General features: G+C 38.2%; 2 protein-coding genes and 1 long non-coding RNA gene across 3 annotated transcripts; 2 read left to right on the top strand and 1 right to left on the bottom strand.

The window, feature by feature from the left end:
- Positions 1-4,400: 4,400 nt before the first annotated feature.
- On the top strand, positions 4,401-82,921 carry LOC116048911 (matrix metalloproteinase-17-like). Its single transcript, XM_031298220.2, has 10 exons — positions 4,401-4,974; positions 35,816-35,948; positions 36,079-36,214; positions 53,033-53,319; positions 66,336-66,512; positions 67,508-67,610; positions 71,333-71,415; positions 73,568-73,720; positions 74,281-74,538; positions 81,267-82,921. The coding sequence occupies exons 1-10, from the start codon at positions 4,867-4,869 to the stop codon at positions 81,590-81,592; spliced, it is 1,764 nt and encodes a 587-aa protein (XP_031154080.1). The 5' UTR covers positions 4,401-4,866; the 3' UTR covers positions 81,593-82,921.
- On the bottom strand, positions 29,514-47,321 carry LOC118494606. The gene is made up of 3 exons (XR_004896716.1): positions 47,311-47,321; positions 43,318-43,324; positions 29,514-29,572 (listed from the first exon to the last, which is right to left on the bottom strand). It is a non-coding gene; the product is annotated as an uncharacterized LOC118494606 (long non-coding RNA).
- A 10,907-nt stretch (positions 82,922-93,828) lies between the features above and the next one.
- On the top strand, positions 93,829-96,493 carry LOC116048922 (T-box-containing protein TBX6L-like). Its single transcript, XM_031298232.2, has 8 exons — positions 93,829-93,970; positions 94,145-94,247; positions 94,919-95,083; positions 95,185-95,331; positions 95,444-95,520; positions 95,718-95,779; positions 95,912-96,119; positions 96,242-96,493. Exons 1-8 carry the CDS (start codon positions 93,843-93,845, stop codon positions 96,435-96,437), a joined length of 1,086 nt encoding a protein of 361 aa, XP_031154092.2. The 5' UTR covers positions 93,829-93,842; the 3' UTR covers positions 96,438-96,493.
- The last annotated feature ends 21,141 nt before the right edge of the window (positions 96,494-117,634 follow it).

Raw genomic sequence — 117,634 nt, 5'->3', positions numbered from 1 at the left:
TATCTGCAGCTCAGCAAATTGTTTTGTGCTTTACTCTGTTTTCTCAAATATGAAGAAAATAGAAGTGTAATGAGGGGTACAGAATAAAACATCTGCATTTCAGAGACATATGCAGTTTTATCTACTTCAGTGTATTTAATTGGGTGTAGTTTAACTATTTGAATGCTCATTGTCCACATTTAAATTAAAAGCCTGTATTATTATTATTATTATTATTACAATATCAGTAGTAGTAGCAGTAGTATGTCTCCATGTCCCTAAAAGGCACAAATATAAAAAATTACTGGGTTGAGGATGTATATATGATATTGATTAAATGATAGAAAATAGATAGAAGATTTAATGATCTTTTGTATTGATCTAATTTGAGATTTATCTCTGGTAATGCAGTGAAAGAGCAACCAAAAACAGTTAGTTGACTGGAGGCTGCACTGAGAGTATTCAGACTAAGAAATTACTTACTCCCTCTTTCTTCATCCCTTGCAATTCTCACCTTGCCTTCTCTCATTTACTCTTATGACCCTGTCTCAGCTTGTACCAGAAAAATATAAACCTTGTTAGACAATTTGTGAAGACACACCTGATCACATAAGAAAGCTCTGTTAATTATGTATAGAAACAAATAATAATAACGAAACCTGCAAGCAGGTATTAACTGGGTCCAATCCCAAGTCACACCCAGCAGGCCATGCATGTCGCAGGTTGAGAGCAGCACAGAGGTTTGTAATCATGAGGGTCCTTAGACACATACATGCAACAATTTATGCAGATTTGACTGATGATGCAAGATCAACAAAAGCGGCACCTAGTGGCCAATAGGCATCAAATTTTGCACAGAGCCTCAGCGGAGCAGAAATTGGCATGGCCTATATCACAACATTCAGCTATATTTAGGACTATGTGCACCGTTCATGTAAGGATTTTGATTGTGCCATGTGCAATGTGGGAGTCATTGGCCAAAAATAGTTAAAGGTCACTCAAAGAACATCTGGAAACCTTAGCAATATGGTTAACCAACAGTGTACCAAACTCTCCAGTTAATTAATTAAAATTAAAATTACCTCAACACACAGTTGCATGTTATAATAACAATTGAGAACACTGTTTCCCAGATACATGAGTTAAACTCAACTTTCTTTACTAAGAAAAGGTTTAATGAGTGACTGACTGGACAGAGTTGAAATATTTTCTTTTTTACTTTAGCTGCTCTACAAAATAAGTAACTTCTGAGTTGTTTTTTCTTTAGAGGCATTCAACAAAAATAACTTCTGAATGGGTTGTTCAACAATGAATGGCTTGCTGAGGTGTACCTCTTTTTCCTAACCTTCTTTCTAAGGTGTTTCAGCCGGGCTAAGACTAGCGTCTTTTTGTCTGGGAAGTGAGGATGTGCTTTGAAAGGAAGAGACACCTCAGGGTTTCTTCCTTTTAAGACTTGCAGGAATTGAATGTCTTCCTGTGATATGCTCTTTTTTCCTGGTCTGGTGTCCGCAGAATCTGACTTGCATTCTCTAATAACAGCAGCTGGTGTAAGCTCCCTTGCTGATATACAGTGACACAGACCAGTCACATCTAGGTCAGTCCTAATGGCATAAGGCTCATCAATCAATGAGTCTTTTCCCATCATAGCGGAAAGCTTCAGTTTTACTGGCTCCATAGTCTCGCTTTGCCAGACCTTCTTCCAGGGCGCTGTGAGAGAGGGTCTGGCTAGTCCACACAGTATTCCGGGATGGTTTATTAGCTTTTCTTTAAACCAATCACAATCGTCATGGGTGGCACTAAGCGCCCGACAGAGGCACAGTGTAGCTGCAACATAGCCTCAGGAAGGAACTTGTTTTAGTGGAACATGTGTACGTTCAAAAGTTGTTTTAGTCGTGCAACAGAAAACTCAGATCGGACAGATAGTCTAGCTAGCTGTCTCAATTTACCCTGCAGAGATCTGAGGAGCAGTTAACCATAGTCCTCATAAATCGACCGGAGTTTAAAATTCCAACACAAAGAAAGCATAAGGTAACGGACATCCGGGCGAAAAGAGCGTGATCCGGCGGAGCAGTCCTGGAAGTGGAACGTCGTGGATATAGACTACTGACTCCAATAGTGCCTGCATCTTTTCACACACCTCCTGATCAACAAATGTGTGATTGCTCTGAGTATCTAATAGGGTATACACCAGTGATTCGGTATCAGGGGTGTTAGGTGATGAGAGCCATACTGGCACAATCAGTGATGTGCTCCCACCTTCACCTCCTTCACACAGCATGATAGTGAGGATGCGTTTTCTTCAACTTGCAGGACACTTTGTGAAGACCTTTCTGCTGAGGTCTTCGTGCAATGGAGTTGGATGGTGCTTGGTGCCTTTGCATATGGCGCACATGGCTTTGTTCTTATAATCAGGAAGTTTGACTAGCATCTTCTGATTCTTTTCGCAGTCGTTCAGTACCTGAAGACATGAGGCTTAGCGTTGCTACAGGTTTGTAGAAAATCACTGAATTCTCTTAGCTTCATATACTTATTATTAGGGGGTGGCAGTAGCTCAGTCCGTAGGGAGTTGGGTTGGGAACCGGAGGGTCGCTGGTTTAAGTCCCCGTACGGACTGAAATACGGAGGTGGACTGATAGCTGGAGAGGTGCCAGTTCACCTCCTGGGCACTGCCAAGGTGCCCTTGAGCAAGGCACCGAACCGCCCCGAACCGCTCAGGGCGCCTGTTCAGCAGTCGTAGCCCACTCACTCTGACATCTCTCCATTAGTGCATGTAAAAGGACCTGAGCATGTGTGTGTGTGTGTATTTCAGGCCTGTGTGTAGTGTGTAATAACAACAGAGTGTAAATTGTAATTTCCCCATTGGGGATCAATAAAGAGTATAAACTATAAAATAATTATTGTATATATGCCTTCAAGAGCAGACTTTGCCTCTCCACCAATGTACTTTTGTAAGTAAAACAACATATCTGAATGATTTGAGCATTGTCTCTCTGAGAGCCTTGAAGCTCCATTCAGATATGTTGTTAGGTGATAGGTGAGGTATAGGTTTTGAAACTGGAAGTTGAGAGAGTGACATCGCCTCCTGTACTGTTTGCACTAGAGATTTCATTTTTCGTGACATGCTTTTCCTACTCTTTCAGGTCCAGCATCTTAGGTGTTAAACGTCTCTCATGGGTAGATTTTCTTTAATCTATGTTTGATACAGCTGAACTAAGTTCTTCAAGCATTGTTTGAGATTTCTCAGCGATACTCTCTATCTTCTCTTTCTCTGTTGCATCATCATGAATATAACTAAGACAATTAAACATTGAGTTTAACTCACAAAGTACCCCAAATTAGAATAAACAAGATGTACTATAATTGCATGAAAATTAAAACTAGGCCTACTTAGCAATCATAAAGATCGTACATATTTACTTCAGGTGTTATCTGGCATTGTCTATACATTTATCAGCTACAGTCACTATTGCATTTTACGTTTTAGACGTTTACAATGACAAGAGGGAGTTCAGAATACAATTTGTTTGTATGAAATTCAATCATGCCAACAAGTCAAACCAGACAACTGTCCCAGTACTCTGGATGCAAAGTCCCAAGTTTACTGTGTGTGTGGTTAATGCTGCACTTAATTACAAAGGGGGCTTAGAGCGAAATGTTAATGTGAGCATACATAACATGCAAACATACATATTCTTGCTCTGATGCTGGTGCTAGATGAAAAGTCAGAGGATCACCAATGTTATTACAGTTCATCCTGGGGATGCGTGCACAATTCCATAATCCACAATCCATTCAATAGTAGCAGAGATATTTCAGTGTGGAACAAAATTGACCTATACCAACTGACAGCCAGCATGGCTAAAAAACATTCTTAATACCCATATTATTCATATTTTACTCACATAGTGCATATTTGGGGTTTTGGGGTGTCAATAGAGGCCATATCTCATCTTTGCCTCAGGGCACCTAAAGGCATCTTTTGACCGCAATGGCACCAGAACCACCGGAAATTGAGAAGTGATTATAATGATCAGAAAGGTGAGACCGGTTAGATATGCACAGAACAAACAACTAGCCTGCAGCAGAAGCAAACAGTTTCCTCGTTTTAGAAATAGATTCTAAATGAGTTTTTACTCCTGTCCTCTTGTTTGTGCTGTGCTCCATGTTGGGAATAGATCCAAAAAAAATTCAAGCTATTAGTTCAAAACTGGATTCACTCCAAGGGATGTCAAACCCACTCAACATCTTTATCATACAATGATGATAGAGCAACACAGATAAAATAGTATACAGATAATATATATATATTTATTTTGGTCTCAACTCAGATTCTCGAATTGCGCACGAGGCGCATCATGAATTCGGTAGTGTCCAAGTGGGTTCAAAAGGCGCTCAACTCCCCCCCCCGCCCCTCCTTTCCTTGAACCCTCCGAGCCAAATACTCATGCACTCACTGTGTGTGCGTCAAAGCGCGGTCTCTGCCGCCGCTCGGGACAAAACCGCACGCAGCTGCTTTCATTTTCCAGTTCTCGAGACTGCACGCGCAGGAGGGGAGCTCGCGCTTCTCGCTGCAGGGATATCACCTCTGACGGACTTGATATAGGACAAGAATACACATTTTCATCTGATAACCACCACGTATGTGGCAGTTACAAGTGCCGTTTGGTGGAAAAACAAACTTGTAAATCCTAACCGTCCATATCGCCGCCGTTTTTAATGTGTTTCATGTGTTTGCGCTCAACAGTGAGGTAGATGTATGCGGGCACATTTTACAGGAGTCTCGGCGTGTGATTTATCCCGTGGATGCTGCTGTCGGGGTCGGTGTCTGAGCCCTTCAGGATCAGCCTGTCATAGGGCATCATAGTTTCTCTGGTTCCTCACAAGTGGATGAGGAATACTTCACCGGAGATGCTGCTGTTGGTGCCGATATTGTGGCTTTTACCTCTGACCGGAGCGGCTCCGTCTCAGACTACCGAGCAGCTGGACTCTGGGGTGGTAAGTGTTCTATCTTTTCTACATGGGGGTGGGAAGTTTTGCTACTTAGCCTATGACAATTTTTAGGAAGTTTTTTCAAGGAAGCACTTGATACCACCACTGCACATACAGTATAGTGGTGTTTTTTTTATTTTATTTTATTTTTTTTACCAGACCCTCTCCTAGAAAGGACAGTTTACCCTACTTTTGGATGTCGGATGCAATATTTTGTCCTCTACTTGATCTGAATTTCAACACCGCAGCAGTCCACTGGACGGTGGCAAGCATGGCGTTGCAGTTTGTATGTGATGGAAAATAAATAATTAGGAGCCTGTTCTCCAAAGCAAATCCCTGTAATGGCTTGCAATAAATAAATGTAAATGTATTGAAAATCGACCTCCTCCACAGCATGCTGACATAGTACATATCCTGCACTGATGAATAGCAAACAGGGCTCACTTCCAGGACAGTGACAGACCAAGCCATAAGACGTTAGCCTATTGTTTATTTCCCTTCATGCTCCAATATGTCATCTGAGGCCAAGTTTGAACAGTTAGCCTACTGAGTTTAAAATAGAGTTGTTTAAAATTAAATGCAATGGAGCAGCAGATTATGCTGAACCAATTAAATAAAGCAGGCAATTTTTGACTGTTTGAATGACAAAATGTTGACATACAGGCTAAAGACTGTGATCTGTTAATCGTGAGTAGTTTATTTTAGAAGTTATTGTCAAAAAAAGGGAGCAAATCAATAAGTCTCTTTTAATGAATATTCACCTAATTTGTTTCGTGAATGTATGCTTTATTATGTTTAACACGCCCAATGAACTGTTTCTGAGCAAATTAAAGCTAATATATATATTTTCATCGATATGTTAGACCCACAATATACTTTAGCTTTGTATTTGGAGTTTAATAAACAGAGCACCTGCAGATAAAACAAGTATTTGCTAATTAGTAACTCTGGAGACAACATCCTAATTAATCATTTGCTTTAATGGCTCTAACATCAACATGCATTTCTCATTTGCATGGATGGATTCATGCTATACTGCTGCCCAATCAACATCTGTTTCTTCAGTGCCTCTCTCTGTCTGTTCTTTTTCAGTAGACAAGCTAAAGGATGAACCCTATTATCAAAGACAGTGCTGAGGTATTTCTATTGCTGGACCATCTCCACTAACTCACTGTGTATGTGTGCTGCCACAAGACAACCATTAATTTCCTTGCTCTTAGATACTCTTAGCTGCAGACAATAATCGTCCAAAGGTGATCTGAGTCATCTACAAATTTCATCAGGAAATGGTTAGACAGGTGTAGAGCATAAGAAGGTGACAGGACATGTCCCTTGGCAAGCAGATGGGTTATGCAGCAATGACTTTTCTAAAAAAAGAATTATTGTATTATAGGTCATTGTTACATTTTTCTGTTGTTAAAAGTAGCTGCTTTAATCTGGTTTTTCTCACTGAAGATGCAACATGTTGGGTGATTGGATGTGAATTAGCTGGTGTTTGGATAGGAAATCCTTAAAGCTGCCTGTTATCCCTATGCTACGTTTACACGTGGCCGGCTATTTTCATAAACGGACATTTCAACCTCTCCGTTTTCAAAAATAACATCGTGCAAGGCTGTCAATTTTCAGAAAAGTGTTCGTTTACACATACCCATGTATACGCCGTCAATGCCGTCAAGAGCATGCCAAACCTGTAGGTGGCAGTGTAACGAGAAGCTCAAGCCCACGTTAGCCATTCAGAATCCCGAAAATAGCAACAACAGCAACAAATCACTTCCTCTCTTCTCTTCCCCACTTCCTCGGCTGTCTAAAACTCTGTTTGTCTCAGTTTACATGCAAACGTGCAAACAAAGTTTTCCAAAGTCTCCACGTTTTTAGAAAGACTCGTTTTCAGAGGCGAATTCTCCGTTTGCGTGTAAACAAAGGGCACAAACGAAGGGAAATGTCTCAGTTTTTCACAATAACCATGTCCGTGTAAACGGGCTATGAGTGTGTGAGCAAACACGTGGCTTCTTACCCATCCAGCAGAAACAGAGCAATGTGGGCATCACTGGAGGTCTTTGTCTCACTAAACATTAAGTGTAAGTCCACTACTGTTTTGTTCCTGGTTTGCACTGAGAAAACTATCTGTGTTTATTATATGAGGTACTCAACTCTGCTCATCAGCCATGTGTTTACTTCTGTCCTCCATAATTTCATGCTGTACAACTGGTTTGTATGTGCTCCTGTGCTGGGAGCAGCTGCTCAGTTTTTTTTTTTTTTGTTTTTTTTTTATGAACCTACAAACCAAATCGATGAAAAGTGGCTTAAAGCTGCAGGGTGCTGAATCCGTATTCTCAATGAAATTTGAAGCACAAACAAACACATAATTGGGAAACAGTCAATTTGGTGTTAATATCCAAAGTGTTGCTTAATGCATGTTTAGAGGATTTCTTTTCTAGATTCAAGATTGCCAATAACTATTTATTAATCTGAGGTTATTCTTAAGAGCTTTCACTTTTCAAACAAATTTAGGCCGCTTGACCTGCAAATCGGGGTTGGTCACCTCATGTACTGTAAAGTTCAAGCGACAACTTACCAGTCTTTGCAGTCAAAATAGTGGAATTTAAGGTAGGGCTGATACTAACACTTATTGTTATCAGTGATTAATATGCTGATTATTTTCTTAAAGGATTGATGAGTTGTTCTGTCCATAAAATATCAGAAAATAACAAAAAAGCCCATTTCCCTGAACCTACGGTGATGTTTTAAAAAGGAGCGAATGGGATCGTACACCTGAGTGGGATAACTGTTTTTGTTAACAAAGGCAGACAGATTTTTTTCTCCGGTTGTTTATTTGGTGTAAAAGGGGTTTAGGATGACCAAGGGAGTTGGACAGAAAGATGGACAGACTCCCCTACTGCCTGATTGACTTTTAAATAAGACTTATCCTGTTGAGAGCAGGTGGATAATTGGTTGTTGAGGGTTTGATTGGGTTTTCCCACCTCAGCCCAGTTGTGTTCATAAATGCTTTACATTTGGTACTTGGTCAGCAACCGTTTACCCACGGATCTGTGTCCTAATCTCTAGCTCTGCTGCTCCCCAGCCCCATTACACTTCAGAGCCACTGTGCTGCATCACTTGGCTTTTAGTCGAGCTTGAGTGCTGCATGCATCTGTCTCTCCTTGTAAGTACTGTACACTGCGACCGTAATTAGCTGGACCACAAACTTAAGCACAGCTCTGAGGCATCCAGATTCTAGTTTTGCTGTTATCTAGCCCAATATATTACTGCAGAGCAACAATTTGCAATTTCAGCAGTCCTACATAACAGCTACAATGTCATTTGCACTATGTTTTCCGCTCATCATACCATGATGGCTGTTTTCTGCGCTAGTACGGAACGACTGAGCTGCTTAGGGGACTATTTGGAAGCTGTGCTTTACTTGCTTTAGCAGCTGTCATAAGTTAGAGTAAGGTGACCTGATCGGCTGCTGATAAAAAAGTATCTAAAATACTATTTAATCCTGTAGAAACTGACCTTACAGAATGTCTGTGTAGCATTTAATGTCTTTCGGTGAGGAAAAATTTTGTTATTGTAACAATAGTGTGCGGCATATGCCTGATAAGACAACCACATCTTGCCAGTCTGCTTCTAATTCTGATTCTCATTTTGCTTTATAATTTCGTCAATGAGAACACCATCTGGTATTGTGTCCACTGAATAGAACAGGAAAAAAAATGCCTGGTAGATGCCACCCTCCTCCGCATACTTTCACTATGAGTCCTACTTACTCTCCCTTCCTACTCGGCCTCATAATACTGAGTTCTCCTGCAACTAGCCTGCCCGGCACCAATACCACCACCCCTCATTAGCTCACTCTTTGCCTCTCATGAGTGCACATTTCACCAGTATCATATTCTCTCCCCTCAGTCTTTCAGTCTCCGTTCTTTCATTTTCTTCTTCCAATCCAGATAGCAGGCTTTCTTCGACCAGCACATCATGGGCTCTTCTGATTACATCCAGAGGCCCAGGGGTGGAGGGTTCTCAAAGAGAAAACTGGATGCAGGGATGGTCTAGGGAAAGTACGATGGAGGAATTGAAATAGAAAACCAACCAGACGGAGTCAAGAAAGGAAACGTATGAAATGAAAAGAAAGAGAAAATATCATTGGGACTACTTTTTCTTGAATGTGTCAGCGTAATGATATACGGAGAGAATTCACTTTTGGATGTTATAGGTCTGTGAGATATGTAAGGGATAATGTGAAGCGAAGCGGTCATGATTGCGAATGAGAACCCCAACAGGGTGATGCAGGTCTTGAATCAGCCTGAAGGGGTTCATTCGCTATAATGACCATCTCTCTCTACATTATCCTGCTTCTTACACGGCTACTCATACAGAGGTTACTCACTGATGACGCCTGCTTACAGGTCAAGACAGTTAACTTGCTGATTAGTCATGGCTATCCGGTGGAATGAGTGAGCTAACCCCGGAGCTAACTAATGCTCTGTTTGCACTGTTGCCATTAGCACTGTTAGCGATCCCCGTTTCCTCCACCATCTCTCTCCCTTTGTGATCTGCTGTTCAGCTGTATGAGCACAAATATTGATAACAATTTTTGTTGATTTAAAAATCGTACGCCAGAGTCTATGGCAACGGTCTGTTATACTTAGCAATGGTCTGTTACAAAGAAATGCGTAATTTTGCAAATGACCAATCTGAATCGAGTATTTAACCAAGTTGTGTAATAATATGAAGTAAAAAACAGCTGTGACATAACTGCAGATAAGTAGAAGAGCACAAAAAGTTAGTAAACTTGTATTTCTCTTCCTTGCAGTGTCATGTTGGATCATTTGGATACTTTTAGCTCCTCCTTTCTCCCTCTTCCATCAAGCTGTGTGACCTTTCTGTCCGTAGAACTGTATCATGGGGCTTGTATCCAGGCCAAGCGCATGGACACTTTTTTTTCATGGAATGGGAGATGACTGCACAGTAGAGTAGAATATATCATTGTGTGATGATTGACAGAGAACACAGGAGACAGTTCAGCGTGTAATATATAGCACATTCACAGCTTCTCAGGAAGAGGGAGATACTGTGGAAACCAACCAGTCCTTCAATCCGCTTGCATCCAATCTGTCATCGCATCAAGTGTGACAGCTCTCCAGGGAGTTGCAAGTTTCTGATGAGTTTGCTTAGATCTACCTAATAGTTAGTCACACTTCAGATATATGTACAAATTAATTCATTGCACAAAGCTGTCTAGTTTTTGACCAGTAGGACTAATGTACTTTATATTCTGGGTAAATTAAGATTTCTTACTATAAAACACGGCTGACCGTGCAACCACATCAAACCGCTTAGCTCCCTTCACTCCAGCAGAAAATGTTTTCCTTCTGGAAGAATTCAACAGTTACGAGGACATTTTACTTGGAAAATTCAGTTTAACAATACAAAAAACTGAGTTAACTGAGATGCTGAGGCTGCTTAATGTGGCAGGTCTCAGTACTTTAACAAACGTGGGTCTTAGTTCTGAGTTAGCCTGGGGGTCTAGTGGCAAAACTTTTAGCTTTAAAATATATTTTTCTGTCTTAACTTGCTTTAGACTAATCTAAGTCAAGACTGACATAACACTACAGACCAGTCTAAAATATCTTTGTGAAACCCCTGATGCTCTGGGGAAATCTGTTCATGTATTGCATGTGCATTTCAGAGTAATATACAAAGAAACAAGTGAATTATAGTATCTCACAATGATTGAACTGATTTTTCTGCCGTGACTCAAAAACTCTAGGTTGCATCTTATTTGTTCATTTGTATGTATGATATCTAGTATGCTCATTTCCAGACACAGACACAGTAGATCTAGCCCTATAAATGTTTGATTTTACAGAAGTGATGGATTAATATTGTGGGCAAGTGAGTGCTGTTTGCCACAACAGAGCTGCACGCGATAGTCTTTTTCCAATGCCTTGAACTGACTTCATTACTTGAGCAGACCCACTCCAGGGCTCCCCATATAGAAAACCTCAAATCAACTCCATGTGGACAGTTCTATTTTAACCTCAGGAGCCCCGCCTCTTCTTGTCTTCGACCAGATCAAGGTTTTGGTTACCATTGCTATTCAAAGGGCCGACCAGATCTTGTAATTACAGTGGTTTCTGGTTTTTGCGCTGACTCGCATGCTGAAGCCTAAAATAATCCATAGCCCTGCCAACTGAACTGCCAATAGACTACTTTAATAGTACCATCAAGAAAACCCACAAGCAACAACAAAGCTACTCTGAAATTGCTTGCAGAAATTGGCAGAATTATAATAAATGTGGTTGTTTGTGCATGTGTGTCACTTTCTTCTTGTGTGTCTCTTTAAAATGTATGTATGCATGATTGCATGTGTGCGTCGCTGCCACACTGGTGATCTCATAGTTTGTATCATTTCTTAACAAGTCATAGTGGTGCGGATGATGACAAAAAGGAAAGGGGAATGGATGAGGACGATTTCTTGTCATCTGTGGAGTCAACTTCAAGACCGTTATGTGTTCATGATCTAATTTCTCTAAAGGTCCAAGTGAAATGAAGATAATTAGATGGGAGGGGGAGGGAAGACCAAGAGAGATTGAGTGGGTGGCAGAGATAAAATATGTCTTCATTCAACTATCACTGGCAATTAGGCCCACGTTCTTTTAATCCAGTGTTGATACTCAACTTCCTATCAAGTGAATATAATGAACGACTAACAGTCTGCTAAATTTCAAGTGCTACTCATGACTGTGTGTATTGCAGTTGATATGATTGTGTCAATTGCAGTCTGGACTGGGGTAATTCTTGCTGAATAGGACCATGCTCTTTTAGTGTTTTAGTTTACATAAGGAGTCAAACACATATAAAGATGATCACACACATGTACATGTATGTGTGTGGTGTGTTTATCTTTGCATGTTTGATACTGGAGACATGCCAGTTGCCGGCATTCCTCAGCTGACACTAGAGAGACATTGTCTTTTTTAGTGACACATGGCAGCTATTTCATGGCTTTGGTGTGGGCTTTATGAACTGCATACAAGAACAGTCCATAAATACATGTTCATGTATTACCTCCTACAGCTTTAAACTTGAAAGCAGATAAAAAGATGGATACCATTCTGAATAGCTTCACATGACTGTCAACTATTTTTATTTTTATTTTTAAAGTCAGCATACACATTAGTAGAATAATATAATACTATTTTACAATGCAAACTGTCGTTTTCGTAAAGTGGATTTGATGTTTTTCCATAAAGGCCACAGAGATGGAAAAACATCTATATGTGATATTGATTAACTGGGTTTTTGACAGCAAAACTATTATGTAATGGTGAATGACCTTTGGTTGTGGTGTAGTTTGAGACTTTTCAAAGATAATGAGATGATGCAATTAAAAAGAGCATTCAAGATTTTAAACCTGCTCATCTCCAACTCCCCAAAGCCTCCTCAAACCGTGCCCAAACTGTGACTGGAGCGAATATAATCCTAAAACAATAATGATGGGACACGTTCGTTAACATAAAAATGATTTCAAATGTTGGAACTTTGTGCCAAATGGATAGCTTTGGCACACACAGAGACAACAAAAGAACAAATTAAAGATTGACTCTGGGATAGTTCAAATCTGTCAGGTGTGTGTATGCTTGTGTGTGTGTATTTTCTCCATAATCCTCACTATCAGGGGAAACTGGGATAGCTTTATTCAATCCTTGTGTCGGTTTGCTTTGGCTGAGTGCCATGCCACAGAGAAAAGAACTTCAAAGAAGGTTTGGGGGCTTTTTCTCCTCACTGGAGACACTGAAACCTATGTCTGTTAATTTAAGCTCCAGTCCTATTTTGCTCCATCATTTTGTTTATCTTTCTCCCCTTATATCATCCCTCACTCCTTCGTTCAGTCACAGAAATCTCCACCCATCCACCCACCCACCTACTTCTATTTTGAGATGATTTATAACCTGACATATAACAGGTTGGATAGTAGGGGTGGGAATCATCAGAGGCCTCACGATACAATATCATCACAATACTTATGTCATGATACGATATTATTGCGATTTTAAACAAATCACAATATTCTGAGATATATTTCAATATATAACCTTTTTTCCAACTTCAGATTTTTCCCAATTTCAAATTATGTCCCCAAAGGAAAATTTTGTCAACATCTGTTTTATCTAAAAAGATACATTTCTCTGTTTGTTCATCTCACTTCAATATTATTACTGCAAAATGGGATTGTCAAGCAGACAAACTGACCAACACATAAAAAATAATAGATCGATACATGGCTTCTGTGTATCGATGCATTATTGCCACACTATGCTGTAGCGATTTTTTCCCCCACCCCTATTGGATAGCTGATACAGGATTGTGTCTGTAATAGATACATCTTTGATGAATGTATAGGTATTTGCAGGGTTGAATATGTGTGTCTGCCTTTTGTGCACTCTCAAGGCTTTGCTGGATTTGCCAAAGGAGTAAAAAATGCAGAGCTGATATGTGCACTGGGATGCCCTGGTGCATCTTGCCACGGCCTCTCAAAAGTTGGAGGTGAGTTGCTGCTGGCACAGATGAGGCAAATTCTGCTAATGGCAAACAAGGGAGTGATTAACAGTCTCAGCAGAAGTTCCTGCAGTCCCTGAAAAAAAAAATGTCATCCCTAAAAAACAAATATCATATCGTCAGAAGCAGAAGGGCCAGTCATTGTTTGCATCACTGCAAACAATATGTGGGTGTGCCTTTTTATTAGTAGACAATCTAACAAGTATGCTGATTTAGTTCTAGATTAATGTGTGTTTTATGCATGTACGTCTTGAGGAGACAGAGGTTTCTGTTGTGTTGTGTTCTCTTGACAGGAGTGCTTCTAAACACACACACACTGTCAAACACAAGAAGAAACTGATGAATGAGGTTTGGTGTGGCAATGTGAGCAGCATGCACAGTTTGCTCATAAAACGGTTTGATTAACGAGGCCCTAGCGTATTGCAGTGCATGTAAATATGTTCTCTATTCTGTCTTCCTCTTCCTCCTTCTCTTCTTTCTTTCTCAATCGGCACTCTGTCCGTTTCTGGTTTTCTGCATTTCTTTTTTCCTCTTAGCATTAACTGTTTTTCCTCTCTCTCTCTCTCACTCACTCACTCACTCACTCACTCACTCACTCACTCACACTCTCTCTCTCTCTCTCTCTCTCTCTCTCTGTCTCGCTCTCTCTTCTTTTGTCTCCCACTCTGTTTCTTTTTCTCTCTACCCCCTCTGTATCTTTGTATTCTTGTCTCTTTTCTGTCTCTCTACCTCTTCCTCCTAACATTTCTGTCTCTCCACCTTCCTGCTGGCTGCCTCCAATGAACAGACAGTAGTTCAGCTCTCTGTACAACCAGCTGTTCCTAATCCAGGGATTAGATGATTCACTTACAGTTGCATCCTAATCCCTGTTGTCACGCTCTCACACACACAAACATGCAAATTAGGACAGATTTTCCTCCCAAATATCTCGGAAATGACATTCACACCTTTAACTGGATGGAAACTGGGTGTCGGAATAAGCACATCCATCAGAATGTACTGTATCCTTTCAACAAGTCAGACGTGTCCCATTACTGTATATGCTCATTGGATCTGCAGGAGAGAAAAAAAATACTTCCTGAAGTAAAGTGATTGAGTGTTTCAGCAGGGATGCGTGTATGCCATCCGCTTGCAACATAGTGGGCTAAATGATGACTTTTATTGTCAGCCATCCCTTTTCTCTGCTGCCTGTCTGCCCTGTTCACTGCCTGCAATCTGAGGAAAGTAGTCAAATTGTAACTCTTCTAATTGAAAATAAAGACTACTTATGAAAAACATTAGTGGAACGAAAACCAAACTCTACAAATGTCCACGTCTTCTTGTGTCCTTGTCAGCCAAAGCAGCAGTGAATTTCCTGTTTGGATTGAGATCTATTATATTATGTGAAGACTTTTTGCAGAAGAGCCTTTGCTAAGAGAATATTGTAACTCTGACTGACATCAGTGCTCTCCTTTTATGCCTTTAACCTCACCAAAGCTAACTGGTCACTAAAAAGCATAAAACGTGTTCCACTTTGTTGGGGATTATTTTTTCTTTGCTGTCCACTCATAAAGCAATATAAGGATTTATATACTGTATTCTTTCTGACGCCCACTTGTTGCAGAGGCTTTGTCAAATATTTTTACTGTAAGCCCTGCCATGTGCTAAATTGATTGTGGGTCCACAGGAAGTATTGTATAATATATGCACAGAAAGTGCTAAATATGTCAACATGCCCGGATAATTTGAGGTATGAAAGGAAATGTGGATGTAGATCAATTTAGTAAGAAAAGACTCATTGTTTTGTTTTTATTTTCACTGAATAATATCCAGATTATTAAATAAAGTGAGTGGTGTAAAACCGGATTCAGCCAGATTTCTATACTCCCATGCATCCAAAAGTTGCGTTTCCTGTTGCAACGCGAAATTGATTACTGATGATCAATTTTCACTGCTCATTACAGTTAAAGTGCTATTGCGAAGAGGACAGCTCAAAATATGCTTCTGGTTATAGAAAGTGAAGAGAAAAATGTGGAGAAAACAATATAAATAAAATAAAATACAGTTTTGTCTGATTGCCAGTTGATTTTTTACAACAAACAAAAGTCATTAATTGACAACTCTTCAACCGTCAAAACAAACTACCTTTCCATATTAGTCAAATGATGATGATAGATTCTCTTGATTTCACATAGCAGAATGAAGTCATACTTTTCCATTAGCGAGTTAATTACTCAAAATCATGACATATTTTCAATAAATAATTGAAGCAATAGGCAGTGTACAAATTCAATAACGGAAGCACAAATGCAAGTCTGCTGCTGTCTGCCAAAACTATCTAGTTGATAACAACTGTGAGCAGTCTACAGGCTGTCATAGACTGTGTAGATTCAACTGTTATTGTAACAGACAGGAACATTTCAAACGGCATCTGTTATGTTAAATATTCACCATATTCAATGGTCAAGGCACCCATCAACATATCGAGGCACCTGTCATTCCATTCATTACAATCTACAAAAATGGTAAACATTATAAACATTTGTCTTGAAAACACAAAAAGCAGTGGTGTAGTCTACGTGATACGCAAGTATATGCAATATACCCAAGAAAGCTCCAGGATTTCCATATACCCACTTAAAAATGTGCAGTGGCACGTAACAACATACTTTCCATTATATTTTTGATATATTTTTAATTGTCGTCTATGTTTTTTTTCTTTGCATAGGCTAAATAAAGGTATTTCCACTGTAAATTGGTGCATAAAAGTGCGTCAGAAGGCAGGAAAGGAAGTCTTTGATTCTCAAAGACTTCATGATGGAACATTTTAACAGCGCAACAAGGCAGGCCTGCTTGGTTCGTTCTGGGAATGATTTACATAGAATATGTTTACGGCTTTTACTCTCTAACTGGGACGTTTTGGGGCCGATTGGCGGAGATTTGCTATGGACAAAAATTCCACCTAAATAAGTTCCTTCCCGAGACCATTTTGCAGAACCACACTCGCTGCGTCCGGAGCTTAGCGCCGCCCAAGATGATTGTGATTGGTTTAAAGAGATGCAAACAACCCCTGACCGTTTAATCTCCTATCCAGGAACATTGTGTGGATTAGCCAGACCTTCCTCCGCAGCACAGTGAAGATAGGTCTGGCAATGCACTACTACTCCTACATGTATTGTGGGGTAACAATGACTACGTTTACATGCACATAATAGTCTGGGTTTTGCCCTTATTCCGAAAAAGACGATATTCTGACTAAGCTGTTTACATGGCTAATGAAAGTGAATATTCCACTAATATTCCCATTTAGCCGTGCAAAATACGCAAAATAAGTTTACCAGCGGTGGTGGACATGTTGGACCGTGCGAACACAGTGTCCCTCTTTCATTCCTTCATCCAGCTTCTTGAAAAGGTCGGCGTAGCGATGTGAGCGCATATCCAAAAACGTGTTGATTTTCAAGTCTTTGATAATGTTTAAACGTATATACGTATATACGTACATATCTGTATCAAATTTGGAATATTGTCATATTCGGAATAATAGTGGAATATTGGTGTGCATGTAAACGTTCTCAATGAGGCTCGAGGGCTGAAACATGTTGCTGCTCCTGCTGTGGAAATCAAAGACCGTTGAGAGCTAAGTTCAGACTTTTCTCTGTATGTTGAATTTATTTTGAGTTGCGACGTAACTTTTTAGTTTTAGAGTTGAGCATGCTTGTTTGCCCTTTTTCAAGTTGAGGTTATGCTCATGGTCACTAAACAACACTCACAAACTTGGTCAATGATCTCCTACACACGACCGACTCAGATTCAATTTCAGTGGTGTTGCCTGTTGACCCGGGTGCAGCAGCAGCAGCAGCTTTTAAACATTAGGTCCTTTGTTACACAGACTTCTGTGGTTTACTGCTTTTCTACTGTGTGTTATAAAGGTTATGTTCTCAATAGAAACAAGCCACAACTTTGGCATTTTGTTATGCTAATGAAATTCAATTCTTTGTATTCATTAACACAAATGACTAATCCATATTTATCGTAATTCAAACAGTGGATGTCCCTAAACCATTTTCCAAGTCTAATACAGTAATTCCAGGCCAATTTAGAAAACTGAGTGTAAGCTGTTAACTCTGAATACACACATGCATGGAAACATAGGAGAGAGGAGAGAGATAGGTCATATTCAGTTTAAAGCAGTGAACGGGAGGTGAAGGAAATGCATCAGAGTAGATGAATGATTTCTAGGCATTAGTTCTCGCTCGGCAATCCAGCCTCAATTTCCTGTTCGATTAAACGTGTCATTTAGGCTGCATGTCACCTCCAATTTCCCTTTCTTTCTATCCCCATATATTCTCCCTTTAAAGCTCATCTGTTTGCACAAATGAGACTAAATCCTTCACTTCTTCAGTGAATTGTGTTTACGCTCAGGATGTGCCATTGGAATGGTTTCAGGAGCTTCTCAGTCAGACACCCTTAAGCAAGGTTTCATTCCTCTGCTCCTACATCATCCCAGTGTAATACTTTGGGTAAACCATCTCTCTCTGAATAAGCGGGTGATATAAAACAGGAAGCTGCTACAACTGCTTTGAATAATGATAGCATCATTGCACCCAAGGATTTTCTGAAAAAGACACAGCAAAAGAAGCAGAAGATTTATTGATGGGAGACATTTACATCCGTGTGATATGTGTTTATTGTCTTATATATCATTTACATCAAGGATTGTTTAAACAGAACTTTAACGAACAATATATCTGCTCTCTGTGTTGTCAAAGCTGTGTATTTATCAAGCAAAAATACTACTACTGTATATCCCTAGGTACAAAAGAAAATTGATACTTCGGGTGATAGACAAAAGCAGAAACTTACATCCATATTTGCTTGAATATTATACAATTATGAGATACCCCTTTTTTTTGGAAAAAAAAAATGTTATTCTAAAATGCAGTCTGCTGAGACATTTTCCCAGAAAAACTATTAGTCAAACGATAAGCCACATTCTCATACATACTCACAAATCTTTCCCTGGTCCACTTTTCAGACTCTTTTTGAGCTCATCATCATGATATTTCATAACTACAGTAGTCCCTGGCTGCTTGACTGATGGTTTGCTTCCCAGTCAATTTCTGCAGTAAGTATATTGGGATATGCTTTTGACAGGTTTGCACTGAAATGTATTTCCTCCGTGGCAGCAAAACATGTTGTGGTAACACTTTTGGGGCTGACTAACTCTAAAAAACACACAATATACAGAAATGAAATAAACTAGCCAACCTGGAAGCATGAAGGTCTGCAAACCCATAATGCAACACTCCCTTAATGTAACAGGCTCACACTGCAATGCAGGGACCAATGCTCACTGCATTCAGAGAGAGAAAGGGGAACATATAATGCAGTTGTGGACACATACATTTCTAGTCTCGGATGTAATACAACCCCCAATGTTTTCAGTTTCTAGGGAAAATATCTTATATTCAGGCCAATATTGCAGTCAACTGTCAACTGTTTAGGTACTTAGGTGGAATAAACTTGGGTTTGGGTACAGTCAGATGGCTGAGAACGTAACTCTATATTTTGGAATGGTCTTTCATGCTTATAGGTTGTAGAAACTCCTCTTTAAAAATAGGCTGGATGTTATTTTGTATTAAGGGTTTGCAAAAAAGGGTAATGTTATGTGCATGGAGATTGAAAGAAAAACATAACAATAACTGGTGGTTCCAAACTTGATTGGTAATGTATGTATAATAATGGTCAAAATCACAATAAGTCTTACTACCATGTGCATGAAATGTAACATTTTCTGCCCTGAATGGCTCACCCTCTTACCTCCATGAGCAAAAGCAAAAATCTTCTGAAAAAAATGTTCTGTTGTCAGCAAAGAGCACCCAAGAGGCAAGGGAAAGCTCCTTAATTGGAATTAATTCTAGGGGTGCAAGATATATCGACTCAATATCGTTATCGTAATATCACGTTGCGCAATATTATATCTAGGGGTGCAAGATATGTCGACTCAATATCATTATCGCAATATATTGAAAGTGTCGCAATAAGTATGCAATATTTAGTTTATTTTGTGGAGCGCTGCGTCCCGTCCGTTGGCTGTGTGGCTTAGTTGTGTTCGATTTAGAGCTTAAAACACTATAATGATCATCATTTCATTGGCCAGTTACCGTGCCACTTGCACATGTTGATAGTGCACAATTGATAGTGACAACAAAACGGAACGAATCAGAGAAGCGAAAGAAAAGTTGTGTCCTGTTCTCTTTATTTATATATTTTATACTGTACAACCAGTAAAACATTTATTTATTCATGTTGTACCAGTCCAATATGACAGTCAGTTGAAATAAACCTTGTGTTGTAATAAAACTTGTTTAATTTGTTATGAATCGATTTTGATGCGTTTTCCCGTAACTTTTGTAATTTTACATATGTTTAAAAATATCGAAATTAATATCAATATCGCAATATTCATAATCGATATCGCAATATCACATTTGTCAATATCGTGCAAACCTAATTAATTCATGGATTCAATTGATGGAATCTCGAAACCCATAATGCCACAGCTCTCGCTTTTCCAATTAATTCAACCTTTCAAAACTTGTTTCTACTCTAGTGCAGCTTCATAGCATGTCAAAGGTCCGTGAGGTCGGCCACAGGTCTGACCTCGTCCTTGAGGTAAGAAGGGGCGATGTAAACACTATAATGGACTGCGCTACTTCATGACCCTTTAAGAGTCAGGGAGGTTGCAAGGTTAAATGTCTCCCAGCGACTCATTTCCTGTCAGTGAGGCTGAAGATGAAGGGGCTCAGCAGCTGTTCATCAGGGCTAAACAGGGAGGTATTGTTAGACAGAGGAGGCCACGCGATTCTGCTTTTGAGAGATGTTGCCATGGTGATACATAGTCACAGAACTCATTTTTGTGTGTGTGTGTGTGTGTCTGTGTGTGTGTGTCTGTTTTAGCTGACGGACATTTAAGGACCAGAAAAAGATGTGATATAACAGGTCCAACATAGATAAATAATGAAATGTCTGAGTCTGATACTGGAGTTTCTAGTCTGAAAGTGTAATATTGTACAAAATGGGTGATGTACAGTGTTAGAATAATGACTTTCAAACACAAGATGCAGTTGTTTCTACTTGCAGGTCAAAGTTAAAGAACAGTGACCTTTGACCTGCAAGTCTGCCAGAGCCAACACTGAAACAGGAAAGTCATTGTTCAACTCAACAGTTGAGACATGGGTGAATATTTGCAGGAGCTGGTGCAAGTGTGAAAATGCCTTGTACATTTTACACTTGCATCCACACTGGCATTGCCAGGTTCTTTTCATAAAGATCACTGTGCACACTAAAACACCAGCCTGATAGAAAAATCTTCTTCAGCGTCTACTTTTCTGTTGGTAAACGTGCACTGCTAACGTCTGTTTGCAGGCTAGACAGCTTATTAGCCGCTCAGCTACAGCGAAAAGCATGTAAACGTATCTAAAATGATCACTTGTGTTCCATACTGTTCAATACCACTGCTAACAACACACTGTTGCGCTATTGCTTGTAATTTAGCATTATTTGTTTACTTTTTCTCTTGTTCCCCTGCCAGCATTCTGTACCAAAGCTAATCAATCGAACATAGATATTGACACGCCGTTCCAGCCGGCTGAGACGAAGAGGACCATTTCCGATATTTCCCCAAAGACTTTTATTCTTCCTTTTTAATTACAAAATAAAAAACAGTTAACCATACCTTTAAAAAAACATAGACAATATTTTTGACCGCAAAAAGGGATGACTAAATGTGATTTCAGTTGGACTTTTAACTTAATGTGATTAAGTGTTAGGATTCTTTACAGCTGGCTTTGGTGGGGGATGTAAAACGGGAATACATACAAATTAAAATATAAAAATGTTTATAAAATGTCTGTATAAACAACACACCTGGAAGCAAACATTCCTCAAACTCACACACTGCCTCTCCGTCTCAACCCTCTTGTTTCAAACGTTACACTGATGCATCTGCAATTCAGCAACGCTTCAAATCTGCGGCCACATTAATCAATGTCTCACATGCATGAAGCTTGGCTTTCTACCTCAAATCTATTTCATCCTTGGCTTGGACTAGCAGCTTTGTTGCAGAAAGGCGGTGAGCAGTTCACTCACTCTGCTATGTCCACAGCTACAAATTGCTATTGGGATACAATTCATTTTAAATATTATTTAATTAGGGAAAGACTGGGTAATGTTGTTTGTCAGACAGCGCTGCCTCCCATCGCTAACAAGCTCTTTAAGGACTATTTGTAAGGCCTATACTCTCTTTCTATAGGTCTTCTTTCACTCTGAATATTTGTATGTATTTGTAGCTTCTTTTCTATTTCAGACAATACTGTATTACTATATTAAAGGATTACAGGAACCAGGGATCAGGATTACAGAGATAAATTATCCTTCACTTCCAGATACTGCAGCACAGACTGGGAGTATTATGTGTGTATTTGTGAGAAAGTGGAAATCAAAATGTGTGTGAAGCATGTGTTATGTCCTCTTTGAATTATTGTTTTATTGTGAATATAAATACAAGATTTGAATGTGTGTTTGTGCAATGTGTATGAATGAGCTCTTGGGGTGTGTGGTAGTGGTAGTAGTGTGAGTACTGGGAGAGTAAAAATATGTGATCAACTACCTTTATGCTTTATACCCACATTTACAACATCGGTTTGTAGAGTTTTGTCTTGAAGTATTGCATACTGTAGTAAAGAATGTCTCTCCACACATTGTTTCAAAAATAATTTAGTGTCACAAATCACTGCTGGAAGAGAGTAGGTGTGTGCAATATGTAATATCACAATGTGTAATTTATACACAAAGTGTTACACCCAGCCTTCAAATTGATTTTTGAAAAAATTGTAACGTTTGTTTTTTATTTTGGAGTTATTTAATTTTGTGGCAAGCCTGGAAAAACAAAAATTGTCTTCATAGCAACTGCAACAAATTTGCAAGGTGCCTCACAGGTCTGACAGCAGCAAAAAAACCTGACTGAATTTCACTGGAAGAACCCTCCCATGTTATCTCAAAGTGATTGGTTTCTTTTATGGTTTGACATTATTTATTCAGAACAAGAGGCAACATCCAGCCAACGTAGTACATACTAAGTAAATGAAATGCCTGGATATGTACAGTATGTGTTTATATTTACATGTAGGTGCAGTTATATGTATATGCATATACTGTAGGCATTGCAGTAAAACCATTGTCTTGTAACCCAGGAAGGGGGAAAAGAAGGGATTTATTCCTGTCTTTAGGTGTATTCTGTTTGTCTATGTCTTGTGTAGTTAGTTAATTTGACAAAAAGTGTTTGAAAGGTGTATTAGGTGATATTTCAACTATCATGGGCTTTTTGGGCTTCAAACCATGTCTTAATTAACAGTACCATGTGGAGTTCTTGACCACTAGTAGTGCTAAGGAGCAATGTTTTTAAGACTGCAGACCCTGTTTTTTTTCTTTTTAGGGCCCGAGCGCCGACAGCGGCGAAGGCCCTATTGAAACTGAAGTAATTATTAGGGCCCGAGCGCCGACAGCGGCGAAGGCCCTATTGAAACTGAAGGAATTATTATTATTCTTTTCCCGGCAAATGAATTGGCTTTTTGAGGGGCTTAACATATTCAAAAACTCACCAAATTTGGCGGTCGCATCAAGTCTGGTGAAAATTTACGTATTTTAAGGGTTTCGGGAATAGGCGCGCAAAAATGGCTCGCTAGCGCCCCCTACAAAGTTAAAAAAATTGAGCCCCTGCAGTGCGTTTAACGTAGACTCACGAAACTTGGTACACATATGTATCATCGTCATTGAAGCCATACCCTAAGCCCAACAGGAAGTCCGCCATTTTGATTTCAAAGTTCGAAATTAGTGCGATTTTGGCCATATTCCACATGTCGTACTTTAACGAACTCCTCCTAGAGATTTCATCCGATCAACTTCAAATTCGGTCTGTGCCATCTTAAGACATTAAAGATGAAAAGTTGTTAAAAGAAAAACTTTTCGTCATAGGGCATGGCCGTGGCGGGGCGGCCATTTTGTGCGTTTCGCCGCCGAAACAGGAAGTGGGTGTAACTCGAGTGTACATTGTCCGATTGGCTCGAAACTTTTCAGGATTCATAAGAGTCCAACCCTGAGGACAAATAAAGGCCGATATTTACTTAAAGTCATAGCGCCCCCTAGTGGCAACAGGAAGTAGGCCTAAAAGTCAAGGTGCTATACTTTAACGAACTCCTCCTAGAGATTTCATCCGATGTACTTCAAACTTGGTCTCTATCATCCCAACACCTTAAAGATGAAAAGTTATTAAAAGAAAAACTTTTCGTCTGACGGTGTGGCCGTGGCGTGGCGGCCATTTTGAGTGTTGAGCGATGAACAAATAAATTGTTGTAACTTGAGTGTACGTTGTCGTATCTGCCCGAAAATTCTCAAGATTGACAAGGGTCCAGGCCTGAGGACATCTACAGGCCATATTTGACTTTTGGTCATAGCGCCCCCCACTGGCAACAGGAAATGCGCCTTATATGACAAACATCATCCGATTTACATGAAACTTAGAATGTGTGGTCTACATGTGATAATGAGCCGGCCCCTATAATATAACCATGCCCACTTACTCAGGCCACGCCCCTTTCATAACATTTGTACCGTTTAAGGTAGAGTCTTGTGTGAGGTGTCATTGAACTCAGCAGAGAGTTGCTTCTTCATTGGTGATGGTTTGGCCCGCCCCCTATGCTTAAGCCACGCCCCCTTTCATGAATGCTGATCCATCTAAGGTAGAGTCTTGTGTGTGGTGTCATTGAACTCAGCAGAGAGTTCCTTCTTCATTGGTGATCGTTTGGCCCGCCCCCTATGCTTAAGCCACGCCCCCTTTCATAACATTTGAACCGTTTAAGGTAGGGTCTTGTGTGAGGTGTCATTGAACTCAGCAGAGAGTTGCTTCTTCATTGGTGATGGTTAGGCCCGCCCCCTATGGCTAAGCCACGCCCCCTTTCATAACATTTGAACGATTTAAGGTTGACCATTGTGTGAGGTATCAATGAACTCAGCAGAGAGTTCCTTCTTCATTGGTGATGTTTTGGCCCGCCCCCTATGCTTAAGCCACGCCCCCTTTCATAACATTTGAACCGATTAAGGTAGACCCTTGTGTGAGGTATCATTGAACTCAGCAGAGACTTCCTTTTTAATTGGATATGGGTTGACCCGGCCCCTATAATTTAGCCACGCCCCTTTTTCTAACTGGTGACCCATTTAATGAAGAGTCTTGTGTGAGGTGTCATTGAACTCAGCAGAGAGTTGCTTCTTCATTGGTGATGGTTTGGCCCGCCCCTATGCTTAAGCCACGCCCCCTTTCATAACATTTGAACCGTTTAAGGTAGGGCCTTGTGTGAGGTGTCATTGAACTCAGCAGAGAGTTGCTTCTTCATTGGTGATGGTTTGGCCCGCCCCCTATGTTCAAGCCACGCACCCTTTCATAAATGCTGACCCATCTAAGGTAGAGTCTTGTGTGAGGTATCATTGAACGCAGCAGGGAGTTCCCTTTTCATTGGTGACGATTTGCGGTGTCTGAGTGCCGCGCAAATGCATGGTCGCAAGGAGCGGCGACTGCCGGTGACCCCGACGCGCGCAGAGGAGCGAGGGCCCGTCCATCGCTGCTTGCAGCTTTAATTTAAGATTATTTCTTGGGCATTTTTAGGCCTTTATTGACAAGACAGCTGAAGAATGAAAGGGGAGAGAGAGGGGCAATGCAGCAAAGGGCAGCAGGTCGGAGCCGAACTCGCCTCCGCTGTGTCGAGGAGTAAACCTCTATATATGGGCGCCCGCTCTACCAACTGAGCTATCCAGGCGCCCCAGTCCCTGTTTTTTTGTGTTCTCATTAGTGCTGTCAGTTAAACGCGTTATTAACGGCGTTAACGCAAACCCATTTTAACGGCGTCAATTTTTTTATCGCAAGATTAACGTTCTTTTTGGCCAAGCAAACTTTGTAGTTTTTTTCACATGCTGTTGCAACAACTAGTAATGTTAGAAAAACTACAACACCACACAGGAGCTAGACCGGAAACAAAACAACAGGCACGCCGCACACACTTGTTAGGGCTTACGAGCCGGCCAAAGAGTAGTAGGCTAACGTTACGTTTTGAGTGGATGGTGAGCGCGAGACGCCAAAATGGATGCCAATAAGATTCTGAATGGAAAGTTTACTTTTAAAAAGTTGCCAAATGGTTCCATTGACAAGACCAAAGTGATCTGTGTGTTTTGTCGTTGTGAACTGAGCTATCATCGCAGCACGTCCAGTCTGAAATACCACTTATTGGCCAAGCACACAGCTGATGCGAATTCTCCGCCCCCTCGTCAAAGCCAGGCGACAAAAGCACTAAGCAAGCCGATCCACTTTTCCATATTAAGAGCATTAAAATGAGAAAAAATAATGGGACAAAAAGAAATCAAAGGACATTTAGAATAGAAAAAAATGTGCGATTAATTGCGAGTTAACTATGACATTAATGCGATTAATCACGATTAAATATTTTAATTGTTTGACAGCACTAGTTCTCATGTATGCACATGAGGATGCATATGCAGACACACGCAGGTTACTCAATACACATTCTTGCCAAAGGCTTCACACTATTCCACTTATCTACAGGTGACAGTAACACACCAAGAAATGCAGGAATATGCCAACAAAAAGGCAGTGAAGAAAAACAATGCTGGCAAGTAAACATGAATGTAAATCTTCTGCAGGGGGTCCAGGACGAGTTATTATGGAACCCACGCAACTTCTAGGCAAGCATAGCATTGCATAGCATTCACACGCTACTATTGGCCAGAAGTCCATTCAGCACATTCTCAAGGATCTTAAGATGTCAAGGATACACGCAATGCATTTTGGTGAGAGAAACTGAATGTAAATAGAAACTGTTAATAGGAAAACTCTAAAGGACAAAGTGTTTGAAAGGATTGTCAGTGTTAGTGGAAATGTTTTTAAGATTCCCTGACCAAGTGTTAAAGGGGCACCCAGGTAAGGTTGAGTTTGTGATATTGTGATACTGTATATCTTTCCTGAAATATCAATGTAAAAAATGCTGGATAATCCAGTGAAGTAAATACCTGAGATGAACGTACTTAATCACATTAATTGAAAAATCATGTAAATCCAAAATCGGAATCAATTAAGAAAGACCTGGGGCCCTTTTGAGAAAAGTTGTCTTGCAAGTAATGGGCCTCATTCACCAACCGTTCTTACGAATAAATGTGTTCTTAAACCCCACTTGCGCACTTTTTACGAAGATTCTGACATTCACTAATGTTTTCTTATCTTGGATTTGTTCTTAGCTAAGAACAAAATCTATGAACACTCAAGAGCACTCTTCAATGCACATTTCAGTGGTGACAATTTGCTCCAAATAATTGGTTACTGCATTTTATTTAATTCTACAGTCGTTTACAATGATAGTATTGTACTGTAATGTATTTCTGATCATTTGTTGAAAAAAAAAAATAATAGTATGCAAAGAAACACTAACACTGCAATTTACATCAGCAATTAAACTGATTAAATCCTGCATTATTAGTTGATTGATCGCGCTATTTATAGGGCCAAAATGCAGTGGTGGAATGTAACAAAGTACAAATTCTTTGTTACTGTACTTAAGTAGCCTACATTCTTCACGTATCTTCGTTACATTTTGCAGCAATTATCTATACTTTCTACTCCACTACATTTCTACAACGTTCCGTTACATTTTCTGATCAGTTTTTCCTCCTGCCAAAACGTCTTCCTGACCGTCACACGTTTGTCTCACCAGTGAAGTTTGGTTACCATAGATATGGGGCACCGCCGATCCTTCATCGGCTTCCAAGCCGACTCCGGTGCTCCAGAGCCCGGGCGCAGCGCTGCTGACCCTCGGTAATACAGCCTCCGGTAAAAGTGAAAATGAAAATGTTTGTTTGTTATTATTCCCGTTTGTAAATCATAGTTTCCATCTATTTCTCTCCACTGCGTTGTTTACTCTTCCGCCAGGCAGCGTAAGACGCGTTCATATCTTATTTATTTGGCTGGACCTCTTCACATCTCCTCCCCATTTTTGCTGCTTCACACACTTTATTTGCTTACTTGCATGGTTAAAGAAAAATACATCCAGAAATAAAACCAACCGCATTATATATACATTATATATACATATATATATATATATATATATATATATATATATATATATATATATATATATATATATATATATATTCTACTTTTACTAAAGTAAATATGTCTTTAGTTTTTTGTACTTTTACTTAAGTACTGAGATTCAGTACTTCCTCCACCACTGCAATGTACAAGTCATCTGTGACTTCGACAATCATCTCTTGAACGCAGTCTCCCACTTCCCAGGAGGTGCACAGGAAGTGTCATGTCCTTATATGGGAATTTGCGGGGCGTTTTCCTATGCTAATTAGGAACAACTGGCACGCACTTTCAATTACGAAGACGTGGGATTCATCAATCCTAAGAACACCGGTGCGAACTATTCTGTTGTTTAAGAACACGTCATGAATCCGACATAGACTTTTCTTAAGGACTTTCTTAAGAACATATTTAAGAGAAAACTTAGGAAGATATTGGTGAATGAGGCTCATTGATCCCAAATAGTGCAATGTCATGTTTCCCATGTTATTGTTGCATGGAAATTGCAGATAGAGATGTGCTGTACTGGGCTCTCACTCATACATGTCTCACAAGTTTTGCATTTGTTCTAGTGAACCATGTCTAAGTTAACAGGAGACAAAATTATGTTGAAAATTTAATGAAATAGGCCCCTGCTTACTAATTTCCAACATTGCTTTATACAACCACAGATGTCAAAGAAGGGATAGCTACCTCAGGATGAAGAGTTAAATCTCTGACAGCTGACCATTTTTGTCACTCAACCAAGGGACTAGAGGTGTCCAGCACAATGGGAAAGAGGGTTATCAACAGATTTGTTAGAAAGGATGCCATGAGATAGAGAGCTGAATCTGCCGGGGTTATGCTGAGGAAAATTGACTGTTGTTGCAGTTGGTGGTACATCAACAGGCGAGTTTGATTTAGGAGGCTGTCTAATTGTACCACAGTGAAGTGCATCAGCGCTTCCCTGTCTCCCATGAAGTATACAGCGAATGATAAATGTCAGTTTATTGACAGTGATGAAAAGTGTTGCTAAGATTGATTAAATGCTGCACAGCTGCCAGTATTCAAATGTGCGTCTAAATGAGGAAAGAAAACACGGGTATTCGGGTCGTTTTGCAGAGCACTGGAGGGACTAATGACATTTTTCACAAACATGACTGCAAAAGAGTAGATGAGTGAATAATCTGGAGAAAAAAAACTGAGGATGCTTCTCTGTGACATTAATTATGAATAACTATCTAAACTACAATCAATGTTAAAGTTGGGACAAAATATAAAATATTACTTGCAAATGAAAGTTTTGTTAACATAACTGTAAACACATTTTTAAAAGGTATTTACAGTGATGAGTAGATACTTTATGTATGGAAAATATTGGGTGAACCCATCTCTACATTTGGAACATTATAACTATAACACGTCAGCAGACACACAACGAGTGCATGGATATTTTGATTATTCCACCTATAGTATTCTTGTGTTGGATTCAGTCTTAAGACATATATATATATATATATTTATAGACGATCAGGGGCGCCGCCAGGAATTTTGGGCCCCATGACAAAAAATCTAATTGGACCCCCTCTGCACAGCTGTTGTCACCACATCTCTAGGACCTAACTGTCTATATAACTTTTACTGCCAAAAACAAGTAAAAAGAAAGAGATAATTAATTTTATTATTATATTTGAAATATATATACTGAATGATGATGGTTTAATAATAAATTAGTTTTTACCTATTTTTTGGGGCCCCTGTCAGTCATGGGCCCTTGGAATTGTCCTAACTTTTCCCCCGTATACGGCGCCCCTGTAGACGATTTCCAAGCCAGGAGTATTCTCCGTCTCGCTGAAAGTGTGGCAAAAGCAACTATGTCAGTCTTGCTTGAATTAATAGGGAGAGGCTCAGTCGGCACTCCAAAAATGGCCAGCAATGGACAGGGCTGCACTCTAGTGTTCATGACTGTTGAAGGCACATTGAATATTGAAGACCAAAAAAGATGCAAGCCTTGGACAGGACCAAAACATGTGAGAGAGATGAGGTTGTGAACTACCACAGCGGTCACAATTAGATTTGGAATCTGGGTATATTTCGGCCAGTCTCGCTTTGCTCAGGTGCACTCTGTGACAGTATTGGGCAAGTTACTTCCAAAATGTAATACATTATTGATTACTAGTTACTGTCATTTGAGAGTAATTAGTTATATTACAATATTACTGTCTCTGAATTGTAATGCTTTACACTACTTTTGCGTTACTTTTGAGTTACTTTCACCAAAATAAAAGTGGAAGTATGACTTGACAGGTAGCTTGTGAATTTCACCACGGGATCAACAAAGTCTCATCTTTATCCACTTTATACATCATAATTTATTCATATTATTTTGTATTATTAATCTGAATCTGCAAAGTAACTAAAGCTCTAAAATAAATAGTTAAGTAAATCGTACAATAGCCTACTCGACTCTGAATTGTGGCGGAGTAGAAGTAGCCTAATAAGTAGGAGAAAATGAAAATACTCAATTAAAAGCACCTTACAATTGAATCGAAGTAGCCTACGGTATAGTTACTTTCCACCGCTGATAAAATGTAATGATATTATGTGTAGCAAGACTAAACATTAATTCCTGACATGTTTATATCTGTCAGCAGCTCGGACACTACTGTCGGCACTGACAGGACACAGATGTCCCTAGCCTACCGTCTCTGGTTCTGGCTCGGGAACAGTGACGAGACAGCTCGCTTCAACGCAGCGTAAACAACTCCTGAAAATATTGTCCATGTCGCAAATGTATCCGTCTCTGCAGTCATTTCAACCACCGAATCCAGCAACAGGAAATAACACTCGTGGACTTTTTTTTCTGTGCCGAAATGTTTCGCGTGTTGGTGAATTCTTAAAAAAACAAACGCCACTAAATATCGGGATAAAATGTGTTATAACTCGCGTTACTGAGATTGTAACAGGTATAATATTACCGAGATTTTATTAGTAATGCGTTATATTACTGTGTTAAAGCAAAAAGGAATACATTACTGTAATTGCGTTACTTTTCTAATGCGTTACTCCCATCACTGCGAACTATGCAGTTTTTTTTAGCTTAATTTACCTTAACTGAACAGCTTCGGGGTCATTGGAATGGTTATATGACTTTTTTCGGGTTGAATGGTGGTCGTCTCGCTTCCCCCTAGCGCCTATGAGCGGAAAAACCACCCTTGCAACTTTTGGCAGGCGAGCCGCTGGCCTCAGCGTAGGAAGTATTGTGTGATATCAGGTCTCACGATGTAACAAATTGCTTTAGGCACTGCACACATACAGGAACCGGCTAGCAATAAGAACAAGGTAGCGATGGAGTTTTTCACACTATCGCCATGGCTGAGCCGGCAAAAAAGAAACAGAAAGCTAGGAAAGCATTGTCTGAGGAACAGAGAAAGAGGAAACAGCAGACTGACCGAGCAAGTTTTTACACAGTATTGCAAAATATCTATTCCGAAGCTGTAGGGGGAGCTCTATAGAGAAACCTGCGAGCAAAAAGAGAGAAAAGTGCAAAGAAATTGCCAAAACTGCATAGCATCCCTTTAAACTGAGTCAGGCGCAAGTAGAAGAAGAATTTACCCTGTCCAGTGCACCCCTCCACCAATCCTCCGTCAGCCCCACCCCGAGCTCCACCTCCCACCTAGATCATGTCTTAGAAACATTGTCTTTAATCTGACAATCAAGCCCCAGTTCCACTTAATTCTACTGGAACATTTTTCATTATTTTAATTTGTTATTGCTTGACCACGCCAATCAAAACTGAATGTTAATACACCAAGACTGCGCAGGTCATTTGAGCAGCATGTAGGCTAAGTGGTAAGGACCCTCTGGGCCTGAGTTGGGACACTGGGTCAAGCCCCCACATCAGAAAGAATTTGCCCTGCTGAAGTCATTGAATACCAGCTTCAGGGCAGCTGGACTGCAGCTGAGCCAGTGCTCTGACTTCACTGCAGAAAGAAAACAGAGAGAGAGAGAGAGAGAGAGGGGAGAAAATGTAGTTTGTTTACTCTGTTTCTTTATTTCTATGCATGAAGGACAGACTGTACAAACAATGGGTGGTGATTGGATAATAAATGGACACTATATTTGACCAGATTGTAAGAGGATTTAAAGTTGGGATAATGTGCTTATTAAACCCAAAACTTCATGTAGCGTTTATTGATCATTTTGCAATCCATCTCTTTTTAATTCTACAAGTTTTTAATGTATGTGTTTTCTACATGTCTTACTTTCTTTAGAAATGGATGTCAAATAACTTATTTTATGTGCAGCCGTAGTGTTTTAAAGCCTTTCATTTAATGACTTTAGATCACTGCATTTTGATCTTTTTGATTATTTTCTGAGCTTGCTGATTATACGCAAATCCCAGCACTGAACTGAGCTCTCCTTTACTTGCAGAAAGTGTTTATAAGGCGGTCAAATTGTTGCTTATCAAGTCATAAGTTGTTCCATTATTAAATCGGTTAGATTTGAATTACAAACTGAAAGGCGCGGTTCAAGTTTGTTTTGCACTTTAATGTGCATTAATCTTTGCCATCAATAAGGTTTCTTTGCTCAACTGATTTCTTTGTTATTATGGTGCATTTGTCCATCAACCTAAAAGCTAGATTTTAAAAAGGGTGACTCAAGACAAGGAATACATCACATTTACAGAGATGGTTTTCTCTATGGTAGATGACCTTAAAGTCTTGATTATTTTAATGACAGGAAACCTGTATTTGTCTGCTCTCCTGTATCTTTCTTCAACTTACTCTTAGCTTCCTGAATAAATTATCATAAAGAGAGAGCTTGAAGCAGTGGTTGAACTATACCACCATGCCATGTTCTTTTAGTTCTGCTTTACAACTCTGGCACAAGAAAGTAAAAGAGGCCACACTCGTTATTTTATGTAGAACATAACACAGCATTCAAAACATTGCTGCAATTGTTGAGTCAAACCAATGTAGCATCAAAGGCTTTAAAAAAGGGTCCTCATTTGGGAGGCAGTACGTGATACACAATTTTTGTGCATTGTGAATTTTGTGTGTGTGTGTGTGTGTGTGTGTGTGTGTGTGTGTGTGTGTGTGTGTGTGTATCTTAATGAGCGATAAAAGAAGTTTCAGCCGTCTGTGTTTGACCTCTCATTGTTAATCAGAGACACACTCTGCACTCATTTATTTATCTTTTTATTTTAAGGGTGAAGACCCTAGGAGAAAAGCACAAGTATTGTTTGGTTTATTAAATTTGAGATGCATATATATCATTGACGTTCTTCTTACAATTTTATCTTTGAGCTGTCAGTGTCTATTGTCTGTGAGAGTGAATTGTTGCTAAAGTTTATAAGCTTAAGTTTATTGTGTTTTATTTTATTTTTTCAGTTTGAACTTAGATGACTTGTGTGCAGTCTTTTAAAAGTTATGATGTCAGGGTTTGAATTAGTTGCTGGTTCCACAAAAAAGTTTGTCTAGCGGGTTTATGAGAGTGAAAACAGGGAGTTGCTGTTGTGTTGACAGTCAGATGTAATCCATCACTTGCACACCTTCCAAGAACATAAACCTCCTTGTTTGTATGAGTGTGCTCATTCACATAATGAGCAGAGCTCTAAGTACTCATAAATTTGTTAAATTTGCACTTTCTGGAAACTTGGGTCTTATTTTCATAGACACAACCATATTTTGTTATCTGTTATATAACATCATTCTCACCCAAGTAATCATTAAGATCCATGATTGCGGCGATACGGCTTCAACAAAGTATGATGGGGCAAGAAACATAAGCAGTCAGACACATTGTAAACAAGCCAAACGTTTATCTAGACCACTTCATTTTGAGGTAAAACCTAAAGTGAATGTTATAATCCCTCATGGCACAGAAAAACTGTGCTAACACAATTACAGCAAGTACGGTAGGTCTAAGTTGAAGCAGGAACTGAAGTCACATGGCATGTCCCAAATCTATCTGACAATAATGTATTACATACTGATCATCATACTGTACTGATAGCGGACCACCCCCCCCAACACCACCACAACCACTACCACCACCACACACTCTGTACTCTACTCAAAATGGTACAGTCTGAGTTCCCTCTACTATAATGCCCATTGGATGCTTTCATTTCCTGTTTAGCAGTTTGGACCCATGACCAGCAGGTAATAATATGAATGGGAGCTCATGCAACAAACATTTTGTCAATTGAAGTTGCACATAGCCAATAATTGCATTGGAATGGGATGTATTAATACATGAATTGAGTACATTTTTAATTCACAATGTGAATGACCACAGTATCCATGCTGAAATGGCCAGATATGTTAGCAGGTTAGCATGCTATACCCACATGTGCTTATTATGCTAACATAACTCATCCACAGAGGCCTGCCTACACAACTTAGCAACACAACTAGGACTCCATTGTGCAGGCAAGATGGAATACATAATAGAATTGCAGAAACTAGAATTGGCCAGTGTGCAACCCACCCTGATAGGGCACAGGTTAGCAGGGTGATGTACTTTACCAATTTATACTAACAGGAAATTATACAATGTGCAATGTTAGACTGCAACTTTAGAAAATAAAACGGCAAAATGTTTTCTTAAGATATAATACTTATTTTTTGTTTTCTGGAGCTCTCTCACAACCACTCAGTTATTGTTTAGCTACAGAGCAGCTCCTCCATGTTCTTTGTATTGCTATATCGTGGCGTTGTGAAGGAAGTGTCCATCAACCGCACACTCAAAATCAACCATATTTTGTCAACATGCTGTCTGGTTGGAGTATACTTAATTTGATTACTTTTCCAACACTATATATTCAAACCTGCTTAGAATTAATGTACAGTATGGATTTGGGAAACAGAGACAGTCTGTTAACTGTGATGGATGTTGCAACAACTCATTTGGATAACAACCATTACCATTATTCTTCAAAATGAGTTTGGCCAACCTGGGATTGATTTGAAACCTATACAATTCTCTGACTGCTCATGTTTCTTGCCCTATCTTACTTCTTTAGTAATGTTGGTGAATACAATGTTACAAATGAAACGGAAATCTTCACTGGCTAACCTTTGGAAAACCTTGTCATCATTTATGTTCTTTGTTGATAGAATCAATTTAACTTCCCTGCTTTCTTTTAAATTATTTGACCTCTCCCACTCACCCCAGGCAACACAGTTTGAAACTCTTTAAGAAAATCGTTTTTTCCCATCCCGCCCGATGGTACTAGGGGTCAATTAAATGCCCCTGCAAACTTTTCCCAAGCCTCTGCAGGGATGGTAAAGCCAAGGATGAGGAGGCAAATATCAGCCAACAGAGAGCTTCACTGGAGCTAAATCATTCAGTTAATGTTTTTTTTTGCGTTGTCAATACAGAAGGGATGTCTTGCTATCGCTCTGTGTCACCACCTTATTGGCTGCCAATTCATGAGGAAGGAGGAGGCGGCTTTAGTTGGGTGGAGACAGATGAGGGGAAGAGAAACATAAGAAAAATCTTAATGGATACAAGGCAAGAGAGAGAAGAGCATTCATCCATCAGTCAGATCTTACAAATACATATATATAGCATATATCTATTATTTTGTGAAACTACTGAGCCATACCATTCCTTGATCTGATGCCATACACATGCAAAACATATTTGGTGTATGCCATTTGTATAAAATTCGAATTAAATTAATTTTAATAATGTCTGTATCTTGCCCTTGATTGTCTGTGTTGTTGATGAAACTGTTCAGCTCCATCAGCAACACTGTGTCTTGCAAATAGAGACTTACAATGCCCCTTCCCATTTGTAGCTCTTAGCATAAAGAGAAAAAGAGCCAGAGCGGGAGGTATAAAAAGAATGACTACAGATGCGGGCTTCCTCATGGCCTCAAGTCTAAAATGCATAACATGTAATCGCAACGTATTGCATGTCATCCATCTTGCTCCGTTTCCTGTCTTTACTGTCAGCAGACAGGTACACATGTAGAGACTGTAAAATAACACCTCAGGAACTGAATGGACAGGTGTCAGACCTTTTCAGCAGCTTTGGGATACTTGGAGTCCTTGAAATGCCTGGGATGACTCTTGAACTCTGTGTCTGTGGTTTCCCTTCCAGGACTGGTTGAGTAAGTTTGGCTACCTCCCGCCCCCTGACCCAGTTACTGGTCAGCTTCAGACCAAGGAGGCCCTGACCAAGGCCATCAAAGCCATGCAGAAGTATGGAGGGCTGAAGGAGACTGGAGTCTTAGGTATGTGGCTGTGTTTGTCTGGGACGGTTGGTACTTTGGCTGGATGGAGGAAAACATATAAAGATGAGTGAATGATATAATGCAATCCAATCAAGAAAACTATCCAACTTTAGCCTCCTCTCCTCTTTAGACCAAGCCACACTGGGCCTAATGACAACACCCAGATGTTCTCTGCCAGATGTGTCTGAGGCGGAGATGACAGTGGGCCGCAGGAAACGAAGCCCGACTCCTCAGAACAAATGGAATAAGAGGCATCTGTCCTGGAGGTAGGAAATATGAAATATAAGGTCTAGTAGACACTATGTTGATATCACTATATTATGGTATTTTACAGATAAAAAATGGGCTGAATAATATGTACAAGAGGTTACACTGTTTACCACTGATATCTATAATGGAAGGATATGGTGAAAATACACGTCCATTGAAAATAGATCATGGTTATATTATTTGGATAGGCCTAGATAGATAGATAGATAGATAGATAGATAGATTTTTTATAGATCCCAAAAAAATGGGAAATAACGGTGTTGCAGCAGCAAAATTTCAGACACACAGCACACGTACAGAGTAAACATTAAATAACAGGAAAAAATATACATGAAATAATAATAGAATAATACACTAGCAATATTTAAGAATATATACAATTTGGAAATAAAATGTACAAAGTACATACTCCAAAGTTGATTATGTAAAGGAAAATCATCTACTTGAGTTTGTTTGAGGATAATTTATTTGTTTCATATCCGATCTGTTTATCTGAACTTAATGCAGTTCTGTACAGATTCAGTCCAGAAATCCCACCGTCCCTCCTCAAACTCTGCATCCTTTGAGGAATTATATTAGAGGACTCTTCTTCAAGCCGGAAATCTTTTGTTCTCCAGATCAATTCTGCCTCAAAGGAAAAGCATTTTGTGAAAGTGGCAAGCTGATTAGAGAGACCTTTAATAAACAACAAACACATCTGTCCTCTCAGAGGATGCACAAAGACTCGGATGCCTCATTAAACTAATAAATAGAATGTTGTTTTAAGTGATTAAAAATTGCTAATCGCCAAAATTCCCTTATTATTGTAACAAGGTATAGAAAGTTCCTGAAAAGATGTGTATATACGATTTGTATATACACATTAATTAATTAAATAAAAGTCCATGCAGTTCTATTGCTATTAAAGGAATATTCCACTGAAAATGTTTGTTTTTAAATCAAATAACACGATAAACAGTAATATGAACATTAACACAACATTAAGATTGATTTGAATTAATTATATATACAGTATATCTTCTGGCAGAGAGTGCTGTGTCAAAAACCAAAGGTCCCTTTTCATGAGTGTGTGCGTGTGCGTGTGCGTGTGTGTGTGTGTGTGTGTGTGTGTGTGTGTCAGTCACTCACTGTCCCTCATCTTAATCTTAATTATAATGTATTCCAATGGTGATCCAGTCACTACAGAAACAAACTCAAAATGAGGTAAAACCCATTAGAAACTTATCAAAGCACTCTTACACCTTAATCAAATTCTCTGGTGTTAAGGCTACAGTATGTTCATAACCTTCTAGCCTCTACACAATACAGCTAATTTCACTACTACCCACTACTACCACATTTATCAAAAGCTCTGGCAGAAGCAATCCATTTAGTAATCTATTGGAAAAGAGAGTATTGTTTGAAACACTCTAAACATGACCCATCTACAACATATCAGTGGTTAATGCTGCACAAGTGCTTTGAGAGGTTTCTGTGGATTAGAAAAACTTGGTTTAAAAGGGCTTTTTGCCATGACTCTGGTTCACTGTTTGAATCCATTTCAACTGCTGTTAATCTGAGCTGACAAAAGCCTTCACAAAGAGCATGATGCCAACTTTTTAGAGCCACCTATCAAGCCTGGTGAAAGTGGTGAAAGAAGAAAGTCATATGTATGACTGTTTTAGAGAGAGCTGTTTTGTAGTTTTTTCCATGATAGAATAAAATGGATTTGTGACCACCTGAGAAACCACAGCACATAGTGTTAGACAGCAGAGGGGGAGCCAGTAAAACATGGTTGGTCCGGCTGATTCACACAAGCTATCAGGACTGATTCAACAATGAGCTGCCATGAGCTGGTTTGCAGAATATGAATATGTGCATCATTTTAGAAATCAGAAGAGCCAACACACATACATACAGTATATGCATACACACACACGCCTATGCATCGCCTCCATCTAGGTGGGCTTTAACTTTCTTTGTCTTCTTTGTACTGCTGCCAATCATACACCATGCTCCCGTCAGCTCACTCCACTCTGAAATAAGACAGGTTTGTCTTCAGTCCAGCGAAGCACCTTTGTCTTCACAACACTCAGATTTGTCAAACAGTGTTCTGGAACAGTTGTGGACTATGTGCTGGCTTCAGATCCAAAGAGATTTCCATATGTTGCAGATTTTCAGTAAAGCGCCACAACAAAAGCATTGATAGTCTGCACAGATTGGCTGCCTCTGTAATACTCTTGCCGTGCTTTCTGCTGCTGTCTTTTTCAACTGATGTTGGAGCACTTGCATAGTGATTTCCCTCACAGCTTGGGTTGGTAAATTATTTTTATCATCTAATATTTCATGGTATTTCTGCTTTATTAGATTATATGGGTGAACAGGGCTGACAGAATAAAGATAAAGTGCAAAACAGCTAATGAGCCAGATGCAATCTGACAGCCATATTAAATGTTAGTATTCTGATCCACCACATCAGTCGGAATAAAGAAAGGTACAACTATTTATATCGCTGCAACGCAGCATATAGCATTAAAGGTCCCATGGCATGAAAATTTCACTTTATCATGTTTTTTAACATTAATATGAGTTCCCCTAGCCTGCCTATGGTCCCCCAGTGGCTAGAAATGGCGATAGGTGTAAACCGAGCCCTGGGTATCCTGCTCTGCCTTTGAGAAAATGAAAGCTCAGATGGGCCGATCTGGAATCTGCTCCTTATGAGGTCATAAAGAGCGAGGTTACCTCCCCTTTCTCTGCTTTGCCCACCCCAGAGAATTTGGCCCACCCATGAGAAAGAGAGAGACATCATGGCTTTCAAACAAGCAAAGTGGCAGTTGGTCAAGGCCACTTATTGTACAGCTGGGAAGGCCATCTATATAAATAAAATGGTTTATTGATATTTTATTAATCAAATGTATGGGGTTAATTTTTCTTTTAAGTCAGAAAAAGTTGATTTTTTAAAATTTAAAACGTCATGTTACTTAAAAGGATAACATGATGTTAGGATAAAATAAGGAAAGGAGGACACATAAAAAGCACTACACGTCCCAGATCCCAAATTAGTTCAGGATTTATGTTACTGGAGTTTTATAACAGTTTGTTCATAAGTGAGAATATGATCAGTGAATGGTATACAAAGTAGACATAAAATAGTGTCACAACAAGGTAATTGTCACCATGTTAACATAATCAGGGTGCAATCATTGCAAGAGTAACTTAGTTAAGTTGAGTTCTGTTGTCAATCTTACTCTTGTCACGCGGCTCTGCACTGTATGGTTCTTTTGAGTCTGTGCACAGGCCACAATGTTTTGAATGAAATGTGGTTTGTTTCACAAACAGAGTCAGTATGGCTGGCTGTGGGCAACAGCAAAGCAGATTTTTTTTGTTAACCTTAACAAAAAATGTTAAAGTAATTGTGTTTGCGTCACTGTGCTCTGACTATAGAAAATATAATATAAAATAAATATAGAGCTCTGCAAGAAGTAGTAAAGTGCAAATATGTGCAATATATAAATATATGTAATATATATATAAATATATGTCCTATGGAGCAGTCCTTTACTGCTCCATAGTTGTATTCAAGAATTTACTGTAAATACTTGTATTTGGGTAGTTACAGAAAGAGACTTTTAGTTCCTCCAGCATTTAAAATGTGACTCATTATGAGTCCTTGATCTAACAAAGGCCTGCACCATTATGTATAGACTGTTGATTAGACTATCCTAATAACTTACATAAGAAGCAAAGACTCACCCACTCCTTCTAGATTTAGCTCAGCTCGACACGATAGACAATGTACATCTGACTGGCGCTTCACACTCTCCTCTACTTGTTCACACACATCAATCCCATTTATGTTCTGAAAATGTGCAGAGTAAGTGGTGAGTGTAGGTTATTTTAAAGAGGGGAGGGGAAAAAAGACAAGGGGCTATGCTTAGTAGTCATTCATTTTAGGGACTTGGATTCAAGCAATGTGTTTTTCTGCAATAGAAACATAAGTAAATTATTTTTGTAATAATGTCTGGGAGTCATGTGCCAGGGTTGAGCCCTTAATCCCCAGTTTAACTTCTGCTTAGCTCTTTTTCTCTTTATCTTACACACACACCCATACAGCACACTGCACAGCCAAGTATGTTATGGCCCAGTTGTGTAGCAGCTCACTGTTAGCTGATTATCTCATATTGTTAGCCCATTATCACAGCAGACAGCCTGGCAGTCATTAGCAGCAGCCCGGCGGATAACTCGAAGGGATAGGTGTAGCGAGCTGAGTGGAGGAGAGAAAAGATGGGGATGAGGATAACAAAGAGGAAAGAAAGTAAACAAGAAGGAAACATGAAGAGAAAGATTGCATCTTTTCTTTCTGCATTTACTTAGTTTGATGCAGTGGGTGGGACTAAATGCTGGATTGAAAAAATAGACTTGTCATATTTCTAATGAAGTCAATGAATGGAGTACAAGAATGAGCACTTTAAGAACATCAAAACACACTTAATTACCATGAAACTCCATCATATATGTACGTCCACAGTGTATATTATTATTATTATTATTATTATTATATTAACATACCCTAAAGCTCAAAGCCATTGTTTTGTGAGACCTGCATGGTGTAGCCAAGCACTCCGAACCCAGTGAGGGTTATTTAAAAACAGTAGAGCCATATTCAAAGTTGAAGTCGGTAATGAGAATATTAGGTGTAGCCATGGTCATAACTCAGCAGCAGGGGTCCATCAAAGTACTAATTATAGCCATAGTTCATAGTTGTTAGTAAGAAATGCCACAGCTGTATCCAAAGCACAGGTAGTTATTGTCCTAGAAGTAGCTCTGGGACTATAAGTAGTAATAATATAAAGCTGCTAGCAGTAATTGCCAGGCATACCACAGCATGACAGATGTTTTTTTCATTCTCTTGTTCCTTTGGCACCTACAGTATATGAACTACTTTGATATGTCTTGTTGAGCCTTCATCAGTAAATTCACTTTGACCCATTCCTTCACCATTTCCAAACTAAGAATAGCAAGCTGAATTAATTTGATTTCCAAATAATGTGGCATTCTGGCATGCATGTGGAGATATTGAAAAATTTTACAGAAATTCAACTATCCACTGTTGTTTTTAACTTTGAGAGGGTACAATAACATCCCCAAATGTATGCATCCTTCTATATTTTGACTCATCTTAGACTCATTTCATCATAGGGCTGGCCGATATAGCCAAGGTCTTCTATTCTGATGTGGGTCATTTTATATCTCGATAAAGACATATATCATGTAATAGCATGTTTTCTTGTAATTTAATATTTAAATAGTTTATATGAAATAACCACATGGTAAAGCCTCTTTTTGCATACTCGTGTGAATTAAATACTTGATAAATGAAAAGTACTCTTTTTGTAAGTTAGACAAACGTGCACAATCTGTCATAAATCTATAATAAAAAGTGGAATTACATTGTTCATGATGCATGAATCGTACAAGAAACAGGAATTGTTGGTATTTATTGCCTGACATGTTATATAGTATTTAAGATTATTTCATTCTCTAAAATATGTCCTTCTTTACATGCAGGTTGAACAAACTCCGGTAATCACATCACTGCTGGACTGGATTTGAATTAGCTATCATGAGTGATAGATCCTCTTAGTCAGGGTAGCTTGCACCTTAGAGTTTCCCTCATACCGGTATATATGAGAGGTGCCTCTATTATTGGCCAATCACAAATACATCATTGTGTCTCAATCACAAAGCAGTTCTGCCACCCACAAGAGTTTATTGACAATCGCACTAGGATATTGAAGTCCTCAGCATGTCTCTCTGCTGCCATTTGAGGCCACCAACCTGTGAAATTGGTTGGTAGAACCTTAGAATAACTATAACTGTTATTGAGTGTTATCTTATTATGGGCCCATTATATTTTTCTTCAGAATTCACATGGCCATCTAAGAGTTGGTGACTGTGATAGTCAGGATAACCAGGAAAGGGGAGAGAATGATTTGTGGAGAGATGGTAGACTCATGCAGAGCCTATTAATTTTATGTCTTTCATCTTCAGCCTGAATTACATAATGTGTGTGTGTGTGTGTGTGTGTGTGTGTGTGTGTGTGTGTGTGTGTGTGTGTGTGTGTGTGTGTGTGTGTGTGCGCGCACGCGTGTGCGTGCGCGTGCGTGTGCTGGTGAGAAGTGAAGAAAAGTGTGAGGAGTTCTTGGTATATGCAGCATGAGTCTGTGTTTTTGTCAGCAAAATATTTTCATGTTTGTGAGTGTGTTTGAGTGTTTGTGCCGCTACATGTGTGCATCTACAAATGCATATGAGCATATGAATCACCGTCTGCATATGAGCTTTCAATTTTCGGGGTAATCAGCTTATGTCTACGGAGGGTAGCGGAGCACAGGAGGTGAATAATATTTGTGTGTATGTATATTTTCGCATCACTTTTGATGTCAGCTCATGTCTCTGTGGAGCAGCAGAGCCACAGGAGGTAAGAGCCTGCTGAGAGGCTGAAGGCGGGGGACAGCAAAAGAGGCATTGAGTTTTCTTCATCCTTTTCTCTCCCTTCATACACCTCTCATTTCTTTCCCCTCTGCCTCTCATCATCTGAATCATCACTCTGCATGTGGAAAGGCCTATAAGAAGTACACGGAAATTAGAAGTCAAACAGGTGAAGTGTAATAGGAGATTGTGTGTGCGTGCGTGCAACCGTTTGTGTCTTTCCATGTCAGCTTAAACTCATTCACGTGTAGCATGCACGCACGCACACACACATTCACACATTCACCGACACGTAAGCCTTACTCATTTGTCAAATGACGGTGGAAATTGTGCCATGAAATTAAATAGGTTGAGAAAGTGAAGTCCACCTCATCAGCTGTCTGTCTGTCCAACTAATTTCAAAGTCTGTTAAATCACTTTTTCATAATCCGTGGCAGAGGAAGCAAGATGGGTTGCAGACCTGTTTCTTGCTCGCAAACTCCAGACTCTGTTTTGTCATTCAAGTGAAGTGGTGACCTGAAACCTTGAGTGAAATTGCATTGAAAGCTGAAATCAGGAAGCTTTTGTTGCCATCTTTGTTGCCTGAAATACTGTTTGAACTACAGTTAATGTAGCCCTATTCAAACAGGACTGAAAACCTTGGAATTGCAAAACCTGGAAAACATCCAGCAAAGTGTACTGCTGAGTTCATGAAAATAGAAATACAAACATGCTTATTAATATATCTCAATTGTAGAGTGCGAAAAAGCGTCTCCAGCCGTGGAAATTGTGCAGGTTTGTGTGCTTCATGGACATATCAATGCAAGGTCGTAACTTCCCAGCCCAGTATCCATACACATTACATCCATATAGGACGACCTCACAGTTTACGTCCAATGACAACATTCAGGGCCACATGTACATACATTTGCGAAAGTAGCGTTATCGGCGCCATGGCCAACCCGCAGAAAGCGCACGCTGTGATACATCATCTTACGTCGTATTTACCAAACCCGCAGTTCGTCACGTAATCAGCGCCTTTTTCCGCCCACTATACCGCAAATTGCGCGCATTTAAAAGCGCAATTGAATGGCCGATGGCAAAGAAATCCTGCTTGATGCGTGTTATTTCGGCATTTGTGGTGGGGAGATGTATGTATTGACTAGTGCGCTGTAGCAAAGTGTTAAGTACTGGTGCTCTGATACGGCTGAGTGCAGACTGCGATATTCCCAATGTTGATGCTATTACTTTTTGAAATGATCCTGATGCCAATATTTGTAATGTAGCGAGGAGTTTAACAACTGCTGGAATGGAATGTGAACGCTGAGTCTGATATTCTATGTCATCTTTGATTTATTTGAGTAACCGTTGTATTGCATGGCTGCTTAATCTGTAACACTCAATGATTTTGTGTTCACTCAACTGAAAAGGTGTGATCCTTGTGGCAAAAATCTTTTCAGCTCGTCTCATTGGCCTATGTCTTCGTCTTGCTCGGATTACTGCTGCCATTTCACCAGGAGGCATATGCGAGGAAACCCGCTTGCGGCTGGTTTACACCTGCTTTTAAGAGGCGGAGAATTTTCACCGCAAAATAGAGGCGCGCTTTCACGGGCGGGTTTGTACATACTGCGGAATACATAATTAGGTGCACTTTACGCCTCCCCTCCCATCACTTTATGGGAAACTCTCACTTTCCCCTTCACCCACCCATGAATGCATATGCATGACACGGAGAAGCACAATTTGCCATTTTCAGGTCCCGCGACAGGCAGTCTGCGCTTTTACCTCAGTCTGTTTGTACATACCTCGCCATGCTTTTACGCGCACGTTGCGAAACAAATAAGCCCGAAGTGGGCGCAAAAGCGTTAGTATAGGGTGACCAGATTTCCCGGAACTAAAACCGGGACACTTTGCGCGTGACTGTAGTGCTTGTGCACGCACACGCTTTTTAACGTGAACATGTGCCAGACCAGGTCAGACATAGACACAGACAGTAACTTCATTATTTTGATTGTAGGCTCCTCATCTAATAATAACAGTGTTTCTTCCTGTAAAATTAACAAAATTGCAGCAACAGCCTTTTTCAGTTTAGTGTGAGATTTATGTTGAGATTTAAAAAAAAAAAAAAAGATTTTTTGAAGTGTTATTTATTTCAATAACACCAAAAGAATTCAAATGATTTATTGAAAATTTTAAGCATTAAACACTTCATTTCCTGCATTCTGGTGAATTTGTATGCACCTATTTCTACCTTTTTCTGAATCAATGTATGCTGCAAATATCTTTATGTAAAGAGAAACAGATTACAATCCAAATATAAAAACATAATGGAATATATTGCAGTAAGGCTCTCATGCATCTGTATTTCTTTCATCTATTTATTCTCCTGTAGATCGACTTTTCTAATTATATCTGAGTCAGCACACATGTAGCCTATAATTTACTCTTCCCTCCTGTTTTGCGTCTTTTGTTGAGGAAGTAACCTCCTTAAATGTGCATATGACAATTATTCATCTCAATGATACATTCATTCATTTTAATTTCTTAATAAACCCCTGGACTGTAATATTTCAGATGTTTGAGCAAGATTTCTGCTCATGTCCAAAACTTTGTGCACATTCAAAATACATCTGTGTTCTCTGTGATTTAGAGGAGTCGTGATATTTTGAAAAAAATTAAATTATAATAGGCTATTACAAGAATAAAGTCACTATATTTCAGAAAATAATCTACCTGCACCATAGTCTGCTGTGCATTAAGTGATTGCTCTGCTGATATGGTAGATCTCAGACCTTCTGACAGACTCAGAGCCCCTTTTGGGTTTCTGGTCTCTGAATAAGACAAATAGTTTAGCTAGGGAAGTGGCTGTACGCTGCTATACATCGGAGGTGGAAAACCGAAACTACTGCTGCAGAAATACACGGAGCACAAGCGCAACACATCTGCTGCAGCATGTCCACAACTGAGCGCGTCCATGAATCTGAAGCTGCCCTGCATTTTACAGCGAGAGTGGACACTAAGCGACACAGGCATGCTTCAGAGCTCCGTGTGTTTGAGTCTGAACCATAGACTGAAAACGTCACGTCACAGGAACTACAAACTAAATTATTAGAATTGCACTCTTAAACTTTGTGTTAATGGCATCAATGTATTAGACTGATTTCGCTAGGATTCCTCCGAAAATTAAACCTTTCACAGGGCTTTCCTCAAGTAGAGACGGTTGCAATACAGCAAGGTCGGACCCCACACGTAGCTTCCCATTCTATTCACCTCGGAAAAATAAACTGGACAAAGTTACATTCGGGGCTACACTCAAAACATTTGGGGCTGAAGCCCCAGTAAAATCGGCAGACGCCGCTCCTAGGGTAAACCCGGGACATTTTAGTGTCCCGACAGGCTTTTGTCGGGACTCGGGACATGCAATTCAAAATCGGGACTGTCCTGGTCAAACCAGGACGTCTGGTAACCCTACGTTAGTACATCTGGCCGTTAGTGTCAGCACAGGAAGTAGTGTTCCCTATACTGTATGTAGTGAGGTAGAAAGTAAGGGTTTGGAGGTTGGGATGGTGGATGGACATATATGTAGATATGCAATTAATGTTCTTTTTTTTTCTTAACCGTAACCAAGTGTTTCAGTTACCAAACCCTACTTATACCTTAACCACAGTTTATTTTTCCATAACCACAATCTTTCTCTAACCTTAACCCCGTCATAGCTGCCATGCACAGGAATTGTTTAAACAGTAGCATTGAATGTAATCTAGGCTTTTGCAGAATCGTCCAATACCAATAAATGTTCTTGTCTGCCGACAGGTTTGATTTTTCACTGGGGACCCATGGGACATGCCTCCCCCAACCCTTCACTTTCCAAAATCCCAGTTTGTCCTCCCTGCTTGTATAGTTTTACAGTTATACTTCCAATGGCAGTGTCCTCTCACTGTCCAGCCATTTTAATCAATTTGAAAGAAGCACTCACAGTTATAAATTAGCATAAACCAGCAGTAAGTGCTTTTGGCTGTTTGTTGCCCTGCATGGGGTTCACCTCTCAGCCTACATATAGACTTCCCTAGCACTCAGGGCTTAAAAGCAAATACCATGCTGTTTTCTGCAGTGTTGTTGGAAAAAGTTATTTAATTTAGGTTTTGATTACAGTTAACAATGTGTATTACAACTCTAAAGACACTACAATTGGACCTCAATCAAAGCTAAGGCAGTAAAGGACATTGGTTTTGAAACAAGAATAGATATTTGGTTAACGATGAAAATACATTATCTTTCATTGTCAGGTCTCTGCCAGTGAGTGTAAATGTAGTTTTTGGTAGGGTGAAGCCATACAGAAATACAGAAATGAACACAGCATTTCACCTTCATCTATTACGCTCATATCTATCATAGAAAGCATGATGACCTATTTATCATTTAGTAGATATTTGCTTCTGTAAGGGACCGTTCGGTATTAATGGAATGGACCACCGGAGGAAAATAGGGGAGGGTCATGTCTTTTTATTCTTTGTTGAGGGGAGGATCATCCAACGTTTTTTAGTCTCTGCATGAAAACAGCAAAATTTCAAAGTGGCTTGTTTGGTGCATACTTTTCCATGTAGCTCTCAGTCTTGGCCCCCCATCGCTAGCAGATGGGTCTGACCCAACAAAAATTGCAACATGACAGCAACACGAGTTTGGAGTTGCTTTCTTTGAGAATGCAATCCTATAGCTAACTGTGCCACCTGTTGCCAAAGTATCGTCACTGACATGGAGCTGGAATATAATGAAGCCGACTAGCTCAAAGGTTTCACGTTGCCTCGAGCTCGAGCACCCACAGAAAATACTGAGCATCCACGTGTGCCAGACTGGCAGTAGGCTACATTCATTTAAAATTAAACATTGCAGTTTAGAGTTTAGATTCTCTGCCCGAGCCCAAGCCCGACCCGACCTGGCCGGGCGTTATTTTCCGCCACTATCCTCGGGCCGGGCCCTTGATCAAGCATTTGTGGTTTTTTTAATCATTACTTTATTAGCCTAATTGGGTGGGGAGAAAGCTATGCCATAATCAGAAATATTATCTATATAGGCTATATTTAGGGCAAAGTAAGAAATGTGTCCAAAAAGTTACACAAGTTGGACTACAGTTACAAAATGCAACACGTGTCATGCGCGGAGTCTCCTCCTCTCACACGCATCACACCGGGACTGCTGGGCTTAAGTGCAACATGGAGCTTGAGGATGTAAAGAAAAAAAGAAAAACAAGAGAATTACCTTTGAGCAATTTTGGAGGAATTCGGAAGTATGGAACCATTTTAAAGAAGTCGTGGGCAGTGACAACATATGTGTCGGCTTTGTCGAGTGCATTAAGTGCGGCACGCTGCTCGCCTATGACAGCAAATAAAACGGGGATTGGACGATGAACAGACACATGAAGCAGGCTCACCATGGCAGAAAAGACAATGTCCTCTTTTGTTACTGCTCCAAGCATAGGCTACCCCTGAGGGCGAGGCAAGCCCTCACAGAGAAATGCGTTGTTTTTTTTTTTATGTCTTCATTCAGATCCATTTGCGATTCATTCCATTCTGAATAAACAAACAGCGCAGTTCACATGCTTCGTCCTTGTTGCATTATTCATTAAGATCATTTTAAACAGATTTCTGCAGTTCAAACAACTCTGAATTGTAGTTGAGAACGTCAGTTATAACGGCACAACGTGCATGGGCTTGGGTAGGGTCGGGCTTGATTTTTTGGGCCCGATCTAAGCTCTATTGCAGTTGGTGCTAATTGGAGCTTGTGAGCGCTGATCGCGGTTACGTGTCAGTTAAACTTCTCATTTCCAATCCTATCTATAGAGCTCCAGCCAGCTCACAGCGGGGTCTGTGAAGGTGGACATGCCGGGCGGCAAGCCAGCGACCCTGGAAGGCACCCGCCAGCTGTCACGTCAGACTGTGGATCTTCTAAACTCCGACACAGTCGGACCAAATTTGCATTTAGCCATCAATTTTCGTAAAACGGCCCATATTTGAGCTCTACATAGTTGATTTATCGCATAAAAAAGTCTCAGAAGTGAATTTAGTAATGAAATAGCAGGCGGACAATGTATAAAGTTTCCAGTTGTTGGCCACAACAGCAATCCATGGTTGATGTGATTGTTGTAGCACTTTGCACACCAACACACTTAACTTTGAATTTCTGATTGGGCGGGCCAGCTGTCAATATGGGTTATTACCCAGTGTGCTTTGTTAAATGGTCTCAATGTTTTATTATTTTATTTCATGTGAATAATAACTTAGTATTTGAAGTAATGCAGGAAGTGTGCATTTAGTTTCCATACTTATTGTGTTTCCACAACAATGTTAGTGAGTAAATCTACTGAAATGGCCTCCATAACAGTGGAGTGTGATGTGTAAGATGAGAAAGCAGAGGTTAAGTCATGTATGTCATGGTTGTAAAAAAACAGTGGCTATCTGTACATCTTTGCTAAGTGTAAACCAGTACAAAACGCATCAATAAATTGTTGGGGAGGGTCATGCCTTTTTTCCCAATCATTTTGGAGGTTCATAGAAACATGTATTGCTGGCGAAGGAAGGGTCAAGCCTATTTTGACTAAAGATACCAAAACTCCTCCGGTAGCCCCTCAAATAAAAAAACAGTCCCTAAGTGGATATAACTATGGAGGAAAGAGCTCTCACTAAGTTTCATTTTTTTAAACACTGAATTTAAATGCAATCTCTCTCGTTCTCTCTCTCATACTCACATCCTGTACTGCCTTACAAGTCTGTAACATAAGCCATTTTTAAAGAGCTTTTGTAATGAGGTACATTTTTTGCGAGTAAGGAAAAGGAGACATCACATACTCTGTCAGAGATGGAAATGTGTCTGTGTGATCACTGATCCCTCTGAGTGTAGTAGCCTGGAGAAATGCTGAAACTTAGGAACTCGTCATTCTGATTCTGACTAAAGTTAGGATTGTGGGAGATGAAGCCATGGGGAGTTGTCAGAAATATTTCTGCCATAGGAGAGCAACTGTATGTCTGCTTTTCACTCCCTCTTTTTCTCACTCTCTCTTATAATACATTATCGGCCTCTCTTTCCTTCTCTCTCCTCATTATCTTCTTCTTACCTACATCAGGCAGTTCCTTCTCAAATTTTGTTCTTCTCATCTGAAATAATATAGTTGGTACCACCTGGTGAAATTAATAAAAGGATTAACCATATGATCTTAAATTGTTTAAAGGTAACCAAGGTTGATCCGATCCACACACGTTTGGAAGCACGCACAGAAATACACACATTGACAAACACACAGCCATTCAGCCTCAACTTGTTCACTTGAATTACAGCTTATACGTAAGTGAGTTGTTTTTGGAGTGTAATCATTTACTTTCAAACCTCTGTGATGAGCTGTCAGGGTGGGCACGTTTGCAGAGCCAGTCCCAGTGATCAGAGTACTGGACAAACAATCCTTCTGTCTTCCTATTTCACTAAGCTGAGCGCACTTCAGACTTTGTGGTCTTCATACACAGTCGTTAATCGATTAAATGAGCCTGAATCATACTGGGAAATGCCCAGTAGACAATAATGTTAATAATAAGCAGCCCAGTATGTTATTGGTTATATTGCATACATTTTTTTAACCATGCCAGATAAAAGAGCTCAGCATTAATCAGGAAAGATACAGAACCAAGAAAGATAAATGAACCTTTGAAAGCATCATTTTGAACCGCTGGTGTACCTACACCATGACCAGAGAAGCTAGGCTGGCGAAAGAGCAAGAGAAAACTGTGGGGGAGAGGCTTCAGTCAGAGGTATGAGTCACCAGACCTCAGAAAAAGTCCCTAATCATAAAAGATTTGTGTATGAATTGAAACAAGTGTCAAACAAGTGATTTGTTTGACAGGAACGTGGCTTTCAAAATGCCAGCTTTAATAAAAGAAGGAAAAGGAATGACAAAGGGCTTTTTATTAACACGATTGTTTGTAGTGACAGAACTTCTGAATCTATTTGTGACCCAAATGTTTATCATGATTGACACAGAGTCTTGAGTTTGACATGTCCTATAGCGCTTGTCTAAACTGATCAAACATAATGAGTTTTTTGTTGTATTATTGTTGTGGAGTGGAATTTGCATAGGCACCATGAAGGGGAGATGTTGGCAAGCTATTACACTGTGATTTTGAGTTTAAAGTTAAAATCCCTAAGATGTCAGCCTATAGTAAAATCAAATCCTTAAACAGCTACTTTGTCAGAAGTACAACAGAAGAACACGGGCTGTATATGTGCAGCGAAACAAACTCACATTGTTTAAATAAAGAAGTCAGTCATTATTCGGCCTTTTTCCATCATGCCATAAGCAACCGCTGATCTGATTTCATGCTGCACAGTGAGTAGTTTCCATACAACAGCAGGAATTGGTTACCTTACTTCATGCAATTTTAGGACATGCATTGTTTCCTGTGAATCCCTCGACTTAATGAAAATCGTAATGGTTATAACTTTAAGGCTCAGTCTCTCAAACCTTTTCCATTATGCCCCCATCGAAAAAACATTCACTGATTCTTAATAGCCTTGCTAGCATCAGAGCACTCTTTTTTGGTATTTTTTCCTTAATGAATAAGATTCATTCATCTTTAACTGTGCTCCGCAATTCATTTTTTAAAGAATGGATTAAAACACCAGCCAAATAGAAAACTAGTGCGGTATCCCATGAATAACAGACAATTAATTTATAAGCCGGTTTATCCACAGATTCTGAAAAGTCACTGCTCATCTGAACTCTCCTTCAACTCTCCCTACATAGTTTACAGTCCTCTTTTCTCACCGAAAATTACTCCCATTCACCAGTATGTTCTCCTTTCAGACTCTGAGAGGAAGAACTTCTGTTTGTACATGTAGAATTATGTCGGTATATGTGGGACATCTCGCCCTTTAGTATTAAACTAGTCCTCGGGGCTGTCTATGACAATCGATATGTGAATCAATATCCATGTTTTTGCTCCTTTTTTGACTAAGGTACATGTTTGCCTCATTTGATGCAAGACACGACACTTGAAAAAGAGGTCAAAATTGTCAATAAAATCCAGCTGTCTAAGACCTGGAGCACATCTGCGCGTGATGTGCTACCAGAATAACCTTGAAAACCTGTGTTAGTGTAAACATTGAAAAGGATGTTGATGGAAGAAAGTAATTGGATGATTTTCTGTACTATAAAGTACCTTCAGTGTTTTTTTTTTTGTATCGCAGCAATCACAGATGAACAAGTTTAAATGTTGGGACACTGTCTTGTTAGCTTTTGCTTTTTGAATTAATAAAGGAATATCCATCAACACACCACTTTGTTCATTTTTAACCAATTTCTAGCTAGTTGGCTCAGGAGCCTTGATTAAATGTCCTAGAGTAGCCTGCAACGGCTGAATCTCTTTGTGTATTTACACAAAGTGCTTTTGTGGGGAGAAAGAAGGCGAGTGCACTGTGTAGAAACAGAAAAGTAGGAAGTGGCAAAGACTGGAGAGTGGAGAGAAAAGTAAGGGAATGAGAGAGACAACGAGAGAATGGAGGAGTTGAGTTTCAGAAGACAACAGGGAAGACATACCTAGCTTGACGTCTAAGTGGTTTTCTGTTACTTAATACTTTTTCCGGTTTCTACTGTCGCTGACAGAAAGAAATAGCTTGAGAGATGTTAAGTGTGATGAGAGGAAGGAAGATAATTTAAAGAAAGAAGGAAGGAAAAGGAAAAACTGACAAGTTGTTCCTGAAGGCTGATGCCATAATCTCTTCAGATGCACATTGTATTCTCAATTTATTACCAGTATGTGTGAGCACCTAACCATGAAATACAAAAAAACGATGGAATCAAATAAGATATGCAAACAGACATTTTTGTTTGGGTGCAGGTCTGTCTCAGTGGTAAACATTGTGTAGTTGACCTTTTATGCTTTAGTGCTTTTATATAATTTCAAGCTATCTCTCCACTCTGCTCTTCTCTTGCCAGTACCTATCCTGCTTTCTTTTTATGCTTCATTCGGTCTCCGGTGCTCAGCGCCGTCTTTCCCACACTTACCTTTTTCATCCTTTCCCCGTCTTCATGTTCATCTGTGATGTGTCACTCTTACACTTGACATACTCCTCATCTTGTCTCCTCCCATAGATTTGACCTCTCTTACCCTATCTTCCTTTAATTTTCCTTTTCTTCTTGTTTCTTGATCATTATTTTCTCCTCTCACTCACCCAACTCTCCTCTCTTGTCTCCACTTTAACTTGTCTCCTGTCCACATTCTTCATTAGCTTTCAATTCCCCTCTGTCCTTCTTCCCCTCTTCACCCCCTCTTTTTCCTCTTCTACTTGTATGTAACATATTCCCTCCTTTCTCTGTCCTCTCTCAGAGTGAGGACCTTCCCTAAGGAATCGGCCTTACTGGGCAGGGACACTGTTCGAGCCCTGATGTACTACGCCCTTAAGGTCTGGAGTGACATCGCACCACTAAACTTCCACGAGGTGGCCGGCAGTGATGCAGACATTCAAATCGACTTCACTAAGGCCGACCACAATGATGGATATCCCTTTGATGGGCCAGGGGGCACCGTGGCGCACGCATTTTTCCCCGGAGAGAGGTTCACAGCTGGGGATACACACTTTGATGATGATGAGGCCTGGACCTTCAGGTCTCCAGGTGAGGAACTGTTGCAGTCTGCTACATTAAACCACAGTGTCTATGTTTTAGTACAAATGTGTAACATATTTTTGGTGTAGGGATGCTACTTTAGAGGCTTTTTTCTGACCGATAGCCGAGCCTCGTTAACAGATCGTTAATTGTTAAAAGACAATGGAGTCCCTGTTCACCCATCCTGGCTCGGACATACTTTTAGCGTTCTGTGGACAGCTGCGGACTTGTACCGATCATGCAGCCACGATGTTCCATCGACAAAAGCAGCCACTTTTCCTGGAACTGCTTGCACAATGGACACAAGTCCACAGCGGTCTGTGGCGTTTATGTCTGAGCCTGTCTCCACCAAATTCACCTGCGAGGTTGTCAGCTGTGTGTCTGCCTGGCATACTCTGTGTATAGGACAACCAATTTAACCCTCAAGTCCTCATTGATATAGTTGCATGTGTCACGTAGCTCTTCGCTGTGTCTTTTATCATGCAAAAAAAGTTTTCTAATAACTTTTTATTTTTGTTTTTATAATATTGTTTTTAACTGATATTAATTGGTCAAAAATCTTACTGTCTTTTAACAGTTTAACGGTTAACCCTAATTTGGTAGAGCAGTAGTGGTAGGGTGCACATCCCCACTGGTGAGGTGCAGGGCAAAAAGGTGCTGGATACAACTGAAAAGAATGAAATGCCCGTACTATGCTAACACTCCCATACGTTTATTGTGCTGCAACATTTCTGAGGAAGACCCAGCAGGGTCAAAACATTGCGTATGTATGCCACTGGCAACTGCAGAAGACCCCCTGGGGTACCCCTGGTTGGGAATCACTGTTGTAGATGATACTGTAGTACAGTTCTCAATTGCTTTCTACTTCTTCGCCAATCAACTCATTGCAATGTCTGTGTGCATGCCGACATCCTAAAATGTCTACAAAATAATGAAGATTGTTGGCAGAGCGATCTTTGCACTACCCTGCGTGACCGGGACACTTCATATGAATCCCACTACTTTTCTTGGCAAAACCCGCCCTGTATAGCAGCTGAGTGGTTAGGCAGATTGTTGAGGTTAGGCATGGACCTCGAGTGGTTAGGGTCAGGATAGTCTATATCCACGAAGTTGCACTTCCGGGATTGCTCTGGTGCTGCTGGAAATTCCGCCAGATCACGCTCTTTTCGCCCGGATATCCGTTACCTTATGCTTTCTTTGTTTTGGAATATTAAACTTTGGTCAATTTATGAGGACTATGGTTCTGCACCTCAGATCTCTGCAGGGTAAATCCAGACAGCTAGCTAGACTATCTGTCCAATCTGAGTTTTCTGTTGCACGACTAAAACAACTTTTGAACGTGCACATGTTCCACCAAAACAAGTTCCTTCCTGAGGCTATTTTGCAGCAGAACCGTAGCTTTGTCGGGCGCTTAGTGCCGGCCATGACGATTGTGATTGGTTTAAATAAATGCCAATAAACCAAAGCATGTTTTTCTCCATTCCCGGAATGCTGTGTGGACTAGCCAGACCTTCCTTAGCAGCGCTGTGGAGGAAGGTCTGGCAAAGCAAGACTAGGGTCAGGATAGCCCCATTGGTCAAGGGATAGGACTTGAGCATGCGAGCATGGACGCCTGCCAATCCTAGCGCTTCAATGCTACACAGGGCGTGTCTTGCCAAGGAAAGCAGTGAAGAGCAGTATGAATCCATGATGACACGACATTGGTTTTCAAAGGTTTCTCTTTAGTAATGCTGCCTAATTAGTTCATGGACAGAAAATTAATAATCAGCATATAATAACTGATAAATTGCTTAAGCTCTTGAACCAAAAATGCCCAACATTGCATTGCATTCCAGTTTCTCAAATGTGAGGATTTGCTGCTTTTCTCTGAGACATTTTGTTGTTAAAGTAAATATGTTTGGTTTTGGACTGTTGCTCTGACATAACAAGAAATGTATAGACTTCATGGGCTCTCAAAGCTTGTTATAGCATATTATATGTATTTAGCATTTCAGTGACAATTGAAATGATTGATTGAAAAAAGGATTGAAAGATTCTAGACTATTATCCTATTGTAGTGAGGTCAAGGCAGAAGTTTCAGTAAAACTAAATCTAAATTATTTGCATGGCTCGATATCATGTTTTAGTTTTTTGATGTTTTGATTTTGGTGAACCGATGCTTAAGTCAATATCAAGATGGCTTATTAACCTGAGCCAGTACAGGTTGTATTGTGTCATTAAGTCTGTTATTACTGTCATCGACACAGGCTGTTGACACTGGCCAATTCCAGTGAAACATATTCATTCAGTGTGTTTTTGCTTTGAGCTTTGTGGGCTAATTGATTGCTTTATGCAGTGTTATCCAGAATCATCTGACCAAATTACTTTCATCAAACAGTTTTGAAAGAGCTTGATTACCCGCTGAGGGAGATCTGCGAGTTTGAAATGAGGACAGAATGACAGCGGCTCTAAATGGAATTCAATCAGCTCTGCCAATCAAAAACAGACCAGCTAATATTAGAAATATCCGTTGTTCTTTGACAGCCCAGGAAAACACTACCCAGTGCTTTGGTGTTTTGGCTGTATAAAATAACCTCCATCCATTCAGTCTTTCACACGTTCACTCGCTCACAATACAATATCTGTCCTCTCTGCAGACATCATCATTCACCCACCTCCTCTTTGCACTCTCTGTGTCCTTGTTATCTTATGAATAATTGTGAATTTTCTCTGAAACTTCACTCTGGTGCAAATTAAATTATTGGTGGCACAGCAGGACCATTTTTTAAAAATGTGACCACATTGTCACGCTCTCTAAACCATGGCAGTCTTGTCACTCATCATCATCATCCTCATTTCTCCCCACTGTCCTTTGCAACTTTTTTTAAAGGAGGGGGAGGGAGGTGGCAAGCAGGAAAGGGCAGGGGAGCATTATAAGTCCTCTCATCCGGATGAAATGAGCGGATGGAGTGATCTAGTCGCACTGAATGCATCGTCAGGCAGAGGCTGTCTCTGCGCGGTCACACGAATGACAGCATAAATCATTAACTCTCCTTTTCTCTGACTCGCTTTCTTTAGTCTTCCTTTCATCTGGATGACTGAACTTAAAATGCCCTTCCTCTCTCCTCTGCTCAGTACCTCCATTCATCCCTTCTTTCTGAAAGATGGATGGGCAGCGAGGGGGAGAGGGAAATGTGATAAGAAGAGAGGTAGAGATGACGTGAGAAATATTTGGCGAAAACCTCTCTCACAAGTTTCCAAACTAAGAAAAAACAAGTGAAGCATGAAAGTTCATATAAGTATGACACAACAATCCCAATTCAAGTCGTTGGATTACTAGGTCAAAACAAGTCTAAACCTGTTTGACGTAATAACTGTTTTATTTTAATTACACTGCAACAAAGGTTTCAATATCCCAACATGGCAAAGTCACAAAGATTATAGATTATGATCAATTAACACGTGAGTAAGCAAGAACACGTTTTGATAATGTTATCTCAAATAGATTGTATCCTTATAAAAAAAAAATGTGCTAAAAATGTTTTATTATCACCTGTCAGTGGAATCCAGCTGCAGTTAAAAGGATGCATTGCAAGGTTCAGTATGTACAAAGATGACACACACACAAAATATAAAGAAGTTCAAATCTTACCTGCGCATTGGGTGTAATTTTCCCATGGTTTCAAATAGTTACAAATCTTGTTGAAAGGTGCTAAGGCTAAATAAATATACATCCATCCACAGTGTCTGTTTGACATATCATCAAGCTGAAAACATTGTGGTTTTGTGGTTGGTGTGAGGGAATTTGACCACTTAATTTTGGGTAAGACAACCTGGACTTTCACGGCGTAGGTGTTTTCTTTTTTTTGTATAAAGTATGTCAACTCCATGGCAGAGGAATTTTAAAAAATGAATAAATTGATGGAATTTTCTAATTATTTCTGCTGTTTGTGAGTAATTGATGTTGGTACTTTGCCTTTGTTTCTATACAATTGCAAACAGTACCTAAGCAGTAATTGTAATTGTTACCGCCATGCTGTGTGTACCACCGTCTGCTGAAAAGTCCCCGAAGCCAAGACATGAAGGGGTGCCAAAAGTTTGTGATACACAGGGTTTGCCATTACTCCTTCTCTGTTTCCAAATGAAGCCTTTTTCCCCTTCAGTAGAAACAGAATTGCACGACTTGGCAGCTTATTCATATTTCTACCTCTTTCTCACCTCACCCTCAGACATCCCAAATAGAATAATTCCTGGATGAAAGAAAAAAACTGACATGAATACCTGGCTAGAAGCAAAACAGAGAGACATCTGTAAGCAGGCAGTATCTTACGAAGCAGCTGCACAATATGAGTGACTTTGCCACACAGACGCATTGACTTAGGAATGAGTAGGCCTGTACACTGATTTTCAGGGTTATGTGTGCATTATCTTGTGCAATACACTGTAAGAAACAAAGCTCAGTTACAATTGTACCAGTACACCAGTACTTAATTTGAGATTGCTGCATTCTGAGAAAGCCTGGCTCCGCCCTCCTACTTACTTCCGGTCAAATATTAACCGGTCCAATCAGCGAACAGAGGGAGTGGCTGAGAACGATGACGTTGAGGACGTGCACTAGAAAGATGCGAGCGAAGCCATTCGGTCCGTTGTGGCAGCAACGCTGCCGAATATCCAGAAGTTAAAGCCCGAGCAAGAACAATCTTTGCTGAGTTGTGTTGGTGGCCATGATGTTGTGGCCCTCCTCCCCACAGTGTTCGGAAACAGTTTGATTTTCCAGCTTGCTCCGTTAGTGGTGAAGTAGTTGGCTAAGGCTAACACTAGCGGTGCTAATGCTAATAGCCTTGACGGTCCCCCCTCTTGTTGCACATGCGCATGACATACGTCACGACCAAACGTTAGCGATTGGTTATGGCAGATCCAGAGTGGCTCTGGGCAGATCCAATAGTTTTAAACGTCAACAGAGTACCTTCTTCAAGGAAGTTAACACTTGTTAATGGAGAGTGGCCAGACTCTCTGTACAAATGAAATGTACGAGAGTCTGGTAGGACCAGGCTACATTCCCATGGGTGAATTCCAGGAAATCCTGCAATTGTATTTGGATGTCATAACATATTTGTTGTAAGTTGTCTGTGTGGTGATTGGTTGCTATAGTGCTGCTGTGATGCTCAGTTGCATTTTGTTCACGATTCTTATCATATCAGTAGCTCTGATCTTTTCAACCTATTTACTTTGTTGTTAAGTGTGCATACAGTTATTCGCTTGTCACAGACAATAAACAGGAGAAAAAGTCAACTCTGCAAAAAAAAGGGCTGATATTTTGTGAGACCAAAAGTTCAGTCGCTTGTCTGATATCACAGATCTGAAGGATGAATTTGATTAAGCATTATCTTTCTTCCGAACAAAATTTTAAGTGTTGAAATAAATCGCATCTCTCAGCTAGATGTTAGCCAAAAAGAATTGTGGATTTAACCAGGGGAATTGGGGTCAGACAACCTTGATGTTGATGGAATAACTTTTGTTTCCCTTCATTAGTAAGAATGTGGTAGCAGAACACAACTTTGAATTTAAAAGCTCAATCTCAAATATCACAGATCTGGATTGTGAAACTGGTTTAACATTTTGTTTCATAGAGTAACTTCATGCCAGGTTAACATGGTTTCATTCTGTTTAAATGTTGTCCAAAAGAATGGTCTATAGAAAGACCCAGAGCCCCATGGTGTGTTTTGACCTCATGTTTTAGATCAAACCGTGAGAGAGTGTATGTGTATGTGTGTGTGTGTGTGTGTGTGTGTGTGTGTGTGTGTGTGTGTGTGTGTGTGTGTGTGTGTGTGTGTGTGTGTGTCTGTGTGTGTGTCCATGTGTGTGTCAGTGTGTCCCAGCTGGTGAGTCTGTGATGGGGCCAGGAACTGTGTGGGTCTTCCTCTTTTGTTTTTTGCGCTGTCAGGGCTGTGAGCCATATGTTACCGGACAGCAGCTCAATCTGCTCCAATTAGACCTCCCACCAGGCCGCAGCAGTGGCAGGACAAGCAGAGGATGCTGTAGTGTAGCCTCAGTGTGTGCTTGAATGTGTGTATGGGGCGATGCGGGAGCAGGGACAGCTGCATACATGTAAGTTTGGTTAATGGGAGCAGGGCAGTGAAGGAGGGAGCAGTCAGAGATATGACCTGGGCTACGACTGTCATTTATTTCTCACTGTGCTGTAACAGTCTGCCTCCACAGTGCTTTCCAAAATAGTTATTCACAGGTTATAACACTAAGCTGCAGTGAAGATTACTGAATAAGCCAGTAAAATTGCTTTAAAAAAAAACTAAAATCTGTATGAACAACAAAGTTATTGACCTTAATTGACCAAATTACCTTAAAGTGCTAATTTAAAAAAAGAAAATTGTATTTTATCTTTTTTTTTTGTGATCAACTTTTTATTAGCACCTTCAGGCATACAAAACAAATTCCACAATGTGTGACAGGTAATATCAGATGGTGCACAGAACAGAGAAACACAAATTGAACAAGAACAAAAACCCTCTCCCACCCCCCACCCTCTGCGGTCTCGAGGAAAACAAAACAAACAAACAAACAGAAACCACACCTTGCCTAATCACTCTCCTCTAATTCTTGTGGGGTTGAGGTCATTAAGTCTGATATTTGCACTGCTGTGCTTTCCCATAGGCTGATAGTTGATGATTTGGCTTTGCTAATCCTTGCTGTAGAGAGCTCAAGCATAATTATGTCTAGAAAATACGGTCTTAAGTGCTAATTTTAAAGATAAGGTTGATTTTGCCAGCCATAAATTATTCAGGGAGATTAAAGAATGATGATACCATTGTGCTTGTACAGTAGAGTGGCCTTGGATGTAAGAGAAAATATGGGTAGATTCTCTGAATCTGGTTGGCAGGTCGATCCCCGGATCCTTCTGTCCGCGTGTCAAAGTTTTCTTGAGCAAGACACTGAATCCCAAGTTACTCCCCGGGTGCTATGTGGCTGCCCACTACTTCTAAGGATGCAGGTTAAATGCAGAGATTGAGTTTCACTACATTGTACTTATGTATGTAATAAATACAAATTCTTTCTCAGGGTGGAATTCACATCCAGTGCATCAAACTTTTTCATCTGTAAAAGAAGCACAGACTGCTATTTTTGAACCGTTAAATCTTCTGAAGACAAAAAAACTTCTCAACTTTCTTTAATCAGCTCCCCAGAGATAGCCACAGACTGGTAGAATCGTCCTCTGTGGTGTTGGAGTGTTCATCTCACCTCTTGATTATAATGCTTTGTTAAGCCGTTGAGTTTGCCTTCTTTCCCAATCTGAGGCTGCCAGACTGGCGAACTGAGGCATAGAGGAAAAAGTTAATTGAACAACTCTTAATTTCTATAAGTCACACTCTGCCAGCCTTACCTTGCTGCTATCTCACAACATTCTCCCCCAGCATCATCAACTTGTCTCTAAGGCATAGCTGATGTCAGTATCACTGCTTCTACATGTCGTTCTGCCTGCAAGTACAGCAGACATTAAGTCCTGCTCTCAGCTCTGCTCCCACAAAGCTATCAGATTCATAAATTGTTGTTCTTAGCAATTTTTTTCAAAAGCATGCTAATCCCTTGAGAAGATGTAAACTTGTTAGGTCAGCCCAGAGGGTAAAAAGTGAATGTTAGTGCTTCAGCAGATTGTAGAGCTATGTTATCGTCTTTAAAAAAAATGAACCTTATCACACAAATCCGTAGCTGAGTAATTGCCTTTGCTAATTCCCTTCCCCCATGTCCTGGTGCATTGTTCTCAGCGGGACCCTAAATCTGGGTACGCCAAGGCCATCTCCTAATGTGTATGATGATGCTGAATAGTGGAATATTAAGCACCACATTTAGCGGACCAGTTCACCCCCACTGTGTGATTGATAGTTCCGACGTCCATTAGGAGTCGCGAGAGGGTGGAATCTCTCTATGACAGATTTGTGCTTTGACAGACAACAGATTGCTTCTATTACTTAGCGCTCTGCCAGCAATCTGCTTTTGCAAACTGATTACCCTGACTAAAACAAAAGCGTCATTAGGCAGGTGAATTTTTCATGACATTCCTTTTTTTTCTGTGTGCACTACTGTGGATTGCATGCATCCTTGTGTGTACTGTTTATGTCTCTTTCTGGATGTGCTCCTCTGTGAGAGAGAATAAACAAAAATAAACAAATTGGATAGTTTAATGCTACTATATTATCATTCATATAAACTTCTTATCAGATAATATGACATACAAACATATATTAGGGTGACCCCAGTCACTTTTCCCCCAAGTGTGCATTAGACAGTATTCACTTTGAATTTTAAATCTTACATCATAAATGTCTACCTACCAAAACTTGGTTACAAAATAAGTGTGCGAGTGACCAACGATGTGCAGGATTTCTGGTTTCTTCTCAAGTATGTAATTGTAACATTTGAAAGTTATAGTGTGAAATCTGTAAGGAACAATAAAGGTGACCATAGACAGGTTAGAAAAAGAAAAACTGTCTTTCTCTGCCCCTGTGGTAGAGGTGAATAGGGAGAGTTATGTAGGAAAGTGCAGTTACAGCCTCTAAAAGAACAAGGAACATGGCAGAGTCACTGATATATGGGGAGAATGGTATAATTAAGACTATTTAGGCTACATCATGTTGTTACATGTTACTAATATTAAGCATCACTGAAAGTGTAATTTAAAGTTTTGTCTTTGTCTTTAAACCCATCATTTATGTAACGTCACATCTTGCCTTTGCCACATTTGCAGACTGATGCTGGCTGTAAGAGAGCAGACAATAACAAATTATTCATGTACAATACAAAATAGAAAACAGGAAAAAACTGCAAATAATACCACAAAACAGTACCAACACAGAAAATAGCAACAGGATCAGAATCCAGAGACAATAAACAAATTGCAACTTACTTATTTTTGGATTGCTTTTCCTCCAAAATGAAGTAAATATGACATGAACTGATCAGTCTAGTTCTCTCATCTTCTGTAAAGGGTACATACATATATATATATATATATATATATACACACATACATATGGCACAGTTGTTCAAATTTAACAAGAGTGACAGTGGACAGACTTGCAGTATCAGTGAGTTTGCACAATATAAGACTGAGCTGTGTTCATGTACCTCCAGTGGATAAACATGTAAACACAGAGCTCTGTTAGGGCACACTGAGAATGCAGGAGATATCAGGAAGGGATTTTACTCTTGTGGCCTGGAACATTTGTGTTTAAACCACAATACAGCTGATTGTTTTGTGCCATTACTTTTAATTAAAGTAACTGAGTTTTTAACTGTTGAGAACTACTCGGAATATTGAATTGCATTCATGTTCTGAAATGAAAAAAAACGTGACACAGGTATGATGAATGACACTCATTGCACTCACAATTGCAAAACCAATGTGCATTTTTACCACTAAGATAAATAAACAAGCCAAGGTGCTGTACTCATAGGCCACAGCATTACACCTGTCAAATGTGAAGGCTATCCTTTGAGCTAGCTGCTTCTTGTTAAGGTTTAGCCATGTACCAGAGGCCTGAGTAGTTACATCATACCGCATCACAATAAATGGAGCACTGTGTTCATTGCACAACAATGTCTGTTCACAGGCTGTATAAAACAATGATTTTATCATTCAAGTGTTGTGAGATATGTACAACATGTAGAAACATTTGCCTTTATACCATATGCTTTTGAGAGCTGTTGAACCCAGTAACAAAGAGGGGGGGAAAAAATCCCCCTACATGTTGAACATGTAGCTCAGTAGGTCATCGTCGACTCGATTTTGACAGAGCTGAAGAAGTATGACACAACCACAACATAAACTGATTATGTGCTACACAAGTTTGTTCCAGGCCCATTATTCAGTTTGCTTTCTGCCAATTTCTTATTAACTTTCTTGTATACTGATAAGTACGCTAAGCCAGGACTGAGTGGCAAGATGGTATTGCCGGTGAAAGCCTTGATAGGTTTCAAATTCTGCCCATAGTAGAGTTCATTTTACAAACATAGTTATGATAACAATAAACAACAGTACAACTAGCAATAACTTAAACCTTTATACTCTATATATTGTGTTAAGGAGATATACAGTAAAAAGCAGCACCACCAACTCTGGCCCTCCATTGTTTGTAAGGAAAACTCCCCAAGAAAACATTCTTTGTTCAAAAAAATGAAAGAAACCTTGAGCACACCAAGTAAAAAATGATTCCCAACCAAAATGTAGTGTAAAATGCAACTTTAGGTATTTGTAAAGTCACTGATTGTTTGTTTTTTTACCCACAAAGACAGCAGCTGCTTTTGTATATTACGGTGCTGTTGTCCATTCTGTTTACCAGTTCGAGGGAAAGCAGATGTATTGGTGAGGAGCACTGCTCAGGGGAAGAAGCTGTTCTCGTGCCTCGCTGTTTTGGCTCCAATTGTTCCAAGTAGCAGATATTTTGGAGAGTGAGGAAGTTGTTAGCAATGATCTCTGGTTACTCAATTATTTGTCTGGTCTGGTCTCATCCCGTGGGAGCAATGTTTTGCATAATGGTGGACTGGATGTTGGCTGTTGGCCACACCACTGTCATTGACCAGCTGTATGTCCTCAGCTGTTGCATGAATCATCATCCCATTGGATGAGCCTTCTTGTTGATTGCGTTTTAGTGGTCCTAAAAGAATATTGTACTTTCTAGGAACTTAAAGCCTTTACATTGTCTTTTAACAGACTTGTGTTGTGTAATGTTGCGCTAGGTGTAACTGTTAAGCAGGTAAACGAACCAACTGACAAAGCTAATGTTAGCTTGCTAATATATGACCCAGATAGGTTGGCATAATTGAATATTTCCCACTCAATCTAAAACTTAATGAATATGAAACAAATGTGTTCATGTATTCATACATAAATAAAGCACAATAAAACTTACATTTACAAAGGATTGGCACTTAAGTTTAATATATTGTTCACCCACTAAAACTGCAATTCTAGCTATGCTACAGCTTGTGATGCTACAGCGACTTCCTGTTTACAGGGATGAGCAACAGCTCACCTGGAGACTGAAGGCAGGATACATTCAGAAACCCATATCTCACTCAAAACAGCATGGATGTTTTTTTTTCCAAGTTTGTATGCGTGTGGAAGCACCAGAGACACAAAATAACACCCCAAATCCCAGAAAAAGTGATTTTTCTTTTTCATAATATGGGCACTTTAAAATATTTACCTTTATATCGGTTCCCAGGCTGTCAATGTTACTCCAGAGCCACTGTGACTGATTCTTCCACACACATGCTGGCCCTGTAGGCAAACTTCAGGGCATCCACTCAGGGGTGTGTGCTGTTTTTGAAGTAGCCAGACATACTTCTTTTAAAGGGCCGCTAAGTTGAAAGCCATTGCCTTCTGTGATTCTACTGTAGTTTTTGAGGACTGGATGAATGGAAGACAGGAAAAGTCTAGAGGTCTAGTAAATGAAGTAATTCTCATCTTTATCATTATGCAATGAAAGCATTTAGGTCGATAGAAACCTGCTTATCCAGCAGAACAAAGATTAAACCCCTAAATATAAAATAATTCAATAGCCTGTAGAGCCACACAAAACTCCTCTCTGTCTCTCTATCTCACTTAGCCTTCCTAAATGAATCTGGTTCATCCACCCAATTTTCTCCACTCCTACTTTGTCCACAGGCATTACATTCTTTCTTTTAGCCTCTTATGGACTGTGAATATGATGACATGGTTCATAGTCTGTTCTGAGCCCCTGTTCTCTCTCTTTCCTGCCTTTTGTCCACCTTTCCTCTCTGCACCATGTGCTTGTGTAGATTAGAGTTGGCATTTGCCTCCTGAATATCCCAGTTGGGTATACTAAGCACAAGTGCATGTCCCAAGCTGAGGCCAACCTTAGGTTAACTGAATGCAGACTTCAGCCTAGCCACCAAGGAACTCTAAGCTAGCTTGGCTCTCCATATTTTTGCTCTCCATATTTTTGCAAATCTAAATCTCCAAGCCCCAGGTTTTGTCTTGTTTGGCAATGTCAGACAAAGAGTTTGGGAGGCTTTTTCTTTTCGTTTTCTTGCTGAACATAGAGGGAAGAGTGTTTAAATAGCCTGCAGCCTCAGGTGTCTCTACGCACTCAGGTTTTGATTGTGAGCTGAGGGACTCAGACAGTTTTACCATAGTTATCTCACTACACCACATGCCTAACAGCACTCAAAGCCTCCTGAGCTGTCTGTCATGCCTCTTAATTTGCACCACAAGCAGATGAGCTGAAAAGGGATAAAATACCTGAACAGGGGTTTGACTGGGTCAATTTAAATTGGTCACATTGGCATATGTGGCCACTGGGTCTTTCCAAAGCCATTTACTAAAGATATTTCATGCCCTGTTCATACACAAACTCATGGTATATTGAACAATGCATTCAACACGTTTGACCGTTTGAACCATGCTATTGGTCATGGATTTAAAGCAGTTTACCAGAACCCATTCGCACATAACCTAAATCTACAACTTGTTCCATACACATAGCTGTAAGCCATAATATTCTAATGGTTATCACATTTAGAAAAACTATCACCATATTATGTCTCTAAATTAGTGGGAGGACCACAGTTGTTACTCTATTCCACTGTACCTATAGTATCTATAGTCACAATAGTAACTCATGTTAATGAACAGTGTCCACATTAAACTCATGTTGGGATCAGGTGTTTCTAGATAATTCTCAGGTTGTTGGTTTATTATGAAAGGGTTATAGATAATATATACTGTTCAATGGAGAATTGTTAGAAAAGTCAGATTGAGCATTTACCACCCATTTTCACCCACTAATTATTCTGTATTTTAAAAGAAAGTTTAGATTTAAACTACTGTGACATAAATTTAAAGTTGCCACAGTTCCTTGCAGCTTCACTAGCACTGTTTATAGCCTACCCTTTGACCTCTGCATTGTGTTTGTACAGTATGTTGCTTTCCCTTGATTGTTATTTCTGCTTTTTTTGATAATGTTTTACCATCATAATGTAAACTCGTTTTTCTCTCCTGTCTCCTTCAGACTCTCATGGGATGGATCTGTTTGCAGTTGCAGTCCATGAGTTTGGTCACGCCATCGGTCTGGTCCACACCTCAGCCATAGAGTCCATCATGAGACCGTACTACCAGGGACCTGTAGGAGACCCTCTGAAATATGACCTACCTTATGAAGACAAGGTCCGCGTCTGGCAGCTCTATGGTACGAGGGAACATGTCATCAACTTTCTGTGTGTGAAAGAGTTAAAGGGGTCAATTACAATAGTTGCATTTCCATCAGAAATTCCATTAATAAATCTGCCTTGAGTGTTACAAAAAGTGCACTCACGTGAAAATTGGTATTCCAGTAATTGATTGGTACAGGGGAAGATGCTGTCGGGAAATTAAACAAAGTGGCCACGTAATTATAAAGCGATGTCACTGCCTTTCCAAGTATTTCCAAAGTAGTTGGAAGTACAGTTCTCCAATGTTCTGCATTACAGTAAGCTTATGTCATTATCTACTGGACATATACTTTTCCATCATTGTTCACACCATTATATTATTATGAGCATGAAATTCATGCTACATTACATAATGGCTAAATTAGCTGTTCATTGAGTCGTAAAGATGTTTCTGCCTCTTCTTGATGTCATCAGTGCTGTAAAGTGTGTGTGTGTGTGTGTGTGTGTGTGTGTGTGTGTGTGTGTGTGTGTGTGTGTGTAAACATTGTGGAGACATACACTACTGCTTTCACAGAATCTTCCTGTATTTCACTGACCATGACTCGAGAGCCTCGGCTGTAATTATGTATTTTCCGGTGCAGGTGCAAACAGCCGTTTGTTGGTGAAAGCTCAGCAGACTGAAGATACAGAGGCCTCCTCATGCAGGAAGCCGCAATTGATGAGCTCTGTAGAGGAAGGCTATTGATTTAATGCAAACATGGATGGAGTTAATGGACCTCGTTATGGCATGAGACCTTATTGCACCATTCACTATAGGAAAGATATGTGAGGAAAGAGAATGATGAGCATGGAGATGTGTGAGGTGATGTCAGTGAACAAAGAAATGAAAGCAAACAAAAAGGAGAATTAAACATAGTATGTGCCACTATGGAAAATATTAACTTTGCAAAAGAGCAGGAGTAGAGCAAATAACCAAGAAAAAAATATTATTACATGTTTCATTCATTTGAGTTGACATTTAACGTCTTCCTAGGTGTTAGAGACTCAGTGTCCCACACAAACCGACCAGGCAACCCCTCCCAGACGGCTGAACCTCCTGTCCTGCTGGACCTTCCTGAAAACAGATCCACTCTCCTGTGAGTAGAAGATGTAAAGATACTTTCATATGCAACAAAAAACATAGTATAGTCAGAGATGTTCACAAGTCATTTTTTGGAAGTCCAAAACGAGTCAAGTCTTTGAGCTCGAGTCAAAGTCTAGTCTCAAGTCTTTGAGGGGCAAGTTCAAGTCAAGTCTCAAGTCTTTTGCCACGAGTCCAAGTCAAGTCTCAATTCTCTGACCATCTGATCTGTCCCTAACACTGTATTGTTTTTTTTAAGATTATTTGTGGGCATTTCCGCCTTTAATGGATAGGAAAGCTGAGATATGAAAGGGGAGAGAGAGAGGGAGGAAGACATGCAGGAAACTGTCACAGGTCGGACTCGAACCCTGGACCTTTTGCGTCGAGGAATAAACCTCTACATATGTGCGCCCGCTCTACCAACTGAGCTAACTGGCCACATTGTGTCCCACATGTCCTGTAGCTACCATCCATACAGTATAGTATCAAAATCAGTTGTAGGATAACTTTATGGGGACATCCCTCTAGCCCTCGGACCTGGTGAAATATTAATCTAAGTCTGTCACATCATCAACTATAAAGATACAATTTGCCTGTTCCCAGCATTAGCACAACACTTTGCGATGGTTAGCTTGTTACCTGTGACGATATATGCTAAATGTAACGTCTCTTTCACATTAGCAAGTGACTGACCTATCTGGGGGCGTTTTGAGATGCCTGATGAAGATTGACGTTGTTGATCCGGCATCATTTATCTTGGTGCCACACACCTTGCATGTAGCTGTTCGCTTACTGCCACTGTTTACGAAGTTATTGAAAGCAAAACTAATGACAAAAGGCACAACTCCGGTAGGACTTGATGTCACCATCCTCAATGCATTTTTGATATGTGAGTGCGCGCACGTAAGGCATAGCGCTTGCGTTACGTTGCACATTATGGCAAAGGGCAGGGGACATACAGCTCGTCATACGTTTCCCCAACGTTTATGCACCAATAAAAGAAAATAGAAATACATGAATAAATTTAGATTTAAAAATAAATAATTGCATGAAAACAGGTTATTGACGAGTCTCGAAGCTCGAATCCGACTCAAGTCTGAAGTATTTTGGGTCGAGTCGCATGTCAAGTCTGAAGTCAGCTGTTTGTGCGACTTGAGTCCGAGTCTCAGACTCGAGTCCCCATCTCTGAGTATAGTGCTATGCATCATTAAAAATTCCACTTCAATAACCCCTCAGTATCTATCTCTAGGATCCTACTTTTGCACCTCGATCAAAGCTGCAGTTTTGTTTCGTGAAAGCGGTGTTTTCCAACTCATTCGGTGAATCCCATTCGACATGACTGCCTGGGCTGTAATGGCCAGAGTAGTGCAGCAGAGAGGAGTGTCAATAAAAATGGGATGGCACGCTTACGACAGGGATGCCCGCTTTCCCCCATGCTATTTGCAATCTCTCTTGAACCATTAGCCCAAGCCATAAGGCAAAATAAAATCTATAATATCCAGGTTAAATCCAGGAGCAGCTCAATATCATTATTTGCAGATGATATTTTGTTGTACATTGCTGATCTTGAGGACTCTATCCCAAAAATACTTAAGATTTTCTACGAATTTGGCTCAATCTCAGGCTATAAAATTAACTGGAATAAATCTAACCTTCTTTTATTGAACTGATGCATCAACCATCAGTGTTACAATACCAACCCAAAACAAAATTACATATTTGGATATCACCATACACGCATCCCTACAGCGAGTTGTCCAGGACAACTATGAAACTATATTAAGTAGTGTTCAAAGGGATCTGGCCAATTGGTCTGCGCTGCCGGCATCACTTTGCTCCAGGATTGCTGTTGTTAAAATGAACATAGTTCCTCGTGTGAATTTCTTAAGTACAATGATCCCCTTACCCCCACCGATAAATTTCTGGAAGAAACTTGATACTTTAATTCAGCAATATATTTGGAATAATAAACAACCTAAGCTAAAATACTCTACCCTGCAACGTACCTCAAACACGGGACACAGCTATCAGTCCTAATGACCTCAGAATCACAAGAATTAGAGGAGAGTGACTAGGCAAGGTGTGATTTCTTTTTGTTTTTGCTTATTTGTTTGTTTTTGTTTTCCTCGAGACCGTGGGGGGAGGGAGAGGGTTTTTGATCTTGTTCAATTGTGTTTGTCTCTATGTTCAAAAATATAAAAATAATAAAAAAATGTATCAAAAAAAAAAAAAAAAAAAGGGATGGCACAGTACAATTGCCAAAAGTGACGCTTGCTCCACAGTCGACTCAGACATCTTATCCAGGCAAGGGCTACTTCTTGTCTTGGCAAATGTGGACATGCTCATAAACCTCTGCAAAAATCGCATAAACATTTTAATGTTCACAATGTTTTCCTCAGGCTGATATAAATTCCTTAACTAGGCATGCATACACACCCATACAAAAATTGGCTATATTAAAGTCAGGGCAATGATAGATGTTCAGCTACTTCCATAAGAATGCTACACTCTTAATAGACCTCACACAGGTGGTATTTATTGCAGGGTCATTTTATTGGATCTTATTATGGAGAGATTTCTATTTTTCTGATGGTTCCCTCTACGTCAGCATAATTTATTGTGATTGTCTTTTACTTTTCTTACTTCCCCCACTTCCATTGCGAAACAATGTGATGAATCCATGCAGGAATACTTAATATTTATTGCATAAGAGTGTTTTGGTGCTTGAAATGAAGTTATGAGGTGCCAACAAAGCAAATTAGCAAAGAGGTTGGGAGTGAGCTTGGGAGCCTGGCTGTCTAATTAAGTAATTCCCTAAATTGGGCTGCTATCAGCCTGTAGTTTTTCAGATTATCAAGGATAATTAGGCTTAATTTTGTTCATTTATGTATTTGTAATGGACATACACACACACACATACACACACACACACACACACACCCACACACCCACCCAAACCACCAACCACTAACTTTAAAGTAGCCCCAAGAGGTCCAATGAAAGACAAAACACTTCATCCTTGTCTTCATCCTGAAGGTTGGTGCAATTCAAATTTCCTTTCAGAGAACACACACGTGTGCATGCACACCAACAACAGTAAACATCCAGGCAGTAGTAAGAGGGAGGTCTAAGCTAAATGGGCAGTAGTATGATATTTAACCATCTTTTTCTCATGACTTTCAGACTTCCCCTGCCTTCATTAATCATTTCCCACTGACTCCATCAGGTCATGCTGTGTGAAAAAGCTGAATTAGGCCTGACAAGGGCACCAACGCTGACCACTGGGCAGTGGTGTAGTGTTAATAGAGCTATGAATAGAGACCTTTGTTTGTAATATAAGGCCTGGCTGGCGCCCACTCTTAGCCCTGTGGTGCTAATGGCTTCACCATTGGCAGGCCGGCCACGTCAGTGCTTTAAATCACTTAAAAACCCTGAGGATAAACGCACCGAGGGACCTCAGCGTGATAGTATCTCCTCTCTTGTTTCGCCTGGTTTTACTGATTCATGCACAGGCACCCAGTCGCAGCAGATGAAAAGAAATATGTAAAAAAAAAAAAAATGTAGATGTATAGAAAGATCTTGAAAAGGATCAACACATATGTAATTTAAAGATAACAAGTATTAATGTTTTTTTGACAAATAAACTTAGTTTTAAACTAAGTTTTTACATAAGAGTTTCTTTTTCCCCCCCTCTTTTCACAATCTTCTCTCCTCCTACTTTCCTAACATCTCTCTCAGGCTGGCGCGAGATGCCCCAGACAGATGCACCAGTCACTTTGATGCAGTGGCACAGATACGAGGGGAGGCCTTCTTTTTCAAAGGTACAGAGTCACAAAGGGAGAAAGACAGACGCAAAGCTACAGAGCTGAGTGGGAAAAATAAAACCAAAATAGCTAAATGAGCGGAAATAAAAGCAAATAAAAAAAAGGAGAGAGAAAAGGAAAGAGGATGAGAGAGTGGGGTTAGATGCAGACACCCGACTGAGCCAGTTGAGCCCTGCCAAGAGACCGCTGTCCAAAAGTTACATCAGGCTTTCATGCTTCCCCTTGCAGGAATGACCCCTAGCCTCCCACTGACAACAGAAACAAGAAACAGACTCACTTACCTTCAGCAGCAGAAGTGTTAGCAAAGTACGCTGAACTTTAACTAACATTTTTAAACCTTTTTTAACCTTTTTAAAATATATGATTGTTCTAACCATTTTGCCTTTTGGATGTTGTTTTTTCTGATATTTCAATTGTTCAAGTTGTAGATTTTGCTTGCAGTTCTAGTCAGCCTGTAACATATGGGACGGCCTGCCACACATGTTTAACCCGGACTAATCCTTGAGAGACATGACTTAGCCATTTGGTTAATGGTTTGGTTAGTGTCTGATGCGCCACATTATGTTTTTTGAAAAAATGGTGAACCTTCATTTTCATTTCCAAAGAAAAAAGAAAGAAAATTCCCGCACATACTTGTCACCTCTGCATTGATTTATTTGGATGGTAACCGACTAAATAAACCAAGGCAGAGGTGACAAGTTTGTGCTGGAATTTCCTTTCTTTTTTCTTTGGAAATGGCTTTTCGGTGGAATAATTCCCTGCACCCGAAGGAGACAAAGCAAGTGGTGTGCATGCTGTTTTTTACTCTATGAACCTTCATTTTCAGCCCGCCTTGAAGCTGTTCTGAAATGTCACAGGTAAACTCTGCTGAAGGTGAAGATCACAATAGACAAACTGCAGAATAAAGGAAAGAACTAATGTCTTTTGATTAAGATTGATAATAAATGAATTAGCAGTTAACCTAGGGCTGCACGATTAATTGCACATTTTACCTCGATAAGGATAAATGAACGATAATTAATTTTTTTTGTGATTCGACGACGGAGACTGCATTTTTTTATTTTGTTGTATAAAGTTTTAAAAAACATCTTTTGCATGTAAAAATGTAAATAGGCTATACAATCTCTTTTTTAACTGCTAATTTACTTGTTAGTCCTAACTTTGAATCCGTAAGTTGGGTTTTAAGCTCCTCTTTTTTCTACTTGTGGAGAGCTACGTGACACATGAAACAATATTGATGAGGACCGGCGAGTTAAATCTGCCGTCCGAGAGTATACCAGCCAGACACACAGCTGACGGCCTGCAGGTGGCAGCGGTGGAGACAGGCTCGGACATACACACCACGGGCTGCTGTGGACTTGTGTCAGTCCTGCAAGCGGTTTCGGGAAAGTCGCTGCATGTGTCCGATAATGCACAAAACATCAACGCTGGTACAAGCCTACAGCTGTCTGCGGACACGGAGTGCAGAAAGTGTGTCAGATCCTCCCGGACGGGTGAACTGTTTCCTGCTTGTCGGTCAACAGTTAATGATCGGTTAACATTTAATTTCATTGTGCTTTCTTTTGGAAGGCTGGCTGCCAAACATTGCCACTTACTTAAAGTTAAACGCTAGCTATCAGTAAACAGAAGGTAGTGGCTGGTGTCTGGTCTGTGCGCCAGTGTTTCTGTGTGTGCGTGTCGGCCCACCCCCGCATTTAGCGACTGGCGAGTGTTATTTTTCGACTCTGCACACGCGGTATAATGTTTTTGAGAAGAAAGTAGGCCTATCAACAGAAATAAATTATCAAAATTATCGTCATGGGAAAAATGTGTCGATAACGGCTTCAGAATTTCGATGTCAATACATTTTTGATTAATCGTCCAGCCCTACGTTAACCCTAATTTAGGCCTTTCTTGAGAAAAAAGTTCATACAACCCAGCTAGTCAACCTTACTAATTGGAGTAATACATTTAGTTGCTTTTTATAACATTTCTACACAAACATGCCAATAATAGCCTTCATTCTATTCATTTACATTTTTACTGTTGCAAGTTTCCCCTTGGGGAGTTCATAAAAAATAACAAATAATAATGGACAGACACCACAACTATTATTTGTCGTCAGCATCCTGAATAGTGCTGATGCTTCTAACTGTCCTGTTTCTCATAGGAAAGTTCTTCTGGCGACTAACAAGAGAGAAGCACCTGGTGTCTCTGCGTCCTGCTCAGATCCATCGCTTCTGGAGGGGCCTCCCACCCAATCTGGACAGTGTGGATGCTGTGTATGAAAGGCCTGGGGACCACAAAATAGTCTTTTTCAAAGGTAGAGTAAAATCTACATTTCAATGTGTATCAGATCTTGGAATGAGTCTGTAAATGTTCAATAGTGTCAGTGGTCATCTGCAATCACAGGATTTTATTTTAAGTCAAAACTTAAAGGATTTTTTAAAAAAACTTGTTATGACTTGCAGACTTATAAAATGTGATTCATCCACGCTATAAAGAGATGAAAGATGAAAAGAGACTGTTCACGCCTTTCTTACTGGGACTTTGAAGGAAATTGCGACATTTTGCGATGTGAGAGTGCAGATAAGTTATAAATTGAAATAAATAAATAAAAAACATGGGTGCAGAATCAAGGGCATGTTTCACATTTGATATAAAAGGTATAACAGCTTTCCTGGCAGAGAACGTTCTCCGTTGGCTGCGTAACAAAAATATGTGTCTAAAAATCGTATTTTTATTTCACAAGCGTGTCTTTTACATATCTTTTAGATCTCTTGCCTTTTCAAATGTATCATCCCAAGTGCACACACTGTCTGCTGTGTTTGATGTATAAAACTATAGATCATTAGGTAGATTTTGTGTGCCCACCCTCTTCAGGTCTGAAGTACTGGGTATTTAAAGACAATAACGTGGAGGAGGGCTACCCTCGACCAATCAGTGACTTCGGCCTACCCTTGGAAGGAGTGGATGCAGCCTTTGTTTGGCTACACAACGACAAAACCTACTTCTTCAAGGACAACCACTACTGGCGCTACGATGACCACCTGAGACGTATGGACCTGGGCTACCCCAAAGACAGCTTGCTCTGGAAGGGGCTGCCGCCACAACTGGACGACGCCATGAGGTGGTCTGATGGTGAGTAACCGTATCATCAACCACAATTTTCTAGCTGCCTATTGAGACCACAGCTGTTTTACTTTACCCCAGAACCTTCCTCTAGCTCCTCCTAGTGAATTTCTAGGTACTTCCTGGCATGTTGGAAGAAGCAGTACCTCCAGAGTGGCCTGGTTCTGCCCTCTCCTAATGGGTCATGCACAAAACTCAAAGAGAGGCAATTGTTGACTTTTAGGTCATTTGTGCTCTTCAAACTGTCACGTTGAGTAAAGCCAGTCATTCTGCAGAGAAATTAGAGTAATTTTGACCCCTTGTCCACGAGATCTCACACTAACGTTTAAGGCTGAAGGTGAGGATTGAAGTTAGCTTTGTTTTGCGGTTTAAGGCATCAATATGCTTCAAGTGAAATGCTTGTCAGATTGTCTAACAGTGTCTGAAACCCCCATTGCAACAGTGGAAATGAGGGTCCGGTATTTGCCTTTAGGCGTGGTCAGATGACACATCACGTGGCCTGTTACAATACGTTTATTGTTGCAACCAAGTTATCTAAAGTGTGGTCAATATCTCAACCTCTTTTAATTAACTTTTTGAAGTAAAAACTTAAGTAAGCTAAAAGTAGATTTATATAACACCTTTACTCAGCAAGTGTCACAAAGTGCTTTACAATAAAATACAACAGCCAACCATAAGTTGATAAATGACAGATACAAAAACCGTATAGAATACCACAAGAGCAGATGTCTCTCTTTGTCTTTTTTCTGTTTCAGTAACATGGCTACTTCTCTAAAGAACTTCAAATCGATGTGTGATGATAAATTTGCGTTGGTACTTTTTCAATATTCCACAAAATAAATGATCAAAACCATAACCATATAAGTAATCTATCACCCAGAGTGAAAAGGTGTGTAGAATAAAGCCAGTGACATATTTTGACCTCTGCTATCTTTATAAAAAATAGTTTATAAAGACATACTGATTGATGACATTTAACATATAAATGACGAATCACCACTGTCTGTTTCTTCCGGCGATAAATGATTACATTTCTCAGAGAAAAATAGAGTTGTAACACTCCACCAAAGCATCAGACCACTGGTAGCTCTGGTATCTGCTGGTGCCAAAGGCAAGGCAGTGCAATATCCTTCTCAGGGGAAATCCTTAAAGATGAATGAATTACAAGAGAAATATTAGACAGGGATGGAACAATTATGCAAGTTAGCAAACATGCAGCTTCAAGTCTTGGATGAAGTTTTACAATCAGATTACAAATCTGAGCAAACTTCCCAGGAGCAGTAAAACACTGAAATAGTTGCAATCACTCACTGTACAGTAAATAAAGGTGTATGTGTCTTTTTAGCCATGTTAGCAGCATGACTCTATGGATGAACATTCATGGTCCCATGAGGATGAATTGATCGTTTAGCTCAATGCACCCAATTATTATGGCAATGCAGTGGTGCCATTGTCAATACGTTACATTATATTGATGTTTGAGTGGGAATACGGGGTTCAACACCTTGTTTCATTTGAATAAAGAATAATCTTACTACATCTTAAAAGTGGTTTGAATTCAAATGTAATGTCCACTTCTATTTCTCATACTATATGAGACATTTCACCTGGAAAAATCGAATCCGATGTTAGATTGGTTATCATTCATACAGTGGTTCTATTTATTTTCTATTTTATTTCAGTTTATTTGATTTTGGTAGTCTCCCTGATTGTATCCATGCACATTTCATGTTGGCATAGCTGCAGTATACAGATTAGAGGCACATTATTTACTTTTTTCGTATGTCAAAATATTTTTTTAACCTTTTATCTGTTATTCTGATTTGGCACACATGGTCTTTTTTGCCACTACACTCTGCTTTACATTCACACAGTGGAACATGACATGTTCAAACCTTGGAGCTTGCCCAGTGTTATCACAGTGAGCAGCTCCACTGTGGCAGCTGAGTGTCAAGGCCACACCACCCGCTTCCATCAAAGCATCAAAGTCATCCGATCACGTGCATGTTAATGAGAGGTTTGAAATGTTCTAACACTATACGTTCTGTTAGACTACTCTGTGTGTGTGTGTGTGTGTGTGTGTGTGTGTGTGTGTGTGTGTGTGTGTGTGTGTGTGTGTGTGTGTGTGTGCACAAGCACATTAGGCTCTGAATGATGTTAGGGGGCATTTTTAGGTTTTAAAAATACCCCCCAAAAACCAGATACTGAGTCCTGAAATTTGATGCCACTCTCAGTGGGAGCCTGCATGTCCTTTATCCCCCGCAGTATGTGAATACAGGGAAGCTCTTTCCATTGGGCCTGTCAGGTGTTTAGTGGTCTGTGTTATGTCTTCAGTCTTGCTCCAAGCTCTTTGATGTGTGTATGTGTGCGTGTGTGAGGCAAGGCCAATTGCACAGCACCAACTCGGCTTCACCCCCGGCTATTATCACCACAGATCCTGGAAGGGTAAACTTGGAAACCTACATGCACAAACGCACATAGACAGACCATGGGGCATGGGAACTGAAGCCACATCAAAGCCTGTTCTCCATTTGTTTTTAACAGCTCAGGGTGAATAGAGGGAGAAAAGACATAAAAACAGACAGGGGGAGAAAAGAGTGATATGACAGCAAGAAGGAAAGAGGAGATACGGTGACACCTCGTTATGAAAATCGAACAGAAAAACGGGGAGGTATATCTGACAAGGGGAATCCAGACGAGGACATATGGGGACACCTGAGGATGAGGAAAGATAATAAAGTTCGGAAGATAGACGACTTGACTCAGAGGACAGATAGAGAAATCATAGAGAGACGGAGAAAGGCAGTAAACCCATAGAGAATGGTTGCTGTGGAGGGGAAAAAGGAGGCATAACGGGCATGAATGTAGCTGTAATGATGATGATAATCATAGCTGCTGGCATCAGTATGGCACCCAGGAATAATTTTGTTGTCATGGTGAGAAAAAGGTAAAGGGAGTGGAAAATGAAATTTATCAGGCATGAATATTACTGTATCTTTAACCTGCGGATGAAGTTCACCAAGAACAGTCAGCCTCCATAATTGTAGTGGTGTCGCATTAGAAGAGTAAAAGTTACAACCTTTGTAACCATAAATCCAGGAAGTGATTCATGTAGTGATTTTGGAATCAGTGGCAACTTTGTGGTGACAAGCTCCAGAAAATACTAAAACAAAGAAAGAAATTATTTAGCTAAAGGTTGGTTAGTAAGTTATTTCTTATGAACCCACAATCAAGAAAGCAAAGACACCGATGACGTGGTGAGCTCAACAAGTTACTCTACAACAAATTACTCGCAACCAACATTATCACAAAAGCTTTCGCTGTGGTAATTTAAATCCCTTTTTAACAAACAACCTGCAGAAAATACACTTTTACCAACAAAAACAACCATGTTTTAGAGTAACAGAGCTTAGGGGGACAGGATACACCTCTTAAGTCTGAAGGAAAGGACTAGTAATAAAATATATTTACAGTTATAATGGCTAGTAATGGCTTTAGCTCTGCTACATAGTCAAAGCGTGCTATATCTTCCTCCTTGTGCCAAGAGCTCCATTGTTGTACACAAACTATTAAAAACACATCAATGAGCCACACCGTTGCACTGGGTGACATGTTCCTTCATTACCATGAACATAGGCACTGTTGTTTATTTTGAGTAAATCCCACAAACACTGTCTTGCTACCACAACTACTAATGGTCCGTTCATGCCACCTGGGAATATCAGAGACGTAATAACCGTGATTACGTTGTTTTACCGACTGCCAGCGTTGATGTGCTTCACTGTTTATGCGTGTTCTTCTTCTGTTATATTGGCATTTGGCATAACAACTTGTTGCATGACTGCCACCAATTGTTGGGCGTAGCCTAGAGCATCAGTGTGTGAAAAATGGAGGCCGCAATAACAAAGATTTGCTGCTGTTTTCTTACGCGAGTGCCTACTTGACTTGAATTGGTTTACTTGTTACTGGCAATAGCACACAACTTTTATAACTAATTTAGGTTACTCTGTTGAAACCAATGGACGACTACAACCTAAATCGATAGCACATTGTGGACGTTGGCAAAATATATTACATGCATGCGTGAATTTTCTCACCCTTCAACACATTTGAACGATCGTCGGCCATGTTTCTGTACGTCAGTTGTCAGCGACGCGTGACCAACTGGGAAACTCTGTTAGCAAACTCCAGCCCCAGTTTCCCACCTGTGATTCCCACATGAAGTGACGTGAATGATGACGTTTTCACTGGGAAAAATGTTTTTCCGATGACCATGAACGGTTAGTGTTGTGTATTAATCCACAGCTGAAATAGTCCCCAATAAATACACTATTTACTCCCGTTATGTAACGTTTGTTTAAAACCTCAGTGCCCAGCTGTTTTAGGAAACTACTGATTCTTTGTTAGAAATGAAACTACATATTTGTATTTAAATATATTTACATCTTTAGTATGAAAAAATGGGTTTGAGGTGTGTACATACATTCATGTAATGTGTTGACTATAAATTACGCCCATGCCTTTATGACAGAATAAGATTCAGTTCTTTTCTGTAGATTTTATGAGTAAAGCAGTCAAGCCAGAATAATATTTACTCCACAGTTACAGCTCCAAGGCCATTAACGAGGTAACAGTCTTCACTTCGCTCGAGCTCCTTCACTTGTTTATCTCTCACCTCTTATTCATTCCAATCACCAGTTGAGAAAATGAGCCACAATACTATCACCTGTTTACTTCTCTCCTCTTGTTTGTCTCAGTCAACAGCCTTGTGGGAGGTGGTGGACTTCCAGTTAACAAATTCAGTTTCTGAACCAAATTCCAAATTCTGTTGTTTTTTTTTGTCCTATATGAGCACATGTTCAAACAATCCATGAAGTTGATTTATATACATTTAAATAAGATATTACATTTGGCATGCTAGAAGAGCAAAAAGAGTGTGTGGTCAAAAATATTGCGGCCTATTTTATGAGCCTATTTTTCATAATGGCACGTAACACATATTGGAGGGAGGCTTTGTTCATACAAAGTGCTATTTTCATTAGAAGCACACAGTGTTTATTTTTTTCAATTTTGTTCCACCAATGCCCATTTGGTATTTTAGAAACTCTAATTAACTTAAGTACCCTGAAGTGAAAGGACAGGCGCAGTAGGGGGGCGTGTCAGTAACGATCAGCTGGCACAGTGCAATTATGGTGTCAAGAATGCTCAAAAGGGGTTGCTGTGTTCTGTGCCAGCACAAAGAACCCCCAAAACGACATAAATCCCTTTTATGTATGTAATTCAGGCCAGTTTTACTTATTCACTCTTTAAATAGAACATATGTGTAAATGCACATTACAGTATAAGTATAATTTTGATGCAACAAAAGCAATAATACCAGTAAGGCAGAATCAGTTCAGACATTCTGATAACCAACTCCTCTAAACAGCAAAACAAAATACACCTTCTCTCCAAAGACTCTTAATTTAAGAAATGTTTATGCATTCTCCTGCTGGCGCTCAATTATCCAGTCTCTTCCAACGTGGGTGCTCAATTTTGCAGCTATCACCAGCAAAGTTCTTGGCTACAACATCCAAGTGTATACAGGATACATCTGCCACCTTAAATTTGCTTTAGTCCCTAGTTAAATTATCGTCATCCCATAATACCTAACATCAACCAAAGAATATAAGCTTGTCACAACACATGTTGAGTTGTAACACTGACGTTTGCCAGCTAAATTATTATTTTCATACGGAGAGAATGGAGCCTACAGTCTGCACAGCAAGTGCACCAACTGCTAATCAGGTTGTTGGTTTTAGTTTTTGCGACTTAAGGCTAGTCTTGTGTCAATACACTTAGAGCTCTATTTTTATGTGAGTGCATTCTGCAAAGTGCAGATTTGAGTCTGTGAAAAAAAATAATTCAGTAAGTGTGTGACTGGAGGTTACACAAACACTTCAACAGGGAACAGTACCCCATTTCTCATGCTATTTTCTACAGAGTAAGAATGAATATCATGTATTTTTTGTTGTTTATGGTTATGTAACATTGAAGAGCAGGGTCTGATATGAAATAGATGGTACATTCAGATGTTTTTTGGAAGGAAAAAAGAACTTCAAAATCTCACATGATAGTGGCTGGTTTGCTCAGTGGGTAGAGCAGGCGCACATATACTTCGAGGCTTATGCCTCGACGCAGAGGTCCAGGGTTTGAGTCCGACCTGTGACAATTTCCTGCATGTCTTCCCCCTCTCTCTCCCCTTTCTCACCTAGCTGTCCTGTCGATTAAAGGCGATTAAAGAATAAAAAAAAAAAAAAAGAATCTCACATGATATGCTCTAGAAATCATCCATGCTAGTTTGACAACTGATCTGGACTCTTTCTCTCCAAAACTCACCTGTGGGTAAACTGGTAGGATTGCACTACTGGTGTATTGAATGAAATTATATGATTCTCCACGATGGCTGTAAGGCTATACCTGCTCATACTTTTGTAATCCCACCCTGTTTCAAATTATTCCCACCCCGTCTCGAACAGGTGTACCGTGGGGTATGTTAATAACAGTGTGAAAGTACTAAGCATAAACACTCTGCACTGTGGATCACTGATTCATGATATTAAGGCACTTGATGTTGTATGTGTTCTTGTTGCTTGTGTATTACACATCAGAGCAAAGCCAATTCTGTACCTTGTGTATACTAAAGCACATACTATTGCACTCCGTTCTAATACCGAATCTCTGCTCTGTCTTCGAAGGCTCGTCCTATTTCTTCAAGGGAAAGGAGTACTGGCGAGTGCCGAGCAGCGACATGGAGGTGGAGGCAGGTTACCCCCGCCTCATCGCTAAAGACTGGCTGCTGTGCACCGAGATGCAGTCGGACTCTCCAGACACAGAGCCCAAAAGCACGGAGACTAGAGTGAACGTGCACCATCACCCAGACCACGCAGAGAATGGATACGAGGTGTGCTCCTGCACCTCTGACACCGCCTCGCCTTTGGGCGCCCGCCCCTCCCCGTCTCCCCTGTGGCTGCTGCCACCTCTCTGGACGCTCTCGCTGGCCCTCCGCTCTGAACTGCTATGATGTCAAAGCATGGGACAAAGTTCTTGAGCTGATTGGTTGAGCCAGCTGGACACTCAGCAGATGCAAAAATTGGAATATTTTCTTCTTCTTAGATCATTTGGTATCCTTTTGTGCTAATTTTGCTGTTATTTATTTTACATGTCATTTGGTGGGCGCTGCTAGCTAAAGTAGTCATCCTTATGGGCATCAACCTACACATGCTTTACAAAGTTTTTTACTGAATGGTCAAACTGCCTCATCTCTGCAAGGAAAAAAGTTATAGAAATATACTCCAAGAGCACCAACAGTGATTATTTGTCTTCATGTGCAGCAGGTTCACAGCTGCAATGCCTCACATACAGACAAGTTAAAGGCATTCTGGGATGAAGGCAGGTGCAAAGGTGAACAGTGTACCAACACACACATTGTTGCTTATTTTATGAAATTACAACGCTTTGTTACATGGTTGGTTCACCAAAATTAGTTCAAAATTGCCAAAAAACATACAGTATGTTCGCACTTATAATGGTATCTAGCCATGTAGATGGTTCTGTTGTTATGTAATAGTTTCTGCCTCCACCCAATACAGTGGAGGTGAAATGAATTTGTGCTGTTCAACACACTGAAAAACTACACTTGGATAACTACACAGTATTGTGCCTTTGCAAAAAGGATAATCCATAGAACTCATCAGGAGCATTCCCTCTTTCAAAAGTAGATTAAATTAAACAGTTTACAACTAAGTATGTAGATTATCCTGAGTAACATTTGGATTTGAAGTTATAAAAGTTATTTTTCAATGCTGTGTGCACCACCAACACTTTCCATTCACCTAACATTCAGTGTGACTGTGTAAGCCATAAGGATGGATGTATGAGTCGGTGGATGGACTGTCAGCACCGGTTTCCTTCCCTCACTCAAGTGAGGGACTGCTGCTCATGTACATATTCCAACGGTTTCATCATTTGCACCTTTGGTTCAGAAGCATTCCCTCCTCTTGGTTTAGTTGTATCTTATGTATCAAATTCAGATGAAATAGTATTAGTTTATTTTACATTCTTTGATCAGGTCATAGAGTTTGAGTAGTTTTTTGACTGTTGACTGAAAATTTCCTTTAGCACTCCTAGCTCCTTGTAAAGAGTCACAACTCGTCCCTTGGGTTTATTCTTGCTGTAAAGATATATTTACCTAGAGACTGATATATTTGAGTTAAAATGTTCTGCAGTTATTGCATAACCAAGTGGACTGTGTATATTTTAAGGTGTGTTTTCTAATGTAAAATATTTTTGTAGAAAAATTAAACAACATCTGAATGATTTTATTGGCTTAATAAATGTGTATGGAGACAGATTATTTTGAGTACTCAGTGTTGCGGCTGTGTGGGTGCGAGAGTGTAATTAGCGTCATTAAAAAGGAGCCCGGCCTTGAAGACAGATGAAGGTAACATGACAGCTTGCAGACACCAGCTGGGAGCTGCTCTCTGGTGTTCTTAATATTTCCTCATGTAATGGTCACTGCTGTTCATCAGGAATGCAAACCACATCATGTCATCCACACCACACACTCACTCTTGAGTCTGCTCTATGAACACATTTGCTGGCAGAGGATTATGTAGTATGTTTCTTAAGGAGAGAGAATCAGAAAGGCAATGCCACCTATACCAGAAATATTCAGCACCTCAGATACTGCTAACTCACAGATCAAAGTTAACAGGATGTTAGGCCTGTCGAGTCGTGGTACACGACCGGGGGTGATATACAAGAAAATAACACATGAAATTTGTAATATGCTTTACAAATTAATGATAGTCTAACGAAAAAGTGGAAATGCTGTATTACACCCCTAACCTTGCCTAAAATCACGTTTATTTATTTTTTTTCTTGATAGAGACATCTTACTTTATGATATGATAAATATTGAATGTGCATCTTCACTAAAAAGGAACACTGTTCTTTACTGCAATTTCTAACATTTAATATTTTATTGATGTTCAATTCAGCATGTTTAAGGCATGATTCAATATTTTGTTTTTTGTTTTCATCCAAAAACGTGCAGTGAAGTTGGCACTATTTATCTCCACTGAGTAGAGCCTCCTCAGGCTGCAGGTACAGCCTCTGCCTCTCAGAGAGTCAGGCACTAGCTTAGTCTAAAAGGTTAAACCCGGGGAAAATTAAGTTCGCAAACCACCCACTGCTGCTCATTAAGACAATTGCTGTGAGAGCCAGGTAATAATCTAAGGCGACTCCGATTTTTATCACCTCCTCTTTTCTTTTATCTGGATTTTAACAGCTGAACAGTAAGAAGATATTGCTTAAAGAGATTTAAGTGAGCAAATCTAACTGAAACTGTAACAGTGGGGAGAAGGGGCAGAATAGTGGAAATTATGCCCTTGCAAACACCAAACAATACCACAATTTGACACATTACATACAGTTACATTACACACTTAAATAATGTCCTAATCATGCACAGGCACAAATACAATATGTGCTTGTCTATGCAGGTGCAAGTGCTGCTGTGGATGTTTACTCTACCCAAAGGCTGCGGATGAACCCATACCAAAATAATGCAGACCCAAAAACTTCACTCTGTTTTGAGGTAAAATTAAGTTTAAAAGTTTAAAAAGTCACTCAATTGCCATTTCTGCCAACAGCAGCAGTTTTCCTTCCCTCCTCTTGACACACTCGAGTGGTATTAATTAACTGGTGTGGCTCAGCAGCCATCAGTAGAGCACCTGCACCCACAGGCAAATACAGCAGGGATGGGTCACTTTCAGGCTGTAAGTCCTGTTTGGCAAGACACTAGCAACAGAACAATGTGTTTAATTTAGTAATAATGGAATGTTATTGAAGATAAAAGTTATCATTTTAAAACTACAATTTCACTGAATATGCTAAAACAGTGTCATCATTCATAGAGCTTCTCCTATAGTTCCCACATGACACTCTCACTGCTAGTCTCCAGATGGGGCCAGGCACAACCAATCAATCACTCTGTAACTAAAATATTCAAGAGTGGAGGAGCTGCTTGCAAAACTGAGAAGTTGCAGTGGGATGGTTAACAGGAAGAGAGCGTACAGTAAGAGGTGAAACAAATGGACAGGAAGTGACAGATTAATACACGGCACAGACAAACTGAAAATAGAGGAACTGGCAGCCAGGTAACAAAACCGAAAAATGTAATGTCATCTCTAAAGAGATAGAAGCAATTTAGCAGTACATCATCCACATGCGAGATAGTAATGATGTTTCCCCACAGTAGCTGTTTATACAATTCTGTTTATCACAACTTGGGCCTTTTTTAATAGTTTGACTAGAGATGCTCCGATACCAGTATCGGAAAAGCCTCTGATTCTGCCTAAAATGCTGGTATCGGTATCGGTATCAGCAAGTACTTGAGTTTATGCACCGATCCGATACCACGTAATTTAGCCCCGAATATAATCTACTTTAAAATAGTTCTTTCTATTCTTTTTCCGTTATGACAGAGTCAAACTGGATGATAAAAGAAAGTTCTGTGGCGTTCATTGTTTGTGTTTGTTCATGTTTCACAAAGAGTTTAACAACAATAATAGCAATCATATCACATCCATATGGGGTTAGTAGTATACAGCTGTTGAAACATGATAAAAGTGTTTTTTAACATGCTGGTATCGAATCGGTACCCGGTATCGGCCGATACGCAAGTTAAGGTATCGGAATTGGTATCGGGAAAATATGTAGTCTTGACCATTTCTATCATCATACTCACCAAAGTAACCTGGGTACAGGGTGACAGCGCTACTTTAAGGTCCAACAAGATCAGACAGATTATAGCCAGGTTGTCTAAATCATTTTATTTGGATATTAAACCTGAGGCATCCAATATGTTGTTGGACTACTATGGCAAGTCAGAAAGTCAAAGTTGAAGCAGGAAGAGTCGGTATCAGGTTGGTCTGAACACTGTGATGGATGTTTAAAACAGACAGTCTGTGTTTTCTCTTCCAAATCCTAATTTCATCATCTGATTGCTTGTGTTTCTCGCCCTGTCTGACTTCTTTTTAGTTATGCTGTCACGTTCACAGATCTCAACAAACATGATCAGTGTTACTGATATAAATCAATTTCAAAACTATGAAATTGAGTTGTAATAAACAGATTTAAGTTTAAATCAGGAATTAGAAAATAATAAAAGCCTTGCAGAGAGTACTGTGTCAAAAACCAAAGGTCCCTGTGTGTGTGTGTGTGTGTGTGTGTGTGTGTGTGTGTGTGTGTGTGTGTGTGTGTGTGTGTGTGTGTGTGTGTGTGTGTGTGTGTGCGTGTATACGTGCGTGCCTGCCCGTGCCCGTGCCCTTGTGTGTGTGAGTGAGAGAGTGAGAGCTTGCCTCAGACAGGCGAGGTCAGTGCTCTGCAGTGATAAGAATTCTGAACCGTGCTCTCTATCAGACACTCTCACACTCTCTTTGTACTGCTGGTAGCTTGGCTAACCCCATACAGACACATGCATATGATTGTGTGTGTGTGTGTGTGTGTGTGTGTGTGTGTGTGTGCGTGTGTGCGTGCGTGCGTGCGTGCGTGCGTGCGTGCGTGCGTGCGTGCGTGCGCGTGCGCGTGCGCGTGCGTGTGTGCATGCTTTTGGCTTTCAGGACAGCCCTCCATAGACCGGGAGGGGGTGGTCATAGGAGAGAGGAGCAGCTGTTGTTGTGACTGTCCATTTTGCATTTTGCCTGTCCTCACGCACACATCAAAGAGCTTGGAGCAGGACCCCTGAAGTTGGCACATGTGCAGAATACACATCGACAGACCTCTAAACACCTGACAAGGAACAGTGTTGGAGCCCTGGGAGATGCTGCAAGGAGACGGGATGCCAGAGTGCTCTCTTTTGGATCACAATGAAATCTGCCAACAGCCCAATTGTAGGAACTACAGTAAGTTGTAAAGGATGGTAAAACCTCTTACTTATTTTCTTCACTCCCAATAAGTAAATTACTTGAGCCAATGGTGGTATGTATGCTGAGAGGAAGGTTTACATACCTCTCACTCATCTGATCAACATTTATCTGATGATGTTCACTTGGGTTTAGTCTTTATGCTCACACACACTTTCTGTTGACGGGCCTTAATTCCCTGACCTGCCTGAGAAGAAAAACAAGGAGTGCACAGTGAAGGTTTTTTCTCACTAATTGTCGGCATATGACCCTAACTGATAAACTTAATGAAATTGTTTATGTTTCTCCTTTTTGTGGCTGGTCTGACATTTTTTAATCTGGCAAAATAAACACCTGCATGCTGGTCCATTCTTCGCTCTCACACTACCAATCATCCTCAAGTACAGCACATCAAATCCAGGTATAAATGCACATGGAATACTCATGAGTTATGAACCCCACCATCTAACTCTAACACCCTCTGCATGCATGACTAAACTCTTTATTTATTATTTTTATTTAAATATGTGAGATACTGTTGTCTGTGCACGGATCCCTTTCTTTAACCGGAAATGACACCTGAAGGCCTTTGGACGCATTATCAATGGCAGGGTTCCGGGCAGAGACAATCAATCAGTCTGAGGTGAACCACGCTGAAGCTGAAATATTCACCGCCGGAGCAAATTCCCTGCAAAACTTAGTATGTGTCGTGGGATGTTTGAGAGGATTTGGTAGGACGTAAACTGTAAGATGTACCACCTGTTGTGGTGGCAAATGGCTCAGCACTGACTTGTAAACGTTTCTGAATTTTCAACAGCTATGTTCTTCATGACTTATTCAAATAATGCAAAATCAAGGAAATGCCAGGTTGTCACAGCAGGAAGTTCCTTTCCTTCCTTTGAATTCTAGATTTGGCCCTTTCTATTTGGGTGTTTTTGTGTGGGTTTCCTTTAGTTACTGCACTGTCCTCCCTCAGCCCAAACACATGCAGGTGTTTCTGATCAGGTGAGTTACATACTCCTTGTTATAATATTTACAGGCACCTACTTAATTCAATGCATGCAGCCTTGATATGTTAGATGTAAATTTGATTATGGATATGTATACATTGATGTAGCGTTTGCCCATTGGAACTTTGTGAGGCCTTGTTGTATTTTTTATGTATTTATCGATGCTGTATCCCTACAGGTTCATCTACCAATGCAATATTTGGGAATGTATGTGATGCAGTTTAGCCTTTTGGGCTTTAAGCATTCATTTGATAGGAATTTACACACTAATGTAAGCATTTTGGGGCTTTTATGATTGTTAGTGTACAGAGTGTTTTACTTTTCTAGCTTCATGTATAATATTGGGAGGTATTGTCATACAGTAAATTGATATTTGGTATTTATGCCGTCCTAATGACTTACAGCCACTCCCTATTTAAGATGGCTTTGATTGTCACAAACCATTTGCCTGATAAAGGTCTAGCACAGAAACGTCGCAAATAGATGTATTTTTGCAAGATAGAGACAGTGTGAGGGAGTTTGTAAGTTTTGACCTAATCGTCCCTCTCTTACGCTCCTGTGTCATGAAATAGATGAGCGAAGTATTCTTCTGTGCAGACTCTAAATTGCCCGTAGCATGCAATCATAATCATGAGTGAAAGCAAAGTATGGCTTAGCTTTTATAGTAATATTAGCTTATACTGAAAAAAATGTGTCTAAAAACGGCTGTTTGAATTTATTCTTAAAACCATTGAAAATATGCAGAAAAGTCAAACCTATTGTACTAAACATATCTTTGCCTTTAGTATTTGTTGGCGCTCTGCTCCCCTCTGCTGGTGATGAAATATAATATTTTGACATAACATGTTGAACCAGCAGGATGATGAAAAAAAAGTTGATGCAGAGTCTGGTTAGATGAAACATGATCCTAATAATCTAATTAACTTTAAGGAAGAAATAGTGTGTACTGTATTTTTTTTTAATTTAATAGTCCATACTCAAAACAGTAATTGAAAAATGCATTGTTCGATTAGTTTCAATCTAACCCTGTCCAATGATTGATTAGAGACTTCTCTCTATCTGCTTAGGCCATCTATATGTGAAGGTATAGTATCGGTATTCTGCTTTTGGTTGTAGTCCATAATGTTTTCCAAGTCATTTTAGAGTCATATTCCATGATTATGTTATAGACCATAAACTACTTGGGTTCAAGCGAGTTAAAGCCCTTTCAGTGTTTCACTCATACATTCCTTCAGATGTCTCCCAAACCAACTGGTGCAGTGTAGGTAGCAGACATATCTGCAGGGGTCTCAGCTCTGATCTCCTCTGTATCTCATTAAATATGTCTGTGGGCTTCTGTTTATAGACTTAAAGTCTGCCCCCCTGGGTCTTCCTCTGTCAGTTTTTCTTAGATCTACAGTTACTTGCGTGTCTGACCTTTCACGTTTAATTATTGATAAATATATTCTACTTTAGAAACAAACATATTTGCTCTAAACTCCGTATCTTTACTTTGTAGGCCTCTTTTCTTTGTTATTGTCTTTTTCCAGGATGAAATAATATCCTTTCGATTTCTGTCTACCTTTTTATCTTGAGCTGCCACTCCCAGTCTAAAGAGGTTTGTTCTCTCCTTCTCTCAAGGGTTTATTCCTCATCTTTCATCCCTTTCCCCTCTGCCTTCACTTTCACTTGCCCTTCTCTTTGCCTTGCCTTTCCTCCTCCCTTCCTCCTCTAATTTTTTCATTTAATTGTTCCATTAGCTTCTGTCTTTCCTCTCTTCATCTCTTTTCATCAATTCCTTTTCAATTCCCTTTAATTTGTCACACCTTTCACGCTAAAAGTCAGAGTTGTCATTCCCTCTCCATGCTCATCTTATAGTTTTAAGATGCCCTTGATTAGCCCTTTACAGCACTTAACACATGCATGTTTTCCTCCATGTTAAAATTCTCCATGTATCAGTGTAGGTTTTAGGAATGTTATTTACATTTTGAATGCAAAAGACAAAATATGAGCATACACAACAGCTTACAATATAGTAATATCGATACATACAACACCATTACAAGAGATTTCCTCAGCCAGCATTATAGCAAGCTGAATATTGTCAATTTGTCTGTGAATTTGTGTTTAGAAACATGACCTTTAGCCTCAAGTCAATCGCAGTAAATCCACACATCATATATTATCACAAAAGTGAGAATTAATAGTGTAATTTGCATACTTCAAGCATTACTATGTTAGTTATTTGCAGATGATTAGTGCTGGAAGAAATTTCATTCGTCATGCCTCTGACAAAACTCTCTACGCTCAAACAATAGTGCAAGAGTACAAGTACAAGAGTGCAGGAAATAAATGTAAATATGTCTTTATCCCTAGAGTTCTTTTTTGGCAATTGCATTACCTTCCTCCTAATATTATTTTCACTCCTGTAAAATAGCCTTCAGAGAGAGTACTTTGCATTATTATATTAGGAGCAGAAAAGCTCGTTTTCCCAACTGCATGTGTCAGCGTGCTCAGCAGACCAGGGAATTATGTCTGCAGAAAGTGCTGCTTCCTACTAGAGGCATTTTTAAAATCCCTCTGCACTTTGTTTTAATATGTTTATATTGTTCATGATTAAGTGTGTATTGGCTGAAATGTTGTTTTTCAATTTCTGTGTATCATCATGTTATCTCTCATTAATCATTATATATATTATATAATAAATGTAAATATATATATTATAAACATGTATATAATGCACCTATACATATTTTTTATTTTTTATATTTATTTTATAAATACATTTTTCCTCACAAACATACTGCATTTACTATATCTCTTTGATCTGGATTATCAGAAAACTAGGTTTTGCACATACATATAGGCACACTGGTTTAGGGTAAATACTGTATATACATAGCTGTTTTTGTTATTTGTATATTTTATACATTTTTATATCTGCATTCTGTTTTTTTCTTGTCTTCTTCTTGTGCTGTTGTAACACGAACTACATTTCCTTCCAAAAGTTTGATTTTATCTTTTTCAGTTCAGTTAATGGACAACTGTTGAGGCTGAAGGCTGAATTGCATTTTGGGTATTAATTGATTACAAGGACAAGATTATCAATTTTGTACAAGACAAGACAGCGACCCAAGGCAAATATATCAATACAGTTGTGAGTAAATGGAGTTTTTAAAGAAAACATCCAGTAGGTGGCAGTACTGGCAAATAAGAGCTTTGGTGAAACTTTATTGTGGTCTCTAAACATTTCTCCTCATCTCTACAGTTGTGGGATAATGGTAAATATTAATACACCATATATGTGTGTTAATTGTATCATAAAACTAAAGTGAAATCAAGTATATATTAGCCTACATTCTAGATCTATTTTTGTTATTATTATTACATTTTTTATTACATAACAGCATTGGAACAACTTTAATGTCACAATGCAGCTTCACGATTCTTATCTTTGCACAGATCAGTTGTCAGTTCTGTATCTTAGGCTGACAGTTGTGGGTGCTGTTTATGAGATGCTGGAGGTGATTGTTTCCGCCCTCCCCACACAAAGACACACACCTCCTTCTCCCTGGATTTAAAATGACTTGCTTGGGGAGTACCTCAGATTATTCATCCCACACAACTCAGCCACTCACCATACCACTTTATCTGAAGCGGTACAGATCACAGAGCCACGTCTCCGAGCTGCCGCATGCACTGGTCATGCACTGCATCTTTCAGCTGCAGCTCCGATTAACTTTTCGAAACTGTTGAAACCACAACATTTCCTGTGCCATGAGTTATTTTTACTGCAGCAGCACTGTTGCATTACAGCAACAAGACACAAAATGAATGTAATGCAGGATAAATGTTACTCACATCTAACCCTTATCTGATTTCTGGTGTTCTGCAGTTCACTTTACTATTTGAATCATTGCAAATTACCGGATAAAACTGTGAAGCAAATGACCTGAAGTCCAATGCAAAATGTTGACAATTCTTCATTTGCATTCCCATTACAGCACTGCCCAATCATGCTGAAATACCATTAGCAGAAGCAGATGTTAGTGATGTATTTTTCTACACAAATTTGACTTTGTAGCATATTTGCAGAGGTTACACATGCCGCAGGCCGGAACAGACTGAATTCCATCTTCAAGCCTGAAGTAGATTTAAGCAGAGGAGAAATGTTTCAACATGCCTGCAGATAGAGTAGGAAAGCCTCACAAAGGCAGCGAGCCACTCTTTCTAAGTGTGCTGTAAAATCAGGAGAGGTGGATCTGGTAAATAATATAACACATCTTCAGCCACAACTTTCCCAATATACAATATACCCTCACACCATCTAATCTGAACCCAAAATTCAAAAGGAGGCACTATATTTGGTTGTAAATAGAAAAACGTTGAGTGAAACAAGCTAAAAACTATTTAAAGAATGAGAAACATATTGCACATAATTCACCTCTTTCCAGTTTCCTGCTCATTATGATGCCTGATGTCCAGTTTGTTTTAGTTTCTCTCGACACAGGGTGCAGCAAATGGCAAAAGCAAGTCATAGCTGATCTGGATCTCCTCCCAAATCTGAGCTCACTGAGTTCTTAAAGGGCGATGAGGCATTAAGGTCAAACAAATCTGTTTGAGTGCTCAGAACAATTCAGCTGGAATGTTTGATTTTAGTTAAGTTAACTTTTATACTATATTCTTCATTTCTTGAAGTAAGTAAACAATCATTCATTTGTCTTAAGAATGGTAGCGTTTTAACCCCTCATTTAGTTTTTGTTCCTTTTTTTCTTTAAGTAGCGGTTGCATAATTCCACTCTATCTAACAATATGTTCTGTATCAGCTTGTTCTAATTCTCCATTAACGCTGTATGATGATTACACTGATGAAAACATACAAACCCTTAAGATTGCATGTTTTATATGGCTGAACCATTCCACCAATTGGAAATGTTTAGGATGTTTAGTGAATCATTTTATGAACACATTTCCCAGAAAATCAGCCTGACATATTTGGTATCTTTGGAAACTTTGAGAACTCCACTAGAATTTTAAATTAAGTTCTGTAGAAGAAATTGTCCAGGATAAAATTCATCTAGGATTCATTCAGGGGCTGTACCCTATGCATATTGTATTCTAAAGTACCAAGCTGCTACTCTTCCCTTCCTCCCATCAGTCTTTCATGTTAACGGGCTGCTAACTGCTGGCTCCATCAGAGGGCCCGCTCTCCTCCCAGGGTACAGGAGGTAGTACGGGGTGGAGGGGCTGAGGAGGGGGGTAGGGCCAAATGGCCTCATAGGATTAGCAGCATTGTCAAGGCTACACCGCAACTCCAATCACCTCTGTAATCTCCCGATTGGTTCTCAATACACAACCAGAGCTGCCAGGACGGGACCTGTTTGTCTGCTCTTCCATCCCCCCAGGCACTTTGAAATTCAGCTCACTGTCCTTCAACTTGGACTGAAAGAGAGACAATATTTTATGCATGTCAGACCTACATACACAGTGCTCACCTACAGGTGAGCGCTGCTGGATCATCACACATACTTGCACAATGATATTAAAGATATTCTATTTTTCTATTCTACCACTGAGTCCTAGGTAGATTAGTATGTCTTTGGGGGTATCTACAAAATCATAGAAGCAATTGTTGTTTTTGAGTCCCTAGAAGTCTGTTCAAGATCACTCAACAAACAACAACAACAACCAGGCCAATATTACAGTCTATGTTCCCATTTAAGAGATTATCATTCACATCGCTATAAAGATAGTCTTAGAATAAAATCTACACAGTCCCATAAAATGGCAACTGAATAACATCAGGTAATATTCTTACCTGCCCCCTCAGTCTGCTCCGACTACACACCCCTTGGCTGTTCAGACCCCACCCTTTCTGTGGTGACCAATCAAGTTCAAGGCTCAGACTTTTCAAGGGTAGAGACCCCCAGTGTATTTGACTTCAGTGTTAGATCATCTGAAAGCAGCACTTTGTCTCAAGACTTCTGCGTAGGTGTTGATAACAGGAGGACACAGTACCATGCAACACATCTCTGGTAAGTTTGATCTCATTAGATCGAACTATTCTGTATGAGCATGCAAGTGCAATGTGACACTGGGCTGTAATGATTTGTTCACTTTGGGCTGTAATTAAATTGTCACAGATGCCATGCAGTATAAAATAGGTGTTTGATTTTCTGTACTTTACTTTCAACCACAAAAAAACACTTCTTCAATAATATACTGTATAACTGATTTGAAGAGGAATTAAGAATTGAAACTATCCTGGCCTATGATATGATGTATCAAGTTCTGCATGCTTTGTGAGAATGTTCCTGTTTTGTATATATTGTATGTTTTGTGTATTTTCTCCACAGACTCCAAATCGCATCTGAGCATGCCCCAGTCCCCTCCAGCAGCTGACTCATACCAGCAGGGCTGCATCAGGATGACCCTAGAGAATGCTGATCTCTGGAAGTCCTTTCACAGCATTGGAACAGAGATGATTATAACAAAGCATGGAAGGTAACAGCGCTGGCCACTGCTTTGTATCATTTATCACATAGACCAAAACCTACAAGAATTTGCTTATGCTAACGTTGCACAGCAGAGACTGTGACTGCACATATTTTACAAAATGTGGTAAAAACATGTAATAACCATTTAATCACTCATCATGACTTTGTTTATTTGTTTCAGGAGAATGTTTCCACACTGCAGCATCAGTCTATCCGGGCTCCAACCTTTTGCCAATTACGTCATCATGATGGATATGGTGCCTGCAGACAGCTTCAAATACAAGGTAAATTCATAATTCAACACACACTGAATACTGTATGCACTGTTGTTGACAACATTTGGGGATTGAATCCAGCAGATTGCAGAATCTAAAATGCAGCCAGGCACTGGACTGCCCACTCTGGGCTGTTCCCCGCTGCATATCAAAGCCTTTCATTGCTTCCTGTTTGTGCACTCTCGGCTGGAGGCCCAATCAATTAGCATCCCTCCTTATTCACAATGAGTGAATGAGGAGCAGTCAGCCATCCATACATTCAACGGCTCTTACACCTACTGCTGTGGCCCATTTGGTCACAGATATTGCTTTTAGCACAGACTTGGAAAAAAAAAAAGGCACACAATAAAGGGAAAGTACTGTAATAGACCATTGACAGAGTTTAGGTGGTGGTGAATTTGTAGAAACAGTGTTTTTTTATGATTTTACTTTACTTTATTTTATGATCATTTACATGATCAGAAAGATAGAACCCCTCTGTATATTGTAACACAATGTGAAGAATAACCCTGTAGCCTAATAAATTCTGCAAACAACAAAGTTTTATGCATCACTGCTCTCTTGCATTGCATCCGTCATTATGAGATGAAAAAAGAGGTATTGCATGCTTCATGAAGACTTGTCCTCAGGTCTCACACTTTTGGTAACCTTGCCCCCCCCCCCCCCCCATTTCTTTGTAGTGGAAAAAGGAGCAGTGGGAGGTGGCGGGTAAGTCAGAGCCTCAGCCGCCTTGTCGGACATACATGCACCCAGACTCCCCGGCCCCAGGATGTCACTGGATGAAGCAGTCATTGTCTTTTCTCAAGATGAAGCTCACCAACAACACCTTGGACCAGCACGGCCATGTAAGACATAATCTTACATACAGAATTAAAATGATTAAAATATAATGCTATGTATGTTTTGTTTTTTTACTGAACTCAGTTTTGCTTTTCTTACCCATCAGATCATCCTGCACTCCATGCATCGCTACTACCCCAGGTTTCACATCACCCAGACAGACAGTCCTTACACTGTCCGCTGGGGCCCATTTCAGACCTTCTCCTTCCCAGAGACGACATTCACTGCAGTGACCGCTTACCAAAACCCAAAGGTAATAAAACTGTACAGCAGTTTTACGAAACATTAATCCAATACAAATGTGATGGGTCTGATTAGAACTGCACCACCAACAGTTCAAAAACAATTTGTTTTTGCTTTTTAAGATCACCAAATTAAAGATTGACCACAACCCCTTTGCTAAGGGATTCAGGGAGGGAGGCACCCATTCCCACAGCAAAAGGTAAGAATAAATAAAAATTATAAATATTATTTGTGTTGTATTCTTCACCTTTGTAATTACTGCGTAGCTAAAATATGTTTTTTCTTCATTTTCTTTTGTTTACTATAGTTTTAAGCCAAAATAAACATAAACAACAGGGGGAAATTAAACCAGAATGGGTAGAAAAGTGTAATACAAATGAAATGTTCTTTTTATAGGTGTCGTTCAAATAGAAGCCCTCCTGCAAAAAGAGCTGCACTGGACAAAAAATCTCATCCAGGTAAGTTTGTAATTATTAAGTCATTTTCAATTTTTACTCATACAGCTTGTATGAAATCATACTACACAACAGGTAGTATGCAAACTATAGGTCAATGTGCCAGACCTATTAAACATTGTATTTCCCTTTCAGACCTGCAGAGGATGCTCTCCCCCTCTCAGTCAGCGGAAGCAGGGAAGGATCATGCTTCCACACAGCAGCCATTGAAGGGGGGTAACCTCTCAGCCGTGGAGCAGGACCCATCTGAGAGTCTACACGCTGAGCCCTTGGAGCTGCACGAGTATGACTACAGCTGTGAAGAACAGATGGTGCCTGCATCCGTGCCATACCAGCCCTACAGGTATGATTTAAGATACCCAGGATGAGGTCATATCCAATGACTCTTGGACAGTACAGAAAAGATAAAATGCAAATTGATGATTCACGAAATTTAACCTCTATGTCACTCTTACATTTCTATAGATCTCTAGAGTACGCCAGATATCCACTGCCTTCTAATGACGTCGATGCAGCGCACAACCTCGTCCACCCTCCACCTCATCCACTCGCCACAGCTGAACATAACCCCCAACAACATGGCTACTACCACCATCCTCACCACCACAGCCATGCCGCGGATTGGAGCCAGTACCCACTCTTCTCCTACTCCTGTTGGTGAACTTAGGCACTCTGAAATAGTGTCATCATTGATGGAGGATAACACCACTAAAGCCTGGAAGGATTGCTGTTATTATGAGTGGACCAGCAACTGACTGACGGGCCACTCCAGCAGTTTATGTTTAAAGTGTATAATTGTGTATTGTATAAGTTTCATGTATTTCCATTGGGCTTGTACTGTATGTGGGGGTCACTTAATTTTTTGTCCGATTCACTGGGGACTCATGATTTGACAGATATGCTAATTCAGTATGCATGTTTGTCTGTACTGGAAAAAAAACTTTTAATAATACTGTTATGGTATCATATTGAGACATCAAAGAATGTAATGCATAAAAAATTTACTTTTGTTCAACACCAAACTGTGAAAGAATATTTCATTTTAGAGACATATTAGACAAGTCATATTGTGTCAGAATCAGTATCTGAGTCAAAAAATGACAAAATTGTACATAGTTTAACTGCTGACACATCCGATTTTTATTGAGATGGTCTGTGCTGGATACATTTGATCCAAATCCATAAACAAGATTAAAAGTATAAAGCCTCATTGTGAGGCTGTATTGCGGCACAGCGGTGCTTTGGGCAAAATGCATCAGTGTGCTACCATGCTCACAACAACAATACTAACATGCTGATGTTTAGCAGGTATAATGTTTACTGCATTCTCCAGCTTAGTTTAGGGTGTAAGCATGCTAAGATTTGATAATGACCATTAAACACAAGGTACAGCTTGCAAACGTATTTGACTCAAAACCACAAATGTCATCCGTTATGGTGGCGCTAGAGAAACAAGTTGTTACATTTTCTGGGAACCATGAAACTCCATCTTGTAGATGTTGAGATATACCACTGGATATGTGAATACTTTGACCTGCTGGTGGAGCTAGAAGAAAACTAAAGAGATCACCAAAGTCATTAGGATTCATCCTGAAGGGACCAAAAATGTCTGTACAAAGATTCATGTCAATGCATCCTATATATATATATATATATATATGTTGTGTAGTATGATTTCATACATATATATATATATATATATATACTATATATATTCAATATGTGACATTAACATGTCCTGTATGAGAGTTCGGCAATTAAATGTCACAAACACACCAAGTAGGTCTTTAAAGACTATTTTGTTGAGCAAGCATTACACAACAAAAACATATTTAGGGGTGAGAAAGAGCACAAGAACAATGAGAAAATGAGAGACTGTCCCACAGCAGCGAGTCTAGCCTGTTAAAGCCATGAAAGACAGTAAGTGTGGAATTACAATCATTGTCTGGCATAGCTTCCTGAGCAGAAGGCAGGAACTTCTGTACTGTAAATGTTTTATGAGAGAGAGAGAGAGAGAGAGAGAGAGAGAGAGAGAGAGAGAGAGAGAGAGAGAGAGAGAGAGAGAGAGAGAGAGAGAGAGAGAAGCCATGTCTTGGACATTTATTCAGCTTCAGGGAGCACATGGTAAAAAAAAAATCTGGAACACTTCAACAATGCATTGTTGTGTGATATACTTGTTATTAACAACATCAATGTAAAAAAAAAAATACATAGTCATAGTATAGTATATCGAAAAAAAAAGTCATAGTATAGTATGTTGAAAAAAGGCGTAATGATCGATTCTCAAAATATTTTTTCTTGTAGTAATACGTATGTCGAAAAGAATCTGAAAAAAGTCAGTATAGTATGTCATAAGAAAGTCATAGGATAGTATGTCATGAAAAATGTCATGAAAAAGTCAAAGTTTAGTATGTCGAAAAAACGCATAGTATATTATGTATAAAAAAAATCATAGTATAGCATGTCAAAAAAAGTCATAGCAAAGTATGACGAAAAAAGTAATAGTATAGCAACGTAAGAAACATCTGAAAGAAGTTATAATCGGTGGATAAAAAAGTACAGAATGTTGAAAAAAGTGATTCAAAAGTCAGTATAGCACGTCGAAAAGAAATGATAAAAAAGTCATAGTACAGTATGTCGAAAAAAGTGATAAAAATGTCAAAGTATGGGATTTAAAAAAAAGTCATAGTATGATATGTAGAGAAACAGTGATAAAAAAGTCAGTATAGCACGTAAAAAAAAAAAAGTCAGAGTATAGTATGTCAAATAAAGTGATAAAAAGCCATAGTATAGTATGTCAAAAAAAGTGATAAAAAAGAAATAGTATAGTATGTCGAAAAAAGTGATAAAAAAGCCATAGTACAGTAAGTTGAAAAAAGTGACAAAAAGCCATTGTATACTATGTCGAAAAAAGTCATAGAATAACATGTAGGTATAGGCAGATAAGGTGGCGGAGTGGTTAAAGTGATGTCCTGCTAATCCCTTGTGCTTGGCTTGCGTGCATTTGAATCCCCTTCTTGTCAAACCATAGTGAATGTTATCAGTTTCTACCAGAAAAATGCTAATATTGTGAGTACTTAAGTATAGTATGTTGAGAAAAGTCAAAGTATAGTATGTTGAAAAAAGTGATAAAAAAGCCATATCATAGTATGTCAAAAAAGTCATAGTATAGTATGGCGAAAAAAGTGATAAAAAAGCCATAGCATAGTATGTTGAAAAAAGTTATAAAAAAGCCATAGTATAGTATGTCGAAAAAGGTCATTGTATAGTATTTCGAAAAAAGTGATAAAAACGCCATAGTACAGTATGTCGAAAAAACTGATGAAAACAGCCATAGTATAGTAGTATCGAAAAAAGTCATAGTATAGTATGTCGAAAAAAGTGATAAAAAAGCCATAGTATAGTATGTCGAAAAAGGTGATAAAAAAGCCATAGTATAGTATGTCGAAAAAAAGTGATAAAAAAGCCATAGTATAGCATGTCGAAAAAAGTGATAAAAAAGCCATAGTATAGCATGTCGAAAAAAGTGATAAAAAAGCCATAGTATAGCATGTCGGAAAAAGTCATAGTATAGTATGTAGGTGTAGGCCAATGAGGTGGGGGAGTGGTTAAGGTGATGGCCTGCTAATCCATGGTGCTTGGCTTGCGTCGGTTCAAATCTCATCCTTATCAGTCCATATTGAGAATTTCTGTTGCATTTATGTCTAACCATAATAACTGGATTCTTTGAAATAATTATCTTTGCTACAATGTTATCAGTTTCTCCCAGAGAAATGCTAATGTTGTCAATACTTTAGTATAGTATGTTGAAAAAAGTCATAGTATAGTATGTTGAAAAAAGTGATAAAAAAGCCATAACATAGTATGTCAAAAAAAGTCATAGTATAGTATGGCGAAAAAAATGATAAAAACAGCCATAGTATAGTTGTCGAAAAAACTGATAAAAAAGCCATAGTATAGTAGTATCGAAAAAAGTCATAGTATAGTATGTCGAAAAAAGTTATAAAAAGCCATAGTATAGTATGTCGAAAAAACTGGTGAAAACAGCCATAGTATAATAGTATCGAAAAAAGTCATAGTATAGTATGTCGAAAAAAGTTATAAAAAGCCATAGTATAGTATGTCGAAAAAACTGATGAAACAGCCATAGTACAGTTGTCGAAAAAAGTGAAAAAAGTCCATCTATAGTATGTCTAAAAAAGTGATGAAAAAAGCCATAGTGTAGTATGTCGAAAAAAGTGATAAAATAGTCATAGTATAGTAAGTCGAAAAAAGTGAATAAAAAGCCATAGTATAGTATGTCGAAAAAAGTCATAGTATAATATGTCGAAAAAAGTGATAAAAAAAGCCATATCATAGTATGTCAAAAAAGTCATAGTATAGTATGGCGAAAAAAGTGATAAAAAAGCCATAGCATAGTATGTTGAAAAAAGTTATAAAAAAGCCATAGTATAGTATGTCGAAAAAGGTCATTGTATAGTATTTCGAAAAAAGTGATAAAAACGCCATAGTACAGTATGTCGAAAAAACTGATGAAAACAGCCATAGTATAGTTGTCGAAAAAACTGATAAAATTTACATCTCACAATAATAACTGGATTCTTTGAAATAATTATCTTTGCTACAATGTTATCAGTGTTTCTCAGAAAAATGCTAATGTTGTCCGTACTTTAGTATAGTATGTTGAGAAAAGTTATAAAAAAGCCATAGTATAGTATTCTGAAAAATGTCATAGTATAGTATGTCGAAAAAAGTGATAAATAAGCCATAGAAAAGTATGTCAAAGAAGTGATAAAAAAGCCATAGTATAGTCTGTCGAAAAATGTCATAGTATAGTATGTTGAAAAAAGTGATAAAAAAGCCATAGTTTAGTATGCTGAAAAAAGTCATAGTATAGTATGTCGAAAAAAGTGATAAAAAAGCCATAGTATAGTATGTCGAAAAAAGTCATAGTATAGTATGTTGAAAAAAGTGATTAAAAAAGCCATAGTATAGTATGTCGAAAAAAGTCATAGTATATTATGTTGGAAAACATCATAGTATAGTATGTCAAAAAAAGTTATAAAAAAGCCATAGTATAGTATGTCGAAAAAAGTCATAGTATAGTATGTTGAAAAAAGTGATTAAAAAAGCCATAGTATAGTATGTTGAAAAAGGCCATAGTATAATATGTCGAAAAAAGTGATAAAAAAGCCATAGTATAGTATGTCGAAAAAAAAAATAACAGTAACACTCAATGAGGTGGCGGAGTGGTTAAGGTGATGGGCTGCTAATCCTTAGTGCTCGGCTTGTGTGTGTTCGAATCCCATCCTGGTCAAACCATAGTATTGTCAAAAAAGCCATAGTATGTCGAAAAAACTAATGAAAACAGCCATAGTATAGTTGTCGAAAAAACTGATAAAATTTACATCTCACAATAATAACTGGGTTCTTTGAAATAATTATCTTTGCTACAATGTTATCAGTGTTTCTCAGAAAAATGCTAATGTTGTCCGTACTTTAGTATAGTATGTTGAGAAAAGTTATAAAAAAGCCATAGTATAGTATTCTGAAAAATGTCATAGTATAGTATGTCGAAAAAAGTGATAAATAAGCCATAGAAAAGTATGTCAAAAAAGTGATAAAAAAGCCATAGTATAGTCTGTCGAAAAATGTCATAGTATAGTATGTTGAAAAAAGTGATAAAAAAGCCATAGTTTAGTATGCTGAAAAAAGTCATAGTATAGTATGTCGAAAAAAGTGATAAAAAAGCCATAGTATAGTATGTCGAAAAAAGTCATAGTATAGTATGTTGAAAAAAGTGATTAAAAAAGCCATAGTATAGTATGTTGAAAAAAGTCATAGTATAGTATGTTGGAAAACATCATAGTATAGTATGTCGAAAAAAGTTATAAAAAAGCCATAGTATAGTATGTCGAAAAAAGTCATAGTATAGTATGTTGAAAAAAGTGAAAAAAATGCCATAGTATAGTATGTCGAAAAAACTGATGAAAACAGCCATAGTATAGTTGTTGAAAAAACTGATAAAAAAGGCTTAATATAGTAGTATTGAAAAAAGTCATAGTATAGTATGTTGAAAAAAGTGATAAAAAAGCCATAGTATAGTATGTTGAAAAAGGCCATAGTATAATATGTCGAAAAAAGTGATAAAAAAGCCATAGTATAGTATGTCGAAAAAAGTCATAGTATAGTATGTTGAAAAAAGTGATTAAAAAAGCCATAGTATAGTATGTTGAAAAAAGTCATAGTATAGTATGTTGGAAAAAGTGCTAAAAACGCCATAGTATAGTATGTCGAAAAAACTGATGAAAACAGCCATAGTATAGTTGTCGAAAAAACTGATAAAAAAGGCTTAATATAGTAGTATTGAAAAAAGTCATAGTATAGTATGTTGAAAAAAGTGATAAAAAAGCCATAGTATAGTATGTTGAAAAAGGCCATAGTATAATATGTCGAAAAAAGTGATAAAAAAGCCATAGTATAGTATGTTGAAAAAGGCCATAGTATAATATGTCGAAAAAAGTGATAAAAAAGCCATAGTATAGTATGTCGAAAGACACTCAATGAGGTGGTGGAGTGGTTAAGGTGATGGGCTGCTAATCCTTTGTGCTTGGCTTGCGTGGGTTGAACCATAGTGGGTGTTTCTGTGACATTTACGTCTCACCAAAATAACTGGATTCTTTGAAATAATTACCTTTGCTACAATGTTATCAGTTTCTCCCAGAGAAATGCTAATGTTGTCAATACTTTAGTATAGTATGTTGAAAAAAGTGATAAAAAAGCCATATCATAGTATGTCAAAAAAAGTCATAGTATAGTATGTCGAAAAAACTGATAAAAAAGCCATAGTATAGTATGTTGAAAAAAGTCATAGTATAGTATGTCGAAAAAAGTTATAAAAAGCCATAGTATAGTATGTCGAAAAAAGTCATAGTATAGTAAGTTGAAAAAAGTGATTAAAAAGCCATACCATAGTACGTCGAAAAATTGTAAAAAGCCATAGTATAGTATGTCGAAAAAAGTGAGAAAAAAGCCATAGTATAGTATGTCGAAAAAAGTGATTAAAACGCCATAGAATAGCATGTCGATAAAACTGATGGAAACAGCCATAGTATAATATGTCGAAAAAAGTGAAAAAACGCCATAGTATAGTCTGTCCAAAAATGTCATAGTATAGTATGTCGAAAAAAGTGATAAATAAGCCATAGAATAGTATGTCAAAAAAGTGATAAAAAAGCCATAGTATAGTCTGTCGAAAAAACTGATGAAAACAGCCATAGTATAGTTGTCGAAAAAAGTGATAAAAAAGCCATAGTACAGTATGTCAACAACATTCAATGAGGTGGCAGAGTAGTTAAGGTGATGGGCTGCTAATAATAAGAGCTTGGCTTGCGTGGGTTTGAATCCTATCCTTGTCGAACCATAGTGGGTGTTTCTGTGACATTTACGTCTCACCATAATAACTGGATTATCTTTGCTACAATGTTAAAAAAAAAAGTGATAAAAAAGCCATAGTATAGTATGTTGAAAAAAGTCATAGTATAGTATGTCGAAAAAAGTGATAAAAAAGCCATAGTATAGTATGTTGAAAAACGTCATAGTATAGTATGTCGAAAAAAGTTATAAAAAAGCCATAGTATAGTATGTCGAAAAAAGTCATGGTATAGTATGTCGAAAAAAGTGATAAAAAAGCCATAGTGTAGTATGTTGAAAAAAGTCATAGTATAGTCTGTCCAAAAATGTCATAGTATAATATGTCGAAAAAAGTGATAAATAAGCCATAGAATAGTATGTCAAAAAAGTGATAAAAAAGCCATAGTATAGTATGTTGAAAAAGGCCATAGTATAATATGTCGAAAAAAGTGATAAAAAAGCCATAGTATAGTATGTCGAAAAAAGTCATAGTATAGTATGTTGAAAAAAGTGATTAAAAAAGCCATAGTATAGTATGTTGAAAAAAGTCATAGTATAGTATGTTGGAAAAAGTGCTAAAAACGCCATAGTATAGTATGTCGAAAAAACTGATGAAAACAGCCATAGTATAGTTGTCGAAAAAACTGATAAAAAAGGCTTAATATAGTAGTATTGAAAAAAGTCATAGTATAGTATGTTGAAAAAAGTGATAAAAAAGCCATAGTATAGTATGTTGAAAAAGGCCATAGTATAATATGTCGAAAAAAGTGATAAAAAAGCCATAGTATAGTATGTTGAAAAAGGCCATAGTATAATATGTCGAAAAAAGTGATAAAAAAGCCATAGTATAGTATGTCGAAAGACACTCAATGAGGTGGTGGAGTGGTTAAGGTGATGGGCTGCTAATCCTTTGTGCTTGGCTTGCGTGGGTTGAACCATAGTGGGTGTTTCTGTGACATTTACGTCTCACCAAAATAACTGGATTCTTTGAAATAATTACCTTTGCTACAATGTTATCAGTTTCTCCCAGAGAAATGCTAATGTTGTCAATACTTTAGTATAGTATGTTGAAAAAAGTGATAAAAAAGCCATATCATAGTATGTCAAAAAAAGTCATAGTATAGTATGTCGAAAAAACTGATAAAAAAGCCATAGTATAGTATGTTGAAAAAAGTCATAGTATAGTATGTCGAAAAAAGTTATAAAAAGCCATAGTATAGTATGTCGAAAAAAGTCATAGTATAGTAAGTTGAAAAAAGTGATTAAAAAGCCATACCATAGTACGTCGAAAAATTGTAAAAAGCCATAGTATAGTATGTCGAAAAAAGTGAGAAAAAAGCCATAGTATAGTATGTCGAAAAAAGTGATTAAAACGCCATAGAATAGCATGTCGATAAAACTGATGGAAACAGCCATAGTATAATATGTCGAAAAAAGTGAAAAAACGCCATAGTATAGTCTGTCCAAAAATGTCATAGTATAGTATGTCGAAAAAAGTGATAAATAAGCCATAGAATAGTATGTCAAAAAAGTGATAAAAAAGCCATAGTATAGTCTGTCGAAAAAACTGATGAAAACAGCCATAGTATAGTTGTCGAAAAAAGTGATAAAAAAGCCATAGTACAGTATGTCAACAACATTCAATGAGGTGGCAGAGTAGTTAAGGTGATGGGCTGCTAATAATAAGAGCTTGGCTTGCGTGGGTTTGAATCCTATCCTTGTCGAACCATAGTGGGTGTTTCTGTGACATTTACGTCTCACCATAATAACTGGATTATCTTTGCTACAATGTTAAAAAAAAAAGTGATAAAAAAGCCATAGTATAGTATGTTGAAAAAAGTCATAGTATAGTATGTCGAAAAAAGTGATAAAAAAGCCTTAGTATAGTATGTTGAAAAACGTCATAGTATAGTATGTCGAAAAAAGTTATAAAAAAGCCATAGTATAGTATGTCGAAAAAAGTCATGGTATAGTATGTCGAAAAAAGTGATAAAAAAGCCATAGTGTAGTATGTTGAAAAAAGTCATAGTATAGTCTGTCCAAAAATGTCATAGTATAATATGTCGAAAAAAGTGATAAATAAGCCATAGAATAGTATGTCAAAAAAGTGATAAAAAAGCCATAGTATAGTCTGTCGAAAAATGTCATAGTATAGTATGCTGAAAAAAGTGATAAAAAAGCCATAGTATAGTATGTTGAAAAACGTCATAGTATAGTATGTCGAAAAAAGTTATAAAAAAGCCATAGTATAGTATGTTGAAAAACGTCATAGTATAGTATGTCGAAAAAAGTTATAAAAAAGCCATAGTATAGTATGTCGAAAAAAGTCATAGTATAGTATGTCGAAAAAAGTGATAAAAAAGCCATAGTATAGTATGTTGAAAAACGTCATAGTATAGTATGTCGAAAAAAGTTATAAAAAAGCCATAGTATAGTATGTCGAAAAAAGTCATAGTATAGTATGTTGAAAAAAGTGATAAAAAAGCCATAGTATAGTATGTTGAAAAAAGTCATAGTATAGTGTGTTGGAAAAAGTGCTAAAAACGCCATAGTATAGTATGTCGAAAAAACTGATGAAAACAGCCATAGTATAGTTGTCGAAAAAAGTGATAAAAAAGCCATAGTACAGTATGTCAACAACATTCAATGAGGTGGCAGAGTGGTTAAGGTGATGGGCTGCTAATAATTAGAGCTTGGCTTGCGTGGGTTTGAATCCTATCCTTGTCGAACCATAGTGGGTGTTTCTGTGACATTTACGTCTCACCATAATAACTGGATTATCTTTGCTACAATGTTAAAAAAAAAGTGATAAAAAAGCCATAGTATAGTATGTTGAAAAAAGTCATAGTATAGTATGTCGAAAAAAGTGATAAAAAAGCCTTAGTATAGTATGTTGAAAAACGTCATAGTATAGTATGTCGAAAAAAGTTATAAAAAAGCCATAGTATAGTATGTCGAAAAAAGTCATGGTATAGTATGTCGAAAAAAGTGATAAAAAAGCCATAGTGTAGTATGTTGAAAAAAGTCATAGTATAGTCTGTCCAAAATGTCATAGTATAATATGTCGAAAAAAGTGATAAATAAGCCATAGAATAGTATGTCAAAAAAGTGATAAAAAAGCCATAGTATAGTCTGTCGAAAAATGTCATAGTATAGTATGCTGAAAAAAGTGATAAAAAAGCCATAGTATAGTATGTTGAAAAACATCATAGTATAGTATGTCGAAAAAAGTTATAAAAAAGCCATAGTATAGTATGTTGAAAAACGTCATAGTATAGTATGTCGAAAAAAGTTATAAAAAAGCCATAGTATAGTATGTCGAAAAAAGTCATAGTATAGTATGTCGAAAAAAGTGATAAAAAAGCCATAGTATAGTATGTTGAAAAACGTCATAGTATAGTATGTCGAAAAAAGTTATAAAAAAGCCATAGTATAGTATGTCGAAAAAAGTCATAGTATAGTATGTTGAAAAAAGTGATAAAAAAGCCATAGTATAGTATGTTGAAAAAAGTCATAGTATAGTGTGTTGGAAAAAGTGCTAAAAACGCCATAGTATAGTATGTCGAAAAAACTGATGAAAACAGCCATAGTATAGTTGTCGAAAAAAGTGATAAAAAAGCCATAGTACAGTATGTCAACAACATTCAATGAGGTGGCAGAGTGGTTAAGGTGATGGGCTGCTAATAATTAGAGCTTGGCTTGCGTGGGTTTGAATCCTATCCTTGTCGAACCATAGTGGGTGTTTCTGTGACATTTACGTCTCACCATAATAACTGGATTATCTTTGCTACAATGTTAAAAAAAAAGTGATAAAAAAGCCATAGTATAGTATGTTGAAAAAAGTCATAGTATAGTATGTCGAAAAAAGTGATAAAAAAGCCTTAGTATAGTATGTTGAAAAACGTCATAGTATAGTATGTCGAAAAAAGTTATAAAAAAGCCATAGTATAGTATGTCGAAAAAAGTCATGGTATAGTATGTCGAAAAAAGTGATAAAAAAGCCATAGTGTAGTATGTTGAAAAAAGTCATAGTATAGTCTGTCCAAAAATGTCATAGTATAATATGTCGAAAAAAGTGATAAATAAGCCATAGAATAGTATGTCAAAAAAGTGATAAAAAAGCCATAGTATAGTCTGTCGAAAAATGTCATAGTATAGTATGCTGAAAAAAGTGATAAAAAAGCCATAGTATAGTATGTTGAAAAACGTCATAGTATAGTATGTCGAAAAAAGTTATAAAAAAGCCATAGTATAGTATGTTGAAAAACGTCATAGTATAGTATGTCGAAAAAAGTTATAAAAAAGCCATAGTATAGTATGTCGAAAAAAGTCATAGTATAGTATGTCGAAAAAAGTTATAAAAAAGCCATAGTATAGTATGTTGAAAAACGTCATAGTATAGTATGTCGAAAAAAGTTATAAAAAAGCCATAGTATAGTATGTCGAAAAAAGTCATAGTATAGTATGTTGAAAAAAGTGATAAAAAAGCCATAGTATAGTATGTTGAAAAAAGTGATTAAAAAAGCCATAGTATAGTATGTTGAAAAAAGTCATAGTATAGTATGTTGGAAAAAGTGCTAAAAACGCCATAGTATAGTATGTCGAAAAAACTGATGAAAACAGCCATAGTATAGTTGTCGAAAAAACTGATAAAAAAGGCTTAATATAGTAGTATTGAAAAAAGTCATAGTATAGTATGTTGAAAAAAGTGATAAAAAAGCCATAGTATAGTATGTTGAAAAAGGCCATAGTATAATATGTCGAAAAAAGTGATAAAAAAGCCATAGTATAGTATGTTGAAAAAGGCCATAGTATAATATGTCGAAAAAAGTGATAAAAAAGCCATAGTATAGTATGTCGAAAGAAAAAAAAAAAAACACTCAATGAGGTGGTGGAGTGGTTAAGGTGATGGGCTGCTAATCCTTTGTGCTTGGCTTGCGTGGGTTGAACCATAGTGGGTGTTTCTGTGACATTTACGTCTCACCAAAATAACTGGATTCTTTGAAATAATTACCTTTGCTACAATGTTATCAGTTTCTCCCAGAGAAATGCTAATGTTGTCAATACTTTAGTATAGTATGTTGAAAAAAGTGATAAAAAAGCCATATCATAGTATGTCAAAAAAAGTCATTGTATAGTATGTCGAAAAAACTGATAAAAAAGCCATAGTATAGTATGTTGAAAAAAGTCATAGTATAGTATGTCGAAAAAAGTTATAAAAAGCCATAGTATAGTATGTCGAAAAAGTCATAGTATAGTAAGTTGAAAAAAGTGATTAAAAAGCCATACCATAGTACGTCGAAAAATTGTAAAAAGCCATAGTATAGTATGTCGAAAAAAGTGAGAAAAAAGCCATAGTATAGTATGTCGAAAAAAGTGATTAAAATGCCATAGAATAGCATGTCGATAAAACTGATGGAAACAGCCATAGTATAATATGTCGAAAAAAGTGAAAAAACGCCATAGTATAGTCTGTCCAAAAATGTCATAGTATAGTATGTCGAAAAAAGTGATAAATAAGCCATAGAATAGTATGTCAAAAAAGTGATAAAAAAGCCATAGTATAGTCTGTCGAAAAAACTGATGAAAACAGCCATAGTATAGTTGTCGAAAAAAGTGATAAAAAAGCCATAGTACAGTATGTCAACAACATTCAATGAGGTGGCAGAGTAGTTAAGGTGATGGGCTGCTAATAATTAGAGCTTGGCTTGCGTGGGTTTGAATCCTATCCTTGTCGAACCATAGTGGGTGTTTCTGTGACATTTACATCTCACCATAATAACTGGATTATCTTTGCTACAATGTTAAAAAAAAAAGTGATAAAAAAGCCATAGTATAGTATGTTGAAAAAAGTCATAGTATAGTATGTCGAAAAAAGTGATAAAAAAGCCATAGTATAGTATGTTGAAAAACGTCATAGTATAGTATGTCGAAAAAAGTTATAAAAAAGCCATAGTATAGTATGTTGAAAAAAGTCATGGTATAGTATGTCGAAAAAAGTGATAAAAAAGCCATAGTGTAGTATGTTGAAAAAAGTCATAGTATAGTCTGTCCAAAAATGTCATAGTATAATATGTCGAAAAAAGTGATAAATAAGCCATAGAATAGTATGTAAAAAACGTGATAAAAAAGCCATAGTATAGTCTGTCGAAAAATGTCATAGTATAGTATGCTGAAAAAAGTGATAAAAAAGCCATAGTATAGTATGTTGAAAAAAGTCATAGTATACTATGTCGAAAAAAGTTATAAAAAAGCCATAGTATAGTATGTTGAAAAACGTCATAGTATAGTATGTCGAAAAAAGTTATAAAAAAGCCATAGTATAGTATGTCGAAAAAAGTCATAGTATAGTATGTCGAAAAAAGTGATAAAAAAGCCATAGTATAGTATGTTGAAAAACGTCATAGTATAGTATGTCGAAAAAAGTTATAAAAAAGCCATAGTATAGTATGTCGAAAAAAGTCATAGTATAGTATGTTGAAAAAAGTGATAAAAAAGCCATAGTATAGTATGTTGAAAAAAGTCATAGTATAGTATGTTGGAAAAAGTGCTAAAAACGCCATAGTATAGTATGTCGAAAAAACTGATGAAAACAGCCATAGTATAGTTGTCGAAAAAAGTGATAAAAAAGCCATAGTACAGTATGTCAACAACATTCAATGAGGTGGCAGAGTGGTTAAGGTGATGGGCTGCTAATAATTAGAGCTTGGCTTGCGTGGGTTTGAATCCTATCCTTGTCGAACCATAGTGGGTGTTTCTGTGACATTTACGTCTCACCATAATAACTGGATTATCTTTGCTACAATGTTAAAAAAAAAAGTGATAAAAAAGCCATAGTATAGTATGTTGAAAAAAGTCATAGTATAGTATGTCGAAAAAAGTGATAAAAAAGCCATAGTATAGTATGTTGAAAAAGGCCATAGTATAATATGTCGAAAAAAGGTATAAAAAGCCATAGTATAGTATGTCGAAAAAAGTCATAGTATAGTAAGTTGAAAAAAGTGATTAAAAAGCCATAGCATATTATGTCGAAAAATTGTAAAAAGCCATAGTAGAGTATGTCGAAAAAAGTGAGAAAAAAGCCATAGTATAGTATGTCGAAAAAAGTGATTAAAACGCCATAGAATAGCATGTCGATAAAACTGATGGAAACAGCCATAGTATAATATGTCGAAAAAAGTGAAAAAACGCCATAGTATAGTCTGTCCAAAAATGTCATAGTATAGTATGTCGAAAAAAGTGATAAATAAGCCATAGAATAGTATGTCAAAAAAGTGATAAAAAAGCCATAGTATAGTCTGTCGAAAAATGTCATAGTATAGTATGCTGAAAAAAGTGATAAAAAAGCCATAGTATATAGTATGTTGAAAAACGTCATAGTATAGTATGTCGAAAAAAGTTATAAAAAAGCCATAGTATAGTATGTTGAAAAACGTCATAGTATAGTATGTCGAAAAAAGTTATAAAAAAGCCATAGTATAGTATGTCGAAAAAAGTCATAGTATAGTATGTCGAAAAAAGTGATAAAAAAGCCATAGTATAGTATGTTGAAAAACGTCATAGTATAGTATGTCGAAAAAAGTTATAAAAAAGCCATAGTATAGTATGTCGAAAAAAGTCATAGTATAGTATGTTGAAAAAAGTGATAAAAAAGCCATAGTATAGTATGTTGAAAAAAGTCATAGTATAGTATGTTGGAAAAAGTGCTAAAAACGCCATAGTATAGTATGTCGAAAAAACTGATGAAAACAGCCATAGTATAGTTGTCGAAAAAACTGATAAAAAAGGCTTAATATAGTAGTATTGAAAAAAGTCATAGTATAGTATGTTGAAAAAAGTGATAAAAAAGCCATAGTATAGTATGTTGAAAAAGGTCATAGTATAATATGTCGAAAAAAGTGATAAAAAAGCCATAGTATAGTATGTTGAAAAAGGCCATAGTATAATATGTCGAAAAAAGTGATAAAAAAGCCATAGTATAGTATGTCGAAAGAAAAAAAAAAAAACACTCAATGAGGTGGTGGAGTGGTTAAGGTGATGGGCTGCTAATCCTTTGTGCTTGGCTTGCGTGGGTTGAACCATAGTGGGTGTTTCGGTGACATTTACGTCTCACCAAAATAACTGGATTCTTTGAAATAATTATCTTTGCTACAATGTTATCAGTTTCTCCCAGAGAAATGCTAATGTTGTCAATACTTTAGTATAGTATGTTGAAAAAAGTCATAGTATAGTATGTTGAAAAAAGTGATAAAAAAGCCATATCATAGTATGTCAAAAAAAGTCATAGTATAGTTGTCGAAAAAACTGATAAAAAAGCCATAGTATAGTATGTTGAAAAAAGTCATAGTATAGTATGTCGAAAAAGTTATAAAAAGCCATAGTATAGTATGTCGAAAAAAGTTATAAAAAGCCATAGTATAGTATGTCGAAAAAAGTGATAAAAAAGCCATAGTATAGTATGTTGAAAAAGGCCATAGTATAATATGTCGAAAAAAGTTATAAAAAGCCATAGTATAGTATGTCGAAAAAAGTCATAGTATAGTAAGTTGAAAAAAGTGATTAAAAAGCCATAGCATAGTATGTCGAAAAATTGTAAAAAGCCATAGTAGAGTATGTCGAAAAAAGTGAGAAAAAAGCCATAGTATAGTATGTCGAAAAAAGTGATTAAAACGCCATAGAATAGCATGTCGATAAAACTGATGGAAACAGCCATAGTATAATATGTCGAAAAAAGTGAAAAAACGCCATAGTATAGTCTGTCCAAAAATGTCATAGTATAGTATGTCGAAAAAAGTGATAAATAAGCCATAGAATAGTATGTCAAAAAAGTGATAAAAAAGCCATAGTATAGTCTGTCGAAAAATGTCATAGTATAGTATGCTGAAAAAAGTGATAAAAAAGCCATAGTATATAGTATGTTGAAAAACGTCATAGTATAGTATGTCGAAAAAAGTTATAAAAAAGCCATAGTATAGTATGTTGAAAAACGTCATAGTATAGTATGTCGAAAAAAGTTATAAAAAAGCCATAGTATAGTATGTCGAAAAAAGTCATAGTATAGTATGTCGAAAAAAGTGATAAAAAAGCCATAGTATAGTATGTTGAAAAACGTCATAGTATAGTATGTCGAAAAAAGTTATAAAAAAGCCATAGTATAGTATGTCGAAAAAAGTCATAGTATAGTATGTTGAAAAAAGTGATAAAAAAGCCATAGTATAGTATGTTGAAAAAAGTCATAGTATAGTATGTTGGAAAAAGTGCTAAAAACGCCATAGTATAGTATGTCGAAAAAACTGATGAAAACAGCCATAGTATAGTTGTCGAAAAAAGTGATAAAAAAGCCATAGTACAGTATGTCAACAACATTCAATGAGGTGGCAGAGTGGTTAAGGTGATGGGCTGCTAATAATTAAAGCTTGGCTTGCGTGGGTTCGAATCCTATCCTTGTCGAACCATAGTGGGTGTTTCTGTGACATTTACGTCTCACCATAATAACTGGATTATCTTTGCTACAATGTTAAAAAAAAAAGTGATAAAAAAGCCATAGTATAGTATGTTGAAAAAAGTCATAGTATAGTATGTCGAAAAAAGTGATAAAAAAGCCATAGTATAGTATGTTGAAAAACTTCATAGTATAGTATGTCGAAAAAAGTTATAAAAAAGCCATAGTATAGTATGTTGAAAAACATCATAGTATAGTATGTCTAAAAAAGCCATAGTATAGTATGTCGAAAAAAGTCATAGTATAGTATGTTGAAAAAAGTGATTAAAAAAGCCATAGTATAGTATGTTGAAAAAAGTCATAGTATAGTAAGTTGGAAAAAGTGCTAAAAACGCCATAGTATAGTATGTCGAAAAAACTGATGAAAACAGCCATAGTATAGTTGTCGAAAAAACTGATAAAAAAGGCTTAATATAGTAGTATTGAAAAAAGTCATAGTATAGTATGTTGAAAAAAGTGATAAAAAAGCCATAGTATAGTATGTTGAAAAAGGCCATAGTATAATATGTCGAAAAAAGTGATAAAAAAGCCATAGTATAGTATGTTGAAAAAGGCCATAGTATAATATGTCGAAAAAAGTGATAAAAAAGCCATAGTATAGTATGTCGAAAGAAAAAAAAAAAAACACTCAATGAGGTGGTGGAGTGGTTAAGGTGATGGGCTGCTAATCCTTTGTGCTTGGCTTGCGTGGGTTGAACCATAGTGGGTGTTTCTGTGACATTTACGTCTCACCAAAATAACTGGATTCTTTGAAATAATTATCTTTGCTACAATGTTATCAGTTTCTCCCAGAGAAATGCTAATGTTGTCAATACTTTAGTATAGTATGTTGAAAAAAGTCATAGTATAGTATGTTGAAAAAAGTGATAAAAAAGCAATATCATAGTATGTCAAAAAAAGTCATAGTATAGTTGTCGAAAAAACTGATAAAAAAGCCATAGTATAGTATGTTGAAAAAAGTCATAGTATAGTATGTCGAAAAAAGTTATAAAAAGCCATAGTATAGTATGTCGAAAAAAGTTATAAAAAGCCATAGTATAGTATGTCGAAAAAAGTGATAAAAAAGCCATAGTATAGTATGTTGAAAAAGGCCATAGTATAATATGTCGAAAAAAGTTATAAAAAGCCATAGTATAGTATGTCGAAAAAAGTCATAGTATAGTAAGTTGAAAAAAGTGATTAAAAAGCCATAGCATAGTATGTCGAAAAATTGTAAAAAGCCATAGTAGAGTATGTCGAAAAAAGTGAGAAAAAAGCCATAGTATAGTATGTCGAAAAAAGTGATTAAAACGCCATAGAATAGCATGTCGATAAAACTGATGGAAACAGCCATAGTATAATATGTCGAAAAAAGTGAAAAAACGCCATAGTATAGTCTGTCCAAAAATGTCATAGTATAGTATGTCGAAAAAAGTGATAAATAAGCCATAGAATAGTATGTCAAAAAAGTGATAAAAAAGCCATAGTATAGTCCGTCGAAAAATGTCATAGTATAGTATGCTGAAAAAAGTGATAAAAAAGCCATAGTATATAGTATGTTGAAAAACGTCATAGTATAGTATTTCGAAAAAAGTTATAAAAAAGCCATAGTATAGTATGTTGAAAAACGTCATAGTATAGTATGTCGAAAAAAGTTATAAAAAAGCCATAGTATAGTATGTCGAAAAAAGTCATAGTATAGTATGTCGAAAAAAGTGATAAAAAAGCCATAGTATAGTATGTTGAAAAACGTCATAGTATAGTATGTCGAAAAAAGTTATAAAAAAGCCATAGTATAGTATGTCGAAAAAAGTCATAGTATAGTATGTTGAAAAAAGTGATAAAAAAGCCATAGTATAGTATGTTGAAAAAAGTCATAGTATAGTATGTTGGAAAAAGTGCTAAAAACGCCATAGTATAGTATGTCGAAAAAACTGATGAAAACAGCCATAGTATAGTTGTCGAAAAAAGTGATAAAAAAGCCATAGTACAGTATGTCAACAACATTCAATGAGGTGGCAGAGTGGTTAAGGTGATGGGCTGCTAATAATTAAAGCTTGGCTTGCGTGGGTTCGAATCCTATCCTTGTCGAACCATAGTGGGTCTGTGACATTTACGTCTCACCATAATAACTGGATTATCTTTGCTACAATGTTAAAAAAAAAAGTGATAAAAAAGCCATAGTATAGTATGTTGAAAAAAGTCATAGTATAGTATGTCGAAAAAAGTGATAAAAAAGCCATAGTATAGTATGTCGAAAAAAGGTATAAAAAGCCATAGTATAGTATGTCGAAAAAAGTCATAGTATAGTAAGTTGAAAAAAGTGATTAAAAAGCCATAGCATATTATGTCGAAAAATTGTAAAAAGCCATAGTAGAGTATGTCGAAAAAAGTGAGAAAAAAGCCATAGTATAGTATGTCGAAAAAAGTGATTAAAACGCCATAGAATAGCATGTCGATAAAACTGATGGAAACAGCCATAGTATAATATGTCGAAAAAAGTGAAAAAACGCCATAGTATAGTCTGTCCAAAAATGTCATAGTATAGTATGTCGAAAAAAGTGATAAATAAGCCATAGAATAGTATGTCAAAAAAGTGATAAAAAAGCCATAGTATAGTCTGTCGAAAAATGTCATAGTATAGTATGCTGAAAAAAGTGATAAAAAAGCCATAGTATATAGTATGTTGAAAAACGTCATAGTATAGTAAGTTGAAAAAAGTGATTAAAAAGCCATAGCATATTATGTCGAAAAATTGTAAAAAGCCATAGTAGAGTATGTCGAAAAAAGTGAGAAAAAAGCCATAGTATAGTATGTCGAAAAAAGTGATTAAAACGCCATAGAATAGCATGTCGATAAAACTGATGGAAACAGCCATAGTATAATATGTCGAAAAAAGTGAAAAAACGCCATAGTATAGTCTGTCCAAAAATGTCATAGTATAGTATGTCGAAAAAAGTGATAAATAAGCCATAGAATAGTATGTCAAAAAAGTGATAAAAAAGCCATAGTATAGTCTGTCGAAAAATGTCATAGTATAGTATGCTGAAAAAAGTGATAAAAAAGCCATAGTATATAGTATGTTGAAAAACGTCATAGTATAGTATGTCGAAAAAAGTTATAAAAAAGCCATAGTATAGTATGTTGAAAAACGTCATAGTATAGTATGTCGACAAAAGTGAAAAAAGCCATAATATAGTATGTCGAAAAAAGTCATAGTACAGCATGTCGACAAAAGTGAAAAAAGCCATAATATAGTATGTCGAAAAAAGTCATAGTATAGTATGACGAAAAAAGTAATAAAGAAGCCATAGTATAGAATGTCGAAAAAAGTCATAGTATAGTATGTTGAAAAAGTGATAAAAAAGCCATAGTATAGTATGTTGAAAAAAGTCATAGTATAGTATGTTGGAAAAAGTGCTAAAAACGCCATAGTATAGTATGTCGAAAAAACTGATGAAAACAGCCATAGTATAGTTGTCGAAAAAAGTGATAAAAAAGCCATAGTACAGTATGTCAACAACATTCAATGAGGTGGCAGAGTGGTTAAGGTGATGGGCTGCTAATAATTAAAGCTTGGCTTGCGTGGGTTCGAATCCTATCCTTGTCGAACCATAGTGGGTGTTTCTGTGACATTTACGTCTCACCATAATAACTGGATTATCTTTGCTACAATGTTAAAAAAAAAAGTGATAAAAAAGCCATAGTATAGTATGTTGAAAAAAGTCATAGTATAGTATGTCGAAAAAAGTGATAAAAAAGCCATAGTATAGTATGTTGAAAACGTCATAGTATAGTATGTCGAAAAAAGTTATAAAAAAGCCATAGTATAGTATGTTGAAAAACATCATAGTATAGTATGTCTAAAAAAGCCATAGTATAGTATGTCGAAAAAAGTCATAGTATAGTATGTTGAAAAAAGTGATTAAAAAAGCCATAGTATAGTATGTTGAAAAAAGTCATAGTATAGTATGTTGGAAAAAGTGCTAAAAAACGCCATAGTATAGTATGTCGAAAAAACTGATGAAAACAGCCATAGTATAGTTGTCGAAAAAACTGATAAAAAAGGCTTAATATAGTAGTATTGAAAAAAGTCATAGTATAGTATGTTGAAAAAAGTGATAAAAAAGCCATAGTATAGTATGTTGAAAGAAAAAAAAAAAAACACTCAATGAGGTGGTGGAGTGGTTAAGGTGATGGGCTGCTAATCCTTTGTGCTTGGCTTGCGTGGGTTGAACCATAGTGGGTGTTTCTGTGACATTTACGTCTCACCAAAATAACTGGATTCTTTGAAATAATTATCTTTGCTACAATGTTATCAGTTTCTCCCAGAGAAATGCTAATGTTGTCAATACTTTAGTATAGTATGTTGAAAAAAGTCATAGTATAGTATGTTGAAAAAAGTGATAAAAAAGCCATATCATAGTATGTCAAAAAAAGTCATAGTATAGTTGTCGAAAAAACTGATAAAAAAGCCATAGTATAGTATGTTGAAAAAAGTCATAGTATAGTATGTCGAAAAAAGTTATAAAAAGCCATAGTATAGTATGTCGAAAAAAGTCATAGTATAGTAAGTTGAAAAAAGTGATTAAAAAGCCATAGCATAGTATGTCGAAAAATTGTAAAAAGCCATAGTATAGTATGTCGAAAAAAGTGAGAAAAAAGCCATAGTATAGTATGTCGAAAAAAGTGATTAAAACGCCATAGAATAGCATGTCGATAAAACTGATGGAAACAGCCATAGTATAATATGTCGAAAAAAGTGAAAAAACGCCATAGTATAGTCTGTCCAAAAATGTCATAGTATAGTATGTCGAAAAAAGTGATAAATAAGCCATAGAAAAGTATGTCAAAAAAGTGATAAAAAAGCCATAGTATAGTCTGTCGAAAAATGTCATAGTATAGTATGCTGAAAAAAGTGATAAAAAAGCCATAGTATAGTATGTTGAAAAACGTCATAGTAT

The sequence above is a fragment of the Sander lucioperca genome, chromosome 1 (assembly GCF_008315115.2).
Source record: "Sander lucioperca isolate FBNREF2018 chromosome 1, SLUC_FBN_1.2, whole genome shotgun sequence".
Lineage (NCBI taxonomy): Eukaryota > Metazoa > Chordata > Actinopteri > Perciformes > Percidae > Sander > Sander lucioperca.
Note: the sequence above shows the minus strand (reverse complement) of the source record. Positions and strands in the feature narration are given on the sequence as shown.

Excerpts from the sequence above, each read along its gene's own strand:
- LOC116048922 (XM_031298232.2), top strand. The coding sequence starts at position 93,843 with ATGCCCCAGTCCCCTCCAGCAGCTGACTCATACCAGCAGGGCTGCATC. Across the intron at positions 94,248-94,918 it reads CAGACAGCTTCAAATACAAG|TGGAAAAAGGAGCAGTGGGA; the intron begins GTAAATTCATAA and ends ATTTCTTTGTAG. Across the intron at positions 95,780-95,911 it reads GGACAAAAAATCTCATCCAG|ACCTGCAGAGGATGCTCTCC; the intron begins GTAAGTTTGTAA and ends TTTCCCTTTCAG.
- LOC116048911 (XM_031298220.2), top strand. The coding sequence starts at position 4,867 with ATGAGGAATACTTCACCGGAGATGCTGCTGTTGGTGCCGATATTGTGG. Across the intron at positions 36,215-53,032 it reads AAGAGGCATCTGTCCTGGAG|AGTGAGGACCTTCCCTAAGG; the intron begins GTAGGAAATATG and ends GTCCTCTCTCAG. Across the intron at positions 67,611-71,332 it reads GAAAACAGATCCACTCTCCT|GCTGGCGCGAGATGCCCCAG; the intron begins GTGAGTAGAAGA and ends CATCTCTCTCAG.